This window comes from Euphorbia lathyris, chromosome 1, assembly GCF_963576675.1.
Source record: "Euphorbia lathyris chromosome 1, ddEupLath1.1, whole genome shotgun sequence".
NCBI classification, from domain to species: domain Eukaryota; kingdom Viridiplantae; phylum Streptophyta; class Magnoliopsida; order Malpighiales; family Euphorbiaceae; genus Euphorbia; species Euphorbia lathyris.
The window spans coordinates 140,869,609-141,013,787 of NC_088910.1; positions in this window are offsets into that span (position 1 = coordinate 140,869,609).

Below are 144,179 nucleotides of genomic sequence, written 5' to 3' on the forward strand. Positions count from 1 at the left end.
CCCCTTTTTCGTATCAAGTGAATTTTGATCCTCTAATGTTTAGAGCTTATTATTGTTACATTTTAACAATTAATTAATTAGGTCGATAAGTAAAAATAATCATTAATTTGATCAAACAAAAATAAATAAATAATAATGCATTGAAAATTAGGTTAAAACCGCGCGAAAATCACTAAATCGCGTTTTGACACCCTAGACGTCCGAATTTGGCCAAACGGGGGCGGGGCCCACAGTCCTGCTGTGGGTTTTGCCCGTCGGTCCGTTTCCCAGGGGAATGGAACCCCGGAACGCCGAAACCCTAACCCTAATTTGCCGCTTTTCGGCTTTTTCGAAAGTTTTTCGGCGTTTCGAGTGAATTTGGATCCGCTAAATATTAGAGCTTATTATTACGTTTCAAGGATTAATTATTTAGGTCAAGAAAATAAAATTTAATTGGTCGAAATCCATGCAAAATTAGGTTAAAAAAAATAATCCATGCAAAATTAGGTTAAAAGCGCGCGCGAAAATCACTAAATCTGCTTTTTGAGGCCCTAGACGGAGGAATTAGGCCAAAAGTGGGTGGGGCCCACCTCCCTTTGGGCCGTGGGTTTTTACCGTTGGCCCGTTTCCGATGAAACTAGGGTTCCGGGACCCTAACCCTAATTCGACGCTTCTCGCTTTTTATTTAAGACGTTTTTTTCCCCCCTTTTCCGTATCAAGTGAATTTTGATCCTCTAATGTTTAGAGCTTATTATTATTACATTTTAACAATTAATTAATTAGGTCGATAAGTAAAAATAATCATTAATTTGATCAAACAAAAATAAATAAATAATAATGAATTGAAAATTAGGTTAAAACCGCGCGAAAATCACTAAATCGCGTTTTTGACACCCTAGACGTCCGAATTTGGCCAAACGGGTGCGGGGCCCACAGTCCTGCTGTGGGTTTTGACCGTCGGTCCGTTTCCCAAGGGAATGGAACCCCGGAACGCCGAAACCCTAACCCTAATTTGCCGCTTTTCGGCTTTTTCGAAAGTTTTTCGGCGTTTCGAGTGAATTTGGATCCGCTAAATATTAGAGCTTATTATTACGTTTCAAGGATTAATTATTTAGGACAAGAAAATAAAATTTAATTGGTCGAAATCCATGCAAAATTAGGTTAAAAAAAAATAATCCATGCAAAATTAGGTTAAAAGCGCGCGCGAAAATCACTAAATCTGCTTTTTGAGGCCCTAGACGGAGGAATTAGGCCAAAAGAGGGTGGGGCCCACCGCCCATTGGGCCGTGGGTTTTTACCGTTGGCCCGGTTCCGATGAAACTAGGGGTCCGGGACCCTAACCCTAATTCGACGCTTCTCGCTTTTTATTTAAGACGTTTTTTCCCCCCTTTTCCGTATCAAGTGAATTTTGATCCTCTAATATTTAGAGCTTATTATTGTTACATTTTAACAATTAATTAATTAGGTCGATAAGTAAAAATAATCATTAATTTGATCAAACAAAAATAAATAAATAATAATGCATTGAAAATTAGGTTAAAACCGCGCGAAAATCACTAAATCGCGTTTTTGACACCCTAGACGTCCGAATTTGGCCAAACGGGTTCCGGGGCCTACAGCCTTGCTGTGGATTTTGACCGTCGGTCCGTTTCCCAAGGGAATGGAACCCCGGAACGCCGAAACCCTAACCCTAATTTGCCGCTTTTCGGCTTTTTCGAAAGTTTTTCGGCGTTTCGAGTGAATTTGGATCCGCTAAATATTAGAGCTTATTATTACGTTTCAAGGATTAATTATTTAGGTCAAGAAAATAAAATTTAATTGGTCGAAATCCATGCAAAATTAGGTTAAAAAAAATAATCAATGCAAAATTAGGTTAAAAGCGCGCACGAAAATCACTAAATCTGCTTTTTGAGGCCCTAGACGGAGGAATTAGGCCAAAAGAGGATGGGGCCCACCGTCCATTGGGCTGTGGGTTTTTACCGTTGGCCCGTTTCCGATGAAACTAGGGTTCCGGGGCCTACAGCCTTGCTGTGGATTTTGACCGTCGGTCCGTTTCCCAAGGGAATGGAACCCCGGAACGCCGAAACCCTAACCCTAATTTGCCGCTTTTCGGCTTTTTCGAACGTTTTTCGGCGTTTCGAGTGAATTTGGATCCGCTAAATATTAGAGCTTATTATTATGTTTCAAGGATTAATTATTTAGGTCAAGAAAATAAAATTTAATTGGTCGAAATCCATGCAAAACTAGGTTAAAAAAATAACCTATGCAAAATTAGGTTAAAAGCGCGCGCGTAAATCACTAAATCTGCTTTTTGAGGCCCTAGACGGAGGAATTAGGCCAAAAGAGGGTGGGGCCCACCGCCCATTGGGCTGTGGGTTTTTACCGTTGGCCCCTTTCCAATGAAACTAGGGTTCCGGGACCCTAACCCTAATTCGATGCTTCTCACTTTTTTTAAGACGTTTTTCCCCCCCTTTTTCGTATCAAGTGAATTTTGATCCTCTAATGTTTAGAGCTTATTATTGTTACATTTTAACAATTAATTAATTAGGTCGATAAGTAAAAATAATCATTAATTTGATCAAACAAAAATAAATAAATAATAATGCATTGAAAATTAGGTTAAAACCGCGCGAAAATCACTAAATCGCGTTTTGACACCCTAGACGTCCGAATTTGGCCAAACGGGGGCGGGGCCCACAGTCCTGCTGTGGGTTTTGCCCGTCGGTCCGTTTCCCAGGGGAATGGAACCCCGGAACGCCGAAACCCTAACCCTAATTTGCCGCTTTTCGGCTTTTTCGAAAGTTTTTCGGCGTTTCGAGTGAATTTGGATCCGCTAAATATTAGAGCTTATTATTACGTTTCAAGGATTAATTATTTAGGTCAAGAAAATAAAATTTAATTGGTCGAAATCCATGCAAAATTAGGTTAAAAAAAATAATCCATGCAAAATTAGGTTAAAAGCGCGCGCGAAAATCACTAAATCTGCTTTTTGAGGCCCTAGACGGAGGAATTAGGCCAAAAGTGGGTGGGGCCCACCTCCCTTTGGGCCGTGGGTTTTTACCGTTGGCCCGTTTCCGATGAAACTAGGGTTCCGGGACCCTAACCCTAATTCGACGCTTCTCGCTTTTTATTTAAGACGTTTTTTTCCCCCCTTTTCCGTATCAAGTGAATTTTGATCCTCTAATGTTTAGAGCTTATTATTATTACATTTTAACAATTAATTAATTAGGTCGATAAGTAAAAATAATCATTAATTTGATCAAACAAAAATAAATAAATAATAATGAATTGAAAATTAGGTTAAAACCGCGCGAAAATCACTAAATCGCGTTTTTGACACCCTAGACGTCCGAATTTGGCCAAACGGGTGCGGGGCCCACAGTCCTGCTGTGGGTTTTGACCGTCGGTCCGTTTCCCAAGGGAATGGAACCCCGGAACGCCGAAACCCTAACCCTAATTTGCCGCTTTTCGGCTTTTTCGAAAGTTTTTCGGCGTTTCGAGTGAATTTGGATCCGCTAAATATTAGAGCTTATTATTACGTTTCAAGGATTAATTATTTAGGACAAGAAAATAAAATTTAATTGGTCGAAATCCATGCAAAATTAGGTTAAAAAAAAATAATCCATGCAAAATTAGGTTAAAAGCGCGCGCGAAAATCACTAAATCTGCTTTTTGAGGCCCTAGACGGAGGAATTAGGCCAAAAGAGGGTGGGGCCCACCGCCCATTGGGCCGTGGGTTTTTACCGTTGGCCCGGTTCCGATGAAACTAGGGGTCCGGGACCCTAACCCTAATTCGACGCTTCTCGCTTTTTATTTAAGACGTTTTTTCCCCCCTTTTCCGTATCAAGTGAATTTTGATCCTCTAATATTTAGAGCTTATTATTGTTACATTTTAACAATTAATTAATTAGGTCGATAAGTAAAAATAATCATTAATTTGATCAAACAAAAATAAATAAATAATAATGCATTGAAAATTAGGTTAAAACCGCGCGAAAATCACTAAATCGCGTTTTTGACACCCTAGACGTCCGAATTTGGCCAAACGGGTTCCGGGGCCTACAGCCTTGCTGTGGATTTTGACCGTCGGTCCGTTTCCCAAGGGAATGGAACCCCGGAACGCCGAAACCCTAACCCTAATTTGCCGCTTTTTCGGCTTTTCCGAAAGTTTTTCGGCGTTTCGAGTGAATTTGGATCCGCTAAATATTAGAGCTTATTATTACGTTTCAAGGATTAATTATTTAGGTCAAGAAAATAAAATTTAATTGGTCGAAATCCATGCAAAATTAGGTTAAAAAAAATAATCAATGCAAAATTAGGTTAAAAGCGCGCACGAAAATCACTAAATCTGCTTTTTGAGGCCCTAGACGGAGGAATTAGGCCAAAAGAGGATGGGGCCCACCGTCCATTGGGCTGTGGGTTTTTACCGTTGGCCCGTTTCCGATGAAACTAGGGTTCCGGGGCCTACAGCCTTGCTGTGGATTTTGACCGTCGGTCCGTTTCCCAAGGGAATGGAACCCCGGAACGCCGAAACCCTAACCCTAATTTGCCGCTTTTCGGCTTTTTCGAACGTTTTTCGGCGTTTCGAGTGAATTTGGATCCGCTAAATATTAGAGCTTATTATTATGTTTCAAGGATTAATTATTTAGGTCAAGAAAATAAAATTTAATTGGTCGAAATCCATGCAAAACTAGGTTAAAAAAATAACCTATGCAAAATTAGGTTAAAAGCGCGCGCGTAAATCACTAAATCTGCTTTTTGAGGCCCTAGACGGAGGAATTAGGCCAAAAGAGGGTGGGGCCCACCGCCCATTGGGCTGTGGGTTTTTACCGTTGGCCCCTTTCCAATGAAACTAGGGTTCCGGGACCCTAACCCTAATTCGATGCTTCTCACTTTTTTTAAGACGTTTTTCCCCCCCTTTTTCGTATCAAGTGAATTTTGATCCTCTAATGTTTAGAGCTTATTATTGTTACATTTTAACAATTAATTAATTAGGTCGATAAGTAAAAATAATCATTAATTTGATCAAACAAAAATAAATAAATAATAATGCATTGAAAATTAGGTTAAAACCGCGCGAAAATCACTAAATCGCGTTTTGACACCCTAGACGTCCGAATTTGGCCAAACGGGGGCGGGGCCCACAGTCCTGCTGTGGGTTTTGCCCGTCGGTCCGTTTCCCAGGGGAATGGAACCCCGGAACGCCGAAACCCTAACCCTAATTTGCCGCTTTTCGGCTTTTTCGAAAGTTTTTCGGCGTTTCGAGTGAATTTGGATCCGCTAAATATTAGAGCTTATTATTACGTTTCAAGGATTAATTATTTAGGTCAAGAAAATAAAATTTAATTGGTCGAAATCCATGCAAAATTAGGTTAAAAAAAATAATCCATGCAAAATTAGGTTAAAAGCGCGCGCGAAAATCACTAAATCTGCTTTTTGAGGCCCTAGACGGAGGAATTAGGCCAAAAGTGGGTGGGGCCCACCTCCCTTTGGGCCGTGGGTTTTTACCGTTGGCCCGTTTCCGATGAAACTAGGGTTCCGGGACCCTAACCCTAATTCGACGCTTCTCGCTTTTTATTTAAGACGTTTTTTTCCCCCCTTTTCCGTATCAAGTGAATTTTGATCCTCTAATGTTTAGAGCTTATTATTATTACATTTTAACAATTAATTAATTAGGTCGATAAGTAAAAATAATCATTAATTTGATCAAACAAAAATAAATAAATAATAATGAATTGAAAATTAGGTTAAAACCGCGCGAAAATCACTAAATCGCGTTTTTGACACCCTAGACGTCCGAATTTGGCCAAACGGGTGCGGGGCCCACAGTCCTGCTGTGGGTTTTGACCGTCGGTCCGTTTCCCAAGGGAATGGAACCCCGGAACGCCGAAACCCTAACCCTAATTTGCCGCTTTTCGGCTTTTTCGAAAGTTTTTCGGCGTTTCGAGTGAATTTGGATCCGCTAAATATTAGAGCTTATTATTACGTTTCAAGGATTAATTATTTAGGACAAGAAAATAAAATTTAATTGGTCGAAATCCATGCAAAATTAGGTTAAAAAAAAATAATCCATGCAAAATTAGGTTAAAAGCGCGCGCGAAAATCACTAAATCTGCTTTTTGAGGCCCTAGACGGAGGAATTAGGCCAAAAGAGGGTGGGGCCCACCGCCCATTGGGCCGTGGGTTTTTACCGTTGGCCCGGTTCCGATGAAACTAGGGGTCCGGGACCCTAACCCTAATTCGACGCTTCTCGCTTTTTATTTAAGACGTTTTTTCCCCCCTTTTCCGTATCAAGTGAATTTTGATCCTCTAATATTTAGAGCTTATTATTGTTACATTTTAACAATTAATTAATTAGGTCGATAAGTAAAAATAATCATTAATTTGATCAAACAAAAATAAATAAATAATAATGCATTGAAAATTAGGTTAAAACCGCGCGAAAATCACTAAATCGCGTTTTTGACACCCTAGACGTCCGAATTTGGCCAAACGGGTTCCGGGGCCTACAGCCTTGCTGTGGATTTTGACCGTCGGTCCGTTTCCCAAGGGAATGGAACCCCGGAACGCCGAAACCCTAACCCTAATTTGCCGCTTTTTCGGCTTTTCCGAAAGTTTTTCGGCGTTTCGAGTGAATTTGGATCCGCTAAATATTAGAGCTTATTATTACGTTTCAAGGATTAATTATTTAGGTCAAGAAAATAAAATTTAATTGGTCGAAATCCATGCAAAATTAGGTTAAAAAAAATAATCAATGCAAAATTAGGTTAAAAGCGCGCACGAAAATCACTAAATCTGCTTTTTGAGGCCCTAGACGGAGGAATTAGGCCAAAAGAGGATGGGGCCCACCGTCCATTGGGCTGTGGGTTTTTACCGTTGGCCCGTTTCCGATGAAACTAGGGTTCCGGGGCCTACAGCCTTGCTGTGGATTTTGACCGTCGGTCCGTTTCCCAAGGGAATGGAACCCCGGAACGCCGAAACCCTAACCCTAATTTGCCGCTTTTTCGGCTTTTTCGAACGTTTTTTCGGCGTTTCGAGTGAATTTGGATCCGCTAAATATTAGAGCTTATTATTATGTTTCAAGGATTAATTATTTAGGTCAAGAAAATAAAATTTAATTGGTCGAAATCCATGCAAAACTAGGTTAAAAAAATAACCTATGCAAAATTAGGTTAAAAGCGCGCGCGTAAATCACTAAATCTGCTTTTTGAGGCCCTAGACGGAGGAATTAGGCCAAAAGAGGGTGGGGCCCACCGCCCATTGGGCTGTGGGTTTTTACCGTTGGCCCCTTTCCAATGAAACTAGGGTTCCGGGACCCTAACCCTAATTCGATGCTTCTCACTTTTTTTAAGACGTTTTTCCCCCCCTTTTTCGTATCAAGTGAATTTTGATCCTCTAATGTTTAGAGCTTATTATTGTTACATTTTAACAATTAATTAATTAGGTCGATAAGTAAAAATAATCATTAATTTGATCAAACAAAAATAAATAAATAATAATGCATTGAAAATTAGGTTAAAACCGCGCGAAAATCACTAAATCGCGTTTTGACACCCTAGACGTCCGAATTTGGCCAAACGGGGGCGGGGCCCACAGTCCTGCTGTGGGTTTTGCCCGTCGGTCCGTTTCCCAGGGGAATGGAACCCCGGAACGCCGAAACCCTAACCCTAATTTGCCGCTTTTCGGCTTTTTCGAAAGTTTTTTCGGCGTTTCGAGTGAATTTGGATCCGCTAAATATTAGAGCTTATTATTACGTTTCAAGGATTAATTATTTAGGTCAAGAAAATAAAATTTAATTGGTCGAAATCCATGCAAAATTAGGTTAAAAAAAATAATCCATGCAAAATTAGGTTAAAAGCGCGCGCGAAAATCACTAAATCTGCTTTTTGAGGCCCTAGACGGAGGAATTAGGCCAAAAGTGGGTGGGGCCCACCGCCCTTTGGGCCGTGGGTTTTTACCGTTGGCCCGTTTCCGATGAAACTAGGGTTCCGGGACCCTAACCCTAATTCGACGCTTCTCGCTTTTTATTTAAGACGTTTTTTTCCCCCCTTTTCCGTATCAAGTGAATTTTGATCCTCTAATGTTTAGAGCTTATTATTATTACATTTTAACAATTAATTAATTAGGTCGATAAGTAAAAATAATCATTAATTTGATCAAACAAAAATAAATAAATAATAATGAATTGAAAATTAGGTTAAAACCGCGCGAAAATCACTAAATCGCGTTTTTGACACCCTAGACGTCCGAATTTGGCCAAACGGGTGCGGGGCCCACAGTCCTGCTGTGGGTTTTGACCGTCGGTCCGTTTCCCAAGGGAATGGAACCCCGGAACGCCGAAACCCTAACCCTAATTTGCCGCTTTTCGGCTTTTTCGAAAGTTTTTCGGCGTTTCGAGTGAATTTGGATCCGCTAAATATTAGAGCTTATTATTACGTTTCAAGGATTAATTATTTAGGACAAGAAAATAAAATTTAATTGGTCGAAATCCATGCAAAATTAGGTTAAAAAAAAATAATCCATCAAAATTAGGTTAAAAGCGCGCGCGAAAATCACTAAATCTGCTTTTTGAGGCCCTAGACGGAGGAATTAGGCCAAAAGAGGGTGGGGCCCACCGCCCATTGGGCCGTGGGTTTTTACCGTTGGCCCGGTTCCGATGAAACTAGGGGTCCGGGACCCTAACCCTAATTCGACGCTTCTCGCTTTTTATTTAAGACGTTTTTTCCCCCCTTTTCCGTATCAAGTGAATTTTGATCCTCTAATATTTAGAGCTTATTATTGTTACATTTTAACAATTAATTAATTAGGTCGATAAGTAAAAATAATCATTAATTTGATCAAACAAAAATAAATAAATAATAATGCATTGAAAATTAGGTTAAAACCGCGCGAAAATCACTAAATCGCGTTTTTGACACCCTAGACGTCCGAATTTGGCCAAACGGGTTCCGGGGCCTACAGCCTTGCTGTGGATTTTGACCGTCGGTCCGTTTCCCAAGGGAATGGAACCCCGGAACGCCGAAACCCTAACCCTAATTTGCCGCTTTTTCGGCTTTTTCGAAAGTTTTTCGGCGTTTCGAGTGAATTTGGATCCGCTAAATATTAGAGCTTATTATTACGTTTCAAGGATTAATTATTTAGGTCAAGAAAATAAAATTTAATTGGTCGAAATCCATGCAAAATTAGGTTAAAAAAAATAATCCATGCAAAATTAGGTTAAAAGCGCGCGCGAAAATCACTAAATCTGCTTTTTGAGGCCCTAGACGGAGGAATTAGGCCAAAGGAGGGTGGGGCCCACCGCCCATTGGGCTGTGGGTTTTTACCGTTGGCCCGTTTCCGATGAAACTAGGGTTCCGGGACCCTAACCCTAATTCGACGCTTCTCGCTTTTTATTTAAGACGTTTTTTCCCCCCTTTTCCGTATCAAGTGAATTTTGATCCTCTAATGTTTAGAGCTTATTATTGTTACATTTTAACAATTAATTAATTAGGTCGATAAGTAAAAATAATCATTAATTTGATCAAACAAAAATAAATAAATAATAATGAATTGAAAATTAGGTTAAAACCGCGCGAAAATCACTAAATCGCGTTTTTGACACCCTAGACGTCCGAATTTGGCCAAACGGGTGCGGGGCCCACAGTCCTGCTGTGGGTTTTGACCATCGGTCCGTTTCCCAAGGGAATGGAACCCCGGAACGCCGAAACCCTAACCCTAATTTGCCGCTTTTCGGCTTTTTCGAAAGTTTTTCGGCGTTTCGAGTGAATTTGGATCCGCTAAATATTAGAGCTTATTATTACGTTTGTAGGATTAATTATTTAGGTCAAGAAAATAAAATTTAATTGGTCGAAATCCATGCAAAATTAGGTTAAAAAAAATAATCCATGCAAAATTAGGTTAAAAGCGCGCGCAAAAATCACTAAATCTGCTTTTTGAGGCCCTAGACGGAGGAATTAGGCCAAAAGAGGGTGGGGCCCACCGCCCATTGGGAAGAAAGTCTGAAACTGTTCAACTTAATTATTTTCGAGAGGACTCAAATGATAATTTTTGCTTAAAATAAGGATTTAATTAATGATTTTTACTTAGTTCAGAGTCTGGTTGATGATTTTGATAGTTTAATGTCATAATTAACTTTTAAGCTTCAGTTTGGGTATATACTTTATTGATGATTATGATTAATTGTGTTGTCCATGGATGGCAGGAATTTGGACACATGTGTCATAAAGCATTGCATATCGTCTGCCGCTGTAGGAATAATTCTGAAATTTATGAAGTTTCAATTAAAGGATTATGAGATTTTGTGAAGTTTGAAATCTCTGGTTACTTTTTTTTTTTGTCAAATAATAATAATAATAATTTGTAAAGCAAGAATTTATATAAAGGATAATTTATAAAATCACTTTTTTTCGTTGTTCTAGATTGCTCTTTTTTCGTGTTAATGTCACGATAATATAATTTTTAAACTACACAAAGCAAATACCTCTTTTTGTAAATTTTTGGGATAAGGTACAAAAATACCCCTAACGTTTACATCTAGGATCAATTTTACCCCTAACGTTTAAAATGGTGCAATTTTACCCATAACGTTGGCAGTCAAGAGTAATTTTACCATTAGCGTTGTCAAGTTGGATCAATTTTAGAAATAATTCATCAAAATGTCTCATTGGTCGTGAATCTTGTCATCTACATTTCATATGTGAGTCATTTTATCATTCATTAGTGACAGATCATAAACATATTATTATATGTGGAAAAAAATTAAAAAATATACTATCTACTTTAGGAGTTGGATAAAAAAAAAATTCAAAATATTTCGCTAAATTAATAAATGTTAACCTACAATATTTTTATTAAATCCCAAAAATATGAAATCTTTTTTTAAAACAAACTGATATATAATTGACGCAGAATAAAGAACAAAATATCTGTGTTTTTCAATAATGTTTGAAATTGACTCAACTTGTCAAACTTTAGAGTAAAATTGCACCATTTTAGACGTTAGAGTTAAAATTGCTCCTAGCTGTAAACATTAGGGGTATTTTTGTATGTCAGAAGACGTCTTTTTATGAGTAATTTTATATTTTTTTCGGTATCATGCGTGAATTTGGATCCTCTAAAAATTAGCTTATTATTATATTTCAACCATTGATTAATTAGGTCAAGAAGTAAAACTAACTATTAATTAGATAAAAAATAATTCATGAAAAATAATTCATAAATAAAACTAATGATTTTTATTGAATTTTTTTATGAATTATGTTTGAATTTTTTTACCTAATTAATAGATTTCAACTATTAATCTTAGTGGTTGATTTGACCTAATTAATTCATGACTTTTACATTAAAAAGACAACTAATCATTATACACCCATCATCCTTTTCTCTCTCTTTCACTTCACTATCATTACTTAAAAGTTAGTAATAAATGCATTGTAATTATAAAAAGACAAACTCAATCATTGACAAATAGAAAAAGACAAATTATACTTTTTAAAGATAAACTAACTATGTCTTTTATTGCTTAATTTGATTTTTATTATTACTTAATTTTTTTGTTATTAAAAAAAGGATAAAATCCCAAAATAGGCCTAAAATTTTTAGGGAAGTACCAATTTAGACCCAACGTTCAAAATAGCACCAATATAGGCTTAATGTTTACAACATAATATCAATTTAAGCTTAACGTTTACAATATAGCATCAATTTAGGCCTCACGTACAAAATAGCACCAATATAAGCTTAACGTTTACAAAATAATACGAATTTAAACTTAACGTTTTACAAAATAACCAAAAGCTTATATATACAAAATAACCAAATTCACTTGAAAATCTCATTTTCCCCTTTTTGCCTTGCCGCCCATTTTTTTGCATTTCACCTTTTGGTTGCCGCTCAATTTTGGGAAAGTAGCTTTTCCCTTGCCGCTTCAATTTCTTCCATCTTCCCAAGCAGAAATCTCATTTCCATCTTCCGCTTCAATTTTGGTGAATTTGAAGAGTCCAGATTTGGCAACTGGCAAAAGATCAGGTCGCTCCGCCTCACTTCGATCTCGATTTCCACTTATCTGCAATCCATTATTCTCCAGATGCTTTTAGAATATGTGGTAGAGAAGCTGATTTTTGTATCTTCCCATCTCTCCAAACCTGATGCTATCTATCGGAATTTTGTATGCTTCTTCTCTAAATTCATACTCTGTAATCAATTTTATTAAGTCTGTTCTTAAATTACCGATTTTCTAATTTTTACCTTGAAGAAGAAGAAGCCTCACGAGAAAACCTTTGATCGGCTTATCTCTTACTTGGTGAGTTTTTTCATCCCTAACCTAACCATATCGATTAACAATGTCTGTGGCTTGATTTCTCAATTGGAACAAATTGATTGTTTTACGTTAGTGAATCAGAGATAATATTAAGGAACTAGAGGCTATATTTGTTGCCCAGTGATTGTGTTGCAGAATATAGTGAAGTGATTGGAGAATGGTTAAGAATCAAATTAGGAATAAGATATGGTTGGTCTTTAAATGATGTCAGATTTGTAATATCATATTGTAATATCAGATTTGTAGATTTAGCCTCTTAATTGAAATGAAGATGCAAATGTTGTTTGCCTATTTCGACTTGTAGAGCTTTTGAATTAGAAACCATTGTTTTTGGTCTCTTCCTCATATTCATATTCCATATACTCAAGGTTCTTTGTTTCATTTTTACCAAAATGTAAAAGAACATGAAAGACATTAAAATGAAAGACATTAATGTGAAATTTTGGCAGATGATCCAATTGTAGTTTTCTATCTAATGTTGTTTTTTGGCTGTGTACTTGATCATAAAGGGATTTCTGGTTACAGCTGTAGTTACTTCTACATCTGGATTTCTCTCCAACCTATGTTGTACTGCTTCTTTATTGTTTTCTAGTTGGCCTTGGTTTGGGAGGCTATCCTAGGTTTCATGGAAAGTTGGGGATAAATTTATTAATTAGTTTTCATTTCATACTTGTCTATTGTCTTCGAAGTGATTCATGCTGCATATTCGGTTTAATGCTCTTTTCCATGAGTTGATTTGGTTAGTAATTTCATATTGCTAGAGGTTGAGTATGACATTGTGATGAGTAAAATGTTATCATTGGTGTTAATGCCTGCCTTCCACCCCAATTGAATATAACATATTATCTATGACAATTGGTGGTAAGAATGTTGTATAAAACTTGTGGTTTTAGCACTGCCACTTCTATGCTCTTGCATATTGTCGGATATTGAAGGTATTGCAATGTTGAATTGCCTAAATGTACCCCCATCTATGAAGTTAATTTGAAAGATGCTTAACTTGTAGTCAGAGTTCGCATGCGCCCCATCAGACAATATGTTATGTGAAGCAGAATATTGTCTTCCATTTATTACTTAATGTCATTTACATGCTCTCAATGGCAATTGGTAGGTAGTGACCTTCTGGGAAGGTGAGATTGTTGATTGGAAGAATTACACATTCTTTACCAGCAAATGGGAACCATAGTATGCCTCTTTCCTCTGTTTCTTGAGTATTGATCTTATATGTATCGTTTTGGAGGTGGATGCATCCCGGCTTTTAGTCTGTTGTAGAAATTCTTAACATACCAGAAGATGATATGAAGCAATATCTGTACATTGGCTGACTTTGTCCTTTATAGGGCCAAATGGAGATTGATGATGGCAAATCTTTGGATTTGAGTAATTGGCCATACATATTTATGGTAATCAGTTCTCAATCACTACTTCAATTGTGGCAGAAGCTTTTCGTTTTATAAACTTTAACTCTTTTGCGATATGTTCTCCTGCAGAGCATTATTTTGTCAATGTTGGAACTGACTGCGGGTTAACCATAAGTTTTAATGAGGCTTTACCTTAAGTTCCACTCCACTATTCATTGCCATTATGGATGATGTTATCAGGTAGTTGACATTTTTTCCTTTTATGGTGAAAGTGGTCGTGATGATGCAAAAGTATCAATTCCAGCCACTGTTGTTCTCTCTTACTGAAATGATGTTATCTGGTAGTAAGACCGAACTATATGCTGTTTCATCATGTTTTTTTACCATAAGTGTAAAAACGTATTTGGTCTGCTCACATGCTGATTATTGCAATTGCTCATGTCATGTGTCATTGTGTCTCTAAATGATAAGTATGTAGAAGCTTGTGCACATTTTTGTCAAATTTCATTTACTTGACTTGACATAGAATTATAACCTTTTATTAAGAAAAGCTAATTGTATCAGTTTCCTTGTTGGTAGATTTGTCTAGAGAAAAGTTCATCAAATCTTTCCTTGTATACCATATGTCAATAAGAGATAAATTTAAGAGCTATCAAACATAAATTTTATGGAGAGCTCCTTAGGCTGCATTTATATTTACGGTGAATTAAGGGTCAAAATTGACCTTAAAGTTGGTAGTCAGGCTAAATTTAGCCTGTTATCTTATGCATTATATATCAACTTAGCTTTCAAGTTGGCAATTTTTGTCAAATTGGCCTATATTTATAAATTGTCTGTTAAAAGTGATGATTTTGGATTAATCTGTCAAGATTTACCGATTCAAGACTGAAGTTGAAGTCCAAAGTTCAATTTGGATTGAATTGATCTTAGCTTATAAGGGTCACCCTTAATTTCTTCCTCAATCCTGGATAACTTTCCGATATTTGTATATATTGTATCTGTCCTAGTTTATCATGTATCGTACCGGACAAAGGAATAGTTTTTTTAGACTTAAACCACTGCAATTTAAGATCCTTCATTGATTTCTCAATCTTTTATTGACATCCATCATTTAAAATCCATTAAAACATCTTTTACTCATCTTTAGGATCCTTGATCAATTAGACAGGGATTTAAATTGGTTTTGGAGAAAATGGATTTTGTCATTCACCTTCCAACTTGAAAATGGAAGTTAAAAGAATTGACATCCATCATTTTGGTGTTTAAATTTTAGTTTTATGCATCTGAAGTTGTTATTATGATTTGGTAAAATTAGTTTTTATCATGAGATGCTTCTGCAATATCATATATCTTTTTCAGTCCTGCTGTTATACCATGTATGTTTAATGTTGCTTTAGTTAGTAAAAAATTTATTTTACGTATACATCTTGCTTTATTGTTGATTCCAATGTGGACATGAAGAGTTTTGTCCTTTAGGTTTATTGTTGATTCCAATGTGGACATGAAGAGTTTTGTCCTTTAGGCACCTATAATAATATTGAAGTCTGAATGGAACATAATACCATTTCTGGGTAAATCAGTTGGGCTATTGAGATTCTGATTTTGTGTTTTGCTGCTCATTTGTTTGGGGTATTGGAAGAAACAGAAAGAGATAGCTGCATTTGTTCAAGCTGTGAAGAGACCTCGTGCACTTAGGGGACGTCTTATGCATTCATTTTTTTGTTCATTAAGTTAGAACACCTTATGCATCTATCACACATAATTAGAGACAATCCCACTGTTGCGACAAGTTTTTAACTATATGAGTTAGGAGATCATTCGTCTTGGACAACATTTAATATTTACGATGGAAACGGGCCAACGGGAAGAACCCACATCTGCAGATGTGGGCCCCACCCTATTTCGGCCAAATTCCTTCGTCTAGGACCTCGAAAATGCGATTTATTGATTTTCGTTCGGTTTTAACCTAATTTCACATGAAATTATTCTTTTTTATTTTTTTCACCTAATTAATTTTCCACTTTGACCTAAAAAGTTTAAATCTTTTACCTAATTAATTTAGCTTTCCATTTTAATTAGTTTAATTAATTGAACGTGGACATGCAATAATTAATAACCGCGCTTCTAGACTCGAATTAGGGTTAGGATTTTGGGTTCCTATTTACGATGGAAACGGGCCAACGGAGAGAACACCCACCCTATTTCGGCCAAATTCCTTCGTCTAGGGCCTCGAAAATGCGATTTATTGATTTTGGTTCGGATTTAACCTAATTTCACATGAAATTATTCTTTTTTATTTTTTTCACCTAATTAATTTTGCACTTTGACTTAAAAAGTTTAAATCTTTTACCTAATTAATTTAGCTTTCCATGCCTAATTAGTTTAATTAATTAGACGTGGCCATGCAATAATAAATAACCGCGCTTTCAGACTCGAATTAGGGTTAGAATTTCGGGTTCCTATTTACGATGGAAACGGGCCAACGGGAAGAACCCACATCATTAGATGTGGGCCCCACCCTATTTCGGCCAAATTCCGTCGTCTAGGGCCTCGAAAATGCGATTTATTGATTTTCGTTCGGTTTTAACCTAATTTCCCATGAAATTATTCTTTTTTATTTTTTTCACCTAATTAATTTTGCACTTTGACCTAAAAAGTTTAAATCTTTTACCTAATTAATTTAGCTTTCCATGCCTAATTAGTTTAATTAATTGAACATGGACATGCAATAATAAATAACCGCGCTTTCAGACTCGAATTAGGGTTAGGATATCGGGTTCCTATTTACGATGGAAACGGGCCAACGGGAAGAACCCACATTTTAACAATTAATTAATTAGGTCGATAAGTAAAAATAATCATTAATTTGATCAAACAAAAATAAATAAATAATAATGCATTGAAAATTAGGTTAAAACCGCGCGAAAATCACTAAATCGCGTTTTTGACACCCTAGACGTCCAAATTTGGCCAAACGGGTGTGGGGCCCACAGTCCTGCTGTGGGTTTTGACCGTCGGTCCGTTTCCCAAGGGAATGGAACCCCGGAACGCCGAAACCCTAACCCTAATTTGCCGCTTTTCGGCTTTTTCGAAAGTTTTTCTGCGTTTCGAGTGAATTTGGATCCGCTAAATATTAGAGCTTATTATTACGTTTCAATGATTAATTATTTAGGTCAAGAAAATAAAATTTAATTGGTCGAAATCCATGCAAAATTAGGTTAAAAAAAAATTAATCCATGCAAAATTAGGTTAAAAGCGCGCGCGAAAATCACTAAATCTGCTTTTTGAGGCCCTAGACGGAGGAATTAGGCCAAAAGAGTTTAAATCTAATTTCCCATGAAATTATTCTTTTTTATTTTTTTCACCTAATTAATTTTGCACTTTACCTAGAAAGTTTAAATCTTTTACCTAATTGATTTAGCTTTCCATGCCTAATTAGTTTAATTAATTGAATGTGGACATGCAATAATAAATAACCGCGCTTTCAGACTCGAATTAGGGTTAGGATTTTGGGTTCCTATTTACGATGGAAACGGGCCAAAGGGAAGAACCCACATCTGCAGATGTGGGCCCCACCCTATTTCGGCCAAATTCCTTCGTCTAGGACCTCGAAAATGCGATTTATTGATTTTCGTTCGGTTTTAACCTAATTTCACATGAAATTATTCTTTTTTATTTTTTTCACCTAATTAATTTTCCACTTTGACCTAAAAAGTTTAAATCTTTTACCTAATTAATTTAGCTTTCCATTTTAATTAGTTTAATTAATTGAACGTGGACATGCAATAATTAATAACCGCGCTTCTAGACTCGAATTAGGGTTAGGATTTTGGGTTCCTATTTACGATGGAAACGGGCCAACGGAGAGAACACCCACCCTATTTCGGCCAAATTCCTTCGTCTAGGGCCTCGAAAATGCGATTTATTGATTTTCGTTCGGATTTAACCTAATTTCACATGAAATTATTCTTTTTTATTTTTTTCACCTAATTAATTTTGCACTTTGACCTAAAAAGTTTAAATCTTTTACCTAATTAATTTAGCTTTCCATGCCTAATTAGTTTAATTAATTAGACGTGGCCATGCAATAATAAATAACCGCGCTTTCAGACTCGAATTAGGGTTAGAATTTCGGGTTCCTATTTACGATGGAAACGGGCCAACGGGAAGAACCCACATCATTAGATGTGGGCCCCACCCTATTTCGGCCAAATTCCGTCGTCTAGGGCCTCGAAAATGCGATTTATTGATTTTCGTTCGGTTTTAACCTAATTTCCCATGAAATTATTCTTTTTTATTTTTTTCACCTAATTAATTTTGCACTTTGACCTAAAAAGTTTAAATCTTTTACCTAATTAATTTAGCTTTCCATGCCTAATTAGTTTAATTAATTGAACGTGGACATGCAATAATAAATAACCGCGCTTTCAGACTCGAATTAGGGTTAGGATATCGGGTTCCTATTTACGATGGAAACGGGCCAACGGGAAGAACCCACATTTTAACAATTAAGTAATTAGGTCGATAAGTAAAAATAATCATTAATTTGATCAAACAAAAATAAATAAATAATAATGCATTGAAAATTAGGTTAAAACCGCGCGAAAATCACTAAATCGCGTTTTTGACACCCTAGACGTCCGAATTTGGCCAAACGGGGGCGGGGCCCACAGCTTTTCTATGGGTTTTGACCGTCGGTCCGTTTCCCATGGGAATGGAACCCCGGAACGCCGAAACCCTAACCCTAATTTGCCGCTTTTCGGCTTTTTCGAACGTTTTTCGGCGTTTCGAGTGAATTTGGATCCGCTAAATATTAGAGCTTATTATTATGTTTCAAGGATTAATTATTTAGGTCAAGAAAATAAAATTTAATTGGTCGAAATCCATGCAAAATTAGGTTAAAAAAAATTAATCCATGCAAAATTAGGTTAAAAGCGCGCGCGAAAATCACTAAATCTGCTTTTTGAGGCCCTAGACGGAGGAATTAGGCCAAAAGAGTTTAAATCTAATTTCCCATGAAATTATTCTTTTTTATTTTTTTCACCTAATTAATTTTGCACTTTGACCTAGAAAGTTTAAATCTTTTACCTAATTGATTTAGCTTTCCATGCCTAATTAGTTTAATTAATTGAATGTGGACATGCAATAATAAATAACCGCGCTTTCAGACTCGAATTAGGGTTAGGATTTTGGGTTCCTATTTACGATGGAAACGGGCCAACGGGAAGAACCCACATCTACAGATGTGGGCCCCACCCTATTTCGGCCAAATTCCTTCGTCTAGGACCTCGAAAATGCGATTTATTGATTTTCGTTCGGTTTTAACCTAATTTCACATGAAATTATTCTTTTTTATTTTTTTCACCTAATTAATTTTCCACTTTGACCTAAAAAGTTTAAATCTTTTACCTAATTAATTTAGCTTTCCATTTTAATTAGTTTAATTAATTGAACGTGGACATGCAATAATTAATAACCGCGCTTCTAGACTCGAATTAGGGTTAGGATTTTGGGTTCCTATTTACGATGGAAACGGGCCAACGGGGAGAACACCCACCCTATTTCGGCCAAATTCCTTCGTCTAGGGCCTCGAAAATGCGATTTATTGATTTTGGTTCGGATTTAACCTAATTTCACATGAAATTATTCTTTTTTATTTTTTTCACCTAATTAATTTTGCACTTTGACCTAAAAAGTTTAAATCTTTTACCTAATTAATTTAGCTTTCCATGCCTAATTAGTTTAATTAATTAGACGTGGCCATGCAATAATAAATAACCGCGCTTTCAGACTCGAATTAGGGTTAGAATTTCGGGTTCCTATTTACGATGGAAACGGGCCAACGGGAAGAACCCACATCATTAGATGTGGGCCCCACCCTATTTCGGCCAAATTCCGTCGTCTAGGGCCTCGAAAATGCGATTTATTGATTTTCGTTCGGTTTTAACCTAATTTCCCATGAAATTATTCTTTTTTATTTTTTTCACCTAATTAATTTTGCACTTTGACCTAAAAAGTTTAAATCTTTTACCTAATTAATTTAGCTTTCCATGCCTAATTAGTTTAATTAATTGAACGTGGACATGCAATAATAAATAACCGCGCTTTCAGACTCGAATTAGGGTTAGGATATCGGGTTCCTATTTACGATGGAAACGGGCCAACGGGAAGAACCCACATTTTAACAATTAAGTAATTAGGTCGATAAGTAAAAATAATCATTAATTTGATCAAACAAAAATAAATAAATAATAATGCATTGAAAATTAGGTTAAAACCGCGCGAAAATCACTAAATCGCGTTTTTGACACCCTAGACGTCCGAATTTGGCCAAACGGGGGCGGGGCCCACAGCTTTTCTATGGGTTTTGACCGTCGGTCCGTTTCCCATGGGAATGGAACCCCGGAACGCCGAAACCCTAACCCTAATTTGCCGCTTTTCGGCTTTTTCGAACGTTTTTCGGCGTTTCGAGTGAATTTGGATCCGCTAAATATTAGAGCTTATTATTATGTTTCAAGGATTAATTATTTAGGTCAAGAAAATAAAATTTAATTGGTCGAAATCCATGCAAAATTAGGTTAAAAAAAATTAATCCATGCAAAATTAGGTTAAAAGCGCGCGCGAAAATCACTAAATCTGCTTTTTGAGGCCCTAGACGGAGGAATTAGGCCAAAAGAGTTTAAATCTAATTTCCCATGAAATTATTCTTTTTTATTTTTTTCACCTAATTAATTTTGCACTTTGACCTAGAAAGTTTAAATCTTTTACCTAATTGATTTAGCTTTCCATGCCTAATTAGTTTAATTAATTGAATGTGGACATGCAATAATAAATAACCGCGCTTTCAGACTCGAATTAGGGTTAGGATTTTGGGTTCCTATTTACGATGGAAACGGGCCAACGGGAAGAACCCACATCTACAGATGTGGGCCCCACCCTATTTCGGCCAAATTCCTTCGTCTAGGACCTCGAAAATGCGATTTATTGATTTTCGTTCGGTTTTAACCTAATTTCACATGAAATTATTCTTTTTTATTTTTTTCACCTAATTAATTTTCCACTTTGACCTAAAAAGTTTAAATCTTTTACCTAATTAATTTAGCTTTCCATTTTAATTAGTTTAATTAATTGAACGTGGACATGCAATAATTAATAACCGCGCTTCTAGACTCGAATTAGGGTTAGGATTTTGGGTTCCTATTTACGATGGAAACGGGCCAACGGGGAGAACACCCACCCTATTTCGGCCAAATTCCTTCGTCTAGGGCCTCGAAAATGCGATTTATTGATTTTGGTTCGGATTTAACCTAATTTCACATGAAATTATTCTTTTTTATTTTTTTCACCTAATTAATTTTGCACTTTGACCTAAAAAGTTTAAATCTTTTACCTAATTAATTTAGCTTTCCATGCCTAATTAGTTTAATTAATTAGACGTGGCCATGCAATAATAAATAACCGCGCTTTCAGACTCGAATTAGGGTTAGAATTTCGGGTTCCTATTTACGATGGAAACGGGCCAACGGGAAGAACCCACATCATTAGATGTGGGCCCCACCCTATTTCGGCCAAATTCCGTCGTCTAGGGCCTCGAAAATGCGATTTATTGATTTTCGTTCAGTTTTAACCTAATTTCCCATGAAATTATTCTTTTTTATTTTTTTCACCTAATTAATTTTGCACTTTGACCTAAAAAGTTTAAATCTTTTACCTAATTAATTTAGCTTTCCATGCCTAATTAGTTTAATTAATAGAACGTGGACATGCAATAATAAATAACCGCGCTTTCAGACTCGAATTAGGGTTAGGATATCGGGTTCCTATTTACGATGGAAACGGGCCAACGGGAAGAACCCACATTTTAACAATTAAGTAATTAGGTCGATAAGTAAAAATAATCATTAATTTGATCAAACAAAAATAAATAAATAATAATGCATTGAAAATTAGGTTAAAACCGCGCGAAAATCACTAAATCGCGTTTTTGACACCCTAGACGTCCGAATTTGGCCAAACGGGGGCGGGGCCCACAGCTTTTCTATGGGTTTTGACCGTCGGTCCATTTCCCATGGGAATGGAACCCCGGAACGCCGAAACCCTAACCCTAATTTGCCGCTTTTCGGCTTTTTCGAACGTTTTTCGGCGTTTCGAGTGAATTTGGATCCGCTAAATATTAGAGCTTATTATTATGTTTCAAGGATTAATTATTTAGGTCAAGAAAATAAAATTTAATTGGTCGAAATCCATGCAAAATTAGGTTAAAAAAAAATTAATCCATGCAAAATTAGGTTAAAAGCGCGCGCGAAAATCACTAAATCTGCTTTTTGAGGCCCTAGACGGAGGAATTAGGCCAAAAGAGTTTAAATCTAATTTCCCATGAAATTATTCTTTTTTATTTTTTTCACCTAATTAATTTTGCACTTTGACCTAGAAAGTTTAAATCTTTTACCTAATTGATTTAGCTTTCCATGCCTAATTAGTTTAATTAATTGAATGTGGACATGCAATAATAAATAACCGCGCTTTCAGACTCGAATTAGGGTTAGGATTTTGGGTTCCTATTTACGATGGAAACGGGCCAACGGGAAGAACCCACATCTACAGATGTGGGCCCCACCCTATTTCGGCCAAATTCCTTCGTCTAGGACCTCGAAAATGCGATTTATTGATTTTCGTTCGGTTTTAACCTAATTTCACATGAAATTATTCTTTTTTATTTTTTTCACCTAATTAATTTTCCACTTTGACCTAAAAAGTTTAAATCTTTTACCTAATTAATTTAGCTTTCCATTTTAATTAGTTTAATTAATTGAACGTGGACATGCAATAATTAATAACCGCGCTTCTAGACTCGAATTAGGGTTAGGATTTTGGGTTCCTATTTACGATGGAAACGGGCCAACGGGGAGAACACCCACCCTATTTCGGCCAAATTCCTTCGTCTAGGGCCTCGAAAATGCGATTTATTGATTTTGGTTCGGATTTAACCTAATTTCACATGAAATTATTCTTTTTTATTTTTTTCACCTAATTAATTTTGCACTTTGACCTAAAAAGTTTAAATCTTTTACCTAATTAATTTAGCTTTCCATGCCTAATTAGTTTAATTAATTAGACGTGGCCATGCAATAATAAATAACCGCGCTTTCAGACTCGAATTAGGGTTAGAATTTCGGGTTCCTATTTACGATGGAAACGGGCCAACGGGAAGAACCCACATCATTAGATGTGGGCCCCACCCTATTTCGGCCAAATTCCGTCGTCTAGGGCCTCGAAAATGCGATTTATTGATTTTCGTTCAGTTTTAACCTAATTTCCCATGAAATTATTCTTTTTTATTTTTTTCACCTAATTAATTTTGCACTTTGACCTAAAAAGTTTAAATCTTTTACCTAATTAATTTAGCTTTCCATGCCTAATTAGTTTAATTAATAGAACGTGGACATGCAATAATAAATAACCGCGCTTTCAGACTCGAATTAGGGTTAGGATATCGGGTTCCTATTTACGATGGAAACGGGCCAACGGGAAGAACCCACATTTTAACAATTAAGTAATTAGGTCGATAAGTAAAAATAATCATTAATTTGATCAAACAAAAATAAATAAATAATAATGCATTGAAAATTAGGTTAAAACCGCGCGAAAATCACTAAATCGCGTTTTTGACACCCTAGACGTCCGAATTTGGCCAAACGGGGGCGGGGGCCCACAGCTTTTCTATGGGTTTTGACCGTCGGTCCATTTCCCATGGGAATGGAACCCCGGAACGCCGAAACCCTAACCCTAATTTGCCGCTTTTCGGCTTTTTCGAACGTTTTTCGGCGTTTCGAGTGAATTTGGATCCGCTAAATATTAGAGCTTATTATTATGTTTCAAGGATTAATTATTTAGGTCAAGAAAATAAAATTTAATTGGTCGAAATCCATGCAAAATTAGGTTAAAAAAAAATTAATCCATGCAAAATTAGGTTAAAAGCGCGCGCGAAAATCACTAAATCTGCTTTTTGAGGCCCTAGACGGAGGAATTAGGCCAAAAGAGTTTAAATCTAATTTCCCATGAAATTATTCTTTTTTATTTTTTTCACCTAATTAATTTTGCACTTTGACCTAGAAAGTTTAAATCTTTTACCTAATTGATTTAGCTTTCCATGCCTAATTAGTTTAATTAATTGAATGTGGACATGCAATAATAAATAACCGCGCTTTCAGACTCGAATTAGGGTTAGGATTTTGGGTTCCTATTTACGATGGAAACGGGCCAAAGGGAAGAACCCACATCTGCAGATGTGGGCCCCACCCTATTTCGGCCAAATTCCTTCGTCTAGGACCTCGAAAATGCGATTTATTGATTTTCGTTCGGTTTTAACCTAATTTCACATGAAATTATTCTTTTTTATTTTTTTCACCTAATTAATTTTCCACTTTGACCTAAAAAGTTTAAATCTTTTACCTAATTAATTTAGCTTTCCATTTTAATTAGTTTAATTAATTGAACGTGGACATGCAATAATTAATAACCGCGCTTCTAGACTCGAATTAGGGTTAGGATTTTGGGTTCCTATTTACGATGGAAACGGGCCAACGGAGAGAACACCCACCCTATTTCGGCCAAATTCCTTCGTCTAGGGCCTCGAAAATGCGATTTATTGATTTTCGTTCGGATTTAACCTAATTTCACATGAAATTATTCTTTTTTATTTTTTTCACCTAATTAATTTTGCACTTTGACCTAAAAAGTTTAAATCTTTTACCTAATTAATTTAGCTTTCCATGCCTAATTAGTTTAATTAATTAGACGTGGCCATGCAATAATAAATAACCGCGCTTTCAGACTCGAATTAGGGTTAGAATTTCGGGTTCCTATTTACGATGGAAACGGGCCAACGGGAAGAACCCACATAATTAGATGTGGGCCCCACCCTATTTCGGCCAAATTCCGTCGTCTAGGGCCTCGAAAATGCGATTTATTGATTTTCGTTCGGTTTTAACCTAATTTCCCATGAAATTATTCTTTTTTATTTTTTTCACCTAATTAATTTTGCACTTTGACCTAAAAAGTTTAAATCTTTTACCTAATTAATTTAGCTTTCCATGCCTAATTAGTTTAATTAATTGAACGTGGACATGCAATAATAAATAACCGCGCTTTCAGACTCGAATTAGGGTTAGGATATCGGGTTCCTATTTACGATGGAAACGGGCCAACGGGAAGAACCCACATTTTAACAATTAAGTAATTAGGTCGATAAGTAAAAATAATCATTAATTTGATCAAACAAAAATAAATAAATAATAATGCATTGAAAATTAGGTTAAAACCGCGCGAAAATCACTAAATCGCGTTTTTGACACCCTAGACGTCCGAATTTGGCCAAACGGGGGCGGGGCCCACAGCTTTTCTATGGGTTTTGACCGTCGGTCCATTTCCCATGGGAATGGAACCCCGGAACGCCGAAACCCTAACCCTAATTTGCCGCTTTTCGGCTTTTTCGAACGTTTTTCGGCGTTTCGAGTGAATTTGGATCCGCTAAATATTAGAGCTTATTATTATGTTTCAAGGATTAATTATTTAGGTCAAGAAAATAAAATTTAATTGGTCGAAATCCATGCAAAATTAGGTTAAAAAAAAATTAATCCATGCAAAATTAGGTTAAAAGCGCGCGCGAAAATCACTAAATCTGCTTTTTGAGGCCCTAGACGGAGGAATTAGGCCAAAAGAGTTTAAATCTAATTTCCCATGAAATTATTCTTTTTTATTTTTTTCACCTAATTAATTTTGCACTTTGACCTAGAAAGTTTAAATCTTTTACCTAATTGATTTAGCTTTCCATGCCTAATTAGTTTAATTAATTGAATGTGGACATGCAATAATAAATAACCGCGCTTTCAGACTCGAATTAGGGTTAGGATTTTGGGTTCCTATTTACGATGGAAACGGGCCAACGGGAAGAACCCACATCTACAGATGTGGGCCCCACCCTATTTCGGCCAAATTCCTTCGTCTAGGACCTCGAAAATGCGATTTATTGATTTTCGTTCGGTTTTAACCTAATTTCACATGAAATTATTCTTTTTTATTTTTTTCACCTAATTAATTTTCCACTTTGACCTAAAAAGTTTAAATCTTTTACCTAATTAATTTAGCTTTCCATTTTAATTAGTTTAATTAATTGAACGTGGACATGCAATAATTAATAACCGCGCTTCTAGACTCGAATTAGGGTTAGGATTTTGGGTTCCTATTTACGATGGAAACGGGCCAACGGGGAGAACACCCACCCTATTTCGGCCAAATTCCTTCGTCTAGGGCCTCGAAAATGCGATTTATTGATTTTGGTTCGGATTTAACCTAATTTCACATGAAATTATTCTTTTTTATTTTTTTCACCTAATTAATTTTGCACTTTGACCTAAAAAGTTTAAATCTTTTACCTAATTAATTTAGCTTTCCATGCCTAATTAGTTTAATTAATTAGACGTGGCCATGCAATAATAAATAACCGCGCTTTCAGACTCGAATTAGGGTTAGAATTTCGGGTTCCTATTTACGATGGAAACGGGCCAACGGGAAGAACCCACATCATTAGATGTGGGCCCCACCCTATTTCGGCCAAATTCCGTCGTCTAGGGCCTCGAAAATGCGATTTATTGATTTTCGTTCAGTTTTAACCTAATTTCCCATGAAATTATTCTTTTTTATTTTTTTCACCTAATTAATTTTGCACTTTGACCTAAAAAGTTTAAATCTTTTACCTAATTAATTTAGCTTTCCATGCCTAATTAGTTTAATTAATTGAACGTGGACATGCAATAATAAATAACCGCGCTTTCAGACTCGAATTAGGGTTAGGATATCGGGTTCCTATTTACGATGGAAACGGGCCAACGGGAAGAACCCACATTTTAACAATTAAGTAATTAGGTCGATAAGTAAAAATAATCATTAATTTGATCAAACAAAAATAAATAAATAATAATGCATTGAAAATTAGGTTAAAACCGCGCGAAAATCACTAAATCGCGTTTTTGACACCCTAGACGTCCGAATTTGGCCAAACGGGGGCGGGGCCCACAGCTTTTCTATGGGTTTTGACCGTCGGTCCATTTCCCATGGGAATGGAACCCCGGAACGCCGAAACCCTAACCCTAATTTGCCGCTTTTCGGCTTTTTCGAACGTTTTTCGGCGTTTCGAGTGAATTTGGATCCGCTAAATATTAGAGCTTATTATTATGTTTCAAGGATTAATTATTTAGGTCAAGAAAATAAAATTTAATTGGTCGAAATCCATGCAAAATTAGGTTAAAAAAAAATTAATCCATGCAAAATTAGGTTAAAAGCGCGCGCGAAAATCACTAAATCTGCTTTTTGAGGCCCTAGACGGAGGAATTAGGCCAAAAGAGTTTAAATCTAATTTCCCATGAAATTATTCTTTTTTATTTTTTTCACCTAATTAATTTTGCACTTTGACCTAGAAAGTTTAAATCTTTTACCTAATTGATTTAGCTTTCCATGCCTAATTAGTTTAATTAATTGAATGTGGACATGCAATAATAAATAACCGCGCTTTCAGACTCGAATTAGGGTTAGGATTTTGGGTTCCTATTTACGATGGAAACGGGCCAACGGGAAGAACCCACATCTACAGATGTGGGCCCCACCCTATTTCGGCCAAATTCCTTCGTCTAGGACCTCGAAAATGCGATTTATTGATTTTCGTTCGGTTTTAACCTAATTTCACATGAAATTATTCTTTTTTATTTTTTTCACCTAATTAATTTTCCACTTTGACCTAAAAAGTTTAAATCTTTTACCTAATTAATTTAGCTTTCCATTTTAATTAGTTTAATTAATTGAACGTGGACATGCAATAATTAATAACCGCGCTTCTAGACTCGAATTAGGGTTAGGATTTTGGGTTCCTATTTACGATGGAAACGGGCCAACGGGGAGAACACCCACCCTATTTCGGCCAAATTCCTTCGTCTAGGGCCTCGAAAATGCGATTTATTGATTTTGGTTCGGATTTAACCTAATTTCACATGAAATTATTCTTTTTTATTTTTTTCACCTAATTAATTTTGCACTTTGACCTAAAAAGTTTAAATCTTTTACCTAATTAATTTAGCTTTCCATGCCTAATTAGTTTAATTAATTAGACGTGGCCATGCAATAATAAATAACCGCGCTTTCAGACTCGAATTAGGGTTAGAATTTCGGGTTCCTATTTACGATGGAAACGGGCCAACGGGAAGAACCCACATCATTAGATGTGGGCCCCACCCTATTTCGGCCAAATTCCGTCGTCTAGGGCCTCGAAAATGCGATTTATTGATTTTCGTTCAGTTTTAACCTAATTTCCCATGAAATTATTCTTTTTTATTTTTTTCACCTAATTAATTTTGCACTTTGACCTAAAAAGTTTAAATCTTTTACCTAATTAATTTAGCTTTCCATGCCTAATTAGTTTAATTAATTGAACGTGGACATGCAATAATAAATAACCGCGCTTTCAGACTCGAATTAGGGTTAGGATATCGGGTTCCTATTTACGATGGAAACGGGCCAACGGGAAGAACCCACATTTTAACAATTAAGTAATTAGGTCGATAAGTAAAAATAATCATTAATTTGATCAAACAAAAATAAATAAATAATAATGCATTGAAAATTAGGTTAAAACCGCGCGAAAATCACTAAATCGCGTTTTTGACACCCTAGACGTCCGAATTTGGCCAAACGGGGGCGGGGCCCACAGCTTTTCTATGGGTTTTGACCGTCGGTCCATTTCCCATGGGAATGGAACCCCGGAACGCCGAAACCCTAACCCTAATTTGCCGCTTTTCGGCTTTTTCGAACGTTTTTCGGCGTTTCGAGTGAATTTGGATCCGCTAAATATTAGAGCTTATTATTATGTTTCAAGGATTAATTATTTAGGTCAAGAAAATAAAATTTAATTGGTCGAAATCCATGCAAAATTAGGTTAAAAAAAAATTAATCCATGCAAAATTAGGTTAAAAGCGCGCGCGAAAATCACTAAATCTGCTTTTTGAGGCCCTAGACGGAGGAATTAGGCCAAAAGAGTTTAAATCTAATTTCCCATGAAATTATTCTTTTTTATTTTTTTCACCTAATTAATTTTGCACTTTGACCTAGAAAGTTTAAATCTTTTACCTAATTGATTTAGCTTTCCATGCCTAATTAGTTTAATTAATTGAATGTGGACATGCAATAATAAATAACCGCGCTTTCAGACTCGAATTAGGGTTAGGATTTTGGGTTCCTATTTACGATGGAAACGGGCCAACGGGAAGAACCCACATCTACAGATGTGGGCCCCACCCTATTTCGGCCAAATTCCTTCGTCTAGGACCTCGAAAATGCGATTTATTGATTTTCGTTCGGTTTTAACCTAATTTCACATGAAATTATTCTTTTTTATTTTTTTCACCTAATTAATTTTCCACTTTGACCTAAAAAGTTTAAATCTTTTACCTAATTAATTTAGCTTTCCATTTTAATTAGTTTAATTAATTGAACGTGGACATGCAATAATTAATAACCGCGCTTCTAGACTCGAATTAGGGTTAGGATTTTGGGTTCCTATTTACGATGGAAACGGGCCAACGGGGAGAACACCCACCCTATTTCGGCCAAATTCCTTCGTCTAGGGCCTCGAAAATGCGATTTATTGATTTTGGTTCGGATTTAACCTAATTTCACATGAAATTATTCTTTTTTATTTTTTTCACCTAATTAATTTTGCACTTTGACCTAAAAAGTTTAAATCTTTTACCTAATTAATTTAGCTTTCCATGCCTAATTAGTTTAATTAATTAGACGTGGCCATGCAATAATAAATAACCGCGCTTTCAGACTCGAATTAGGGTTAGAATTTCGGGTTCCTATTTACGATGGAAACGGGCCAACGGGAAGAACCCACATCATTAGATGTGGGCCCCACCCTATTTCGGCCAAATTCCGTCGTCTAGGGCCTCGAAAATGCGATTTATTGATTTTCGTTCAGTTTTAACCTAATTTCCCATGAAATTATTCTTTTTTATTTTTTTCACCTAATTAATTTTGCACTTTGACCTAAAAAGTTTAAATCTTTTACCTAATTAATTTAGCTTTCCATGCCTAATTAGTTTAATTAATTGAACGTGGACATGCAATAATAAATAACCGCGCTTTCAGACTCGAATTAGGGTTAGGATATCGGGTTCCTATTTACGATGGAAACGGGCCAACGGGAAGAACCCACATTTTAACAATTAAGTAATTAGGTCGATAAGTAAAAATAATCATTAATTTGATCAAACAAAAATAAATAAATAATAATGCATTGAAAATTAGGTTAAAACCGCGCGAAAATCACTAAATCGCGTTTTTGACACCCTAGACGTCCGAATTTGGCCAAACGGGGGCGGGGCCCACAGCTTTTCTATGGGTTTTGACCGTCGGTCCATTTCCCATGGGAATGGAACCCCGGAACGCCGAAACCCTAACCCTAATTTGCCGCTTTTCGGCTTTTTCGAACGTTTTTCGGCGTTTCGAGTGAATTTGGATCCGCTAAATATTAGAGCTTATTATTATGTTTCAAGGATTAATTATTTAGGTCAAGAAAATAAAATTTAATTGGTCGAAATCCATGCAAAATTAGGTTAAAAAAAAATTAATCCATGCAAAATTAGGTTAAAAGCGCGCGCGAAAATCACTAAATCTGCTTTTTGAGGCCCTAGACGGAGGAATTAGGCCAAAAGAGTTTAAATCTAATTTCCCATGAAATTATTCTTTTTTATTTTTTTCACCTAATTAATTTTGCACTTTGACCTAGAAAGTTTAAATCTTTTACCTAATTGATTTAGCTTTCCATGCCTAATTAGTTTAATTAATTGAATGTGGACATGCAATAATAAATAACCGCGCTTTCAGACTCGAATTAGGGTTAGGATTTTGGGTTCCTATTTACGATGGAAACGGGCCAACGGGAAGAACCCACATCTACAGATGTGGGCCCCACCCTATTTCGGCCAAATTCCTTCGTCTAGGACCTCGAAAATGCGATTTATTGATTTTCGTTCGGTTTTAACCTAATTTCACATGAAATTATTCTTTTTTATTTTTTTCACCTAATTAATTTTCCACTTTGACCTAAAAAGTTTAAATCTTTTACCTAATTAATTTAGCTTTCCATTTTAATTAGTTTAATTAATTGAACGTGGACATGCAATAATTAATAACCGCGCTTCTAGACTCGAATTAGGGTTAGGATTTTGGGTTCCTATTTACGATGGAAACGGGCCAACGGGGAGAACACCCACCCTATTTCGGCCAAATTCCTTCGTCTAGGGCCTCGAAAATGCGATTTATTGATTTTGGTTCGGATTTAACCTAATTTCACATGAAATTATTCTTTTTTATTTTTTTCACCTAATTAATTTTGCACTTTGACCTAAAAAGTTTAAATCTTTTACCTAATTAATTTAGCTTTCCATGCCTAATTAGTTTAATTAATTAGACGTGGCCATGCAATAATAAATAACCGCGCTTTCAGACTCGAATTAGGGTTAGAATTTCGGGTTCCTATTTACGATGGAAACGGGCCAACGGGAAGAACCCACATCATTAGATGTGGGCCCCACCCTATTTCGGCCAAATTCCGTCGTCTAGGGCCTCGAAAATGCGATTTATTGATTTTCGTTCAGTTTTAACCTAATTTCCCATGAAATTATTCTTTTTTATTTTTTTCACCTAATTAATTTTGCACTTTGACCTAAAAAGTTTAAATCTTTTACCTAATTAATTTAGCTTTCCATGCCTAATTAGTTTAATTAATTGAACGTGGACATGCAATAATAAATAACCGCGCTTTCAGACTCGAATTAGGGTTAGGATATCGGGTTCCTATTTACGATGGAAACGGGCCAACGGGAAGAACCCACATTTTAACAATTAAGTAATTAGGTCGATAAGTAAAAATAATCATTAATTTGATCAAACAAAAATAAATAAATAATAATGCATTGAAAATTAGGTTAAAACCGCGCGAAAATCACTAAATCGCGTTTTTGACACCCTAGACGTCCGAATTTGGCCAAACGGGGGCGGGGCCCACAGCTTTTCTATGGGTTTTGACCGTCGGTCCATTTCCCATGGGAATGGAACCCCGGAACGCCGAAACCCTAACCCTAATTTGCCGCTTTTCGGCTTTTTCGAACGTTTTTCGGCGTTTCGAGTGAATTTGGATCCGCTAAATATTAGAGCTTATTATTATGTTTCAAGGATTAATTATTTAGGTCAAGAAAATAAAATTTAATTGGTCGAAATCCATGCAAAATTAGGTTAAAAAAAAATTAATCCATGCAAAATTAGGTTAAAAGCGCGCGCGAAAATCACTAAATCTGCTTTTTGAGGCCCTAGACGGAGGAATTAGGCCAAAAGAGTTTAAATCTAATTTCCCATGAAATTATTCTTTTTTATTTTTTTCACCTAATTAATTTTGCACTTTGACCTAGAAAGTTTAAATCTTTTACCTAATTGATTTAGCTTTCCATGCCTAATTAGTTTAATTAATTGAATGTGGACATGCAATAATAAATAACCGCGCTTTCAGACTCGAATTAGGGTTAGGATTTTGGGTTCCTATTTACGATGGAAACGGGCCAAAGGGAAGAACCCACATCTGCAGATGTGGGCCCCACCCTATTTCGGCCAAATTCCTTCGTCTAGGACCTCGAAAATGCGATTTATTGATTTTCGTTCGGTTTTAACCTAATTTCACATGAAATTATTCTTTTTTATTTTTTTCACCTAATTAATTTTCCACTTTGACCTAAAAAGTTTAAATCTTTTACCTAATTAATTTAGCTTTCCATTTTAATTAGTTTAATTAATTGAACGTGGACATGCAATAATTAATAACCGCGCTTCTAGACTCGAATTAGGGTTAGGATTTTGGGTTCCTATTTACGATGGAAACGGGCCAACGGAGAGAACACCCACCCTATTTCGGCCAAATTCCTTCGTCTAGGGCCTCGAAAATGCGATTTATTGATTTTCGTTCGGATTTAACCTAATTTCACATGAAATTATTCTTTTTTATTTTTTTCACCTAATTAATTTTGCACTTTGACCTAAAAAGTTTAAATCTTTTACCTAATTAATTTAGCTTTCCATGCCTAATTAGTTTAATTAATTAGACGTGGCCATGCAATAATAAATAACCGCGCTTTCAGACTCGAATTAGGGTTAGAATTTCGGGTTCCTATTTACGATGGAAACGGGCCAACGGGAAGAACCCACATCATTTGATGTGGGCCCCACCCTATTTCGGCCAAATTCCGTCGTCTAGGGCCTCGAAAATGCGATTTATTGATTTTCGTTCGGTTTTAACCTAATTTCACATGAAATTATTCTTTTTTATTTTTTTCACCTAATTAATTTTGCACTTTGACCTAAAAAGTTTAAATCTTTTACCTAATTAATTTAGCTTTCCATGCCTAATTAGTTTAATTAATTAGACGTGGCCATGCAATAATAAATAACCGCGCTTTCAGACTCGAATTAGGGTTAGAATTTCGGGTTCCTATTTACGATGGAAACGGGCCAACGGGAAGAACCCACATCATTAGATGTGGGCCCCACCCTATTTCGGCCAAATTCCGTCGTCTAGGGCCTCGAAAATGCGATTTATTGATTTTCGTTCAGTTTTAACCTAATTTCCCATGAAATTATTCTTTTTTATTTTTTTCACCTAATTAATTTTGCACTTTGACCTAAAAAGTTTAAATCTTTTACCTAATTAATTTAGCTTTCCATGCCTAATTAGTTTAATTAATTGAACGTGGACATGCAATAATAAATAACCGCGCTTTCAGACTCGAATTAGGGTTAGGATATCGGGTTCCTATTTACGATGGAAACGGGCCAACGGGAAGAACCCACATTTTAACAATTAAGTAATTAGGTCGATAAGTAAAAATAATCATTAATTTGATCAAACAAAAATAAATAAATAATAATGCATTGAAAATTAGGTTAAAACCGCGCGAAAATCACTAAATCGCGTTTTTGACACCCTAGACGTCCGAATTTGGCCAAACGGGGGCGGGGCCCACAGCTTTTCTATGGGTTTTGACCGTCGGTCCATTTCCCATGGGAATGGAACCCCGGAACGCCGAAACCCTAACCCTAATTTGCCGCTTTTCGGCTTTTTCGAACGTTTTTCGGCGTTTCGAGTGAATTTGGATCCGCTAAATATTAGAGCTTATTATTATGTTTCAAGGATTAATTATTTAGGTCAAGAAAATAAAATTTAATTGGTCGAAATCCATGCAAAATTAGGTTAAAAAAAAATTAATCCATGCAAAATTAGGTTAAAAGCGCGCGCGAAAATCACTAAATCTGCTTTTTGAGGCCCTAGACGGAGGAATTAGGCCAAAAGAGTTTAAATCTAATTTCCCATGAAATTATTCTTTTTTATTTTTTTCACCTAATTAATTTTGCACTTTGACCTAGAAAGTTTAAATCTTTTACCTAATTGATTTAGCTTTCCATGCCTAATTAGTTTAATTAATTGAATGTGGACATGCAATAATAAATAACCGCGCTTTCAGACTCGAATTAGGGTTAGGATTTTGGGTTCCTATTTACGATGGAAACGGGCCAACGGGAAGAACCCACATCTACAGATGTGGGCCCCACCCTATTTCGGCCAAATTCCTTCGTCTAGGACCTCGAAAATGCGATTTATTGATTTTCGTTCGGTTTTAACCTAATTTCACATGAAATTATTCTTTTTTATTTTTTTCACCTAATTAATTTTCCACTTTGACCTAAAAAGTTTAAATCTTTTACCTAATTAATTTAGCTTTCCATTTTAATTAGTTTAATTAATTGAACGTGGACATGCAATAATTAATAACCGCGCTTCTAGACTCGAATTAGGGTTAGGATTTTGGGTTCCTATTTACGATGGAAACGGGCCAACGGGGAGAACACCCACCCTATTTCGGCCAAATTCCTTCGTCTAGGGCCTCGAAAATGCGATTTATTGATTTTGGTTCGGATTTAACCTAATTTCACATGAAATTATTCTTTTTTATTTTTTTCACCTAATTAATTTTGCACTTTGACCTAAAAAGTTTAAATCTTTTACCTAATTAATTTAGCTTTCCATGCCTAATTAGTTTAATTAATTAGACGTGGCCATGCAATAATAAATAACCGCGCTTTCAGACTCGAATTAGGGTTAGAATTTCGGGTTCCTATTTACGATGGAAACGGGCCAACGGGAAGAACCCACATCATTAGATGTGGGCCCCACCCTATTTCGGCCAAATTCCGTCGTCTAGGGCCTCGAAAATGCGATTTATTGATTTTCGTTCAGTTTTAACCTAATTTCCCATGAAATTATTCTTTTTTATTTTTTTCACCTAATTAATTTTGCACTTTGACCTAAAAAGTTTAAATCTTTTACCTAATTAATTTAGCTTTCCATGCCTAATTAGTTTAATTAATTGAACGTGGACATGCAATAATAAATAACCGCGCTTTCAGACTCGAATTAGGGTTAGGATATCGGGTTCCTATTTACGATGGAAACGGGCCAACGGGAAGAACCCACATTTTAACAATTAAGTAATTAGGTCGATAAGTAAAAATAATCATTAATTTGATCAAACAAAAATAAATAAATAATAATGCATTGAAAATTAGGTTAAAACCGCGCGAAAATCACTAAATCGCGTTTTTGACACCCTAGACGTCCGAATTTGGCCAAACGGGGGCGGGGCCCACAGCTTTTCTATGGGTTTTGACCGTCGGTCCATTTCCCATGGGAATGGAACCCCGGAACGCCGAAACCCTAACCCTAATTTGCCGCTTTTCGGCTTTTTCGAACGTTTTTTCGGCGTTTCGAGTGAATTTGGATCCGCTAAATATTAGAGCTTATTATTATGTTTCAAGGATTAATTATTTAGGTCAAGAAAATAAAATTTAATTGGTCGAAATCCATGCAAAATTAGGTTAAAAAAAAATTAATCCATGCAAAATTAGGTTAAAAGCGCGCGCGAAAATCACTAAATCTGCTTTTTGAGGCCCTAGACGGAGGAATTAGGCCAAAAGAGTTTAAATCTAATTTCCCATGAAATTATTCTTTTTTATTTTTTTCACCTAATTAATTTTGCACTTTGACCTAGAAAGTTTAAATCTTTTACCTAATTGATTTAGCTTTCCATGCCTAATTAGTTTAATTAATTGAATGTGGACATGCAATAATAAATAACCGCGCTTTCAGACTCGAATTAGGGTTAGGATTTTGGGTTCCTATTTACGATGGAAACGGGCCAACGGGAAGAACCCACATCTACAGATGTGGGCCCCACCCTATTTCGGCCAAATTCCTTCGTCTAGGACCTCGAAAATGCGATTTATTGATTTTCGTTCGGTTTTAACCTAATTTCACATGAAATTATTCTTTTTTATTTTTTTCACCTAATTAATTTTCCACTTTGACCTAAAAAGTTTAAATCTTTTACCTAATTAATTTAGCTTTCCATTTTAATTAGTTTAATTAATTGAACGTGGACATGCAATAATTAATAACCGCGCTTCTAGACTCGAATTAGGGTTAGGATTTTGGGTTCCTATTTACGATGGAAACGGGCCAACGGGGAGAACACCCACCCTATTTCGGCCAAATTCCTTCGTCTAGGGCCTCGAAAATGCGATTTATTGATTTTCGTTCGGATTTAACCTAATTTCACATGAAATTATTCTTTTTTATTTTTTTCACCTAATTAATTTTGCACTTTGACCTAAAAAGTTTAAATCTTTTACCTAATTAATTTAGCTTTCCATGCCTAATTAGTTTAATTAATTAGACGTGGCCATGCAATAATAAATAACCGCGCTTTCAGACTCGAATTAGGGTTAGAATTTCGGGTTCCTATTTACGATGGAAACGGGCCAACGGGAAGAACCCACATAATTAGATGTGGGCCCCACCCTATTTCGGCCAAATTCCGTCGTCTAGGGCCTCGAAAATGCGATTTATTGATTTTCGTTCGGTTTTAACCTAATTTCCCATGAAATTATTCTTTTTTATTTTTTTCACCTAATTAATTTTGCACTTTGACCTAAAAAGTTTAAATCTTTTACCTAATTAATTTAGCTTTCCATGCCTAATTAGTTTAATTAATTGAACGTGGACATGCAATAATAAATAACCGCGCTTTCAGACTCGAATTAGGGTTAGGATATCGGGTTCCTATTTACGATGGAAACGGGCCAACGGGAAGAACCCACATTTTAACAATTAAGTAATTAGGTCGATAAGTAAAAATAATCATTAATTTGATCAAACAAAAATAAATAAATAATAATGCATTGAAAATTAGGTTAAAACCGCGCGAAAATCACTAAATCGCGTTTTTGACACCCTAGACGTCCGAATTTGGCCAAACGGGGGCGGGGCCCACAGCTTTTCTATGGGTTTTGACCGTCGGTCCGTTTCCCATGGGAATGGAACCCCGGAACGCCGAAACCCTAACCCTAATTTGCCGCTTTTCGGCTTTTTCGAACGTTTTTCGGCGTTTCGAGTGAATTTGGATCCGCTAAATATTAGAGCTTATTATTATGTTTCAAGGATTAATTATTTAGGTCAAGAAAATAAAATTTAATTGGTCGAAATCCATGCAAAACTAGGTTAAAAAAAAATAACCTATGCAAAATTAGGTTAAAAGCGCGCGCGTAAATCACTAAATCTTCTTTTTGAGGCCCTAGACGGAGGAATTAGGCCAAACGAGGGTGGGGCCCACCTCCCTTTGGGATGTGGGTTTTTACCGTTGGCCCGTTTCCAATGAAACTAGGGTTCCGGGACCCTAACCCTAATTCGACGCTTCTCACTTTTTATTTAAGACGTTTTCCCCCCCCTTTTCCGTATCAAGTGAATTTTGATCCTCTAATGTTTAGAGCTTATTATTGTTACATTTTAACAATTAATTAATTAGGTCGATAAGTAAAAATAATCATTAATTTGATCAAACAAAAATAAATAAATAATAATGCATTGAAAATTAGGTTAAAACCGCGCGAAAATCACTAAATCGCGTTTTTGACACCCTAGACGTCCGAATTTGGCCAAACGGGGGCGGGGCCCACAGTCCTGCTGTGGGTTTTGACCGTCGGTCCGTTTCCCAAGGGAATGGAACCCCGGAACGCCGAAACCCTAACCCTAATTTGCCACTTTTCGGCTTTTTCGAAAGTTTTTCGGCGTTTCGAGTGAATTTGGATCCGCTAAATATTAGAGCTTATTATTACGTTTCAAGGATTAATTATTTAGGTCAAGAAAATAAAATTTAATTGGTCGAAATCCATGCAAAATTAGGTTAAAAAAAATAATCCATGCAAAATTAGGTTAAAAGCGCGCGCAAAAATTACTAAATCTGCTTTTTGAGGCCCTAGACGGAGGAATTAGGCCAAAAGAGGGTGGGGGCCCACCGCCCATTGGGCTGTGGGTTTTTACCGTTGGCCCGTTTCCGATGAAACTAGGGTTCCAGGACCCTAACCCTAATTCGACGCTTCTCGCTTTTTATTTAAGACGGTTTTTCCCCCCTTTTCCGTATCAAGTGAATTTTGATCCTCTAATGTTTAGAGCTTATTATTGTTACATTTTAACAATTAATTAATTAGGTCGATAAGTAAAAATAATCATTAATTTGATCAAACAAAAATAAATAAATAATAATGCATTGAAAATTAGGTTAAAACCGCGCGAAAATCACTAAATCGCGTTTTTGACACCCTAGACGTCCGAATTTGGCGAAACGGGGGCGGGGCCCACAGCAATGCTGTGGGTTTTGACCGTCGGTCCGTTTCCCAAGAGAATGGAACCCCGGAACGCCGAAACCGTAACCCTAATTTGCCGCTTTTCGGCTTTTTCGAACGTTTTTCGGCGTTTCGAGTGAATTTGGATCCGCTAAATATTAGAGCTTATTATTACGTTTCAAGGATTAATTATTTAGGTCAAGAAAATTAAATTTAATTGGTCGAAATCCATGCAAAATTAGGTTAAAAAAAATAATCCATGCAAAATTAGGTTAAAAGCGCGCACGAAAATCACTAAATCTGCTTTTTGAGGCCCTAGACGGAGGAATTAGGCCAAAAGAGGATGGGGCCCACCGCCCATTGGGCTGTGGGTTTTTACCGTTGGCCCGTTTCCGATGAAACTAGGGTTCCGGGGCCTACAGCCTTGCTGTGGGTTTTGCCCGTCGGTCCGTTTCCCAGGGGAATGGAACCCCGGAACGCCGAAACCCTAACCCTAATTTGCCGCTTTTCGGCTTTTTCGAAAGTTTTTCGGCGTTTCGAGTGAATTTGGATCCGCTAAATATTAGAGCTTATTATTACGTTTCAAGGATTAATTATTTAGGTCAAGAAAATAAAATTTAATTGGTCGAAATCCATGCAAAATTAGGTTAAAAAAAATAATCCATGCAAAATTAGGTTAAAAGCGCGCTCGAAAATCACTAAATCTGCTTTTTGAGGCCCTAGACGGAGGAATTAGGCCAAAAGTGGGTGGGGCCCACCGCCCTTTGGGCCGTGGGTTTTTACCGTTGGCCCGTTTCCGATGAAACTAGGGTTCCGGGACCCTAACCCTAATTCGACGCTTCTCGCTTTTTATTTAAGACGTTTTTTTCCCCCCTTTTCCGTATCAAGTGAATTTTGATCCTCTAATGTTTAGAGCTTATTATTATTACATTTTAACAATTAATTAATTAGGTCGATAAGTAAAAATAATCATTAATTTGATCAAACAAAAATAAATAAATAATAATGAATTGAAAATTAGGTTAAAACCGCGCGAAAATCACTAAATCGCGTTTTTGACACCCTAGACGTCCGAATTTGGCCAAACGGGTGCGGGGCCCACAGTCCTGCTGTGGGTTTTGACCGTCGGTCCGTTTCCCAAGGGAATGGAACCCCGGAACGCCGAAACCCTAACCCTAATTTGCCGCTTTTCGGCTTTTTCGAAAGTTTTTCGGCGTTTCGAGTGAATTTGGATCCGCTAAATATTAGAGCTTATTATTACGTTTCAAGGATTAATTATTTAGGACAAGAAAATAAAATTTAATTGGTCGAAATCCATGCAAAATTAGGTTAAAAAAAAATAATCCATGCAAAATTAGGTTAAAAGCGCGCGCGAAAATCACTAAATCTGCTTTTTGAGGCCCTAGACGGAGGAATTAGGCCAAAAGAGGGTGGGGCCCACCGCCCATTGGGCCGTGGGTTTTTACCGTTGGCCCGGTTCCGATGAAACTAGGGTTCCGGGACCCTAACCCTAATTCGACGCTTCTCGCTTTTTATTTAAGACGTTTTTTCCCCCCTTTTCCGTATCAAGTGAATTTTGATCCTCTAATATTTAGAGCTTATTATTGTTACATTTTAACAATTAATTAATTAGGTCGATAAGTAAAAATAATCATTAATTTGATCAAACAAAAATAAATAAATAATAATGCATTGAAAATTAGGTTAAAACCGCGCGAAAATCACTAAATCGCGTTTTTGACACCCTAGACGTCCGAATTTGGCCAAACGGGTTCCGGGGCCTACAGCCTTGCTGTGGATTTTGACCGTCGGTCCGTTTCCCAAGGGAATGGAACCCCGGAACGCCGAAACCCTAACCCTAATTTGCCGCTTTTCGGCTTTTTCGAAAGTTTTTCGGCGTTTCGAGTGAATTTGGATCCGCTAAATATTAGAGCTTATTATTACGTTTCAAGGATTAATTATTTAGGTCAAGAAAATAAAATTTAATTGGTCGAAATCCATGCAAAATTAGGTTAAAAAAAATAATCCATGCAAAATTAGGTTAAAAGCGCGCGCGAAAATCACTAAATCTTCTTTTTGAGGCCCTAGACGGAGGAATTAGGCCAAAGGAGGGTGGGGCCCACCGCCCATTGGGCTGTGGGTTTTTACCGTTGGCCCGTTTCCGATGAAACTAGGGTTCCGGGACCCTAACCCTAATTCGACGCTTCTCGCTTTTTATTTAAGACGTTTTTTCCCCCCTTTTCCGTATCAAGTGAATTTTGATCCTCTAATGTTTAGAGCTTATTATTGTTACATTTTAACAATTAATTAATTAGGTCGATAAGTAAAAATAATCATTAATTTGATCAAACAAAAATAAATAAATAATAATGAATTGAAAATTAGGTTAAAACCGCGCGAAAATCACTAAATCGCGTTTTTGACACCCTAGACGTCCGAATTTGGCCAAACGGGTGCGGGGCCCACAGTCCTGCTGTGGGTTTTGACCGTCGGTCCGTTTCCCAAGGGAATGGAACCCCGGAACGCCGAAACCCTAACCCTAATTTGCCGCTTTTCGGCTTTTTCGAAAGTTTTTCGGCGTTTCGAGTGAATTTGGATCCGCTAAATATTAGAGCTTATTATTACGTTTGTAGGATTAATTATTTAGGTCAAGAAAATAAAATTTAATTGGTCGAAATCCATGCAAAATTAGGTTAAAAAAAATAATCCATGCAAAATTAGGTTAAAAGCGCGCGCAAAAATCACTAAATCTGCTTTTTGAGGCCCTAGACGGAGGAATTAGGCCAAAAGAGGGTGGGGCCCACCGCCCATTGGGAAGAAAGTCTGAAACTGTTCAACTTAATTATTTTCGAGAGGACTCAAATGATAATTTTTGCTTAAAATAAGGATTTAATTAATGATTTTTACTTAGTTCAGAGTCTGGTTGATGATTTTGATAGTTTAATGTCATAATTAACTTTTAAGCTTCAGTTTGGGTATATACTTTATTGATGATTATGATTAATTGTGTTGTCCATGGATGGCAGGAATTTGGACACATGTGTCATAAAGCATTGCATATCGTCTGCCGCTGTAGGAATAATTCTGAAATTTATGAAGTTTCAATTAAAGGATTATGAGATTTTGTGAAGTTTGAAATCTCTGGTTACTTTTTTTTTTTGTCAAATAATAATAATAATAATTTGTAAAGCAAGAATTTATATAAAGGATAATTTATAAAATCACTTTTTTTCGTTGTTCTAGATTGCTCTTTTTTCGTGTTAATGTCACGATAATATAATTTTTAAACTACACAAAGCAAATACCTCTTTTTGTAAATTTTTGGGATAAGGTACAAAAATACCCCTAACGTTTACATCTAGGATCAATTTTACCCCTAACGTTTAAAATGGTGCAATTTTACCCATAACGTTGGCAGTCAAGAGTAATTTTACCATTAGCGTTGTCAAGTTGGATCAATTTTAGAAATAATTCATCAAAATGTCTCATTGGTCGTGAATCTTGTCATCTACATTTCATATGTGAGTCATTTTATCATTCATTAGTGACAGATCATAAACATATTATTATATGTGGAAAAAAATTAAAAAATATACTATCTACTTTAGGAGTTGGATAAAAAAAAAATTCAAAATATTTCGCTAAATTAATAAATGTTAACCTACAATATTTTTATTAAATCCCAAAAATATGAAATCTTTTTTTAAAACAAACTGATATATAATTGACGCAGAATAAAGAACAAAATATCTGTGTTTTTCAATAATGTTTGAAATTGACTCAACTTGTCAAACTTTAGAGTAAAATTGCACCATTTTAGACGTTAGAGGTAAAATTGCTCCTAGCTGTAAACATTAGGGGTATTTTTGTATGTCAGAAGACGTCTTTTTATGAGTAATTTTATATTTTTTTCGGTATCATGCGTGAATTTGGATCCTCTAAAAATTAGCTTATTATTATATTTCAACCATTGATTAATTAGGTCAAGAAGTAAAACTAACTATTAATTAGATAAAAAATAATTCATGAAAAATAATTCATAAATAAAACTAATGATTTTTATTGAATTTTTTTATGAATTATGTTTGAATTTTTTTACCTAATTAATAGATTTCAACTATTAATCTTAGTGGTTGATTTGACCTAATTAATTCATGACTTTTACATTAAAAAGACAACTAATCATTATACACCCATCATCCTTTTCTCTCTCTTTCACTTCACTATCATTACTTAAAAGTTAGTAATAAATGCATTGTAATTATAAAAAGACAAACTCAATCATTGACAAATAGAAAAAGACAAATTATACTTTTTAAAGATAAACTAACTATGTCTTTTATTGCTTAATTTGATTTTTATTATTACTTAATTTTTTTGTTATTAAAAAAAGGATAAAATCCCAAAATAGGCCTAAAATTTTTAGGGAAGTACCAATTTAGACCCAACGTTCAAAATAGCACCAATATAGGCTTAATGTTTACAACATAATATCAATTTAAGCTTAACGTTTACAATATAGCATCAATTTAGGCCTCACGTACAAAATAGCACCAATATAAGCTTAACGTTTACAAAATAATACGAATTTAAACTTAACGTTTTACAAAATAACCAAAAGCTTATATATACAAAATAACCAAATTCACTTGAAAATCTCATTTTCCCCTTTTTGCCTTGCCGCCCATTTTTTTGCATTTCACCTTTTGGTTGCCGCTCAATTTTGGGAAAGTAGCTTTTCCCTTGCCGCTTCAATTTCTTCCATCTTCCCAAGCAGAAATCTCATTTCCATCTTCCGCTTCAATTTTGGTGAATTTGAAGAGTCCAGATTTGGCAACTGGCAAAAGATCAGGTCGCTCCGCCTCACTTCGATCTCGATTTCCACTTATCTGCAATCCATTATTCTCCAGATGCTTTTAGAATATGTGGTAGAGAAGCTGATTTTTGTATCTTCCCATCTCTCCAAACCTGATGCTATCTATCGGAATTTTGTATGCTTCTTCTCTAAATTCATACTCTGTAATCAATTTTATTAAGTCTGTTCTTAAATTACCGATTTTCTAATTTTTACCTTGAAGAAGAAGAAGCCTCACGAGAAAACCTTTGATCGGCTTATCTCTTACTTGGTGAGTTTTTTCATCCCTAACCTAACCATATCGATTAACAATGTCTGTGGCTTGATTTCTCAATTGGAACAAATTGATTGTTTTACGTTAGTGAATCAGAGATAATATTAAGGAACTAGAGGCTATATTTGTTGCCCAGTGATTGTGTTGCAGAATATAGTGAAGTGATTGGAGAATGGTTAAGAATCAAATTAGGAATAAGATATGGTTGGTCTTTAAATGATGTCAGATTTGTAATATCATATTGTAATATCAGATTTGTAGATTTAGCCTCTTAATTGAAATGAAGATGCAAATGTTGTTTGCCTATTTCGACTTGTAGAGCTTTTGAATTAGAAACCATTGTTTTTGGTCTCTTCCTCATATTCATATTCCATATACTCAAGGTTCTTTGTTTCATTTTTACCAAAATGTAAAAGAACATGAAAGACATTAAAATGAAAGACATTAATGTGAAATTTTGGCAGATGATCCAATTGTAGTTTTCTATCTAATGTTGTTTTTTGGCTGTGTACTTGATCATAAAGGGATTTCTGGTTACAGCTGTAGTTACTTCTACATCTGGATTTCTCTCCAACCTATGTTGTACTGCTTCTTTATTGTTTTCTAGTTGGCCTTGGTTTGGGAGGCTATCCTAGGTTTCATGGAAAGTTGGGGATAAATTTATTAATTAGTTTTCATTTCATACTTGTCTATTGTCTTCGAAGTGATTCATGCTGCATATTCGGTTTAATGCTCTTTTCCATGAGTTGATTTGGTTAGTAATTTCATATTGCTAGAGGTTGAGTATGACATTGTGATGAGTAAAATGTTATCATTGGTGTTAATGCCTGCCTTCCACCCCAATTGAATATAACATATTATCTATGACAATTGGTGGTAAGAATGTTGTATAAAACTTGTGGTTTTAGCACTGCCACTTCTATGCTCTTGCATATTGTCGGATATTGAAGGTATTGCAATGTTGAATTGCCTAAATGTACCCCCATCTATGAAGTTAATTTGAAAGATGCTTAACTTGTAGTCAGAGTTCGCATGCGCCCCATCAGACAATATGTTATGTGAAGCAGAATATTGTCTTCCATTTATTACTTAATGTCATTTACATGCTCTCAATGGCAATTGGTAGGTAGTGACCTTCTGGGAAGGTGAGATTGTTGATTGGAAGAATTACACATTCTTTACCAGCAAATGGGAACCATAGTATGCCTCTTTCCTCTGTTTCTTGAGTATTGATCTTATATGTATCGTTTTGGAGGTGGATGCATCCCGGCTTTTAGTCTGTTGTAGAAATTCTTAACATACCAGAAGATGATATGAAGCAATATCTGTACATTGGCTGACTTTGTCCTTTATAGGGCCAAATGGAGATTGATGATGGCAAATCTTTGGATTTGAGTAATTGGCCATACATATTTATGGTAATCAGTTCTCAATCACTACTTCAATTGTGGCAGAAGCTTTTCGTTTTATAAACTTTAACTCTTTTGCGATATGTTCTCCTGCAGAGCATTATTTTGTCAATGTTGGAACTGACTGCGGGTTAACCATAAGTTTTAATGAGGCTTTACCTTAAGTTCCACTCCACTATTCATTGCCATTATGGATGATGTTATCAGGTAGTTGACATTTTTTCCTTTTATGGTGAAAGTGGTCGTGATGATGCAAAAGTATCAATTCCAGCCACTGTTGTTCTCTCTTACTGAAATGATGTTATCTGGTAGTAAGACCGAACTATATGCTGTTTCATCATGTTTTTTTACCATAAGTGTAAAAACGTATTTGGTCTGCTCACATGCTGATTATTGCAATTGCTCATGTCATGTGTCATTGTGTCTCTAAATGATAAGTATGTAGAAGCTTGTGCACATTTTTGTCAAATTTCATTTACTTGACTTGACATAGAATTATAACCTTTTATTAAGAAAAGCTAATTGTATCAGTTTCCTTGTTGGTAGATTTGTCTAGAGAAAAGTTCATCAAATCTTTCCTTGTATACCATATGTCAATAAGAGATAAATTTAAGAGCTATCAAACATAAATTTTATGGAGAGCTCCTTAGGCTGCATTTATATTTACGGTGAATTAAGGGTCAAAATTGACCTTAAAGTTGGTAGTCAGGCTAAATTTAGCCTGTTATCTTATGCATTATATATCAACTTAGCTTTCAAGTTGGCAATTTTTGTCAAATTGGCCTATATTTATAAATTGTCTGTTAAAAGTGATGATTTTGGATTAATCTGTCAAGATTTACCGATTCAAGACTGAAGTTGAAGTCCAAAGTTCAATTTGGATTGAATTGATCTTAGCTTATAAGGGTCACCCTTAATTTCTTCCTCAATCCTGGATAACTTTCCGATATTTGTATATATTGTATCTGTCCTAGTTTATCATGTATCGTACCGGACAAAGGAATAGTTTTTTTAGACTTAAACCACTGCAATTTAAGATCCTTCATTGATTTCTCAATCTTTTATTGACATCCATCATTTAAAATCCATTAAAACATCTTTTACTCATCTTTAGGATCCTTGATCAATTAGACAGGGATTTAAATTGGTTTTGGAGAAAATGGATTTTGTCATTCACCTTCCAACTTGAAAATGGAAGTTAAAAGAATTGACATCCATCATTTTGGTGTTTAAATTTTAGTTTTATGCATCTGAAGTTGTTATTATGATTTGGTAAAATTAGTTTTTATCATGAGATGCTTCTGCAATATCATATATCTTTTTCAGTCCTGCTGTTATACCATGTATGTTTAATGTTGCTTTAGTTAGTAAAAAATTTATTTTACGTATACATCTTGCTTTATTGTTGATTCCAATGTGGACATGAAGAGTTTTGTCCTTTAGGTTTATTGTTGATTCCAATGTGGACATGAAGAGTTTTGTCCTTTAGGCACCTATAATAATATTGAAGTCTGAATGGAACATAATACCATTTCTGGGTAAATCAGTTGGGCTATTGAGATTCTGATTTTGTGTTTTGCTGCTCATTTGTTTGGGGTATTGGAAGAAACAGAAAGAGATAGCTGCATTTGTTCAAGCTGTGAAGAGACCTCGTGCACTTAGGGGACGTCTTATGCATTCATTTTTTTGTTCATTAAGTTAGAACACCTTATGCATCTATCACACATAATTAGAGACAATCCCACTGTTGCGACAAGTTTTTAACTATATGAGTTAGGAGATCATTCGTCTTGGACAACATTTAATATTTACGATGGAAACGGGCCAACGGGAAGAACCCACATCTGCAGATGTGGGCCCCACCCTATTTCGGCCAAATTCCTTCGTCTAGGACCTCGAAAATGCGATTTATTGATTTTCGTTCGGTTTTAACCTAATTTCACATGAAATTATTCTTTTTTATTTTTTTCACCTAATTAATTTTCCACTTTGACCTAAAAAGTTTAAATCTTTTACCTAATTAATTTAGCTTTCCATTTTAATTAGTTTAATTAATTGAACGTGGACATGCAATAATTAATAACCGCGCTTCTAGACTCGAATTAGGGTTAGGATTTTGGGTTCCTATTTACGATGGAAACGGGCCAACGGAGAGAACACCCACCCTATTTCGGCCAAATTCCTTCGTCTAGGGCCTCGAAAATGCGATTTATTGATTTTGGTTCGGATTTAACCTAATTTCACATGAAATTATTCTTTTTTATTTTTTTCACCTAATTAATTTTGCACTTTGACTTAAAAAGTTTAAATCTTTTACCTAATTAATTTAGCTTTCCATGCCTAATTAGTTTAATTAATTAGACGTGGCCATGCAATAATAAATAACCGCGCTTTCAGACTCGAATTAGGGTTAGAATTTCGGGTTCCTATTTACGATGGAAACGGGCCAACGGGAAGAACCCACATCATTAGATGTGGGCCCCACCCTATTTCGGCCAAATTCCGTCGTCTAGGGCCTCGAAAATGCGATTTATTGATTTTCGTTCGGTTTTAACCTAATTTCCCATGAAATTATTCTTTTTTATTTTTTTCACCTAATTAATTTTGCACTTTGACCTAAAAAGTTTAAATCTTTTACCTAATTAATTTAGCTTTCCATGCCTAATTAGTTTAATTAATTGAACGTGGACATGCAATAATAAATAACCGCGCTTTCAGACTCGAATTAGGGTTAGGATATCGGGTTCCTATTTACGATGGAAACGGGCCAACGGGAAGAACCCACATTTTAACAATTAAGTAATTAGGTCGATAAGTAAAAATAATCATTAATTTGATCAAACAAAAATAAATAAATAATAATGCATTGAAAATTAGGTTAAAACCGCGCGAAAATCACTAAATCGCGTTTTTGACACCCTAGACGTCCGAATTTGGCCAAACGGGGGCGGGGCCCACAGCTTTTCTATGGGTTTTGACCGTCGGTCCGTTTCCCATGGGAATGGAACCCCGGAACGCCGAAACCCTAACCCTAATTTGCCGCTTTTCGGCTTTTTCGAACGTTTTTCGGCGTTTCGAGTGAATTTGGATCCGCTAAATATTAGAGCTTATTATTATGTTTCAAGGATTAATTATTTAGGTCAAGAAAATAAAATTTAATTGGTCGAAATCCATGCAAAATTAGGTTAAAAAAAAATTAATCCATGCAAAATTAGGTTAAAAGCGCGCGCGAAAATCACTAAATCTGCTTTTTGAGGCCCTAGACGGAGGAATTAGGCCAAAAGAGTTTAAATCTAATTTCCCATGAAATTATTCTTTTTTATTTTTTTCACCTAATTAATTTTGCACTTTGACCTAGAAAGTTTAAATCTTTTACCTAATTGATTTAGCTTTCCATGCCTAATTAGTTTAATTAATTGAATGTGGACATGCAATAATAAATAACCGCGCTTTCAGACTCGAATTAGGGTTAGGATTTTGGGTTCCTATTTACGATGGAAACGGGCCAACGGGAAGAACCCACATCTACAGATGTGGGCCCCACCCTATTTCGGCCAAATTCCTTCGTCTAGGACCTCGAAAATGCGATTTATTGATTTTCGTTCGGTTTTAACCTAATTTCACATGAAATTATTCTTTTTTATTTTTTTCACCTAATTAATTTTCCACTTTGACCTAAAAAGTTTAAATCTTTTACCTAATTAATTTAGCTTTCCATTTTAATTAGTTTAATTAATTGAACGTGGACATGCAATAATTAATAACCGCGCTTCTAGACTCGAATTAGGGTTAGGATTTTGGGTTCCTATTTACGATGGAAACGGGCCAACGGGGAGAACACCCACCCTATTTCGGCCAAATTCCTTCGTCTAGGGCCTCGAAAATGCGATTTATTGATTTTCGTTCGGATTTAACCTAATTTCACATGAAATTATTCTTTTTTATTTTTTTCACCTAATTAATTTTGCACTTTGACCTAAAAAGTTTAAATCTTTTACCTAATTAATTTAGCTTTCCATGCCTAATTAGTTTAATTAATTAGACGTGGCCATGCAATAATAAATAACCGCGCTTTCAGACTCGAATTAGGGTTAGAATTTCGGGTTCCTATTTACGATGGAAACGGGCCAACGGGAAGAACCCACATCATTAGATGTGGGCCCCACCCTATTTCGGCCAAATTCCGTCGTCTAGGGCCTCGAAAATGCGATTTATTGATTTTCGTTCGGTTTTAACCTAATTTCCCATGAAATTATTCTTTTTTATTTTTTTCACCTAATTAATTTTGCACTTTGACCTAAAAAGTTTAAATCTTTTACCTAATTAATTTAGCTTTCCATGCCTAATTAGTTTAATTAATTGAACGTGGACATGCAATAATAAATAACCGCGCTTTCAGACTCGAATTAGGGTTAGGATATCGGGTTCCTATTTACGATGGAAACGGGCCAACGGGAAGAACCCACATTTTAACAATTAAGTAATTAGGTCGATAAGTAAAAATAATCATTAATTTGATCAAACAAAAATAAATAAATAATAATGCATTGAAAATTAGGTTAAAACCGCGCGAAAATCACTAAATCGCGTTTTTGACACCCTAGACGTCCGAATTTGGCCAAACGGGGGCGGGGGCCCACAGCTTTTCTATGGGTTTTGACCGTCGGTCCGTTTCCCATGGGAATGGAACCCCGGAACGCCGAAACCCTAACCCTAATTTGCCGCTTTTCGGCTTTTTCGAACGTTTTTCGGCGTTTCGAGTGAATTTGGATCCGCTAAATATTAGAGCTTATTATTATGTTTCAAGGATTAATTATTTAGGTCAAGAAAATAAAATTTAATTGGTCGAAATCCATGCAAAATTAGGTTAAAAAAAAATTAATCCATGCAAAATTAGGTTAAAAGCGCGCGCGAAAATCACTAAATCTGCTTTTTGAGGCCCTAGACGGAGGAATTAGGCCAAAAGAGTTTAAATCTAATTTCCCATGAAATTATTCTTTTTTATTTTTTTCACCTAATTAATTTTGCACTTTGACCTAGAAAGTTTAAATCTTTTACCTAATTGATTTAGCTTTCCATGCCTAATTAGTTTAATTAATTGAATGTGGACATGCAATAATAAATAACCGCGCTTTCAGACTCGAATTAGGGTTAGGATTTTGGGTTCCTATTTACGATGGAAACGGGCCAACGGGAAGAACCCACATCTACAGATGTGGGCCCCACCCTATTTCGGCCAAATTCCTTCGTCTAGGACCTCGAAAATGCGATTTATTGATTTTCGTTCGGTTTTAACCTAATTTCACATGAAATTATTCTTTTTTATTTTTTTCACCTAATTAATTTTCCACTTTGACCTAAAAAGTTTAAATCTTTTACCTAATTAATTTAGCTTTCCATTTTAATTAGTTTAATTAATTGAACGTGGACATGCAATAATTAATAACCGCGCTTCTAGACTCGAATTAGGGTTAGGATTTTGGGTTCCTATTTACGATGGAAACGGGCCAACGGGGAGAACACCCACCCTATTTCGGCCAAATTCCTTCGTCTAGGGCCTCGAAAATGCGATTTATTGATTTTCGTTCGGATTTAACCTAATTTCACATGAAATTATTCTTTTTTATTTTTTTCACCTAATTAATTTTGCACTTTGACCTAAAAAGTTTAAATCTTTTACCTAATTAATTTAGCTTTCCATGCCTAATTAGTTTAATTAATTAGACGTGGCCATGCAATAATAAATAACCGCGCTTTCAGACTCGAATTAGGGTTAGAATTTCGGGTTCCTATTTACGATGGAAACGGGCCAACGGGAAGAACCCACATCATTAGATGTGGGCCCCACCCTATTTCGGCCAAATTCCGTCGTCTAGGGCCTCGAAAATGCGATTTATTGATTTTCGTTCAGTTTTAACCTAATTTCCCATGAAATTATTCTTTTTTATTTTTTTCACCTAATTAATTTTGCACTTTGACCTAAAAAGTTTAAATCTTTTACCTAATTAATTTAGCTTTCCATGCCTAATTAGTTTAATTAATTGAACGTGGACATGCAATAATAAATAACCGCGCTTTCAGACTCGAATTAGGGTTAGGATATCGGGTTCCTATTTACGATGGAAACGGGCCAACGGGAAGAACCCACATTTTAACAATTAAGTAATTAGGTCGATAAGTAAAAATAATCATTAATTTGATCAAACAAAAATAAATAAATAATAATGCATTGAAAATTAGGTTAAAACCGCGCGAAAATCACTAAATCGCGTTTTTGACACCCTAGACGTCCGAATTTGGCCAAACGGGGGCGGGGCCCACAGCTTTTCTATGGGTTTTGACCGTCGGTCCATTTCCCATGGGAATGGAACCCCGGAACGCCGAAACCCTAACCCTAATTTGCCGCTTTTCGGCTTTTTCGAACGTTTTTTCGGCGTTTCGAGTGAATTTGGATCCGCTAAATATTAGAGCTTATTATTATGTTTCAAGGATTAATTATTTAGGTCAAGAAAATAAAATTTAATTGGTCGAAATCCATGCAAAATTAGGTTAAAAAAAATTAATCCATGCAAAATTAGGTTAAAAGCGCGCGCGAAAATCACTAAATCTGCTTTTTGAGGCCCTAGACGGAGGAATTAGGCCAAAAGAGTTTAAATCTAATTTCCCATGAAATTATTCTTTTTTATTTTTTTCACCTAATTAATTTTGCACTTTGACCTAGAAAGTTTAAATCTTTTACCTAATTGATTTAGCTTTCCATGCCTAATTAGTTTAATTAATTGAATGTGGACATGCAATAATAAATAACCGCGCTTTCAGACTCGAATTAGGGTTAGGATTTTGGGTTCCTATTTACGATGGAAACGGGCCAACGGGAAGAACCCACATCTATAGATGTGGGCCCCACCCTATTTCGGCCAAATTCCTTCGTCTAGGACCTCGAAAATGCGATTTATTGATTTTCGTTCGGTTTTAACCTAATTTCACATGAAATTATTCTTTTTTATTTTTTTCACCTAATTAATTTTCCACTTTGACCTAAAAAGTTTAAATCTTTTACCTAATTAATTTAGCTTTCCATTTTAATTAGTTTAATTAATTGAACGTGGACATGCAATAATTAATAACCGCGCTTCTAGACTCGAATTAGGGTTAGGATTTTGGGTTCCTATTTACGATGGAAACGGGCCAACGGAGAGAACACCCACCCTATTTCGGCCAAATTCCTTCGTCTAGGGCCTCGAAAATGCGATTTATTGATTTTGGTTCGGATTTAACCTAATTTCACATGAAATTATTCTTTTTTATTTTTTTCACCTAATTAATTTTGCACTTTGACTTAAAAAGTTTAAATCTTTTACCTAATTAATTTAGCTTTCCATGCCTAATTAGTTTAATTAATTAGACGTGGCCATGCAATAATAAATAACCGCGCTTTCAGACTCGAATTAGGGTTAGAATTTCGGGTTCCTATTTACGATGGAAACGGGCCAACGGGAAGAACCCACATCATTAGATGTGGGCCCCACCCTATTTCGGCCAAATTCCGTCGTCTAGGGCCTCGAAAATGCGATTTATTGATTTTCGTTCGGTTTTAACCTAATTTCCCATGAAATTATTCTTTTTTATTTTTTTCACCTAATTAATTTTGCACTTTGACCTAAAAAGTTTAAATCTTTTACCTAATTAATTTAGCTTTCCATGCCTAATTAGTTTAATTAATTGAACATGGACATGCAATAATAAATAACCGCGCTTTCAGACTCGAATTAGGGTTAGGATATCGGGTTCCTATTTACGATGGAAACGGGGCCAACGGGAAGAACCCACATTTTAACAATTAATTAATTAGGTCGATAAGTAAAAATAATCATTAATTTGATCAAACAAAAATAAATAAATAATAATGCATTGAAAATTAGGTTAAAAACCGCGCGAAAATCACTAAATCGCGTTTTTGACACCCTAGACGTCCGAATTTGGCCAAACGGGTGTGGGGCCCCACAGTCCTGCTGTGGGTTTTGACCGTCGGTCCGTTTCCCAAGGGAATGGAACCCCGGAACCGCCGAAACCCTAACCCTAATTTGCCGCTTTTTTCGGCTTTTTCGAAAGTTTTTCTGCGTTTCGAGTGAATTTGGATCCGCTAAATATTAGAGCTTATTATTACGTTTCAATGATTAATTATTTAGGTCAAGAAAATAAAATTTAATTGGTCGAAATCCATGCAAAATTAGGTTAAAAAAAAATTAATCCATGCAAAATTAGGTTAAAAGCGCGCGCGAAAATCACTAAATCTGCTTTTTGAGGCCCTAGACGGAGGAATTAGGCCAAAAGAGTTTAAATCTAATTTCCCATGAAATTATTCTTTTTTTATTTTTTTCACCTAATTAATTTTGCACTTTACCTAGAAAGTTTAAATCTTTTACCTAATTGATTTAGCTTTCCATGCCTAATTAGTTTAATTAATTGAATGTGGACATGCAATAATAAATAACCGCGCTTTCAGACTCGAATTAGGGTTAGGATTTTGGGTTCCTATTTACGATGGAAACGGGCCAAAGGGAAGAACCCACATCTGCAGATGTGGGCCCCACCCTATTTCGGCCAAATTCCTTCGTCTAGGACCTCGAAAATGCGATTTATTGATTTTCGTTCGGTTTTAACCTAATTTCACATGAAATTATTCTTTTTTATTTTTTTCACCTAATTAATTTTCCACTTTGACCTAAAAAGTTTAAATCTTTTACCTAATTAATTTAGCTTTCCATTTTAATTAGTTTAATTAATTGAACGTGGACATGCAATAATTAATAACCGCGCTTCTAGACTCGAATTAGGGTTAGGATTTTGGGTTCCTATTTACGATGGAAACGGGCCAACGGAGAGAACACCCACCCTATTTCGGCCAAATTCCTTCGTCTAGGGCCTCGAAAATGCGATTTATTGATTTTCGTTCGGATTTAACCTAATTTCACATGAAATTATTCTTTTTTATTTTTTTCACCTAATTAATTTTGCACTTTGACCTAAAAAGTTTAAATCTTTTACCTAATTAATTTAGCTTTCCATGCCTAATTAGTTTAATTAATTAGACGTGGCCATGCAATAATAAATAACCGCGCTTTCAGACTCGAATTAGGGTTAGAATTTCGGGTTCCTATTTACGATGGAAACGGGCCAACGGGAAGAACCCACATCATTAGATGTGGGCCCCACCCTATTTCGGCCAAATTCCGTCGTCTAGGGCCTCGAAAATGCGATTTATTGATTTTCGTTCGGTTTTAACCTAATTTCCCATGAAATTATTCTTTTTTATTTTTTTCACCTAATTAATTTTGCACTTTGACCTAAAAAGTTTAAATCTTTTACCTAATTAATTTAGCTTTCCATGCCTAATTAGTTTAATTAATTGAACGTGGACATGCAATAATAAATAACCGCGCTTTCAGACTCGAATTAGGGTTAGGATATCGGGTTCCTATTTACGATGGAAACGGGCCAACGGGAAGAACCCACATTTTAACAATTAAGTAATTAGGTCGATAAGTAAAAATAATCATTAATTTGATCAAACAAAAATAAATAAATAATAATGCATTGAAAATTAGGTTAAAACCGCGCGAAAATCACTAAATCGCGTTTTTGACACCCTAGACGTCCGAATTTGGCCAAACGGGGGCGGGGCCCACAGCTTTTCTATGGGTTTTGACCGTCGGTCCGTTTCCCATGGGAATGGAACCCCGGCACGCCGAAACCCTAACCCTAATTTGCCGCTTTTCGGCTTTTTCGAACGTTTTTCGGCGTTTCGAGTGAATTTGGATCCGCTAAATATTAGAGCTTATTATTATGTTTCAAGGATTAATTATTTAGGTCAAGAAAATAAAATTTAATTGGTCGAAATCCATGCAAAATTAGGTTAAAAAAAATTAATCCATGCAAAATTAGGTTAAAAGCGCGCGCGAAAATCACTAAATCTGCTTTTTGAGGCCCTAGACGGAGGAATTAGGCCAAAAGAGTTTAAATCTAATTTCCCATGAAATTATTCTTTTTTATTTTTTTCACCTAATTAATTTTGCACTTTGACCTAGAAAGTTTAAATCTTTTACCTAATTGATTTAGCTTTCCATGCCTAATTAGTTTAATTAATTGAATGTGGACATGCAATAATAAATAACCGCGCTTTCAGACTCGAATTAGGGTTAGGATTTTGGGTTCCTATTTACGATGGAAACGGGCCAACGGGAAGAACCCACATCTATAGATGTGGGCCCCACCCTATTTCGGCCAAATTCCTTCGTCTAGGACCTCGAAAATGCGATTTATTGATTTTCGTTCGGTTTTAACCTAATTTCACATGAAATTATTCTTTTTTATTTTTTTCACCTAATTAATTTTCCACTTTGACCTAAAAAGTTTAAATCTTTTACCTAATTAATTTAGCTTTCCATTTTAATTAGTTTAATTAATTGAACGTGGACATGCAATAATTAATAACCGCGCTTCTAGACTCGAATTAGGGTTAGGATTTTGGGTTCCTATTTACGATGGAAACGGGCCAACGGAGAGAACACCCACCCTATTTCGGCCAAATTCCTTCGTCTAGGGCCTCGAAAATGCGATTTATTGATTTTGGTTCGGATTTAACCTAATTTCACATGAAATTATTCTTTTTTATTTTTTTCACCTAATTAATTTTGCACTTTGACTTAAAAAGTTTAAATCTTTTACCTAATTAATTTAGCTTTCCATGCCTAATTAGTTTAATTAATTAGACGTGGCCATGCAATAATAAATAACCGCGCTTTCAGACTCGAATTAGGGTTAGAATTTCGGGTTCCTATTTACGATGGAAACGGGCCAACGGGAAGAACCCACATCATTAGATGTGGGCCCCACCCTATTTCGGCCAAATTCCGTCGTCTAGGGCCTCGAAAATGCGATTTATTGATTTTCGTTCGGTTTTAACCTAATTTCCCATGAAATTATTCTTTTTTATTTTTTTCACCTAATTAATTTTGCACTTTGACCTAAAAAGTTTAAATCTTTTACCTAATTAATTTAGCTTTCCATGCCTAATTAGTTTAATTAATTGAACATGGACATGCAATAATAAATAACCGCGCTTTCAGACTCGAATTAGGGTTAGGATATCGGGTTCCTATTTACGATGGAAACGGGCCAACGGGAAGAACCCACATTTTAACAATTAATTAATTAGGTCGATAAGTAAAAATAATCATTAATTTGATCAAACAAAAATAAATAAATAATAATGCATTGAAAATTAGGTTAAAACCGCGCGAAAATCACTAAATCGCGTTTTTGACACCCTAGACGTCCGAATTTGGCCAAACGGGTGTGGGGCCCACAGTCCTGCTGTGGGTTTTGACCGTCGGTCCGTTTCCCAAGGGAATGGAACCCCGGAACGCCGAAACCCTAACCCTAATTTGCCGCTTTTCGGCTTTTTCGAAAGTTTTTCTGCGTTTCGAGTGAATTTGGATCCGCTAAATATTAGAGCTTATTATTACGTTTCAATGATTAATTATTTAGGTCAAGAAAATAAAATTTAATTGGTCGAAATCCATGCAAAATTAGGTTAAAAAAAAATTAATCCATGCAAAATTAGGTTAAAAGCGCGCGCGAAAATCACTAAATCTGCTTTTTGAGGCCCTAGACGGAGGAATTAGGCCAAAAGAGTTTAAATCTAATTTCCCATGAAATTATTCTTTTTTATTTTTTTCACCTAATTAATTTTGCACTTTACCTAGAAAGTTTAAATCTTTTACCTAATTGATTTAGCTTTCCATGCCTAATTAGTTTAATTAATTGAATGTGGACATGCAATAATAAATAACCGCGCTTTCAGACTCGAATTAGGGTTAGGATTTTGGGTTCCTATTTACGATGGAAACGGGCCAAAGGGAAGAACCCACATCTGCAGATGTGGGCCCCACCCTATTTCGGCCAAATTCCTTCGTCTAGGACCTCGAAAATGCGATTTATTGATTTTCGTTCGGTTTTAACCTAATTTCACATGAAATTATTCTTTTTTATTTTTTTCACCTAATTAATTTTCCACTTTGACCTAAAAAGTTTAAATCTTTTACCTAATTAATTTAGCTTTCCATTTTAATTAGTTTAATTAATTGAACGTGGACATGCAATAATTAATAACCGCGCTTCTAGACTCGAATTAGGGTTAGGATTTTGGGTTCCTATTTACGATGGAAACGGGCCAACGGAGAGAACACCCACCCTATTTCGGCCAAATTCCTTCGTCTAGGGCCTCGAAAATGCGATTTATTGATTTTCGTTCGGATTTAACCTAATTTCACATGAAATTATTCTTTTTTATTTTTTTCACCTAATTAATTTTGCACTTTGACCTAAAAAGTTTAAATCTTTTACCTAATTAATTTAGCTTTCCATGCCTAATTAGTTTAATTAATTAGACGTGGCCATGCAATAATAAATAACCGCGCTTTCAGACTCGAATTAGGGTTAGAATTTCGGGTTCCTATTTACGATGGAAACGGGCCAACGGGAAGAACCCACATCATTAGATGTGGGCCCCACCCTATTTCGGCCAAATTCCGTCGTCTAGGGCCTCGAAAATGCGATTTATTGATTTTCGTTCGGTTTTAACCTAATTTCCCATGAAATTATTCTTTTTTATTTTTTTCACCTAATTAATTTTGCACTTTGACCTAAAAAGTTTAAATCTTTTACCTAATTAATTTAGCTTTCCATGCCTAATTAGTTTAATTAATTGAACGTGGACATGCAATAATAAATAACCGCGCTTTCAGACTCGAATTAGGGTTAGGATATCGGGTTCCTATTTACGATGGAAACGGGCCAGCGGGAAGAACCCACATTTTAACAATTAAGTAATTAGGTCGATAAGTAAAAATAATCATTAATTTGATCAAACAAAAATAAATAAATAATAATGCATTGAAAATTAGGTTAAAACCGCGCGAAAATCACTAAATCGCGTTTTTGACACCCTAGACGTCCGAATTTGGCCAAACGGGGGCGGGGCCCACAGCTTTTCTATGGGTTTTGACCGTCGGTCCGTTTCCCATGGGAATGGAACCCCGGAACGCCGAAACCCTAACCCTAATTTGCCGCTTTTCGGCTTTTTCGAACGTTTTTCGGCGTTTCGAGTGAATTTGGATCCGCTAAATATTAGAGCTTATTATTATGTTTCAAGGATTAATTATTTAGGTCAAGAAAATAAAATTTAATTGGTCGAAATCCATGCAAAATTAGGTTAAAAAAAATTAATCCATGCAAAATTAGGTTAAAAGCGCGCGCGAAAATCACTAAATCTGCTTTTTGAGGCCCTAGACGGAGGAATTAGGCCAAAAGAGTTTAAATCTAATTTCCCATGAAATTATTCTTTTTTATTTTTTTCACCTAATTAATTTTGCACTTTGACCTAGAAAGTTTAAATCTTTTACCTAATTGATTTAGCTTTCCATGCCTAATTAGTTTAATTAATTGAATGTGGACATGCAATAATAAATAACCGCGCTTTCAGACTCGAATTAGGGTTAGGATTTTGGGTTCCTATTTACGATGGAAACGGGCCAACGGGAAGAACCCACATCTACAGATGTGGGCCCCACCCTATTTCGGCCAAATTCCTTCGTCTAGGACCTCGAAAATGCGATTTATTGATTTTCGTTCGGTTTTAACCTAATTTCACATGAAATTATTCTTTTTTATTTTTTTCACCTAATTAATTTTCCACTTTGACCTAAAAAGTTTAAATCTTTTACCTAATTAATTTAGCTTTCCATTTTAATTAGTTTAATTAATTGAACGTGGACATGCAATAATTAATAACCGCGCTTCTAGACTCGAATTAGGGTTAGGATTTTGGGTTCCTATTTACGATGGAAACGGGCCAACGGAGAGAACACCCACCCTATTTCGGCCAAATTCCTTCGTCTAGGGCCTCGAAAATGCGATTTATTGATTTTGGTTCGGATTTAACCTAATTTCACATGAAATTATTCTTTTTTATTTTTTTCACCTAATTAATTTTGCACTTTGACCTAAAAAGTTTAAATCTTTTACCTAATTAATTTAGCTTTCCATGCCTAATTAGTTTAATTAATTAGACGTGGCCATGCAATAATAAATAACCGCGCTTTCAGACTCGAATTAGGGTTAGAATTTCGGGTTCCTATTTACGATGGAAACGGGCCAACGGGAAGAACCCACATCATTAGATGTGGGCCCCACCCTATTTCGGCCAAATTCCGTCGTCTAGGGCCTCGAAAATGCGATTTATTGATTTTCGTTCGGTTTTAACCTAATTTCCCATGAAATTATTCTTTTTTATTTTTTTCACCTAATTAATTTTGCACTTTGACCTAAAAAGTTTAAATCTTTTACCTAATTAATTTAGCTTTCCATGCCTAATTAGTTTAATTAATTGAACGTGGACATGCAATAATAAATAACCGCGCTTTCAGACTCGAATTAGGGTTAGGATATCGGGTTTCTATTTACGATGGAAACGGGCCAGCGGGAAGAACCCACATTTTAACAATTAAGTAATTAGGTCGATAAGTAAAAATAATCATTAATTTGATCAAACAAAAATAAATAAATAATAATGCATTGAAAATTAGGTTAAAAACCGCGCGAAAATCACTAAATCGCGTTTTTGACACCCTAGACGTCCGAATTTGGCCAAACGGGGGCGGGGCCCACAGCTTTTCTATGGGTTTTGACCGTCGGTCCGTTTCCCATGGGAATGGAACCCCGGAACGCCGAAACCCTAACCCTAATTTGCCGCTTTTTCGGCTTTTTTCGAACGTTTTTCGGCGTTTCGAGTGAATTTGGATCCGCTAAATATTAGAGCTTATTATTATGTTTCAAGGATTAATTATTTAGGTCAAGAAAATAAAATTTAATTGGTCGAAATCCATGCAAAATTAGGTTAAAAAAAATTAATCCATGCAAAATTAGGTTAAAAGCGCGCGCGAAAATCACTAAATCTGCTTTTTGAGGCCCTAGACGGAGGAATTAGGCCAAAAGAGTTTAAATCTAATTTCCCATGAAATTATTCTTTTTTATTTTTTTCACCTAATTAATTTTGCACTTTGACCTAGAAAGTTTAAATCTTTTACCTAATTGATTTAGCTTTCCATGCCTAATTAGTTTAATTAATTGAATGTGGACATGCAATAATAAATAACCGCGCTTTCAGACTCGAATTAGGGTTAGGATTTTGGGTTCCTATTTACGATGGAAACGGGCCAACGGGAAGAACCCACATCTACAGATGTGGGCCCCACCCTATTTCGGCCAAATTCCTTCGTCTAGGACCTCGAAAATGCGATTTATTGATTTTCGTTCGGTTTTAACCTAATTTCACATGAAATTATTCTTTTTTATTTTTTTCACCTAATTAATTTTCCACTTTGACCTAAAAAGTTTAAATCTTTTACCTAATTAATTTAGCTTTCCATTTTAATTAGTTTAATTAATTGAACGTGGACATGCAATAATTAATAACCGCGCTTCTAGACTCGAATTAGGGTTAGGATTTTGGGTTCCTATTTACGATGGAAACGGGCCAACGGGGAGAACACCCACCCTATTTCGGCCAAATTCCTTCGTCTAGGGCCTCGAAAATGCGATTTATTGATTTTGGTTCGGATTTAACCTAATTTCACATGAAATTATTCTTTTTTATTTTTTTCACCTAATTAATTTTGCACTTTGACCTAAAAAGTTTAAATCTTTTACCTAATTAATTTAGCTTTCCATGCCTAATTAGTTTAATTAATTAGACGTGGCCATGCAATAATAAATAACCGCGCTTTCAGACTCGAATTAGGGTTAGAATTTCGGGTTCCTATTTACGATGGAAACGGGCCAACGGGAAGAACCCACATCATTAGATGTGGGCCCCACCCTATTTCGGCCAAATTCCGTCGTCTAGGGCCTCGAAAATGCGATTTATTGATTTTCGTTCAGTTTTAACCTAATTTCCCATGAAATTATTCTTTTTTATTTTTTTCACCTAATTAATTTTGCACTTTGACCTAAAAAGTTTAAATCTTTTACCTAATTAATTTAGCTTTCCATGCCTAATTAGTTTAATTAATAGAACGTGGACATGCAATAATAAATAACCGCGCTTTCAGACTCGAATTAGGGTTAGGATATCGGGTTCCTATTTACGATGGAAACGGGCCAACGGGAAGAACGCACATTTTAACAATTAAGTAATTAGGTCGATAAGTAAAAATAATCATTAATTTGATCAAACAAAAATAAATAAATAATAATGCATTGAAAATTAGGTTAAAACCGCGCGAAAATCACTAAATCGCGTTTTTGACACCCTAGACGTCCGAATTTGGCCAAACGGGGGCGGGGCCCACAGCTTTTCTATGGGTTTTGACCGTCGGTCCATTTCCCATGGGAATGGAACCCCGGAACGCCGAAACCCTAACCCTAATTTGCCGCTTTTCGGCTTTTTCGAACGTTTTTCGGCGTTTCGAGTGAATTTGGATCCGCTAAATATTAGAGCTTATTATTATGTTTCAAGGATTAATTATTTAGGTCAAGAAAATAAAATTTAATTGGTCGAAATCCATGCAAAATTAGGTTAAAAAAAAATTAATCCATGCAAAATTAGGTTAAAAGCGCGCGCGAAAATCACTAAATCTGCTTTTTGAGGCCCTAGACGGAGGAATTAGGCCAAAAGAGTTTAAATCTAATTTCCCATGAAATTATTCTTTTTTATTTTTTTCACCTAATTAATTTTGCACTTTGACCTAGAAAGTTTAAATCTTTTACCTAATTGATTTAGCTTTCCATGCCTAATTAGTTTAATTAATTGAATGTGGACATGCAATAATAAATAACCGCGCTTTCAGACTCGAATTAGGGTTAGGATTTTGGGTTCCTATTTACGATGGAAACGGGCCAAAGGGAAGAACCCACATCTGCAGATGTGGGCCCCACCCTATTTCGGCCAAATTCCTTCGTCTAGGACCTCGAAAATGCGATTTATTGATTTTCGTTCGGTTTTAACCTAATTTCACATGAAATTATTCTTTTTTATTTTTTTCACCTAATTAATTTTCCACTTTGACCTAAAAAGTTTAAATCTTTTACCTAATTAATTTAGCTTTCCATTTTAATTAGTTTAATTAATTGAACGTGGACATGCAATAATTAATAACCGCGCTTCTAGACTCGAATTAGGGTTAGGATTTTGGGTTCCTATTTACGATGGAAACGGGCCAACGGAGAGAACACCCACCCTATTTCGGCCAAATTCCTTCGTCTAGGGCCTCGAAAATGCGATTTATTGATTTTGGTTCGGATTTAACCTAATTTCACATGAAATTATTCTTTTTTATTTTTTTCACCTAATTAATTTTGCACTTTGACCTAAAAAGTTTAAATCTTTTACCTAATTAATTTAGCTTTCCATGCCTAATTAGTTTAATTAATTAGACGTGGCCATGCAATAATAAATAACCGCGCTTTCAGACTCGAATTAGGGTTAGAATTTCGGGTTCCTATTTACGATGGAAACGGGCCAACGGGAAGAACCCACATCATTAGATGTGGGCCCCACCCTATTTCGGCCAAATTCCGTCGTCTAGGGCCTCGAAAATGCGATTTATTGATTTTCGTTCGGTTTTAACCTAATTTCCCATGAAATTATTCTTTTTTATTTTTTTCACCTAATTAATTTTGCACTTTGACCTAAAAAGTTTAAATCTTTTACCTAATTAATTTAGCTTTCCATGCCTAATTAGTTTAATTAATTGAACGTGGACATGCAATAATAAATAACCGCGCTTTCAGACTCGAATTAGGGTTAGGATATCGGGTTCCTATTTACGATGGAAACGGGCCAACGGGAAGAACCCACATTTTAACAATTAAGTAATTAGGTCGATAAGTAAAAATAATCATTAATTTGATCAAACAAAAATAAATAAATAATAATGCATTGAAAATTAGGTTAAAACCGCGCGAAAATCACTAAATCGCGTTTTTGACACCCTAGACGTCCGAATTTGGCCAAACGGGGGCGGGGCCCACAGCTTTTCTATGGGTTTTGACCGTCGGTCCGTTTCCCATGGGAATGGAACCCCGGAACGCCGAAACCCTAACCCTAATTTGCCGCTTTTCGGCTTTTTCGAACGTTTTTTCGGCGTTTCGAGTGAATTTGGATCCGCTAAATATTAGAGCTTATTATTATGTTTCAAGGATTAATTATTTAGGTCAAGAAAATAAAATTTAATTGGTCGAAATCCATGCAAAATTAGGTTAAAAAAAATTAATCCATGCAAAATTAGGTTAAAAGCGCGCGCGAAAATCACTAAATCTGCTTTTTGAGGCCCTAGACGGAGGAATTAGGCCAAAAGAGTTTAAATCTAATTTCCCATGAAATTATTCTTTTTTATTTTTTTCACCTAATTAATTTTGCACTTTGACCTAGAAAGTTTAAATCTTTTACCTAATTGATTTAGCTTTCCATGCCTAATTAGTTTAATTAATTGAATGTGGACATGCAATAATAAATAACCGCGCTTTCAGACTCGAATTAGGGTTAGGATTTTGGGTTCCTATTTACGATGGAAACGGGCCAACGGGAAGAACCCACATCTACAGATGTGGGCCCCACCCTATTTCGGCCAAATTCCTTCGTCTAGGACCTCGAAAATGCGATTTATTGATTTTCGTTCGGTTTTAACCTAATTTCACATGAAATTATTCTTTTTTATTTTTTTCACCTAATTAATTTTCCACTTTGACCTAAAAAGTTTAAATCTTTTACCTAATTAATTTAGCTTTCCATTTTAATTAGTTTAATTAATTGAACGTGGACATGCAATAATTAATAACCGCGCTTCTAGACTCGAATTAGGGTTAGGATTTTGGGTTCCTATTTACGATGGAAACGGGCCAACGGGGAGAACACCCACCCTATTTCGGCCAAATTCCTTCGTCTAGGGCCTCGAAAATGCGATTTATTGATTTTGGTTCGGATTTAACCTAATTTCACATGAAATTATTCTTTTTTATTTTTTTCACCTAATTAATTTTGCACTTTGACCTAAAAAGTTTAAATCTTTTACCTAATTAATTTAGCTTTCCATGCCTAATTAGTTTAATTAATTAGACGTGGCCATGCAATAATAAATAACCGCGCTTTCAGACTCGAATTAGGGTTAGAATTTCGGGTTCCTATTTACGATGGAAACGGGCCAACGGGAAGAACCCACATCATTAGATGTGGGCCCCACCCTATTTCGGCCAAATTCCGTCGTCTAGGGCCTCGAAAATGCGATTTATTGATTTTCGTTCAGTTTTAACCTAATTTCCCATGAAATTATTCTTTTTTATTTTTTTCACCTAATTAATTTTGCACTTTGACCTAAAAAGTTTAAATCTTTTACCTAATTAATTTAGCTTTCCATGCCTAATTAGTTTAATTAATAGAACGTGGACATGCAATAATAAATAACCGCGCTTTCAGACTCGAATTAGGGTTAGGATATCGGGTTCCTATTTACGATGGAAACGGGCCAACGGGAAGAACCCACATTTTAACAATTAAGTAATTAGGTCGATAAGTAAAAATAATCATTAATTTGATCAAACAAAAATAAATAAATAATAATGCATTGAAAATTAGGTTAAAACCGCGCGAAAATCACTAAATCGCGTTTTTGACACCCTAGACGTCCGAATTTGGCCAAACGGGGGCGGGGCCCACAGCTTTTCTATGGGTTTTGACCGTCGGTCCATTTCCCATGGGAATGGAACCCCGGAACGCCGAAACCCTAACCCTAATTTGCCGCTTTTTCGGCTTTTTCGAACGTTTTTCGGCGTTTCGAGTGAATTTGGATCCGCTAAATATTAGAGCTTATTATTATGTTTCAAGGATTAATTATTTAGGTCAAGAAAATAAAATTTAATTGGTCGAAATCCATGCAAAATTAGGTTAAAAAAAAATTAATCCATGCAAAATTAGGTTAAAAGCGCGCGCGAAAATCACTAAATCTGCTTTTTGAGGCCCTAGACGGAGGAATTAGGCCAAAAGAGTTTAAATCTAATTTCCCATGAAATTATTCTTTTTTATTTTTTTCACCTAATTAATTTTGCACTTTGACCTAGAAAGTTTAAATCTTTTACCTAATTGATTTAGCTTTCCATGCCTAATTAGTTTAATTAATTGAATGTGGACATGCAATAATAAATAACCGCGCTTTCAGACTCGAATTAGGGTTAGGATTTTGGGTTCCTATTTACGATGGAAACGGGCCAAAGGGAAGAACCCACATCTGCAGATGTGGGCCCCACCCTATTTCGGCCAAATTCCTTCGTCTAGGACCTCGAAAATGCGATTTATTGATTTTCGTTCGGTTTTAACCTAATTTCACATGAAATTATTCTTTTTTATTTTTTTCACCTAATTAATTTTCCACTTTGACCTAAAAAGTTTAAATCTTTTACCTAATTAATTTAGCTTTCCATTTTAATTAGTTTAATTAATTGAACGTGGACATGCAATAATTAATAACCGCGCTTCTAGACTCGAATTAGGGTTAGGATTTTGGGTTCCTATTTACGATGGAAACGGGCCAACGGGGAGAACACCCACCCTATTTCGGCCAAATTCCTTCGTCTAGGGCCTCGAAAATGCGATTTATTGATTTTGGTTCGGATTTAACCTAATTTCACATGAAATTATTCTTTTTTATTTTTTTCACCTAATTAATTTTGCACTTTGACCTAAAAAGTTTAAATCTTTTACCTAATTAATTTAGCTTTCCATGCCTAATTAGTTTAATTAATTAGACGTGGCCATGCAATAATAAATAACCGCGCTTTCAGACTCGAATTAGGGTTAGAATTTCGGGTTCCTATTTACGATGGAAACGGGCCAACGGGAAGAACCCACATAATTAGATGTGGGCCCCACCCTATTTCGGCCAAATTCCGTCGTCTAGGGCCTCGAAAATGCGATTTATTGATTTTCGTTCGGTTTTAACCTAATTTCCCATGAAATTATTCTTTTTTATTTTTTTCACCTAATTAATTTTGCACTTTGACCTAAAAAGTTTAAATCTTTTACCTAATTAATTTAGCTTTCCATGCCTAATTAGTTTAATTAATTGAACGTGGACATGCAATAATAAATAACCGCGCTTTCAGACTCGAATTAGGGTTAGGATATCGGGTTCCTATTTACGATGGAAACGGGCCAACGGGAAGAACCCACATTTTAACAATTAAGTAATTAGGTCGATAAGTAAAAATAATCATTAATTTGATCAAACAAAAATAAATAAATAATAATGCATTGAAAATTAGGTTAAAACCGCGCGAAAATCACTAAATCGCGTTTTTGACACCCTAGACGTCCGAATTTGGCCAAACGGGGGCGGGGCCCACAGCTTTTCTATGGGTTTTGACCGTCGGTCCGTTTCCCATGGGAATGGAACCCCGGAACGCCGAAACCCTAACCCTAATTTGCCGCTTTTCGGCTTTTTCGAACGTTTTTCGGCGTTTCGAGTGAATTTGGATCCGCTAAATATTAGAGCTTATTATTATGTTTCAAGGATTAATTATTTAGGTCAAGAAAATAAAATTTAATTGGTCGAAATCCATGCAAAATTAGGTTAAAAAAAATTAATCCATGCAAAATTAGGTTAAAAGCGCGCGCGAAAATCACTAAATCTGCTTTTTGAGGCCCTAGACGGAGGAATTAGGCCAAAAGAGTTTAAATCTAATTTCCCATGAAATTATTCTTTTTTATTTTTTTCACCTAATTAATTTTGCACTTTGACCTAGAAAGTTTAAATCTTTTACCTAATTGATTTAGCTTTCCATGCCTAATTAGTTTAATTAATTGAATGTGGACATGCAATAATAAATAACCGCGCTTTCAGACTCGAATTAGGGTTAGGATTTTGGGTTCCTATTTACGATGGAAACGGGCCAACGGGAAGAACCCACATCTACAGATGTGGGCCCCACCCTATTTCGGCCAAATTCCTTCGTCTAGGACCTCGAAAATGCGATTTATTGATTTTCGTTCGGTTTTAACCTAATTTCACATGAAATTATTCTTTTTTATTTTTTTCACCTAATTAATTTTCCACTTTGACCTAAAAAGTTTAAATCTTTTACCTAATTAATTTAGCTTTCCATTTTAATTAGTTTAATTAATTGAACGTGGACATGCAATAATTAATAACCGCGCTTCTAGACTCGAATTAGGGTTAGGATTTTGGGTTCCTATTTACGATGGAAACGGGCCAACGGGGAGAACACCCACCCTATTTCGGCCAAATTCCTTCGTCTAGGGCCTCGAAAATGCGATTTATTGATTTTGGTTCGGATTTAACCTAATTTCACATGAAATTATTCTTTTTTATTTTTTTCACCTAATTAATTTTGCACTTTGACCTAAAAAGTTTAAATCTTTTACCTAATTAATTTAGCTTTCCATGCCTAATTAGTTTAATTAATTAGACGTGGCCATGCAATAATAAATAACCGCGCTTTCAGACTCGAATTAGGGTTAGAATTTCGGGTTCCTATTTACGATGGAAACGGGCCAACGGGAAGAACCCACATCATTAGATGTGGGCCCCACCCTATTTCGGCCAAATTCCGTCGTCTAGGGCCTCGAAAATGCGATTTATTGATTTTCGTTCAGTTTTAACCTAATTTCCCATGAAATTATTCTTTTTTATTTTTTTCACCTAATTAATTTTGCACTTTGACCTAAAAAGTTTAAATCTTTTACCTAATTAATTTAGCTTTCCATGCCTAATTAGTTTAATTAATTGAACGTGGACATGCAATAATAAATAACCGCGCTTTCAGACTCGAATTAGGGTTAGGATATCGGGTTCCTATTTACGATGGAAACGGGCCAACGGGAAGAACCCACATTTTAACAATTAAGTAATTAGGTCGATAAGTAAAAATAATCATTAATTTGATCAAACAAAAATAAATAAATAATAATGCATTGAAAATTAGGTTAAAACCGCGCGAAAATCACTAAATCGCGTTTTTGACACCCTAGACGTCCGAATTTGGCCAAACGGGGGCGGGGCCCACAGCTTTTCTATGGGTTTTGACCGTCGGTCCATTTCCCATGGGAATGGAACCCCGGAACGCCGAAACCCTAACCCTAATTTGCCGCTTTTTCGGCTTTTTCGAACGTTTTTCGGCGTTTCGAGTGAATTTGGATCCGCTAAATATTAGAGCTTATTATTATGTTTCAAGGATTAATTATTTAGGTCAAGAAAATAAAATTTAATTGGTCGAAATCCATGCAAAATTAGGTTAAAAAAAAATTAATCCATGCAAAATTAGGTTAAAAGCGCGCGCGAAAATCACTAAATCTGCTTTTTGAGGCCCTAGACGGAGGAATTAGGCCAAAAGAGTTTAAATCTAATTTCCCATGAAATTATTCTTTTTTATTTTTTTCACCTAATTAATTTTGCACTTTGACCTAGAAAGTTTAAATCTTTTACCTAATTGATTTAGCTTTCCATGCCTAATTAGTTTAATTAATTGAATGTGGACATGCAATAATAAATAACCGCGCTTTCAGACTCGAATTAGGGTTAGGATTTTGGGTTCCTATTTACGATGGAAACGGGCCAACGGGAAGAACCCACATCTACAGATGTGGGCCCCACCCTATTTCGGCCAAATTCCTTCGTCTAGGACCTCGAAAATGCGATTTATTGATTTTCGTTCGGTTTTAACCTAATTTCACATGAAATTATTCTTTTTTATTTTTTTCACCTAATTAATTTTCCACTTTGACCTAAAAAGTTTAAATCTTTTACCTAATTAATTTAGCTTTCCATTTTAATTAGTTTAATTAATTGAACGTGGACATGCAATAATTAATAACCGCGCTTCTAGACTCGAATTAGGGTTAGGATTTTGGGTTCCTATTTACGATGGAAACGGGCCAACGGGGAGAACACCCACCCTATTTCGGCCAAATTCCTTCGTCTAGGGCCTCGAAAATGCGATTTATTGATTTTCGTTCGGATTTAACCTAATTTCACATGAAATTATTCTTTTTTATTTTTTTCACCTAATTAATTTTGCACTTTGACCTAAAAAGTTTAAATCTTTTACCTAATTAATTTAGCTTTCCATGCCTAATTAGTTTAATTAATTAGACGTGGCCATGCAATAATAAATAACCGCGCTTTCAGACTCGAATTAGGGTTAGAATTTCGGGTTCCTATTTACGATGGAAACGGGCCAACGGGAAGAACCCACATAATTAGATGTGGGCCCCACCCTATTTCGGCCAAATTCCGTCGTCTAGGGCCTCGAAAATGCGATTTATTGATTTTCGTTCGGTTTTAACCTAATTTCCCATGAAATTATTCTTTTTTATTTTTTTCACCTAATTAATTTTGCACTTTGACCTAAAAAGTTTAAATCTTTTACCTAATTAATTTAGCTTTCCATGCCTAATTAGTTTAATTAATTGAACGTGGACATGCAATAATAAATAACCGCGCTTTCAGACTCGAATTAGGGTTAGGATATCGGGTTCCTATTTACGATGGAAACGGGCCAACGGGAAGAACCCACATTTTAACAATTAAGTAATTAGGTCGATAAGTAAAAATAATCATTAATTTGATCAAACAAAAATAAATAAATAATAATGCATTGAAAATTAGGTTAAAACCGCGCGAAAATCACTAAATCGCGTTTTTGACACCCTAGACGTCCGAATTTGGCCAAACGGGGGCGGGGCCCACAGCTTTTCTATGGGTTTTGACCGTCGGTCCGTTTCCCATGGGAATGGAACCCCGGAACGCCGAAACCCTAACCCTAATTTGCCGCTTTTCGGCTTTTTCGAACGTTTTTCGGCGTTTCGAGTGAATTTGGATCCGCTAAATATTAGAGCTTATTATTATGTTTCAAGGATTAATTATTTAGGTCAAGAAAATAAAATTTAATTGGTCGAAATCCATGCAAAACTAGGTTAAAAAAAAATAACCTATGCAAAATTAGGTTAAAAGCGCGCGCGTAAATCACTAAATCTTCTTTTTGAGGCCCTAGACGGAGGAATTAGGCCAAACGAGGGTGGGGCCCACCTCCCTTTGGGATGTGGGTTTTTACCGTTGGCCCGTTTCCAATGAAACTAGGGTTCCGGGACCCTAACCCTAATTCGACGCTTCTCACTTTTTATTTAAGACGTTTTCCCCCCCCCTTTTCCGTATCAAGTGAATTTTGATCCTCTAATGTTTAGAGCTTATTATTGTTACATTTTAACAATTAATTAATTAGGTCGATAAGTAAAAATAATCATTAATTTGATCAAACAAAAATAAATAAATAATAATGCATTGAAAATTAGGTTAAAACCGCGCGAAAATCACTAAATCGCGTTTTTGACACCCTAGACGTCCGAATTTGGCCAAACGGGGGCGGGGCCCACAGTCCTGCTGTGGGTTTTGACCGTCGGTCCGTTTCCCAAGGGAATGGAACCCCGGAACGCCGAAACCCTAACCCTAATTTGCCACTTTTTCGGCTTTTTCGAAAGTTTTTTCGGCGTTTCGAGTGAATTTGGATCCGCTAAATATTAGAGCTTATTATTACGTTTCAAGGATTAATTATTTAGGTCAAGAAAATAAAATTTAATTGGTCGAAATCCATGCAAAATTAGGTTAAAAAAAATAATCCATGCAAAATTAGGTTAAAAGCGCGCGCAAAAATTACTAAATCTGCTTTTTGAGGCCCTAGACGGAGGAATTAGGCCAAAAGAGGGTGGGGCCCACCGCCCATTGGGCTGTGGGTTTTTACCGTTGGCCCGTTTCCGATGAAACTAGGGTTCCGGGACCCTAACCCTAATTCGACGCTTCTCGCTTTTTATTTAAGACGGTTTTTCCCCCCTTTTCCGTATCAAGTGAATTTTGATCCTCTAATGTTTAGAGCTTATTATTGTTACATTTTAACAATTAATTAATTAGGTCGATAAGTAAAAATAATCATTAATTTGATCAAACAAAAATAAATAAATAATAATGCATTGAAAATTAGGTTAAAACCGCGCGAAAATCACTAAATCGCGTTTTTGACACCCTAGACGTCCGAATTTGGCGAAACGGGGGCGGGGCCCACAGCAATGCTGTGGGTTTTGACCGTCGGTCCGTTTCCCAAGAGAATGGAACCCCGGAACGCCGAAACCGTAACCCTAATTTGCCGCTTTTCGGCTTTTTCGAACGTTTTTCGGCGTTTCGAGTGAATTTGGATCCGCTAAATATTAGAGCTTATTATTACGTTTCAAGGATTAATTATTTAGGTCAAGAAAATTAAATTTAATTGGTCGAAATCCATGCAAAATTAGGTTAAAAAAAATAATCCATGCAAAATTAGGTTAAAAGCGCGCACGAAAATCACTAAATCTGCTTTTTGAGGCCCTAGACGGAGGAATTAGGCCAAAAGAGGATGGGGCCCACCGCCCATTGGGCTGTGGGTTTTTACCGTTGGCCCGTTTCCGATGAAACTAGGGTTCCGGGGCCTACAGCCTTGCTGTGGATTTTGACCGTCGGTCCGTTTCCCAAGGGAATGGAACCCCGGAACGCCGAAACCCTAACCCTAATTTGCCGCTTTTTCGGCTTTTTCGAACGTTTTTCGGCGTTTCGAGTGAATTTGGATCCGCTAAATATTAGAGCTTATTACTATGTTTCAAGGATTAATTATTTAGGTCAAGAAAATAAAATTTAATTGGTCGAAATCCATGCAAAACTAGGTTAAAAAAATAACCTATGCAAAATTAGGTTAAAAGCGCGCGCGTAAATCACTAAATCTGCTTTTTGAGGCCCTAGACGGAGGAATTAGGCCAAAAGAGGGTGGGGCCCACCGCCCATTGGGCTGTGGGTTTTTACCGTTGGCCCGTTTCCAATGAAACTAGGGTTCCGGGACCCTAACCCTAATTCGATGCTTCTCACTTTTTTTAAGACGTTTTTCCCCCCCTTTTTCGTATCAAGTGAATTTTGATCCTCTAATGTTTAGAGCTTATTATTGTTACATTTTAACAATTAATTAATTAGGTCGATAAGTAAAAATAATCATTAATTTGATCAAACAAAAATAAATAAATAATAATGCATTGAAAATTAGGTTAAAACCGCGCGAAAATCACTAAATCGCGTTTTGACACCCTAGACGTCCGAATTTGGCCAAACGGGGGCGGGGCCCACAGTCCTGCTGTGGGTTTTGCCCGTCGGTCCGTTTCCCAGGGGAATGGAACCCCGGAACGCCGAAACCCTAACCCTAATTTGCCGCTTTTCGGCTTTTTCGAAAGTTTTTCGGCGTTTCGAGTGAATTTGGATCCGCTAAATATTAGAGCTTATTATTACGTTTCAAGGATTAATTATTTAGGTCAAGAAAATAAAATTTAATTGGTCGAAATCCATGCAAAATTAGGTTAAAAAAAATAATCCATGCAAAATTAGGTTAAAAGCGCGCTCGAAAATCACTAAATCTGCTTTTTGAGGCCCTAGACGGAGGAATTAGGCCAAAAGTGGGTGGGGCCCACCGCCCTTTGGGCCGTGGGTTTTTACCGTTGGCCCGTTTCCGATGAAACTAGGGTTCCGGGACCCTAACCCTAATTCGACGCTTCTCGCTTTTTATTTAAGACGTTTTTTTCCCCCCTTTTCCGTATCAAGTGAATTTTGATCCTCTAATGTTTAGAGCTTATTATTATTACATTTTAACAATTAATTAATTAGGTCGATAAGTAAAAATAATCATTAATTTGATCAAACAAAAATAAATAAATAATAATGAATTGAAAATTAGGTTAAAACCGCGCGAAAATCACTAAATCGCGTTTTTGACACCCTAGACGTCCGAATTTGGCCAAACGGGTGCGGGGCCCACAGTCCTGCTGTGGGTTTTGACCGTCGGTCCGTTTCCCAAGGGAATGGAACCCCGGAACGCCGAAACCCTAACCCTAATTTGCCGCTTTTCGGCTTTTTCGAAAGTTTTTCGGCGTTTCGAGTGAATTTGGATCCGCTAAATATTAGAGCTTATTATTACGTTTCAAGGATTAATTATTTAGGACAAGAAAATAAAATTTAATTGGTCGAAATCCATGCAAAATTAGGTTAAAAAAAAATAATCCATGCAAAATTAGGTTAAAAGCGCGCGCGAAAATCACTAAATCTGCTTTTTGAGGCCCTAGACGGAGGAATTAGGCCAAAAGAGGGTGGGGCCCACCGCCCATTGGGCCGTGGGTTTTTACCGTTGGCCCGGTTCCGATGAAACTAGGGTTCCGGGACCCTAACCCTAATTCGACGCTTCTCGCTTTTTATTTAAGACGTTTTTTCCCCCCTTTTCCGTATCAAGTGAATTTTGATCCTCTAATATTTAGAGCTTATTATTGTTACATTTTAACAATTAATTAATTAGGTCGATAAGTAAAAATAATCATTAATTTGATCAAACAAAAATAAATAAATAATAATGCATTGAAAATTAGGTTAAAACCGCGCGAAAATCACTAAATCGCGTTTTTGACACCCTAGACGTCCGAATTTGGCCAAACGGGTTCCGGGGCCTACAGCCTTGCTGTGGATTTTGACCGTCGGTCCGTTTCCCAAGGGAATGGAACCCCGGAACGCCGAAACCCTAACCCTAATTTGCCGCTTTTCGGCTTTTTCGAAAGTTTTTCGGCGTTTCGAGTGAATTTGGATCCGCTAAATATTAGAGCTTATTATTACGTTTCAAGGATTAATTATTTAGGTCAAGAAAATAAAATTTAATTGGTCGAAATCCATGCAAAATTAGGTTAAAAAAAATAATCCATGCAAAATTAGGTTAAAAGCGCGCGCGAAAATCACTAAATCTTCTTTTTGAGGCCCTAGACGGAGGAATTAGGCCAAAGGAGGGTGGGGCCCACCGCCCATTGGGCTGTGGGTTTTTACCGTTGGCCCGTTTCCGATGAAACTAGGGTTCCGGGACCCTAACCCTAATTCGACGCTTCTCGCTTTTTATTTAAGACGTTTTTTCCCCCCTTTTCCGTATCAAGTGAATTTTGATCCTCTAATGTTTAGAGCTTATTATTGTTACATTTTAACAATTAATTAATTAGGTCGATAAGTAAAAATAATCATTAATTTGATCAAACAAAAATAAATAAATAATAATGAATTGAAAATTAGGTTAAAACCGCGCGAAAATCACTAAATCGCGTTTTTGACACCCTAGACGTCCGAATTTGGCCAAACGGGTGCGGGGCCCACAGTCCTGCTGTGGGTTTTGACCGTCGGTCCGTTTCCCAAGGGAATGGAACCCCGGAACGCCGAAACCCTAACCCTAATTTGCCGCTTTTCGGCTTTTTCGAAAGTTTTTCGGCGTTTCGAGTGAATTTGGATCCGCTAAATATTAGAGCTTATTATTACGTTTGTAGGATTAATTATTTAGGTCAAGAAAATAAAATTTAATTGGTCGAAATCCATGCAAAATTAGGTTAAAAAAAATAATCCATGCAAAATTAGGTTAAAAGCGCGCGCAAAAATCACTAAATCTGCTTTTTGAGGCCCTAGACGGAGGAATTAGGCCAAAAGAGGGTGGGGCCCACCGCCCATTGGGAAGAAAGTCTGAAACTGTTCAACTTAATTATTTTCGAGAGGACTCAAATGATAATTTTTGCTTAAAATAAGGATTTAATTAATGATTTTTACTTAGTTCAGAGTCTGGTTGATGATTTTGATAGTTTAATGTCATAATTAACTTTTAAGCTTCAGTTTGGGTATATACTTTATTGATGATTATGATTAATTGTGTTGTCCATGGATGGCAGGAATTTGGACACATGTGTCATAAAGCATTGCATATCGTCTGCCGCTGTAGGAATAATTCTGAAATTTATGAAGTTTCAATTAAAGGATTATGAGATTTTGTGAAGTTTGAAATCTCTGGTTACTTTTTTTTTTGTCAAATAATAATAATAATAATTTGTAAAGCAAGAATTTATATAAAGGATAATTTATAAAATCACTTTTTTTCGTTGTTCTAGATTGCTCTTTTTTCGTGTTAATGTCACGATAATATAATTTTTAAACTACACAAAGCAAATACCTCTTTTTGTAAATTTTTGGGATAAGGTACAAAAATACCCCTAACGTTTACATCTAGGATCAATTTTACCCCTAACGTTTAAAATGGTGCAATTTTACCCATAACGTTGGCAGTCAAGAGTAATTTTACCATTAGCGTTGTCAAGTTGGATCAATTTTAGAAATAATTCATCAAAATGTCTCATTGGTCGTGAATCTTGTCATCTACATTTCATATGTGAGTCATTTTATCATTCATTAGTGACAGATCATAAACATATTATTATATGTGGAAAAAAATTAAAAAATATACTATCTACTTTAGGAGTTGGATAAAAAAAAAATTCAAAATATTTCGCTAAATTAATAAATGTTAACCTACAATATTTTTATTAAATCCCAAAAATATGAAATCTTTTTTTAAAACAAACTGATATATAATTGACGCAGAATAAAGAACAAAATATCTGTGTTTTTCAATAATGTTTGAAATTGACTCAACTTGTCAAACTTTAGAGTAAAATTGCACCATTTTAGACGTTAGAGGTAAAATTGCTCCTAGCTGTAAACATTAGGGGTATTTTTGTATGTCAGAAGACGTCTTTTTATGAGTAATTTTATATTTTTTTCGGTATCATGCGTGAATTTGGATCCTCTAAAAATTAGCTTATTATTATATTTCAACCATTGATTAATTAGGTCAAGAAGTAAAACTAACTATTAATTAGATAAAAAATAATTCATGAAAAATAATTCATAAATAAAACTAATGATTTTTATTGAATTTTTTTATGAATTATGTTTGAATTTTTTTACCTAATTAATAGATTTCAACTATTAATCTTAGTGGTTGATTTGACCTAATTAATTCATGACTTTTACATTAAAAAGACAACTAATCATTATACACCCATCATCCTTTTCTCTCTCTTTCACTTCACTATCATTACTTAAAAGTTAGTAATAAATGCATTGTAATTATAAAAAGACAAACTCAATCATTGACAAATAGAAAAAGACAAATTATACTTTTTAAAGATAAACTAACTATGTCTTTTATTGCTTAATTTGATTTTTATTATTACTTAATTTTTTTGTTATTAAAAAAAGGATAAAATCCCAAAATAGGCCTAAAATTTTTAGGGAAGTACCAATTTAGACCCAACGTTCAAAATAGCACCAATATAGGCTTAATGTTTACAACATAATATCAATTTAAGCTTAACGTTTACAATATAGCATCAATTTAGGCCTCACGTACAAAATAGCACCAATATAAGCTTAACGTTTACAAAATAATACGAATTTAAACTTAACGTTTTACAAAATAACCAAAAGCTTATATATACAAAATAACCAAATTCACTTGAAAATCTCATTTTCCCCTTTTTGCCTTGCCGCCCATTTTTTTGCATTTCACCTTTTGGTTGCCGCTCAATTTTGGGAAAGTAGCTTTTCCCTTGCCGCTTCAATTTCTTCCATCTTCCCAAGCAGAAATCTCATTTCCATCTTCCGCTTCAATTTTGGTGAATTTGAAGAGTCCAGATTTGGCAACTGGCAAAAGATCAGGTCGCTCCGCCTCACTTCGATCTCGATTTCCACTTATCTGCAATCCATTATTCTCCAGATGCTTTTAGAATATGTGGTAGAGAAGCTGATTTTTGTATCTTCCCATCTCTCCAAACCTGATGCTATCTATCGGAATTTTGTATGCTTCTTCTCTAAATTCATACTCTGTAATCAATTTTATTAAGTCTGTTCTTAAATTACCGATTTTCTAATTTTTACCTTGAAGAAGAAGAAGCCTCACGAGAAAACCTTTGATCGGCTTATCTCTTACTTGGTGAGTTTTTTCATCCCTAACCTAACCATATCGATTAACAATGTCTGTGGCTTGATTTCTCAATTGGAACAAATTGATTGTTTTACGTTAGTGAATCAGAGATAATATTAAGGAACTAGAGGCTATATTTGTTGCCCAGTGATTGTGTTGCAGAATATAGTGAAGTGATTGGAGAATGGTTAAGAATCAAATTAGGAATAAGATATGGTTGGTCTTTAAATGATGTCAGATTTGTAATATCATATTGTAATATCAGATTTGTAGATTTAGCCTCTTAATTGAAATGAAGATGCAAATGTTGTTTGCCTATTTCGACTTGTAGAGCTTTTGAATTAGAAACCATTGTTTTTGGTCTCTTCCTCATATTCATATTCCATATACTCAAGGTTCTTTGTTTCATTTTTACCAAAATGTAAAAGAACATGAAAGACATTAAAATGAAAGACATTAATGTGAAATTTTGGCAGATGATCCAATTGTAGTTTTCTATCTAATGTTGTTTTTTGGCTGTGTACTTGATCATAAAGGGATTTCTGGTTACAGCTGTAGTTACTTCTACATCTGGATTTCTCTCCAACCTATGTTGTACTGCTTCTTTATTGTTTTCTAGTTGGCCTTGGTTTGGGAGGCTATCCTAGGTTTCATGGAAAGTTGGGGATAAATTTATTAATTAGTTTTCATTTCATACTTGTCTATTGTCTTCGAAGTGATTCATGCTGCATATTCGGTTTAATGCTCTTTTCCATGAGTTGATTTGGTTAGTAATTTCATATTGCTAGAGGTTGAGTATGACATTGTGATGAGTAAAATGTTATCATTGGTGTTAATGCCTGCCTTCCACCCCAATTGAATATAACATATTATCTATGACAATTGGTGGTAAGAATGTTGTATAAAACTTGTGGTTTTAGCACTGCCACTTCTATGCTCTTGCATATTGTCGGATATTGAAGGTATTGCAATGTTGAATTGCCTAAATGTACCCCCATCTATGAAGTTAATTTGAAAGATGCTTAACTTGTAGTCAGAGTTCGCATGCGCCCCATCAGACAATATGTTATGTGAAGCAGAATATTGTCTTCCATTTATTACTTAATGTCATTTACATGCTCTCAATGGCAATTGGTAGGTAGTGACCTTCTGGGAAGGTGAGATTGTTGATTGGAAGAATTACACATTCTTTACCAGCAAATGGGAACCATAGTATGCCTCTTTCCTCTGTTTCTTGAGTATTGATCTTATATGTATCGTTTTGGAGGTGGATGCATCCCGGCTTTTAGTCTGTTGTAGAAATTCTTAACATACCAGAAGATGATATGAAGCAATATCTGTACATTGGCTGACTTTGTCCTTTATAGGGCCAAATGGAGATTGATGATGGCAAATCTTTGGATTTGAGTAATTGGCCATACATATTTATGGTAATCAGTTCTCAATCACTACTTCAATTGTGGCAGAAGCTTTTCGTTTTATAAACTTTAACTCTTTTGCGATATGTTCTCCTGCAGAGCATTATTTTGTCAATGTTGGAACTGACTGCGGGTTAACCATAAGTTTTAATGAGGCTTTACCTTAAGTTCCACTCCACTATTCATTGCCATTATGGATGATGTTATCAGGTAGTTGACATTTTTTCCTTTTATGGTGAAAGTGGTCGTGATGATGCAAAAGTATCAATTCCAGCCACTGTTGTTCTCTCTTACTGAAATGATGTTATCTGGTAGTAAGACCGAACTATATGCTGTTTCATCATGTTTTTTTACCATAAGTGTAAAAACGTATTTGGTCTGCTCACATGCTGATTATTGCAATTGCTCATGTCATGTGTCATTGTGTCTCTAAATGATAAGTATGTAGAAGCTTGTGCACATTTTTGTCAAATTTCATTTACTTGACTTGACATAGAATTATAACCTTTTATTAAGAAAAGCTAATTGTATCAGTTTCCTTGTTGGTAGATTTGTCTAGAGAAAAGTTCATCAAATCTTTCCTTGTATACCATATGTCAATAAGAGATAAATTTAAGAGCTATCAAACATAAATTTTATGGAGAGCTCCTTAGGCTGCATTTATATTTACGGTGAATTAAGGGTCAAAATTGACCTTAAAGTTGGTAGTCAGGCTAAATTTAGCCTGTTATCTTATGCATTATATATCAACTTAGCTTTCAAGTTGGCAATTTTTGTCAAATTGGCCTATATTTATAAATTGTCTGTTAAAAGTGATGATTTTGGATTAATCTGTCAAGATTTACCGATTCAAGACTGAAGTTGAAGTCCAAAGTTCAATTTGGATTGAATTGATCTTAGCTTATAAGGGTCACCCTTAATTTCTTCCTCAATCCTGGATAACTTTCCGATATTTGTATATATTGTATCTGTCCTAGTTTATCATGTATCGTACCGGACAAAGGAATAGTTTTTTTAGACTTAAACCACTGCAATTTAAGATCCTTCATTGATTTCTCAATCTTTTATTGACATCCATCATTTAAAATCCATTAAAACATCTTTTACTCATCTTTAGGATCCTTGATCAATTAGACAGGGATTTAAATTGGTTTTGGAGAAAATGGATTTTGTCATTCACCTTCCAACTTGAAAATGGAAGTTAAAAGAATTGACATCCATCATTTTGGTGTTTAAATTTTAGTTTTATGCATCTGAAGTTGTTATTATGATTTGGTAAAATTAGTTTTTATCATGAGATGCTTCTGCAATATCATATATCTTTTTCAGTCCTGCTGTTATACCATGTATGTTTAATGTTGCTTTAGTTAGTAAAAAATTTATTTTACGTATACATCTTGCTTTATTGTTGATTCCAATGTGGACATGAAGAGTTTTGTCCTTTAGGTTTATTGTTGATTCCAATGTGGACATGAAGAGTTTTGTCCTTTAGGCACCTATAATAATATTGAAGTCTGAATGGAACATAATACCATTTCTGGGTAAATCAGTTGGGCTATTGAGATTCTGATTTTGTGTTTTGCTGCTCATTTGTTTGGGGTATTGGAAGAAACAGAAAGAGATAGCTGCATTTGTTCAAGCTGTGAAGAGACCTCGTGCACTTAGGGGACGTCTTATGCATTCATTTTTTTGTTCATTAAGTTAGAACACCTTATGCATCTATCACACATAATTAGAGACAATCCCACTGTTGCGACAAGTTTTTAACTATATGAGTTAGGAGATCATTCGTCTTGGACAACATTTAATATTTACGATGGAAACGGGCCAACGGGAAGAACCCACATCTGCAGATGTGGGCCCCACCCTATTTCGGCCAAATTCCTTCGTCTAGGACCTCGAAAATGCGATTTATTGATTTTCGTTCGGTTTTAACCTAATTTCACATGAAATTATTCTTTTTTATTTTTTTCACCTAATTAATTTTCCACTTTGACCTAAAAAGTTTAAATCTTTTACCTAATTAATTTAGCTTTCCATTTTAATTAGTTTAATTAATTGAACGTGGACATGCAATAATTAATAACCGCGCTTCTAGACTCGAATTAGGGTTAGGATTTTGGGTTCCTATTTACGATGGAAACGGGCCAACGGAGAGAACACCCACCCTATTTCGGCCAAATTCCTTCGTCTAGGGCCTCGAAAATGCGATTTATTGATTTTGGTTCGGATTTAACCTAATTTCACATGAAATTATTCTTTTTTATTTTTTTCACCTAATTAATTTTGCACTTTGACTTAAAAAGTTTAAATCTTTTACCTAATTAATTTAGCTTTCCATGCCTAATTAGTTTAATTAATTAGACGTGGCCATGCAATAATAAATAACCGCGCTTTCAGACTCGAATTAGGGTTAGAATTTCGGGTTCCTATTTACGATGGAAACGGGCCAACGGGAAGAACCCACATCATTAGATGTGGGCCCCACCCTATTTCGGCCAAATTCCGTCGTCTAGGGCCTCGAAAATGCGATTTATTGATTTTCGTTCGGTTTTAACCTAATTTCCCATGAAATTATTCTTTTTTATTTTTTTCACCTAATTAATTTTGCACTTTGACCTAAAAAGTTTAAATCTTTTACCTAATTAATTTAGCTTTCCATGCCTAATTAGTTTAATTAATTGAACGTGGACATGTAATAATAAATAACCGCGCTTTCAGACTCGAATTAGGGTTAGGATATCGGGTTCCTATTTACGATGGAAACGGGCCAACGGGAAGAACCCACATTTTAACAATTAAGTAATTAGGTCGATAAGTAAAAATAATCATTAATTTGATCAAACAAAAATAAATAAATAATAATGCATTGAAAATTAGGTTAAAACCGCGCGAAAATCACTAAATCGCGTTTTTGACACCCTAGACGTCCGAATTTGGCCAAACGGGGGCGGGGCCCACAGCTTTTCTATGGGTTTTGACCGTCGGTCCGTTTCCCATGGGAATGGAACCCCGGAACGCCGAAACCCTAACCCTAATTTGCCGCTTTTCGGCTTTTTCGAACGTTTTTCGGCGTTTCGAGTGAATTTGGATCCGCTAAATATTAGAGCTTATTATTATGTTTCAAGGATTAATTATTTAGGTCAAGAAAATAAAATTTAATTGGTCGAAATCCATGCAAAATTAGGTTAAAAAAAAATTAATCCATGCAAAATTAGGTTAAAAGCGCGCGCGAAAATCACTAAATCTGCTTTTTGAGGCCCTAGACGGAGGAATTAGGCCAAAAGAGTTTAAATCTAATTTCCCATGAAATTATTCTTTTTTATTTTTTTCACCTAATTAATTTTGCACTTTGACCTAGAAAGTTTAAATCTTTTACCTAATTGATTTAGCTTTCCATGCCTAATTAGTTTAATTAATTGAATGTGGACATGCAATAATAAATAACCGCGCTTTCAGACTCGAATTAGGGTTAGGATTTTGGGTTCCTATTTACGATGGAAACGGGCCAACGGGAAGAACCCACATCTACAGATGTGGGCCCCACCCTATTTCGGCCAAATTCCTTCGTCTAGGACCTCGAAAATGCGATTTATTGATTTTCGTTCGGTTTTAACCTAATTTCACATGAAATTATTCTTTTTTATTTTTTTCACCTAATTAATTTTCCACTTTGACCTAAAAAGTTTAAATCTTTTACCTAATTAATTTAGCTTTCCATTTTAATTAGTTTAATTAATTGAACGTGGACATGCAATAATTAATAACCGCGCTTCTAGACTCGAATTAGGGTTAGGATTTTGGGTTCCTATTTACGATGGAAACGGGCCAACGGGGAGAACACCCACCCTATTTCGGCCAAATTCCTTCGTCTAGGGCCTCGAAAATGCGATTTATTGATTTTCGTTCGGATTTAACCTAATTTCACATGAAATTATTCTTTTTTATTTTTTTCACCTAATTAATTTTGCACTTTGACCTAAAAAGTTTAAATCTTTTACCTAATTAATTTAGCTTTCCATGCCTAATTAGTTTAATTAATTAGACGTGGCCATGCAATAATAAATAACCGCGCTTTCAGACTCGAATTAGGGTTAGAATTTCGGGTTCCTATTTACGATGGAAACGGGCCAACGGGAAGAACCCACATCATTAGATGTGGGCCCCACCCTATTTCGGCGAAATTCCGTCGTCTAGGGCCTCGAAAATGCGATTTATTGATTTTCGTTCGGTTTTAACCTAATTTCCCATGAAATTATTCTTTTTTATTTTTTTCACCTAATTAATTTTGCACTTTGACCTAAAAAGTTTAAATCTTTTACCTAATTAATTTAGCTTTCCATGCCTAATTAGTTTAATTAATTGAACGTGGACATGCAATAATAAATAACCGCGCTTTCAGACTCGAATTAGGGTTAGGATATCGGGTTCCTATTTACGATGGAAACGGGCCAACGGGAAGAACCCACATTTTAACAATTAAGTAATTAGGTCGATAAGTAAAAATAATCATTAATTTGATCAAACAAAAATAAATAAATAATAATGCATTGAAAATTAGGTTAAAACCGCGCGAAAATCACTAAATCGCGTTTTTGACACCCTAGACGTCCGAATTTGGCCAAACGGGGGCGGGGCCCACAGCTTTTCTATGGGTTTTGACCGTCGGTCCGTTTCCCATGGGAATGGAACCCCGGAACGCCGAAACCCTAACCCTAATTTGCCGCTTTTCGGCTTTTTCGAACGTTTTTCGGCGTTTCGAGTGAATTTGGATCCGCTAAATATTAGAGCTTATTATTATGTTTCAAGGATTAATTATTTAGGTCAAGAAAATAAAATTTAATTGGTCGAAATCCATGCAAAATTAGGTTAAAAAAAAATTAATCCATGCAAAATTAGGTTAAAAGCACGCGCGAAAATCACTAAATCTGCTTTTTGAGGCCCTAGACGGAGGAATTAGGCCAAAAGAGGGTGGGGCCCATCGCCCATTGGGCCGTGGGTTTTTACCGTTGGCCCGTTTCCGATGAAACTATGGTTCCGGGACCCTAACCCTAATTCGACGCTTCTCGCTTTTTATTTAAGACGTTTTTTTCCCCCCTTTTCCGTATCAAGTGAATTTTGATCCTCTAATGTTTAGAGCTTATTATTGTTACATTTTAACAATTAATTAATTAGGTCGATAAGTAAAAATAATCATTAATTTGATCAAACAAAAATAAATAAATAATAATGCATTGAAAATTAGGTTAAAACCGCGCGAAAATCACTAAATCGCGTTTTTGACACCCTAGACGTCCGAATTTGGCCAAACGGGGGCGGGGCCCACATCATTGCTGTGGGTTTTGACCGTCGGTCCGTTTCCCAAGAGAATGGAACCCCAGAACGCCGAAACCGTAACCCTAATTTGCCCCTTTTCGGCTTTTTCGAACGTTTTTTCGGCGTTTCGAGTGCATTTGGATCCGCTAAATATTAGAGCTTATTATTACGTTTCAAGGATTAATTATTTAGGTCAAGAAAATAAAATTTAATTGGTCGAAATCCATGCAAAATTAGGTTAAAAAAATAATCCATGCAAAATTAGGTTAAAAGCGCGCGCGAAAATCACTAAATCTGCTTTTTGAGGCCCTAGACGGAGGAATTAGGCCAAAAGAGGATGGGGCCCACCGCCCATTGGGCTGTGGGTTTTTACCGTTGGCCCGTTTCCGATGAAACTAGGGTTCCGGGGCCTACAGCCTTGCTGTGGATTTTGACCGTCGGTCCGTTTCCCAAGGGAATGGAACCCCGGAACGCCGAAACCCTAACCCTAATTTGCCGCTTTTCGGCTTTTTCGAACGTTTTTCGGCGTTTCAAGTGAATTTGGATCCGCTAAATATTAGAGCTTATTATTATGTTTCAAGGATTAATTATTTAGGTCAAGAAAATAAAATTTAATTGGTCGAAATCCATGCAAAACTAGGTTAAAAAAAATAACCTATGCAAAATTAGGTTAAAAGCACGCGCGTAAATCACTAAGTCTGCTTTTTGAGGCCCTAGACGGAGGAATTAGGCCAAACGAGGGTGGAGCCCACCGCCCTTTGGGATGTGGGTTTTTACCGTTGGCCCGTTTCCAATGAAACTAGGGTTCCGGGACCCTAACCCTAATTCGACGCTTCTCGCTTTTTATTTAAGACGTTTTTTTCCGCCCTTTTCCGTATCAAGTGAATTTTGATCCTCTAATGTTTAGAGCTTATTATTGTTACATTTTAACAATTAATTAATTAGGTCGATAAGTAAAAATAATCATTAATTTGATCAAACAAAAATAAATAAATAATAATGCATTGAAAATTAGGTTAAAACCGCGCGAAAATCACTAAATCGCGTTTTTGACACCCTAGACGTCCGAATTTGGCCAAACGGGTGCGGGGCCCACAGTCCTGCTGTGGGTTTTGACCGTCGGTCCGTTTCCCAAGAGAATGGAACCCCGGAACGCCGAAACCGTAACCCTAATTTGCCCCTTTTCGGCTTTTTCGAACGTTTTTCGGCGTTTCGAGTGAATTTGGATCCGCTAAATATTAGAGCTTATTATTACGTTTCAAGGATTAATTATTTAGGTCAAGAAAATAAAATTTAATTGGTCGAAATCCATGCAAAATTAGGTTAAAAAAAAAATAATCCATGCAAAATTAGGTTAAAAGCGCGCGCGAAAATCACTAAATCTGCTTTTTGAGGCCCTAGACGGAGGAATTAGGCCAAAAGAGGATGGGGCCCACCGCCCATTGGGCTGTGGGTTTTTACCGTTGGCCCGTTTCCGATGAAACTAGGGTTCCGGGACCCTAACCCTAATTCGACGCTTCTCGCTTTTTATTTAAGACGTTTTTCCCCCCCTTTTTCGTATCAAGTGAATTTTGATCCTCTAATGTTTAGAGCTTATTATTGTTACATTTTAACAAATAATTAATTAGGTCGATAAGTAAAAATAATCATTAATTTGATCAAACAAAAATAAATAAATAATAATGCATTGAAAATTAGGTTAAAACCGCGCGAAAATCACTAAATCGCGTTTTTGACACCCTAGACGTCCGAATTTGGCCAAACGGGTGCGGGGCCCACAGCATTGCTGTGGGTTTTGACCGTCGGTCCGTTTCCCAAGGGCATGGAACCCCGGAACGCCGAAACCCTAACCCTAATTTGCCGCTTTTCGGCTTTTTCGAAAGTTTTTCGGCGTTTCGAGTGAATTTGGATCCGCTAAATATTAGAGCTTATTATTACGTTTCAAGGATTAATTATTTAGGTCAAGAAAATAAAATTTAATTGGTCGAAATCCATGCAAAATTAGGTTAAAAAAAAATAATCCATGCAAAATTAGGTTAAAAGCGCGCGCGAAAATCACTAAATCTGCTTTTTGAGGCCCTAGACGGAGGAATTAGGCCAAAAGAGGATGGGGCCCACCGCCCATTGGGCTGTGGGTTTTTACCGTTGGCCCGTTTCCGATGAAACTAGGGTTCCGGGACCCTAACCCTAATTCGACGCTTCTCGCTTTTTATTTAAGACGTTTTTTTCCCCCCTTTTCCGTATCAAGTGAATTTTGATCCTCTAATGTTTAGAGCTTATTATTGTTACATTTTAACAATTAATTAATTAGGTCGATAAGTAAAAATAATCATTAATTTGATCAAACAAAAATAAATAAATAATAATGCATTGAAAATTAGGTTAAAACCGCGCGAAAATCACTAAATCGCGTTTTTGACACCCTAGACGTCCGAATTTGGCGAAACGGACTGTGGGTTTTGACCGTCGGTCCGTTTCCCAAGAGAATGGAACCCCGGAACGCCGAAACCGTAACCCTAATTTGCCGCTTTTCGGCTTTTTCGAACGTTTTTCGGCGTTTCGAGTGAATTTGGATCCGCTAAATATTAGAGCTTATTATTACGTTTCAAGGATTAATTATTTAGGTCAAGAAAATTAAATTTAATTGGTCGAAATCCATGCAAAATTAGGTTAAAAAAAATAATACATGCAAAATTAGGTTAAAAGCGCGCACGAAAATCACTAAATCTGCTTTTTGAGGCCCTAGACGGAGGAATTAGGCCAAAAGAGGATGGGGCCCACCGCCCATTGGGCTGTGGGTTTTTACCGTTGGCCCGTTTCCGATGAAACTAGGGTTCCGGGGCCTACAGCCTTGCTGTGGATTTTGACTGTCGGTCCGTTTCCCAAGGGAATGGAACCCCGGAACGCCGAAACCCTAACCCTAATTTGCCGCTTTTCGGCTTTTTCGAACGTTTTTCGGCGTTTCAAGTGAATTTGGATCCGCTAAATATTAGAGCTTATTATTACGTTTCAAGGATTAATTATTTAGGTCAAGAAAATAAAATTTAATTGGTCGAAATCCATGCAAAACTAGGTTAAAAAAAATAACATATGCAAAATTAGGTTAAAAGCACGCGCGTAAATCACTAAATCTGCTTTTTGAGGCCCTAGACGGAGGAATTAGGCCAAACGAGGGTGGAGCCCACCGCCCTTTGGGATGTGGGTTTTTACCATTGGCCCGTTTCCAATGAAACTAGGGTTCCGGGACCCTAACCCTAATTCGACGCTTCTCACTTTTTTTAAGACGTTTTTCCCCCCCTTTTTCATATCAAGTGAATTTTGATCCTCTAATGTTTAGAGCTTATTATTGTTACATTTTAACAATTAATTAATTAGGTCGATAAGTAAAAATAATCATTAATTTGATCAAACAAAAATAAATAAATAATAATGCATTGAAAATTAGGTTAAAACCGCGCGAAAATCACTAAATCGCGTTTTTGACACCCTAGACGTCCGAATTTGGCCAAACGGGGGCGGGGCCCATAGTCTTGCTGTGGGTTTTGACCGTCGGTCCGTTTCCCAAGGGAATGGAACCCCGGAACGCCGAAACCCTAACCCTAATTTGCCGCTTTTCGGCTTTTTCGAAAGTTTTTCGGCGTTTCGAGTGAATTTGGATCCGCTAAATATTAGAGCTTATTATTACGTTTCAAGGATTAATTATTTAGGTCAAGAAAATAAAATTTAATTGGTCGAAATCCATGCAAAATTAGGTTAAAAAAAAAATAATCCATGCAAAATTAGGTTAAAAGCGGGCGCGAAAATCACTAAATCTGCTTTTTGAGGCCCTAGACGGAGGAATTAGGCCAAAAGAGGATGGGGCCCACCGCTCATTGGGCTGTGGGTTTTTACCGTTGGCCCGTTTCCGATGAAACTAGGGTTCCGGGACCCTAACCCTAATTCGACGCTTCTCGCTTTTTATTTAAGACGTTTTTTCCCCCCTTTTCCGTATCAAGTGAATTTTGATCCTCTAATGTTTAGAGCTTATTATTGTTACATTTTAACAATTAATTAATTAGGTCGATAAGTAAAAATAATCATTAATTTGATCAAACAAAAATAAATAAATAATAATGCATTGAAAATTAGGTTAAAACCGCGCGAAAATCACTAAATCGCGTTTTTGACACCCTAGACGTCCGAATTTGGCGAAACGGGGACGGGGCCCACAGCATTGCTGTGGGTTTTGACCGTCGGTCCGTTTCCCAAGGGAATGGAACCCCGGAACGCCGAAACCCTAACCCTAATTTGCCGCTTTTCGGCTTTTTCGAAAGTTTTTCGGCGTTTCGAGTGAATTTGGATCCGCTAAATATTAGAGCTTATTATTACGTTTCAAGGATTAATTATTTAGGTCAAGAAAATAAAATTTAATTGGTCGAAATCCATGCAAAATTAGGTTAAAAAAAAATAATCCATGCAAAATTAGGTTAAAAGCGCGCGCGAAAATCACTAAATCTGCTTTTTGAGGCCCTAGACGGAGGAATTAGGCCAAATGAGGATGGGGCCCACCGCCCATTGGGCTGTGGGTTTTTACCGTTGGCCCGTTTCCGATGAAACTAGGGTTCCGGGACCGTAACCCTAATTCGACGCTTCTCGCTTTTTATTTAAGACGTTTTTTTCCCCCCTTTTCCGTATCAAGTGAATTTTGATCCTCTAATGTTTAGAGCTTATTATTGTTACATTTTAACAATTAATTAATTAGGTCGATAAGTAAAAATAATCATTAATTTGATCAAACAAAAATAAATAAATAATAATGCATTGAAAATTAGGTTAAAACCGCGCGAAAATCACTAAATCGCGTTTTTGACACCCTAGACGTCCGAATTTGGCCAAACGGGGGCGGGGCCCACAGCAATGCTGTGGGTTTTGACCGTCGGTCCGTTTCCCAAGAGAATGGAACCCCGGAACGCCGAAACCGTAACCCTAATTTGCCGCTTTTCGGCTTTTTCGAACGTTTTTCGGCGTTTCGAGTGAATTTGGATCCGCTAAATATTAGAGCTTATTATTACGTTTCAAGGATTAATTATTTAGGTCAAGAAAATAAAATTTAATTGGTCGAAATCCATGCAAAATTAGGTTAAAAAAAAATAATCCATGCAAAATTAGGTTAAAAGCGCGCACGAAAATCACTAAATCTGCTTTTTGAGGCCCTAGACGGAGGAATTAGGCCAAAAGAGGATGGGGCCCACCGCCCATTGGGCTGTGGGTTTTTACCGTTGGCCCGTTTCCGATGAAACTAGGGTTCCGGGGCCTACAGCCTTGCTGTGGATTTTGACCGTCGGTCCGTTTCCCAAGGGAATGGAACCCCGGAACGCCGAAACCCTAACCCTAATTTGCCGCTTTTCGGCTTTTTCGAACGTTTTTCGGCGTTTCAAGTGAATTTGGATCCGCTAAATATTAGAGCTTATTATTACGTTTCAAGGATTAATTATTTAGGTCAAGAAAATAAAATTTAATTGGTCGAAATCCATGCAAAACTAGGTTAAAAAAAATAACATATGCAAAATTAGGTTAAAAGCACGCGCGTAAATCACTAAATCTGCTTTTTGAGGCCCTAGACGGAGGAATTAGGCCAAACGAGGGTGGAGCCCACCGCCCTTTGGGATGTGGGTTTTTACCATTGGCCCGTTTCCAATGAAACTAGGGTTCCGGGACCCTAACCCTAATTCGACGCTTCTCACTTTTTTTAAGACGTTTTTCCCCCCCTTTTCGTATCAAGTGAATTTTGATCCTCTAATGTTTAGAGCTTATTATTGTTACATTTTAACAATTAATTAATTAGGTCGATAAGTAAAAATAATCATTAATTTGATCAAACAAAAATAAATAAATAATAATGCATTGAAAATTAGGTTAAAACCGCGCGAAAATCACTAAATCGCGTTTTTGACACCCTAGACGTCCGAATTTGGCCAAACGGGGGCGGGGCCCACAGTCCTGCTGTGGGTTTTGACCGTCGGTCCGTTTCCCAAGGGAATGGAACCCCGGAACGCCGAAACCCTAACCCTAATTTGCCGCTTTTCGGCTTTTTCGAAAGTTTTTCGGCGTTTCGAGTGAATTTGGATCCGCTAAATATTAGAGCTTATTATTACGTTTCAAGGATTAATTATTTAGGTCAAGAAAATAAAATTTAATTGGTCGAAATCCATGCAAAATTAGGTTAAAAAAAATAATCCATGCAAAATTAGGTTAAAAGCGCGCGCGAAAATCACTAAATCTGCTTTTTGAGGCCCTAGACGGAGGAATTAGGCCAAAAGTGGGTGGGGCCCACCGCCCATTGGGCCGTGGGTTTTTACCGTTGGCCCGTTTCCGATGAAACTAGGGTTCCGGGACCCTAACCCTAATTCAACGCTTCTCGCTTTTTATTTAAGACGTTTTTTCCCCCCTTTTCCGTATCAAGTGAATTTTGATCCTCTAATGTTTAGAGCTTATTATTGTTACATTTTAACAATTAATTAATTAGGTCGATAAGTAAAAATAATCATTAATTTGTTCAAACAAAAATAAATAAATAATAATGCATTGAAAATTAGGTTAAAACCGCGCGAAAATCACTAAATCGCGTTTTTGACACCCTAGACGTCCGAATTTGGCCAAACGGGTGCGGGGCCCACAGTCTTGCTGTGGGTTTTGACCGTCGGTCCGTTTCCCAAGGGAATGGAACCCCGGAACGCCGAAACCCTAACCCTAATTTGCCGCTTTTCGGCTTTTTCGAAAGTTTTTCGGCATTTCGAGTGAATTTGGATCCGCTAAATATTAGAGCTTATTATTACGTTTCAAGGATTAATTATTTAGGTCAAGAAAATAAAATTTAATTGGTCGAAATCCATGCAAAATTAGGTTAAAAAAAATAATCCATGCAAAATTAGGTTAAAAGCGCGCGCGGAAATCACTAAATCTGCTTTTTGAGACCCTAGACGGAGGATTTAGGCCAAAAGAGGGTGGGGCCCACCGCCCATTGGGCCGTGGGTTTTTACCGTTGGCCCGTTTCCGATGAAACTAGGGTTCCGGGACCCTAACCCTAATTCGACGCTTCTCGCTTTTTATTTAAGACGTTTTTTCCCCCCTTTTCCGTATCAAGTGAATTTTGATCCTCTAATATTTAGAGCTTATTATTGTTACATTTTAACAATTAATTAATTAGGTCGATAAGTAAAAATAATCATTAATTTGATCAAACAAAAATAAATAAATAATAATGCATTGAAAATTAGGTTAAAACCGCGCGAAAATCACTAAATCGCGTTTTTGACACCCTAGACGTCCGAATTTGGCCAAACGGGGGCGGGGCCCACATTCCTGCTGTGGGTTTTGACCGTCGGTCCGTTTCCCAAGGGAATGGAACCCCGGAACGCCGAAACCCTAACCCTAATTTGCCGCTTTTCGGCTTTTTCGAAAGTTTTTCGGCGTTTTGAGTGAATTTGGATCCGCTAAATATTAGAGCTTATTATTACGTTTCAAGGATTAATTATTTAGGTCAAGAAAATAAAATTTAATTGGTCGAAATTCATGCAAAATTAGGTTAAAAAAAATAATCCATGCAAAATTAGGTTAAAAGCGCGCGCGAAAATCACTAAATCTGCTTTTTGAGGCCCTAGACGGAGGAATTAGGCCAAAAGTGGGTGGGGCCCACCGCCCATTGGGCCGTGGGTTTTTACCGTTGGCCCGTTTCCGATGAAACTAGGGTTCCGGGACCCTAACCCTAATTCGACGCTTCTCGCTTTTTATTTAAGACGTTTTTTTCCCCCCTTTTCCGTATCAAGTGAATTTTGATCCTCTAATGTTTAGAGCTTATTATTGTTACATTTTAACAATTAATTAATTAGGTCGATAAGTAAAAATTATCATTAATTTGATCAAACAAAAATAAATAAATAATAATGAATTGAAAATTAGGTTAAAACCGCGCGAAAATCACTAAATCGCGTTTTTGACACCCTAGACGTCCGAATTTGGCCAAACGGGTGCGGGGCCCACTGTCCTGCTGTGGGTTTTGACCGTCGGTCCGTTTCCCAAGGGAATGGAACCCCGGAATGCCGAAACCCTAACCCTAATTTGCCGCTTTTCGGCTTTTTCGAAAGTTTTTCGGCGTTTCGAGTGAATTTGGATCCGCTAAATATTAGAGCTTATTATTACGTTTCAAGGATTAATTATTTAGGTCAAGAAAATAAAATTTAATTGGTCGAAATCCATGCAAAATTAGGTTAAAAGCGCGCGCGAAAATCACTAAATCTGCTTTTTGAGGCCCTAGACGGAGGAATTAGGCCAAAAGAGGGTGGGGCCCACCACCCATTGGGCCGTGGGTTTTTACCGTTGGCCCGGTTCCGATGAAACTAGGGTTCCGGGACCCTAACCCTAATTCGACGCTTCTCGCTTTTTATTTAAGACGTTTTTCCCCCCTTTTCCGTATCAAGTGAATTTTGATCCTCTAATGTTTAGAGCTTATTATTGTTACATTTTAACAATTAATTAATTAGGTCGATAAGTAAAAATAATCATTAATTTGATCAAACAAAAATAAATAAATAATAATGAATTGAAAATTAGGTTAAAACCGCGCGAAAATCACTAAATCGCGTTTTTGACACCCTAGACGTCCGAATTTGGCCAAACGGGTGCGGGGCCCACAGTCCTGCTGTGGGTTTTGACCGTCGGTCCGTTTCCCAAGGGAATGGAACCCCGGAACGCCGAAACCCTAACCCTAATTTGCCGCTTTTCGGCTTTTTCGAAAGTTTTTCGGCGTTTCGAGTGAATTTGGATCCGCTAAATATTAGAGCTTATTATTACGTTTCAAGGATTAATTATTTAGGTCAAGAAAATAAAATTTAATTGGTCGAAATCCATGCAAAATTAGGTTAAAAAAAATAATCCATGCAAAATTAGGTTAAAAGCGCGCGCGAAAATCACTAAATCTGCTTTTTGAGGCCCTAGACGGAGGAATTAGGCCAAAAGAGGGTGGGGCCCACCACCCATTGGGCCGTGGGTTTTTACCGTTGGCCCGGTTCCGATGAAACTAGGGTTCCGGGACCCTAACCCTAATTCGACGCTTCTCGCTTTTTATTTAAGACGTTTTTTCCCCCCTTTTCCGTATCAAGTGAATTTTGATCCTCTAATATTTAGAGCTTATTATTGTTACATTTTAACAATTAATTAATTAGGTCGATAAGTAAAAATTATCATTAATTTGATCAAACAAAAATAAATAAATAATAATGAATTGAAAATTAGGTTAAAACCGCGCGAAAATCACTAAATCGCGTTTTTGACACCCTAGACGTCCGAATTTGGCCAAACGGGTGCGGGGCCCACTGTCCTGCTGTGGGTTTTGACCGTCGGTCCGTTTCCCAAGGGAATGGAACCCCGGAATGCCGAAACCCTAACCCTAATTTGCCGCTTTTCGGCTTTTTCGAAAGTTTTTCGGCGTTTCGAGTGAATTTGGATCCGCTAAATATTAGAGCTTATTATTACGTTTCAAGGATTAATTATTTAGGTCAAGAAAATAAAATTTAATTGGTCGAAATCCATGCAAAATTAGGTTAAAAAAAATAATCCATGCAAAATTAGGTTAAAAGCGCGCGCGAAAATCACTAAATCTGCTTTTTGAGGCCCTAGACGGAGGAATTAGGCCAAAAGAGGGTGGGGCCCACCACCCATTGGGCCGTGGGTTTTTACCGTTGGCCCGGTTCCGATGAAACTAGGGTTCCGGGACCCTAACCCTAATTCGACGCTTCTCGCTTTTTATTTAAGACGTTTTTCCCCCCTTTTCCGTATCAAGTGAATTTTGATCCTCTAATATTTAGAGCTTATTATTGTTACATTTTAACAATTAAGTAGTTAGGTCGATAAGTAAAAATAATCATTAATTTGATCAAACAAAAATAAATAAATAATAATGCATTGAAAATTAGGTTAAAACCGCGCGAAAATCACTAAATCGCGTTTTTGACACCCTAGACGTCCGAATTTGGCCAAACGGGTTCCGGGGCCTACAGCCTTGCTGTGGATTTTGACCGTCGGTCCGTTTCCCAAGGGAATGGAACCCCGGAACGCCGAAACCCTAACCCTAATTTGCCGCTTTTCGGTTTTTCGAAAGTTTTTCGGCGTTTCGAGTGAATTTGGATCCGCTAAATATTAGAGCTTATTATTACGTTTCAAGGATTAATTATTTAGGTCAAGAAAATAAAATTTAATTGGTCGAAATCCATGCAAAATTAGGTTAAAAAAAAATAATCCATGCAAAATTGGGTTAAAAGCGCGCGCGAAAATCACTAAATCTGCTTTTTGAGGCCCTAGACGGAGGAATTAGGCCAAAGGAGGGTGGGGCCCACCGCCCATTGGTCTGTGGGTTTTTACCTTTGGCCCGTTTCCGATGAAACTAGGGTTCCGGGACCCTAACCCTAATTCGACGCTTCTCGCTTTTTATTTAAGACGTTTTTTTCCCCCCTTTTCCGTATCAAGTGAATTTTGATCCTCTAATGTTTAGAGCTTATTATTGTTACATTTTAACAATTAATTAATTAGGTCGATAAGTAAAAATAATCATTAATTTGATCAAACAAAAATAAATAAATAATAATGCATTGAAAATTAGGTTAAAACCGCGCGAAAATCACTAAATCGCGTTTTTGACACCCTAGACGTCCGAATTTGGCGAAACGGGGGCGGGGCCCACAGCAATGCTGTGGGTTTTGACCGTCGGTCCGTTTCCCAAGAGAATGGAACCCCGGAACGCCGAAACCGTAACCCTAATTTGCCGCTTTTCGGCTCTTTCGAACGTTTTTCGGCGTTTCGAGTGAATTTGGATCCGCTAAATATTAGAGCTTATTATTATGTTTCAAGGATTAATTATTTAGGTCAAGAAAATAAAATTTAATTGGTCGAAATCCATGCAAAACTAGGTTAAAAAAAATAACCTATGCAAAATTAGGTTAAAAGCGCGCGCGTAAATCACTAAATCTGCTTTTTTAGGCCCTAGACGGAGGAATTAGGCCAAACGAGGGTGGGGCCCACCGCCCTTTGGGATGTGGGTTTTTACCGTTGGCCCGTTTCCAATGAAACTAGGGTTCCGGGACCCTAACCCTAATTCGACGCTTCTCACTTTTTATTTAAGACGTTTTCCCCCCCTTTTCCGTATCAAGTGAATTTTGATCCTCTAATGTTTAGAGCTTATTATTGTTACATTTTAACAATTAATTAATTAGGTCGATAAGTAAAAATAATCATTAATTTGATCAAACAAAAATAAATAAATAATAATGCATTGAAAATTAGGTTAAAACCGCGCGAAAATCACTAAATCGCGTTTTTGACACCCTAGACGTCCGAATTTGGCCAAACGGGGGCGGGGCCCACAGTCTTACTGTGGGTTTTGACCGTCGGTCCGTTTCCCAAGGGAATGGAACCCCGGAACGCCGAAACCCTAACCCTAATTTGCCGCTTTTCGGCTTTTTCGAACGTTTTTCGGCGTTTCGAGTGAATTTGGATCCGCTAAATATTAGAGCTTATTATTACGTTTCAAGGATTAATTATTTAGGTCAAGAAAATAAAATTTAATTGGTCGAAATCCATGCAAAATTAGGTTAAAAAAAATAATCCATGCAAAATTAGGTTAAAAGCGCACGCAAAAATCACTAAATCTGCTTTTTGAGGCCCTAGACGGAGGAATTAGGCGAAAAGAGGGTGGGGCCCACCGCCCATTGGGCGGTGGGTTTTTACCGTTGGCCCGTTTCTGATGAAACTAGGGTTCCGGGACCCTAACCCTAATTCGACGCTTCTCGCTTTTTATTTAAGACGTTTTTTTCCCCCCTTTTCCGTATCAAGTGAATTTTGATCCTCTAATGTTTAGAGCTTATTATTGTTACATTTTAACAATTAATTAATTAGGTCGATAAGTAAAAATAATCATTAATTTGATCAAACAAAAATAAATAAATAATAATGCATTGAAAATTACGTTAAAACCGCGCGAAAATCACTAAATCGCGTTTTTGACACCCTAGACGTCCGAATTTGGTGAAACGGGGGCGGGGCCCACAGCAGTGCTGTGGGTTTTGACCGTCGGTCCGTTTCCCAAGAGAATGGAACCCCGGAACGCCGAAACCGTAACCCTAATTTGCCGCTTTTCGGCTTTTTCGAACGTTTTTCGGCGTTTCGAGTGAATTTGGATCCGCTAAATATTAGAGCTTATTATTACGTTTCAAGGATTAATTATTTAGGTCAAGAAAATAAAATTTAATTGGTCGAAATCCATGCAAAATTAGGTTAAAAAAAAATAATCCATGCAAAATTAGCTTAAAAGCGCGCGCGAAAATCACTAAATCTGCTTTTTGAGGCCCTAGACAGAGGAATTAGGCCAAAAGAGGGTGGGGCCCACCGCCCATTGGGCCGTGGGTTTTTACCGTCGGCCCGGTTCCGATGAAACTAGGGTTCCGGGACCCTAACCCTAATTCGACGCTTCTCGCTTTTTATTTAAGACGTTTTTTTCCCCCCTTTTCCGTATCAAGTGAATTTTGATCCTCTAATATTTAGAGCTTATTATTGTTACATTTTATAAATTAATTAATTAGGTCGATAAGTAAAAATAATCATTAATTTGATCAAACAAAAATAAATAAATAATAATGCATTGAAAATTAGGTTAAAACCGCGCGAAAATCACTAAATCGCGTTTTTGACACCCTAGACGTCCGAATTTGGCCAAACGGGTGTGGGGCCCACAGTCCTGCTGAGGGTTTTGACCGTCGGTCCGTTTCCCAAGGGAATGGAACCCCGGAACGCCGAAACCCTAACCCTAATTTGCCGCTTTTCGGCTTTTTCGAAAGTTTTTCGGCGTTTCGAGTGAATTTGGATCCGCTAAATATTAGAGCTTATTATTACGTTTCAAGGATTAATTATTTAGGTCAAGAAAATAAAATTTAATTGGTCGAAATCCATGCAAAATTAGGTTAAAAATAATAATCCATGCAAAATTAGGTTAAAAGCGCGCGCGAAAATCACTAAATCTGCTTTTTGAGGCCCTAGAGGGAGGAATTAGGCCAAAAGAGGGTGGGGCCCACCGCCCATTGGGCCGTGGGTTTTTACCGTTGGCCCGTTTCCGATGAAACTAGGGTTCCGGGACCCTAACCCTAATTCGACGCTTCTCGCTTTTTATTTAAGACGTTTTTTTCCCCCCTTTTCCGTATCAAGTGAATTTTGATCCTCTAATGTTTGGAGCTTATTATTGTTACATTTTAACAATTAATTAATTAGGTCGATAAGTAAAAATAATCATTAATTTGATCAAACAAAAATAAATAAATAATAATGCATTGAAAATTAGGTTAAAACCGCGCGAAAATCACTAAATCGCGTTTTTGACACCCTAGACGTCCGAATTTGGCCAAACGGGTGTGGGGCCCACAGTCCTGCTGTGGGTTTTGACCGTCGGTCCGTTTCCCAAGGGAATGGAACCCCGGAACGCCGAAACCCTAACCCTAATTTGCCGCTTTTCGGCTTTTTCGAAAGTTTTTCTGCGTTTCGAGTGAATTTGGATCCGCTAAATATTAGAGCTTATTATTACGTTTCAATGATTAATTATTTAGGTCAAGAAAATAAAATTTAATTGGTCGAAATCCATGCAAAATTAGGTTAAAAAAAAATTAATCCATGCAAAATTAGGTTAAAAGCGCGCGCGAAAATCACTAAATCTGCTTTTTGAGGCCCTAGACGGAGGAATTAGGCCAAAAGAGTTTAAATCTAATTTCCCATGAAATTATTCTTTTTTATTTTTTTCACCTAATTAATTTTGCACTTTACCTAGAAAGTTTAAATCTTTTACCTAATTGATTTAGCTTTCCATGCCTAATTAGTTTAATTAATTGAATGTGGACATGCAATAATAAATAACCGCGCTTTCAGACTCGAATTAGGGTTAGGATTTTGGGTTCCTATTTACGATGGAAACGGGCCAACGGGAAGAACCCACATCTGCAGATGTGGGCCCCACCCTATTTCGGCCAAATTCCTTCGTCTAGGACCTCGAAAATGCGATTTATTGATTTTCGTTCGGTTTTAACCTAATTTCACATGAAATTATTCTTTTTTATTTTTTTCACCTAATTAATTTTCCACTTTGACCTAAAAAGTTTAAATCTTTTACCTAATTAATTTAGCTTTCCATTTTAATTAGTTTAATTAATTGAACGTGGACATGCAATAATTAATAACCGCGCTTCTAGACTCGAATTAGGGTTAGGATTTTGGGTTCCTATTTACGATGGAAACGGGCCAACGGAGAGAACACCCACCCTATTTCGGCCAAATTCCTTCGTCTAGGGCCTCGAAAATGCGATTTATTGATTTTCGTTCGGATTTAACCTAATTTCACATGAAATTATTCTTTTTTATTTTTTTCACCTAATTAATTTTGCACTTTGACCTAAAAAGTTTAAATCTTTTACCTAATTAATTTAGCTTTCCATGCCTAATTAGTTTAATTAATTAGACGTGGCCATGCAATAATAAATAACCGCGCTTTCAGACTCGAATTAGGGTTAGAATTTCGGGTTCCTATTTACGATGGAAACGGGCCAACGGGAAGAACCCACATCATTAGATGTGGGCCCCACCCTATTTCGGCCAAATTCCGTCGTCTAGGGCCTCGAAAATGCGATTTATTGATTTTCGTTCGGTTTTAACCTAATTTCCCATGAAATTATTCTTTTTTATTTTTTTCACCTAATTAATTTTGCACTTTGACCTAAAAAGTTTAAATCTTTTACCTAATTAATTTAGCTTTCCATGCCTAATTAGTTTAATTAATTGAACGTGGACATGCAATAATAAATAACCGCGCTTTCAGACTCGAATTAGGGTTAGGATATCGGGTTCCTATTTACGATGGAAACGGGCCAACGGGAAGAACCCACATTTTAACAATTAAGTAATTAGGTCGATAAGTAAAAATAATCATTAATTTGATCAAACAAAAATAAATAAATAATAATGCATTGAAAATTAGGTTAAAACCGCGCGAAAATCACTAAATCGCGTTTTTGACACCCTAGACGTCCGAATTTGGCCAAACGGGGGCGGGGCCCACAGCTTTTCTATGGGTTTTGACCGTCGGTCCGTTTCCCATGGGAATGGAACCCCGGAACGCCGAAACCCTAACCCTAATTTGCCGCTTTTCGGCTTTTTCGAACGTTTTTCGGCGTTTCGAGTGAATTTGGATCCGCTAAATATTAGAGCTTATTATTATGTTTCAAGGATTAATTATTTAGGTCAAGAAAATAAAATTTAATTGGTCGAAATCCATGCAAAATTAGGTTAAAAAAAAATTAATCCATGCAAAATTAGGTTAAAAGCGCGCGCGAAAATCACTAAATCTGCTTTTTGAGGCCCTAGACGGAGGAATTAGGCCAAAAGAGTTTAAATCTAATTTCCCATGAAATTATTCTTTTTTATTTTTTTCACCTAATTAATTTTGCACTTTGACCTAGAAAGTTTAAATCTTTTACCTAATTGATTTAGCTTTCCATGCCTAATTAGTTTAATTAATTGAATGTGGACATGCAATAATAAATAACCGCGCTTTCAGACTCGAATTAGGGTTAGGATTTTGGGTTCCTATTTACGATGGAAACGGGCCAACGGGAAGAACCCACATCTACAGATGTGGGCCCCACCCTATTTCGGCCAAATTCCTTCGTCTAGGACCTCGAAAATGCGATTTATTGATTTTCGTTCGGTTTTAACCTAATTTCACATGAAATTATTCTTTTTTATTTTTTTCACCTAATTAATTTTCCACTTTGACCTAAAAAGTTTAAATCTTTTACCTAATTAATTTAGCTTTCCATTTTAATTAGTTTAATTAATTGAACGTGGACATGCAATAATTAATAACCGCGCTTCTAGACTCGAATTAGGGTTAGGATTTTGGGTTCCTATTTACGATGGAAACGGGCCAACGGGGAGAACACCCACCCTATTTCGGCCAAATTCCTTCGTCTAGGGCCTCGAAAATGCGATTTATTGATTTTCGTTCGGATTTAACCTAATTTCACATGAAATTATTCTTTTTTATTTTTTTCACCTAATTAATTTTGCACTTTGACCTAAAAAGTTTAAATCTTTTACCTAATTAATTTAGCTTTCCATGCCTAATTAGTTTAATTAATTAGACGTGGCCATGCAATAATAAATAACCGCGCTTTCAGACTCGAATTAGGGTTAGAATTTCGGGTTCCTATTTACGATGGAAACGGGCCAACGGGAAGAACCCACATCATTAGATGTGGGCCCCACCCTATTTCGGCCAAATTCCGTCGTCTAGGGCCTCGAAAATGCGATTTATTGATTTTCGTTCGGTTTTAACCTAATTTCCCATGAAATTATTCTTTTTTATTTTTTTCACCTAATTAATTTTGCACTTTGACCTAAAAAGTTTAAATCTTTTACCTAATTAATTTAGCTTTCCATGCCTAATTAGTTTAATTAATTGAACGTGGACATGCAATAATAAATAACCGCGCTTTCAGACTCGAATTAGGGTTAGGATATCGGGTTCCTATTTACGATGGAAACGGGCCAACGGGAAGAACCCACATTTTAACAATTAAGTAATTAGGTCGATAAGTAAAAATAATCATTAATTTGATCAAACAAAAATAAATAAATAATAATGCATTGAAAATTAGGTTAAAACCGCGCGAAAATCACTAAATCGCGTTTTTGACACCCTAGACGTCCGAATTTGGCCAAACGGGGGCGGGGGCCCACAGCTTTTCTATGGGTTTTGACCGTCGGTCCGTTTCCCATGGGAATGGAACCCCGGAACGCCGAAACCCTAACCCTAATTTGCCGCTTTTCGGCTTTTTCGAACGTTTTTCGGCGTTTCGAGTGAATTTGGATCCGCTAAATATTAGAGCTTATTATTATGTTTCAAGGATTAATTATTTAGGTCAAGAAAATAAAATTTAATTGGTCGAAATCCATGCAAAACTAGGTTAAAAAAAAATAACCTATGCAAAATTAGGTTAAAAGCGCGCGCGTAAATCACTAAATCTTCTTTTTGAGGCCCTAGACGGAGGAATTAGGCCAAACGAGGGTGGGGCCCACCTCCCTTTGGGATGTGGGTTTTTACCGTTGGCCCGTTTCCAATGAAACTAGGGTTCCGGGACCCTAACCCTAATTCGACGCTTCTCACTTTTTATTTAAGACGTTTTCCCCCCCCTTTTCCGTATCAAGTGAATTTTGATCCTCTAATGTTTAGAGCTTATTATTGTTACATTTTAACAATTAATTAATTAGGTCGATAAGTAAAAATAATCATTAATTTGATCAAACAAAAATAAATAAATAATAATGCATTGAAAATTAGGTTAAAACCGCGCGAAAATCACTAAATCGCGTTTTTGACACCCTAGACGTCCGAATTTGGCCAAACGGGGGCGGGGGCCCACAGTCCTGCTGTGGGTTTTGACCGTCGGTCCGTTTCCCAAGGGAATGGAACCCCGGAACGCCGAAACCCTAACCCTAATTTGCCACTTTTCGGCTTTTTCGAAAGTTTTTCGGCGTTTCGAGTGAATTTGGATCCGCTAAATATTAGAGCTTATTATTACGTTTCAAGGATTAATTATTTAGGTCAAGAAAATAAAATTTAATTGGTCGAAATCCATGCAAAATTAGGTTAAAAAAAATAATCCATGCAAAATTAGGTTAAAAGCGCGCGCAAAAATTACTAAATCTGCTTTTTGAGGCCCTAGACGGAGGAATTAGGCCAAAAGAGGGTGGGGCCCACCGCCCATTGGGCTGTGGGTTTTTACCGTTGGCCCGTTTCCGATGAAACTAGGGTTCCGGGACCCTAACCCTAATTCGACGCTTCTCGCTTTTTATTTAAGACGTTTTTTCCCCCCTTTTCCGTATCAAGTGAATTTTGATCCTCTAATGTTTAGAGCTTATTATTGTTACATTTTAACAATTAATTAATTAGGTCGATAAGTAAAAATAATCATTAATTTGATCAAACAAAAATAAATAAATAATAATGCATTGAAAATTAGGTTAAAACCGCGCGAAAATCACTAAATCGCGTTTTTGACACCCTAGACGTCCGAATTTGGCGAAACGGGGGCGGGGCCCACAGCAATGCTGTGGGTTTTGACCGTCGGTCCGTTTCCCAAGAGAATGGAACCCCGGAACGCCGAAACCGTAACCCTAATTTGCCGCTTTTCGGCTTTTTCGAACGTTTTTTCGGCGTTTCGAGTGAATTTGGATCCGCTAAATATTAGAGCTTATTATTACGTTTCAAGGATTAATTATTTAGGTCAAGAAAATTAAATTTAATTGGTCGAAATCCATGCAAAATTAGGTTAAAAAAAATAATCCATGCAAAATTAGGTTAAAAGCGCGCACGAAAATCACTAAATCTGCTTTTTGAGGCCCTAGACGGAGGAATTAGGCCAAAAGAGGATGGGGCCCACCGTCCATTGGGCTGTGGGTTTTTACCGTTGGCCCGTTTCCGATGAAACTAGGGTTCCGGGGCCTACAGCCTTGCTGTGGATTTTGACCGTCGGTCCGTTTCCCAAGGGAATGGAACCCCGGAACGCCGAAACCCTAACCCTAATTTGCCGCTTTTCGGCTTTTTCGAACGTTTTTCGGCGTTTCGAGTGAATTTGGATCCGCTAAATATTAGAGCTTATTATTATGTTTCAAGGATTAATTATTTAGGTCAAGAAAATAAAATTTAATTGGTCGAAATCCATGCAAAACTAGGTTAAAAAAATAACCTATGCAAAATTAGGTTAAAAGCGCGCGCGTAAATCACTAAATCTGCTTTTTGAGGCCCTAGACGGAGGAATTAGGCCAAAAGAGGGTGGGGCCCACCGCCCATTGGGCTGTGGGTTTTTACCGTTGGCCCGTTTCCAATGAAACTAGGGTTCCGGGACCCTAACCCTAATTCGATGCTTCTCACTTTTTTTAAGACGTTTTTCCCCCCCTTTTTCGTATCAAGTGAATTTTGATCCTCTAATGTTTAGAGCTTATTATTGTTACATTTTAACAATTAATTAATTAGGTCGATAAGTAAAAATAATCATTAATTTGATCAAACAAAAATAAATAAATAATAATGCATTGAAAATTAGGTTAAAACCGCGCGAAAATCACTAAATCGCGTTTTGACACCCTAAACGTCCGAATTTGGCCAAACGGGGGCGGGGCCCACAATCCTGCTGTGGGTTTTGCCCGTCGGTCCGTTTCCCAGGGGAATGGAACCCCGGAACGCCGAAACCCTAACCCTAATTTGCCGCTTTTCGGCTTTTTCGAAAGTTTTTCGGCGTTTCGAGTGAATTTGGATCCGCTAAATATTAGAGCTTATTATTACGTTTCAAGGATTAATTATTTAGGTCAAGAAAATAAAATTTAATTGGTCGAAATCCATGCAAAATTAGGTTAAAAAAAATAATCCATGCAAAATTAGGTTAAAAGCGCGCGCGAAAATCACTAAATCTGCTTTTTGAGGCCCTAGACGGAGGAATTAGGCCAAAAGTGGGTGGGGCCCACTGCCCTTTGGGCCGTGGGTTTTTACCGTTGGCCCGTTTCCGATGAAACTAGGGTTCCGGGACCCTAACCCTAATTCGACGCTTCTCGCTTTTTATTTAAGACGTTTTTTTCCCCCCTTTTCCGTATCAAGTGAATTTTGATCCTCTAATGTTTAGAGCTTATTATTATTACATTTTAACAATTAATTAATTAGGTCGATAAGTAAAAATAATCATTAATTTGATCAAACAAAAATAAATAAATAATAATGAATTGAAAATTAGGTTAAAACCGCGCGAAAATCACTAAATCGCGTTTTTGACACCCTAGACGTCCGAATTTGGCCAAACGGGTGCGGGGCCCACAGTCCTACTGTGGGTTTTGACCGTCGGTCCGTTTCCCAAGGGAATGGAACCCCGGAACGCCGAAACCCTAACCCTAATTTGCCGCTTTTCGGCTTTTTCGAAAGTTTTTCGGCGTTTCGAGTGAATTTGGATCCGCTAAATATTAGAGCTTATTATTACGTTTCAAGGATTAATTATTTAGGACAAGAAAATAAAATTTAATTGGTCGAAATCCATGCAAAATTAGGTTAAAAAAAAATAATCCATGCAAAATTAGGTTAAAAGCGCGCGCGAAAATCACTAAATCTGCTTTTTGAGGCCCTAGACGGAGGAATTAGGCCAAAAGAGGGTGGGGCCCACCGCCCATTGGGCCGTGGGTTTTTACCGTTGGCCCGGTTCCGATGAAACTAGGGTTCCGGGACCCTAACCCTAATTCGACGCTTCTCGCTTTTTATTTAAGACGTTTTTTCCCCCCTTTTCCGTATCAAGTGAATTTTGATCCTCTAATATTTAGAGCTTATTATTGTTACATTTTAACAATTAATTAATTAGGTCGATAAGTAAAAATAATCATTAATTTGATCAAACAAAAATAAATAAATAATAATGCATTGAAAATTAGGTTAAAACCGCGCGAAAATCACTAAATCGCGTTTTTGACACCCTAGACGTCCGAATTTGGCCAAACGGGTTCCGGGGCCTACAGCCTTGCTGTGGATTTTGACCGTCGGTCCGTTTCCCAAGGGAATGGAACCCCGGAACGCCGAAACCCTAACCCTAATTTGCCGCTTTTCGGCTTTTTCGAAAGTTTTTCGGCGTTTCGAGTGAATTTGGATCCGCTAAATATTAGAGCTTATTATTACGTTTCAAGGATTAATTATTTAGGTCAAGAAAATAAAATTTAATTGGTCGAAATCCATGCAAAATTAGGTTAAAAAAAATAATCCATGCAAAATTAGGTTAAAAGCGCGCGCGAAAATCACTAAATCTGCTTTTTGAGGCCCTAGACGGAGGAATTAGGCCAAAGGAGGGTGGGGCCCACCGCCCATTGGGCTGTGGGTTTTTACCGTTGGCCCGTTTCCGATGAAACTAGGGTTCCGGGACCCTAACCCTAATTCGACGCTTCTCGCTTTTTATTTAAGACGTTTTTTCCCCCCTTTTCCGTATCAAGTGAATTTTGATCCTCTAATGTTTAGAGCTTATTATTGTTACATTTTAACAATTAATTAATTAGGTCGATAAGTAAAAATAATCATTAATTTGATCAAACAAAAATAAATAAATAATAATGAATTGAAAATTAGGTTAAAACCGCGCGAAAATCACTAAATCGCGTTTTTGACACCCTAGACGTCCGAATTTGGCCAAACGGGTGCGGGGCCCACAGTCCTGCTGTGGGTTTTGACCGTCGGTCCGTTTCCCAAGGGAATGGAACCCCGGAACGCCGAAACCCTAACCCTAATTTGCCGCTTTTCGGCTTTTTCGAAAGTTTTTCGGCGTTTCGAGTGAATTTGGATCCGCTAAATATTAGAGCTTATTATTACGTTTGTAGGATTAATTATTTAGGTCAAGAAAATAAAATTTAATTGGTCGAAATCCATGCAAAATTAGGTTAAAAAAAATAATCCATGCAAAATTAGGTTAAAAGCGCGCGCAAAAATCACTAAATCTGCTTTTTGAGGCCCTAGACGGAGGAATTAGGCCAAAAGAGGGTGGGGCCCACCGCCCATTGGGAAGAAAGTCTGAAACTGTTCAACTTAATTATTTTCGAGAGGACTCAAATGATAATTTTTGCTTAAAATAAGGATTTAATTAATGATTTTTACTTAGTTCAGAGTCTGGTTGATGATTTTGATAGTTTAATGTCATAATTAACTTTTAAGCTTCAGTTTGGGTATATACTTTATTGATGATTATGATTAATTGTGTTGTCCATGGATGGCAGGAATTTGGACACATGTGTCATAAAGCATTGCATATCGTCTGCCGCTGTAGGAATAATTCTGAAATTTATGAAGTTTCAATTAAAGGATTATGAGATTTTGTGAAGTTTGAAATCTCTGGTTACTTTTTTTTTTTGTCAAATAATAATAATAATAATTTGTAAAGCAAGAATTTATATAAAGGATAATTTATAAAATCACTTTTTTTCGTTGTTCTAGATTGCTCTTTTTTCGTGTTAATGTCACGATAATATAATTTTTAAACTACACAAAGCAAATACCTCTTTTTGTAAATTTTTGGGATAAGGTACAAAAATACCCCTAACGTTTACATCTAGGATCAATTTTACCCCTAACGTTTAAAATGGTGCAATTTTACCCATAACGTTGGCAGTCAAGAGTAATTTTACCATTAGCGTTGTCAAGTTGGATCAATTTTAGAAATAATTCATCAAAATGTCTCATTGGTCGTGAATCTTGTCATCTACATTTCATATGTGAGTCATTTTATCATTCATTAGTGACAGATCATAAACATATTATTATATGTGGAAAAAAATTAAAAAATATACTATCTACTTTAGGAGTTGGATAAAAAAAAAATTCAAAATATTTCGCTAAATTAATAAATGTTAACCTACAATATTTTTATTAAATCCCAAAAATATGAAATCTTTTTTTAAAACAAACTGATATATAATTGACGCAGAATAAAGAACAAAATATCTGTGTTTTTCAATAATGTTTGAAATTGACTCAACTTGTCAAACTTTAGAGTAAAATTGCACCATTTTAGACGTTAGAGGTAAAATTGCTCCTAGCTGTAAACATTAGGGGTATTTTTGTATGTCAGAAGACGTCTTTTTATGAGTAATTTTATATTTTTTTCGGTATCATGCGTGAATTTGGATCCTCTAAAAATTAGCTTATTATTATATTTCAACCATTGATTAATTAGGTCAAGAAGTAAAACTAACTATTAATTAGATAAAAAATAATTCATGAAAAATAATTCATAAATAAAACTAATGATTTTTATTGAATTTTTTTATGAATTATGTTTGAATTTTTTTACCTAATTAATAGATTTCAACTATTAATCTTAGTGGTTGATTTGACCTAATTAATTCATGACTTTTACATTAAAAAGACAACTAATCATTATACACCCATCATCCTTTTCTCTCTCTTTCACTTCACTATCATTACTTAAAAGTTAGTAATAAATGCATTGTAATTATAAAAAGACAAACTCAATCATTGACAAATAGAAAAAGACAAATTATACTTTTTAAAGATAAACTAACTATGTCTTTTATTGCTTAATTTGATTTTTATTATTACTTAATTTTTTTGTTATTAAAAAAAGGATAAAATCCCAAAATAGGCCTAAAATTTTTAGGGAAGTACCAATTTAGACCCAACGTTCAAAATAGCACCAATATAGGCTTAATGTTTACAACATAATATCAATTTAAGCTTAACGTTTACAATATAGCATCAATTTAGGCCTCACGTACAAAATAGCACCAATATAAGCTTAACGTTTACAAAATAATACGAATTTAAACTTAACGTTTTACAAAATAACCAAAAGCTTATATATACAAAATAACCAAATTCACTTGAAAATCTCATTTTCCCCTTTTTGCCTTGCCGCCCATTTTTTTGCATTTCACCTTTTGGTTGCCGCTCAATTTTGGGAAAGTAGCTTTTCCCTTGCCGCTTCAATTTCTTCCATCTTCCCAAGCAGAAATCTCATTTCCATCTTCCGCTTCAATTTTGGTGAATTTGAAGAGTCCAGATTTGGCAACTGGCAAAAGATCAGGTCGCTCCGCCTCACTTCGATCTCGATTTCCACTTATCTGCAATCCATTATTCTCCAGATGCTTTTAGAATATGTGGTAGAGAAGCTGATTTTTGTATCTTCCCATCTCTCCAAACCTGATGCTATCTATCGGAATTTTGTATGCTTCTTCTCTAAATTCATACTCTGTAATCAATTTTATTAAGTCTGTTCTTAAATTACCGATTTTCTAATTTTTACCTTGAAGAAGAAGAAGCCTCACGAGAAAACCTTTGATCGGCTTATCTCTTACTTGGTGAGTTTTTTCATCCCTAACCTAACCATATCGATTAACAATGTCTGTGGCTTGATTTCTCAATTGGAACAAATTGATTGTTTTACGTTAGTGAATCAGAGATAATATTAAGGAACTAGAGGCTATATTTGTTGCCCAGTGATTGTGTTGCAGAATATAGTGAAGTGATTGGAGAATGGTTAAGAATCAAATTAGGAATAAGATATGGTTGGTCTTTAAATGATGTCAGATTTGTAATATCATATTGTAATATCAGATTTGTAGATTTAGCCTCTTAATTGAAATGAAGATGCAAATGTTGTTTGCCTATTTCGACTTGTAGAGCTTTTGAATTAGAAACCATTGTTTTTGGTCTCTTCCTCATATTCATATTCCATATACTCAAGGTTCTTTGTTTCATTTTTACCAAAATGTAAAAGAACATGAAAGACATTAAAATGAAAGACATTAATGTGAAATTTTGGCAGATGATCCAATTGTAGTTTTCTATCTAATGTTGTTTTTTGGCTGTGTACTTGATCATAAAGGGATTTCTGGTTACAGCTGTAGTTACTTCTACATCTGGATTTCTCTCCAACCTATGTTGTACTGCTTCTTTATTGTTTTCTAGTTGGCCTTGGTTTGGGAGGCTATCCTAGGTTTCATGGAAAGTTGGGGATAAATTTATTAATTAGTTTTCATTTCATACTTGTCTATTGTCTTCGAAGTGATTCATGCTGCATATTCGGTTTAATGCTCTTTTCCATGAGTTGATTTGGTTAGTAATTTCATATTGCTAGAGGTTGAGTATGACATTGTGATGAGTAAAATGTTATCATTGGTGTTAATGCCTGCCTTCCACCCCAATTGAATATAACATATTATCTATGACAATTGGTGGTAAGAATGTTGTATAAAACTTGTGGTTTTAGCACTGCCACTTCTATGCTCTTGCATATTGTCGGATATTGAAGGTATTGCAATGTTGAATTGCCTAAATGTACCCCCATCTATGAAGTTAATTTGAAAGATGCTTAACTTGTAGTCAGAGTTCGCATGCGCCCCATCAGACAATATGTTATGTGAAGCAGAATATTGTCTTCCATTTATTACTTAATGTCATTTACATGCTCTCAATGGCAATTGGTAGGTAGTGACCTTCTGGGAAGGTGAGATTGTTGATTGGAAGAATTACACATTCTTTACCAGCAAATGGGAACCATAGTATGCCTCTTTCCTCTGTTTCTTGAGTATTGATCTTATATGTATCGTTTTGGAGGTGGATGCATCCCGGCTTTTAGTCTGTTGTAGAAATTCTTAACATACCAGAAGATGATATGAAGCAATATCTGTACATTGGCTGACTTTGTCCTTTATAGGGCCAAATGGAGATTGATGATGGCAAATCTTTGGATTTGAGTAATTGGCCATACATATTTATGGTAATCAGTTCTCAATCACTACTTCAATTGTGGCAGAAGCTTTTCGTTTTATAAACTTTAACTCTTTTGCGATATGTTCTCCTGCAGAGCATTATTTTGTCAATGTTGGAACTGACTGCGGGTTAACCATAAGTTTTAATGAGGCTTTACCTTAAGTTCCACTCCACTATTCATTGCCATTATGGATGATGTTATCAGGTAGTTGACATTTTTTCCTTTTATGGTGAAAGTGGTCGTGATGATGCAAAAGTATCAATTCCAGCCACTGTTGTTCTCTCTTACTGAAATGATGTTATCTGGTAGTAAGACCGAACTATATGCTGTTTCATCATGTTTTTTTACCATAAGTGTAAAAACGTATTTGGTCTGCTCACATGCTGATTATTGCAATTGCTCATGTCATGTGTCATTGTGTCTCTAAATGATAAGTATGTAGAAGCTTGTGCACATTTTTGTCAAATTTCATTTACTTGACTTGACATAGAATTATAACCTTTTATTAAGAAAAGCTAATTGTATCAGTTTCCTTGTTGGTAGATTTGTCTAGAGAAAAGTTCATCAAATCTTTCCTTGTATACCATATGTCAATAAGAGATAAATTTAAGAGCTATCAAACATAAATTTTATGGAGAGCTCCTTAGGCTGCATTTATATTTACGGTGAATTAAGGGTCAAAATTGACCTTAAAGTTGGTAGTCAGGCTAAATTTAGCCTGTTATCTTATGCATTATATATCAACTTAGCTTTCAAGTTGGCAATTTTTGTCAAATTGGCCTATATTTATAAATTGTCTGTTAAAAGTGATGATTTTGGATTAATCTGTCAAGATTTACCGATTCAAGACTGAAGTTGAAGTCCAAAGTTCAATTTGGATTGAATTGATCTTAGCTTATAAGGGTCACCCTTAATTTCTTCCTCAATCCTGGATAACTTTCCGATATTTGTATATATTGTATCTGTCCTAGTTTATCATGTATCGTACCGGACAAAGGAATAGTTTTTTTAGACTTAAACCACTGCAATTTAAGATCCTTCATTGATTTCTCAATCTTTTATTGACATCCATCATTTAAAATCCATTAAAACATCTTTTACTCATCTTTAGGATCCTTGATCAATTAGACAGGGATTTAAATTGGTTTTGGAGAAAATGGATTTTGTCATTCACCTTCCAACTTGAAAATGGAAGTTAAAAGAATTGACATCCATCATTTTGGTGTTTAAATTTTAGTTTTATGCATCTGAAGTTGTTATTATGATTTGGTAAAATTAGTTTTTATCATGAGATGCTTCTGCAATATCATATATCTTTTTCAGTCCTGCTGTTATACCATGTATGTTTAATGTTGCTTTAGTTAGTAAAAAATTTATTTTACGTATACATCTTGCTTTATTGTTGATTCCAATGTGGACATGAAGAGTTTTGTCCTTTAGGTTTATTGTTGATTCCAATGTGGACATGAAGAGTTTTGTCCTTTAGGCACCTATAATAATATTGAAGTCTGAATGGAACATAATACCATTTCTGGGTAAATCAGTTGGGCTATTGAGATTCTGATTTTGTGTTTTGCTGCTCATTTGTTTGGGGTATTGGAAGAAACAGAAAGAGATAGCTGCATTTGTTCAAGCTGTGAAGAGACCTCGTGCACTTAGGGGACGTCTTATGCATTCATTTTTTTGTTCATTAAGTTAGAACACCTTATGCATCTATCACACATAATTAGAGACAATCCCACTGTTGCGACAAGTTTTTAACTATATGAGTTAGGAGATCATTCGTCTTGGACAACATTTAATATTTACGATGGAAACGGGCCAACGGGAAGAACCCACATCTGCAGATGTGGGCCCCACCCTATTTCGGCCAAATTCCTTCGTCTAGGACCTCGAAAATGCGATTTATTGATTTTCGTTCGGTTTTAACCTAATTTCACATGAAATTATTCTTTTTTATTTTTTTCACCTAATTAATTTTCCACTTTGACCTAAAAAGTTTAAATCTTTTACCTAATTAATTTAGCTTTCCATTTTAATTAGTTTAATTAATTGAACGTGGACATGCAATAATTAATAACCGCGCTTCTAGACTCGAATTAGGGTTAGGATTTTGGGTTCCTATTTACGATGGAAACGGGCCAACGGAGAGAACACCCACCCTATTTCGGCCAAATTCCTTCGTCTAGGGCCTCGAAAATGCGATTTATTGATTTTGGTTCGGATTTAACCTAATTTCACATGAAATTATTCTTTTTTATTTTTTTCACCTAATTAATTTTGCACTTTGACTTAAAAAGTTTAAATCTTTTACCTAATTAATTTAGCTTTCCATGCCTAATTAGTTTAATTAATTAGACGTGGCCATGCAATAATAAATAACCGCGCTTTCAGACTCGAATTAGGGTTAGAATTTCGGGTTCCTATTTACGATGGAAACGGGCCAACGGGAAGAACCCACATCATTAGATGTGGGCCCCACCCTATTTCGGCCAAATTCCGTCGTCTAGGGTCTCGAAAATGCGATTTATTGATTTTCGTTCGGTTTTAACCTAATTTCCCATGAAATTATTCTTTTTTATTTTTTTCACCTAATTAATTTTGCACTTTGACCTAAAAAGTTTAAATCTTTTACCTAATTAATTTAGCTTTCCATGCCTAATTAGTTTAATTAATTGAACGTGGACATGCAATAATAAATAACCGCGCTTTCAGACTCGAATTAGGGTTAGGATATCGGGTTCCTATTTACGATGGAAACGGGCCAACGGGAAGAACCCACATTTTAACAATTAAGTAATTAGGTCGATAAGTAAAAATAATCATTAATTTGATCAAACAAAAATAAATAAATAATAATGCATTGAAAATTAGGTTAAAACCGCGCGAAAATCACTAAATCGCGTTTTTGACACCCTAGACGTCCGAATTTGGCCAAACGGGGGCGGGGCCCACAGCTTTTCTATGGGTTTTGACCGTCGGTCCGTTTCCCATGGGAATGGAACCCCGGAACGCCGAAACCCTAACCCTAATTTGCCGCTTTTCGGCTTTTTCGAACGTTTTTCGGCGTTTCGAGTGAATTTGGATCCGCTAAATATTAGAGCTTATTATTATGTTTCAAGGATTAATTATTTAGGTCAAGAAAATAAAATTTAATTGGTCGAAATCCATGCAAAATTAGGTTAAAAGCGCGCGCGAAAATCACTAAATCTGCTTTTTGAGGCCCTAGACGGAGGAATTAGGCCAAAAGAGTTTAAATCTAATTTCCCATGAAATTATTCTTTTTTATTTTTTTCACCTAATTAATTTTGCACTTTGACCTAGAAAGTTTAAATCTTTTACCTAATTGATTTAGCTTTCCATGCCTAATTAGTTTAATTAATTGAATGTGGACATGCAATAATAAATAACCGCGCTTTCAGACTCGAATTAGGGTTAGGATTTTGGGTTCCTATTTACGATGGAAACGGGCCAACGGGAAGAACCCACATCTACAGATGTGGGCCCCACCCTATTTCGGCCAAATTCCTTCGTCTAGGACCTCGAAAATGCGATTTATTGATTTTCGTTCGGTTTTAACCTAATTTCACATGAAATTATTCTTTTTTATTTTTTTCACCTAATTAATTTTCCACTTTGACCTAAAAAGTTTAAATCTTTTACCTAATTAATTTAGCTTTCCATTTTAATTAGTTTAATTAATTGAACGTGGACATGCAATAATTAATAACCGCGCTTCTAGACTCGAATTAGGGTTAGGATTTTGGGTTCCTATTTACGATGGAAACGGGCCAACGGGGAGAACACCCACCCTATTTCGGCCAAATTCCTTCGTCTAGGGCCTCGAAAATGCGATTTATTGATTTTCGTTCGGATTTAACCTAATTTCACATGAAATTATTCTTTTTTATTTTTTTCACCTAATTAATTTTGCACTTTGACCTAAAAAGTTTAAATCTTTTACCTAATTAATTTAGCTTTCCATGCCTAATTAGTTTAATTAATTAGACGTGGCCATGCAATAATAAATAACCGCGCTTTCAGACTCGAATTAGGGTTAGAATTTCGGGTTCCTATTTACGATGGAAACGGGCCAACGGGAAGAACCCACATCATTAGATGTGGGCCCCACCCTATTTCGGCCAAATTCCGTCGTCTAGGGCCTCGAAAATGCGATTTATTGATTTTCGTTCGGTTTTAACCTAATTTCCCATGAAATTATTCTTTTTTATTTTTTTCACCTAATTAATTTTGCACTTTGACCTAAAAAGTTTAAATCTTTTACCTAATTAATTTAGCTTTCCATGCCTAATTAGTTTAATTAATTGAACGTGGACATGCAATAATAAATAACCGCGCTTTCAGACTCGAATTAGGGTTAGGATATCGGGTTCCTATTTACGATGGAAACGGGCCAACGGGAAGAACCCACATTTTAACAATTAAGTAATTAGGTCGATAAGTAAAAATAATCATTAATTTGATCAAACAAAAATAAATAAATAATAATGCATTGAAAATTAGGTTAAAACCGCGCGAAAATCACTAAATCGCGTTTTTGACACCCTAGACGTCCGAATTTGGCCAAACGGGGGCGGGGCCCACAGCTTTTCTATGGGTTTTGACCGTCGGTCCGTTTCCCATGGGAATGGAACCCCGGAACGCCGAAACCCTAACCCTAATTTGCCGCTTTTCGGCTTTTTCGAACGTTTTTCGGCGTTTCGAGTGAATTTGGATCCGCTAAATATTAGAGCTTATTATTATGTTTCAAGGATTAATTATTTAGGTCAAGAAAATAAAATTTAATTGGTCGAAATCCATGCAAAATTAGGTTAAAAAAAAATTAATCCATGCAAAATTAGGTTAAAAGCGCGCGCGAAAATCACTAAATCTGCTTTTTGAGGCCCTAGACGGAGGAATTAGGCCAAAAGAGTTTAAATCTAATTTCCCATGAAATTATTCTTTTTTATTTTTTTCACCTAATTAATTTTGCACTTTGACCTAGAAAGTTTAAATCTTTTACCTAATTGATTTAGCTTTCCATGCCTAATTAGTTTAATTAATTGAATGTGGACATGCAATAATAAATAACCGCGCTTTCAGACTCGAATTAGGGTTAGGATTTTGGGTTCCTATTTACGATGGAAACGGGCCAACGGGAAGAACCCACATCTACAGATGTGGGCCCCACCCTATTTCGGCCAAATTCCTTCGTCTAGGACCTCGAAAATGCGATTTATTGATTTTCGTTCGGTTTTAACCTAATTTCACATGAAATTATTCTTTTTTATTTTTTTCACCTAATTAATTTTCCACTTTGACCTAAAAAGTTTAAATCTTTTACCTAATTAATTTAGCTTTCCATTTTAATTAGTTTAATTAATTGAACGTGGACATGCAATAATTAATAACCGCGCTTCTAGACTCGAATTAGGGTTAGGATTTTGGGTTCCTATTTACGATGGAAACGGGCCAACGGGGAGAACACCCACCCTATTTCGGCCAAATTCCTTCGTCTAGGGCCTCGAAAATGCGATTTATTGATTTTCGTTCGGATTTAACCTAATTTCACATGAAATTATTCTTTTTTATTTTTTTCACCTAATTAATTTTGCACTTTGACCTAAAAAGTTTAAATCTTTTACCTAATTAATTTAGCTTTCCATGCCTAATTAGTTTAATTAATTAGACGTGGCCATGCAATAATAAATAACCGCGCTTTCAGACTCGAATTAGGGTTAGAATTTCGGGTTCCTATTTACGATGGAAACGGGCCAACGGGAAGAACCCACATCATTAGATGTGGGCCCCACCCTATTTCGGCCAAATTCCGTCGTCTAGGGCCTCGAAAATGCGATTTATTGATTTTCGTTCGGTTTTAACCTAATTTCCCATGAAATTATTCTTTTTTATTTTTTTCACCTAATTAATTTTGCACTTTGACCTAAAAAGTTTAAATCTTTTACCTAATTAATTTAGCTTTCCATGCCTAATTAGTTTAATTAATTGAACGTGGACATGCAATAATAAATAACCGCGCTTTCAGACTCGAATTAGGGTTAGGATATCGGGTTCCTATTTACGATGGAAACGGGCCAACGGGAAGAACCCACATTTTAACAATTAAGTAATTAGGTCGATAAGTAAAAATAATCATTAATTTGATCAAACAAAAATAAATAAATAATAATGCATTGAAAATTAGGTTAAAACCGCGCGAAAATCACTAAATCGCGTTTTTGACACCCTAGACGTCCGAATTTGGCCAAACGGGGGCGGGGCCCACAGCTTTTCTATGGGTTTTGACCGTCGGTCCGTTTCCCATGGGAATGGAACCCCGGAACGCCGAAACCCTAACCCTAATTTGCCGCTTTTCGGCTTTTTCGAACGTTTTTCGGCGTTTCGAGTGAATTTGGATCCGCTAAATATTAGAGCTTATTATTATGTTTCAAGGATTAATTATTTAGGTCAAGAAAATAAAATTTAATTGGTCGAAATCCATGCAAAATTAGGTTAAAAAAAATTAATCCATGCAAAATTAGGTTAAAAGCGCGCGCGAAAATCACTAAATCTGCTTTTTGAGGCCCTAGACGGAGGAATTAGGCCAAAAGAGTTTAAATCTAATTTCCCATGAAATTATTCTTTTTTATTTTTTTCACCTAATTAATTTTGCACTTTGACCTAGAAAGTTTAAATCTTTTACCTAATTGATTTAGCTTTCCATGCCTAATTAGTTTAATTAATTGAATGTGGACATGCAATAATAAATAACCGCGCTTTCAGACTCGAATTAGGGTTAGGATTTTGGGTTCCTATTTACGATGGAAACGGGCCAACGGGAAGAACCCACATCTACAGATGTGGGCCCCACCCTATTTCGGCCAAATTTCTTCGTCTAGGACCTCGAAAATGCGATTTATTGATTTTCGTTCGGTTTTAACCTAATTTCACATGAAATTATTCTTTTTTATTTTTTTCACCTAATTAATTTTCCACTTTGACCTAAAAAGTTTAAATCTTTTACCTAATTAATTTAGCTTTCCATTTTAATTAGTTTAATTAATTGAACGTGGACATGCAATAATTAATAACCGCGCTTCTAGACTCGAATTAGGGTTAGGATTTTGGGTTCCTATTTACGATGGAAACGGGCCAACGGGGAGAACACCCACCCTATTTCGGCCAAATTCCTTCGTCTAGGGCCTCGAAAATGCGATTTATTGATTTTCGTTCGGATTTAACCTAATTTCACATGAAATTATTCTTTTTTATTTTTTTCACCTAATTAATTTTGCACTTTGACCTAAAAAGTTTAAATCTTTTACCTAATTAATTTAGCTTTCCATGCCTAATTAGTTTAATTAATTAGACGTGGCCATGCAATAATAAATAACCGCGCTTTCAGACTCGAATTAGGGTTAGAATTTCGGGTTCCTATTTACGATGGAAACGGGCCAACGGGAAGAACCCACATCATTAGATGTGGGCCCCACCCTATTTCGGCCAAATTCCGTCGTCTAGGGCCTCGAAAATGCGATTTATTGATTTTCGTTCGGTTTTAACCTAATTTCCCATGAAATTATTCTTTTTTATTTTTTTCACCTAATTAATTTTGCACTTTGACCTAAAAAGTTTAAATCTTTTACCTAATTAATTTAGCTTTCCATGCCTAATTAGTTTAATTAATTGAACTTGGACATGCAATAATAAATAACCGCGCTTTCAGACTCGAATTAGGGTTAGGATATCGGGTTCCTATTTACGATGGAAACGGGCCAACGGGAAGAACCCACATTTTAACAATTAAGTAATTAGGTCGATAAGTAAAAATAATCATTAATTTGATCAAACAAAAATAAATAAATAATAATGCATTGAAAATTAGGTTAAAACCGCGCGAAAATCACTAAATCGCGTTTTTGACACCCTAGACGTCCGAATTTGGCCAAACGGGGGCGGGGCCCACAGCTTTTCTATGGGTTTTGACCGTCGGTCCGTTTCCCATGGGAATGGAACCCCGGAACGCCGAAACCCTAACCCTAATTTGCCGCTTTTCGGCTTTTTCGAACGTTTTTCGGCGTTTCGAGTGAATTTGGATCCGCTAAATATTAGAGCTTATTATTATGTTTCAAGGATTAATTATTTAGGTCAAGAAAATAAAATTTAATTGGTCGAAATCCATGCAAAATTAGGTTAAAAAAAAATTAATCCATGCAAAATTAGGTTAAAAGCGCGCGCGAAAATCACTAAATCTGCTTTTTGAGGCCCTAGACGGAGGAATTAGGCCAAAAGAGTTTAAATCTAATTTCCCATGAAATTATTCTTTTTTATTTTTTTCACCTAATTAATTTTGCACTTTGACCTAGAAAGTTTAAATCTTTTACCTAATTGATTTAGCTTTCCATGCCTAATTAGTTTAATTAATTGAATGTGGACATGCAATAATAAATAACCGCGCTTTCAGACTCGAATTAGGGTTAGGATTTTGGGTTCCTATTTACGATGGAAACGGGCCAACGGGAAGAACCCACATCTACAGATGTGGGCCCCACCCTATTTCGGCCAAATTTCTTCGTCTAGGACCTCGAAAATGCGATTTATTGATTTTCGTTCGGTTTTAACCTAATTTCACATGAAATTATTCTTTTTTATTTTTTTCACCTAATTAATTTTCCACTTTGACCTAAAAAGTTTAAATCTTTTACCTAATTAATTTAGCTTTCCATTTTAATTAGTTTAATTAATTGAACGTGGACATGCAATAATTAATAACCGCGCTTCTAGACTCGAATTAGGGTTAGGATTTTGGGTTCCTATTTACGATGGAAACGGGCCAACGGGGAGAACACCCACCCTATTTCGGCCAAATTCCTTCGTCTAGGGCCTCGAAAATGCGATTTATTGATTTTCGTTCGGATTTAACCTAATTTCACATGAAATTATTCTTTTTTATTTTTTTCACCTAATTAATTTTGCACTTTGACCTAAAAAGTTTAAATCTTTTACCTAATTAATTTAGCTTTCCATGCCTAATTAGTTTAATTAATTAGACGTGGCCATGCAATAATAAATAACCGCGCTTTCAGACTCGAATTAGGGTTAGAATTTCGGGTTCCTATTTACGATGGAAACGGGCCAACGGGAAGAACCCACATCATTAGATGTGGGCCCCACCCTATTTCGGCCAAATTCCGTCGTCTAGGGCCTCGAAAATGCGATTTATTGATTTTCGTTCGGTTTTAACCTAATTTCCCATGAAATTATTCTTTTTTATTTTTTTCACCTAATTAATTTTGCACTTTGACCTAAAAAGTTTAAATCTTTTACCTAATTAATTTAGCTTTCCATGCCTAATTAGTTTAATTAATTGAACGTGGACATGCAATAATAAATAACCGCGCTTTCAGACTCGAATTAGGGTTAGGATATCGGGTTCCTATTTACGATGGAAACGGGCCAACGGGAAGAACCCACATTTTAACAATTAAGTAATTAGGTCGATAAGTAAAAATAATCATTAATTTGATCAAACAAAAATAAATAAATAATAATGCATTGAAAATTAGGTTAAAACCGCGCGAAAATCACTAAATCGCGTTTTTGACACCCTAGACGTCCGAATTTGGCCAAACGGGGGCGGGGCCCACAGCTTTTCTATGGGTTTTGACCGTCGGTCCGTTTCCCATGGGAATGGAACCCCGGAACGCCGAAACCCTAACCCTAATTTGCCGCTTTTCGGCTTTTTCGAACGTTTTTCGGCGTTTCGAGTGAATTTGGATCCGCTAAATATTAGAGCTTATTATTATGTTTCAAGGATTAATTATTTAGGTCAAGAAAATAAAATTTAATTGGTCGAAATCCATGCAAAATTAGGTTAAAAAAAAATTAATCCATGCAAAATTAGGTTAAAAGCGCGCGCGAAAATCACTAAATCTGCTTTTTGAGGCCCTAGACGGAGGAATTAGGCCAAAAGAGTTTAAATCTAATTTCCCATGAAATTATTCTTTTTTATTTTTTTCACCTAATTAATTTTGCACTTTGACCTAGAAAGTTTAAATCTTTTACCTAATTGATTTAGCTTTCCATGCCTAATTAGTTTAATTAATTGAATGTGGACATGCAATAATAAATAACCGCGCTTTCAGACTCGAATTAGGGTTAGGATTTTGGGTTCCTATTTACGATGGAAACGGGCCAACGGGAAGAACCCACATCTACAGATGTGGGCCCCACCCTATTTCGGCCAAATTCCTTCGTCTAGGACCTCGAAAATGCGATTTATTGATTTTCGTTCGGTTTTAACCTAATTTCACATGAAATTATTCTTTTTTATTTTTTTCACCTAATTAATTTTCCACTTTGACCTAAAAAGTTTAAATCTTTTACCTAATTAATTTAGCTTTCCATTTTAATTAGTTTAATTAATTGAACGTGGACATGCAATAATTAATAACCGCGCTTCTAGACTCGAATTAGGGTTAGGATTTTGGGTTCCTATTTACGATGGAAACGGGCCAACGGGGAGAACACCCACCCTATTTCGGCCAAATTCCTTCGTCTAGGGCCTCGAAAATGCGATTTATTGATTTTCGTTCGGATTTAACCTAATTTCACATGAAATTATTCTTTTTTATTTTTTTCACCTAATTAATTTTGCACTTTGACCTAAAAAGTTTAAATCTTTTACCTAATTAATTTAGCTTTCCATGCCTAATTAGTTTAATTAATTAGACGTGGCCATGCAATAATAAATAACCGCGCTTTCAGACTCGAATTAGGGTTAGAATTTCGGGTTCCTATTTACGATGGAAACGGGCCAACGGGAAGAACCCACATAATTAGATGTGGGCCCCACCCTATTTCGGCCAAATTCCGTCGTCTAGGGCCTCGAAAATGCGATTTATTGATTTTCGTTCGGTTTTAACCTAATTTCCCATGAAATTATTCTTTTTTATTTTTTTCACCTAATTAATTTTGCACTTTGACCTAAAAAGTTTAAATCTTTTACCTAATTAATTTAGCTTTCCATGCCTAATTAGTTTAATTAATTGAACGTGGACATGCAATAATAAATAACCGCGCTTTCAGACTCGAATTAGGGTTAGGATATCGGGTTCCTATTTACGATGGAAACGGGCCAACGGGAAGAACCCACATTTTAACAATTAAGTAATTAGGTCGATAAGTAAAAATAATCATTAATTTGATCAAACAAAAATAAATAAATAATAATGCATTGAAAATTAGGTTAAAACCGCGCGAAAATCACTAAATCGCGTTTTTGACACCCTAGACGTCCGAATTTGGCCAAACGGGGGCGGGGCCCACAGCTTTTCTATGGGTTTTGACCGTCGGTCCGTTTCCCATGGGAATGGAACCCCGGAACGCCGAAACCCTAACCCTAATTTGCCGCTTTTCGGCTTTTTCGAACGTTTTTCGGCGTTTCGAGTGAATTTGGATCTGCTAAATATTAGAGCTTATTATTATGTTTCAAGGATTAATTATTTAGGTCAAGAAAATAAAATTTAATTGGTCGAAATCCATGCAAAACTAGGTTAAAAAAAATTAATCCATGCAAAATTAGGTTAAAAGCGCGCGCGAAAATCACTAAATCTGCTTTTTGAGGCCCTAGACGGAGGAATTAGGCCAAACGAGGGTGGGGCCCACCTCCCTTTGGGATGTGGGTTTTTACCGTTGGCCCGTTTCCAATGAAACTAGGGTTCCGGGACCCTAACCCTAATTCGACGCTTCTCACTTTTTATTTAAGACGTTTTCCCCCCCTTTTCCGTATCAAGTGAATTTTGATCCTCTAATGTTTAGAGCTTATTATTGTTACATTTTAACAATTAATTAATTAGGTCGATAAGTAAAAATAATCATTAATTTGATCAAACAAAAATAAATAAATAATAATGCATTGAAAATTAGGTTAAAACCGCGCGAAAATCACTAAATCGCGTTTTTGACACCCTAGACGTCCGAATTTGGCCAAACGGGGGCGGGGCCCACAGTCCTGCTGTGGGTTTTGACCGTCGGTCCGTTTCCCAAGGGAATGGAACCCCGGAACGCCGAAACCCTAACCCTAATTTGCCACTTTTCGGCTTTTTCGAAAGTTTTTCGGCGTTTCGAGTGAATTTGGATCCGCTAAATATTAGAGCTTATTATTACGTTTCAAGGATTAATTATTTAGGTCAAGAAAATAAAATTTAATTGGTCGAAATCCATGCAAAATTAGGTTAAAAAAAATAATCCATGCAAAATTAGGTTAAAAGCGCGCGCAAAAATTACTAAATCTGCTTTTTGAGGCCCTAGACGGAGGAATTAGGCCAAAAGAGGGTGGGGCCCACCGCCCACTGGGCTGTGGGTTTTTACCGTTGGCCCGTTTCCGATGAAACTAGGGTTCCGGGACCCTAACCCTAATTCGACGCTTCTCGCTTTTTATTTAAGACGTTTTTTCCCCCCTTTTCCGTATCAAGTGAATTTTGATCCTCTAATGTTTAGAGCTTATTATTGTTACATTTTAACAATTAATTAATTAGGTCGATAAGTAAAAATAATCATTAATTTGATCAAACAAAAATAAATAAATAATAATGCATTGAAAATTAGGTTAAAACCGCGCGAAAATCACTAAATCGCGTTTTTGACACCCTAGACGTCCGAATTTGGCGAAACGGGGGCGGGGCCCACAGCGATGCTGTGGGTTTTGACCGTCGGTCCGTTTCCCAAGAGAATGGAACCCCGGAACGCCGAAACCGTAACCCTAATTTGCCGCTTTTCGGCTTTTTCGAACGTTTTTCGGCGTTTCGAGTGAATTTGGATCCGCTAAATATTAGAGCTTATTATTACGTTTCAAGGATTAATTATTTAGGTCAAGAAAATTAAATTTAATTGGTCGAAATCCATGCAAAATTAGGTTAAAAAAAATAATCCATGCAAAATTAGGTTAAAAGCGCGCACGAAAATCACTAAATCTGCTTTTTGAGGCCCTAGACGGAGGAATTAGGCCAAAAGAGGATGGGGCCCACCGCCCATTGGGCTGTGGGTTTTTACCGTTGGCCCGTTTCCGATGAAACTAGGGTTCCGGGGCCTACAGCCTTGCTGTGGATTTTGACCGTCGGTCCGTTTCCCAAGGGAATGGAACCCCGGAACGCCGAAACCCTAACCCTAATTTGCCGCTTTTCGGCTTTTTCGAACGTTTTTCGGCGTTTCGAGTGAATTTGGATCCGCTAAATATTAGAGCTTATTATTATGTTTCAAGGATTAATTATTTAGGTCAAGAAAATAAAATTTAATTGGTCGAAATCCATGCAAAACTAGGTTAAAAAAAATAACCTATGCAAAATTAGGTTAAAAGCGCGCGCGTAAATCACTAAATCTGCTTTTTGAGGCCCTAGACGGAGGAATTAGGCCAAAAGAGGGTGGGGCCCACCGCCCATTGGGCTGTGGGTTTTTACCGTTGGCCCGTTTCCAATGAAACTAGGGTTCCGGGACCCTAACCCTAATTCGATGCTTCTCACTTTTTTTAAGACGTTTTTCCCCCCCTTTTTCGTATCAAGTGAATTTTGATCCTCTAATGTTTAGAGCTTATTATTGTTACATTTTAACAATTAATTAATTAGGTCGATAAGTAAAAATAATCATTAATTTGATCAAACAAAAATAAATAAATAATAATGCATTGAAAATTAGGTTAAAACCGCGCGAAAATCACTAAATCGCGTTTTGACACCCTAGACGTCCGAATTTGGCCAAACGGGGGCGGGGCCCACAGTCCTGCTGTGGGTTTTGCCCGTCGGTCCGTTTCCCAGGGGAATGGAACCCCGGAACGCCGAAACCCTAACCCTAATTTGCCGCTTTTCGGCTTTTTCGAAAGTTTTTCGGCGTTTCGAGTGAATTTGGATCCGCTAAATATTAGAGCTTATTATTACGTTTCAAGGATTAATTATTTAGGTCAAGAAAATAAAATTTAATTGGTCGAAATCCATGCAAAATTAGGTTAAAAAAAATAATCCATGCAAAATTAGGTTAAAAGCGCGCGCGAAAATCACTAAATCTGCTTTTTGAGGCCCTCGACGGAGGAATTAGGCCAAAAGTGGGTGGGGCCCACCGCCCATTGGGCCGTGGGTTTTTACCGTTGGCCCGTTTCCGATGAAACTAGGGTTCCGGGACCCTAACCCTAATTCGACGCTTCTCGCTTTTTATTTAAGACGTTTTTTCCCCCCTTTTCCGTATCAAGTGAATTTTGATCCTCTAATGTTTAGAGCTTATTATTATTACATTTTAACAATTAATTAATTAGGTCGATAATAAAAATAATCATTAATTTGATCAAACAAAAATAAATAAATAATAATGAATTGAAAATTAGGTTAAAACCGCGCGAAAATCACTAAATCGCGTTTTTGACACCCTAGACGTCCGAATTTGGCCAAACGGGTGCGGGGCCCACAGTCTTGCTGTGGGTTTTGACCGTCGGTCCGTTTCCCAAGGGAATGGAACCCCGGAACGCCGAAACCCTAACCCTAATTTGCCGCTTTTCGGCTTTTTCGAAAGTTTTTCGGCGTTTCGAGTGAATTTGGATCCGCTAAATATTAGAGCTTATTATTACGTTTCAAGGATTAATTATTTAGGACAAGAAAATAAAATTTAATTGGTCGAAATCCATGCAAAATTAGGTTAAAAAAAAATAATCCATGCAAAATTAGGTTAAAAGCGCGCGCGAAAATCACTAAATCTGCTTTTTGAGGCCCTAGACGGAGGAATTAGGCCAAAAGAGGGTGGGGCCCACCGCCCATTGGGCCGTGGGTTTTTACCGTTGGCCCGGTTCCGATGAAACTAGGGTTCCGGGACCCTAACCCTAATTCGACGCTTCTCGCTTTTTATTTAAGACGTTTTTTCCCCCCTTTTCCGTATCAAGTGAATTTTGATCCTCTAATATTTAGAGCTTATTATTGTTACATTTTAACAATTAATTAATTAGGTCGATAAGTAAAAATAATCATTAATTTGATCAAACAAAAATAAATAAATAATAATGCATTGAAAATTAGGTTAAAACCGCGCGAAAATCACTAAATCGCGTTTTTGACACCCTAGACGTCCGAATTTGGCCAAACGGGTTCCGGGGCCTACAGCCTTGCTGTGGATTTTGACCGTCGGTCCGTTTCCCAAGGGAATGGAACCCCGGAACGCCGAAACCCTAACCCTAATTTGCCGCTTTTCGGCTTTTTCGAAAGTTTTTCGGCGTTTCGAGTGAATTTGGATCCGCTAAATATTAGAGCTTATTATTACGTTTCAAGGATTAATTATTTAGGTCAAGAAAATAAAATTTAATTGGTCGAAATCCATGCAAAATTAGGTTAAAAAAAATAATCCATGCAAAATTAGGTTAAAAGCGCGCGCGAAAATCACTAAATCTGCTTTTTGAGGCCCTAGACGGAGGAATTAGGCCAAAGGAGGGTGGGGCCCACCGCCCATTGGGCTGTGGGTTTTTACCGTTGGCCCGTTTCCGATGAAACTAGGGTTCCGGGACCCTAACCCTAATTCGACGCTTCTCGCTTTTTATTTAAGACGTTTTTCCCCCCTTTTCCGTATCAAGTGAATTTTGATCCTCTAATGTTTAGAGCTTATTATTGTTACATTTTAACAATTAATTAATTAGGTCGATAAGTAAAAATAATCATTAATTTGATCAAACAAAAATAAATAAATAATAATGAATTGAAAATTAGGTTAAAACCGCGCGAAAATCACTAAATCGCGTTTTTGACACCCTAGACGTCCGAATTTGGCCAAACGGGTGCGGGGCCCACAGTCCTGCTGTGGGTTTTGACCGTCGGTCCGTTTCCCAAGGGAATGGAACCCCGGAACGCCGAAACCCTAACCCTAATTTGCCGCTTTTCGGCTTTTTCGAAAGTTTTTCGGCGTTTCGAGTGAATTTGGATCCGCTAAATATTAGAGCTTATTATTACGTTTGTAGGATTAATTATTTAGGTCAAGAAAATAAAATTTAATTGGTCGAAATCCATGCAAAATTAGGTTAAAAAAAATAATCCATGCAAAATTAGGTTAAAAGCGCGCGCAAAAATCACTAAATCTGCTTTTTGAGGCCCTAGACGGAGGAATTAGGCCAAAAGAGGGTGGGGCCCACCGCCCATTGGGAAGAAAGTCTGAAACTGTTCAACTTAATTATTTTCGAGAGGACTCAAATGATAATTTTTGCTTAAAATAAGGATTTAATTAATGATTTTTACTTAGTTCAGTGTCTGGTTGATGATTTTGATAGTTTAATGTCATAATTAACTTTTAAGCTTCAGTTTGGGTATATACTTTATTGATGATTATGATTAATTGTGTTGTCCATGGATGGCAGGAATTTGGACACATGTGTCATAAAGCATTGCATATCGTCTGCCGCTGTAGGAATAATTCTGAAATTTATGAAGTTTCAATTAAAGGATTATGAGATTTTGTGAAGTTTGAAATCTCTGGTTACTTTTTTTTTTTGTCAAATAATAATAATAATAATTTGTAAAGCAAGAATTTATATAAAGGATAATTTATAAAATCACTTTTTTTCGTTGTTCTAGATTGCTCTTTTTTCGTGTTAATGTCACGATAATATAATTTTTAAACTACACAAAGCAAATACCTCTTTTTGTAAATTTTTGGGATAAGGTACAAAAATACCCCTAACGTTTACATCTAGGATCAATTTTACCCCTAACGTTTAAAATGGTGCAATTTTACCCATAACGTTGGCAGTCAAGAGTAATTTTACCATTAGCGTTGTCAAGTTGGATCAATTTTAGAAATAATTCATCAAAATGTCTCATTGGTCGTGAATCTTGTCATCTACATTTCATATGTGAGTCATTTTATCATTCATTAGTGACAGATCATAAACATATTATTATATGTGGAAAAAAATTAAAAAATATACTATCTACTTTAGGAGTTGGATAAAAAAAAAATTCAAAATATTTCGCTAAATTAATAAATGTTAACCTACAATATTTTTATTAAATCCCAAAAATATGAAATCTTTTTTTAAAACAAACTGATATATAATTGACGCAGAATAAAGAACAAAATATCTGTGTTTTTCAATAATGTTTGAAATTGACTCAACTTGTCAAACTTTAGAGTAAAATTGCACCATTTTAGACGTTAGAGGTAAAATTGCTCCTAGCTGTAAACATTAGGGGTATTTTTGTATGTCAGAAGACGTCTTTTTATGAGTAATTTTATATTTTTTTCGGTATCATGCGTGAATTTGGATCCTCTAAAAATTAGCTTATTATTATATTTCAACCATTGATTAATTAGGTCAAGAAGTAAAACTAACTATTAATTAGATAAAAAATAATTCATGAAAAATAATTCATAAATAAAACTAATGATTTTTATTGAATTTTTTTATGAATTATGTTTGAATTTTTTTACCTAATTAATAGATTTCAACTATTAATCTTAGTGGTTGATTTGACCTAATTAATTCATGACTTTTACATTAAAAAGACAACTAATCATTATACACCCATCATCCTTTTCTCTCTCTTTCACTTCACTATCATTACTTAAAAGTTAGTAATAAATGCATTGTAATTATAAAAAGACAAACTCAATCATTGACAAATAGAAAAAGACAAATTATACTTTTTAAAGATAAACTAACTATGTCTTTTATTGCTTAATTTGATTTTTATTATTACTTAATTTTTTTGTTATTAAAAAAAGGATAAAATCCCAAAATAGGCCTAAAATTTTTAGGGAAGTACCAATTTAGACCCAACGTTCAAAATAGCACCAATATAGGCTTAATGTTTACAACATAATATCAATTTAAGCTTAACGTTTACAATATAGCATCAATTTAGGCCTCACGTACAAAATAGCACCAATATAAGCTTAACGTTTACAAAATAATACGAATTTAAACTTAACGTTTTACAAAATAACCAAAAGCTTATATATACAAAATAACCAAATTCACTTGAAAATCTCATTTTCCCCTTTTTGCCTTGCCGCCCATTTTTTTGCATTTCACCTTTTGGTTGCCGCTCAATTTTGGGAAAGTAGCTTTTCCCTTGCCGCTTCAATTTCTTCCATCTTCCCAAGCAGAAATCTCATTTCCATCTTCCGCTTCAATTTTGGTGAATTTGAAGAGTCCAGATTTGGCAACTGGCAAAAGATCAGGTCGCTCCGCCTCACTTCGATCTCGATTTCCACTTATCTGCAATCCATTATTCTCCAGATGCTTTTAGAATATGTGGTAGAGAAGCTGATTTTTGTATCTTCCCATCTCTCCAAACCTGATGCTATCTATCGGAATTTTGTATGCTTCTTCTCTAAATTCATACTCTGTAATCAATTTTATTAAGTCTGTTCTTAAATTACCGATTTTCTAATTTTTACCTTGAAGAAGAAGAAGCCTCACGAGAAAACCTTTGATCGGCTTATCTCTTACTTGGTGAGTTTTTTCATCCCTAACCTAACCATATCGATTAACAATGTCTGTGGCTTGATTTCTCAATTGGAACAAATTGATTGTTTTACGTTAGTGAATCAGAGATAATATTAAGGAACTAGAGGCTATATTTGTTGCCCAGTGATTGTGTTGCAGAATATAGTGAAGTGATTGGAGAATGGTTAAGAATCAAATTAGGAATAAGATATGGTTGGTCTTTAAATGATGTCAGATTTGTAATATCATATTGTAATATCAGATTTGTAGATTTAGCCTCTTAATTGAAATGAAGATGCAAATGTTGTTTGCCTATTTCGACTTGTAGAGCTTTTGAATTAGAAACCATTGTTTTTGGTCTCTTCCTCATATTCATATTCCATATACTCAAGGTTCTTTGTTTCATTTTTACCAAAATGTAAAAGAACATGAAAGACATTAAAATGAAAGACATTAATGTGAAATTTTGGCAGATGATCCAATTGTAGTTTTCTATCTAATGTTGTTTTTTGGCTGTGTACTTGATCATAAAGGGATTTCTGGTTACAGCTGTAGTTACTTCTACATCTGGATTTCTCTCCAACCTATGTTGTACTGCTTCTTTATTGTTTTCTAGTTGGCCTTGGTTTGGGAGGCTATCCTAGGTTTCATGGAAAGTTGGGGATAAATTTATTAATTAGTTTTCATTTCATACTTGTCTATTGTCTTCGAAGTGATTCATGCTGCATATTCGGTTTAATGCTCTTTTCCATGAGTTGATTTGGTTAGTAATTTCATATTGCTAGAGGTTGAGTATGACATTGTGATGAGTAAAATGTTATCATTGGTGTTAATGCCTGCCTTCCACCCCAATTGAATATAACATATTATCTATGACAATTGGTGGTAAGAATGTTGTATAAAACTTGTGGTTTTAGCACTGCCACTTCTATGCTCTTGCATATTGTCGGATATTGAAGGTATTGCAATGTTGAATTGCCTAAATGTACCCCCATCTATGAAGTTAATTTGAAAGATGCTTAACTTGTAGTCAGAGTTCGCATGCGCCCCATCAGACAATATGTTATGTGAAGCAGAATATTGTCTTCCATTTATTACTTAATGTCATTTACATGCTCTCAATGGCAATTGGTAGGTAGTGACCTTCTGGGAAGGTGAGATTGTTGATTGGAAGAATTACACATTCTTTACCAGCAAATGGGAACCATAGTATGCCTCTTTCCTCTGTTTCTTGAGTATTGATCTTATATGTATCGTTTTGGAGGTGGATGCATCCCGGCTTTTAGTCTGTTGTAGAAATTCTTAACATACCAGAAGATGATATGAAGCAATATCTGTACATTGGCTGACTTTGTCCTTTATAGGGCCAAATGGAGATTGATGATGGCAAATCTTTGGATTTGAGTAATTGGCCATACATATTTATGGTAATCAGTTCTCAATCACTACTTCAATTGTGGCAGAAGCTTTTCGTTTTATAAACTTTAACTCTTTTGCGATATGTTCTCCTGCAGAGCATTATTTTGTCAATGTTGGAACTGACTGCGGGTTAACCATAAGTTTTAATGAGGCTTTACCTTAAGTTCCACTCCACTATTCATTGCCATTATGGATGATGTTATCAGGTAGTTGACATTTTTTCCTTTTATGGTGAAAGTGGTCGTGATGATGCAAAAGTATCAATTCCAGCCACTGTTGTTCTCTCTTACTGAAATGATGTTATCTGGTAGTAAGACCGAACTATATGCTGTTTCATCATGTTTTTTTACCATAAGTGTAAAAACGTATTTGGTCTGCTCACATGCTGATTATTGCAATTGCTCATGTCATGTGTCATTGTGTCTCTAAATGATAAGTATGTAGAAGCTTGTGCACATTTTTGTCAAATTTCATTTACTTGACTTGACATAGAATTATAACCTTTTATTAAGAAAAGCTAATTGTATCAGTTTCCTTGTTGGTAGATTTGTCTAGAGAAAAGTTCATCAAATCTTTCCTTGTATACCATATGTCAATAAGAGATAAATTTAAGAGCTATCAAACATAAATTTTATGGAGAGCTCCTTAGGCTGCATTTATATTTACGGTGAATTAAGGGTCAAAATTGACCTTAAAGTTGGTAGTCACGCTAAATTTAGCCTGTTATCTTATGCATTATATATCAACTTAGCTTTCAAGTTGGCAATTTTTGTCAAATTGGCCTATATTTATAAATTGTCTGTTAAAAGTGATGATTTTGGATTAATCTGTCAAGATTTACCGATTCAAGACTGAAGTTGAAGTCCAAAGTTCAATTTGGATTGAATTGATCTTAGCTTATAAGGGTCACCCTTAATTTCTTCCTCAATCCTGGATAACTTTCCGATATTTGTATATATTGTATCTGTCCTAGTTTATCATGTATCGTACCGGACAAAGGAATAGTTTTTTTAGACTTAAACCACTGCAATTTAAGATCCTTCATTGATTTCTCAATCTTTTATTGACATCCATCATTTAAAATCCATTAAAACATCTTTTACTCATCTTTAGGATCCTTGATCAATTAGACAGGGATTTAAATTGGTTTTGGAGAAAATGGATTTTGTCATTCACCTTCCAACTTGAAAATGGAAGTTAAAAGAATTGACATCCATCATTTTGGTGTTTAAATTTTAGTTTTATGCATCTGAAGTTGTTATTATGATTTGGTAAAATTAGTTTTTATCATGAGATGCTTCTGCAATATCATATATCTTTTTCAGTCCTGCTGTTATACCATGTATGTTTAATGTTGCTTTAGTTAGTAAAAAATTTATTTTACGTATACATCTTGCTTTATTGTTGATTCCAATGTGGACATGAAGAGTTTTGTCCTTTAGGTTTATTGTTGATTCCAATGTGGACATGAAGAGTTTTGTCCTTTAGGCACCTATAATAATATTGAAGTCTGAATGGAACATAATACCATTTCTGGGTAAATCAGTTGGGCTATTGAGATTCTGATTTTGTGTTTTGCTGCTCATTTGTTTGGGGTATTGGAAGAAACAGAAAGAGATAGCTGCATTTGTTCAAGCTGTGAAGAGACCTCGTGCACTTAGGGGACGTCTTATGCATTCATTTTTTTGTTCATTAAGTTAGAACACCTTATGCATCTATCACACATAATTAGAGACAATCCCACTGTTGCGACAAGTTTTTAACTATATGAGTTAGGAGATCATTCGTCTTGGACAACATTTAATATTTACGATGGAAACGGGCCAACGGGAAGAACCCACATCTGCAGATGTGGGCCCCACCCTATTTCGGCCAAATTCCTTCGTCTAGGACCTCGAAAATGCGATTTATTGATTTTCGTTCGGTTTTAACCTAATTTCACATGAAATTATTCTTTTTTATTTTTTTCACCTAATTAATTTTCCACTTTGACCTAAAAAGTTTAAATCTTTTACCTAATTAATTTAGCTTTCCATTTTAATTAGTTTAATTAATTGAACGTGGACATGCAATAATTAATAACCGCGCTTCTAGACTCGAATTAGGGTTAGGATTTTGGGTTCCTATTTACGATGGAAACGGGCCAACGGAGAGAACACCCACCCTATTTCGGCCAAATTCCTTCGTCTAGGGCCTCGAAAATGCGATTTATTGATTTTGGTTCGGATTTAACCTAATTTCACATGAAATTATTCTTTTTTATTTTTTTCACCTAATTAATTTTGCACTTTGACTTAAAAAGTTTAAATCTTTTACCTAATTAATTTAGCTTTCCATGCCTAATTAGTTTAATTAATTAGACGTGGCCATGCAATAATAAATAACCGCGCTTTCAGACTCGAATTAGGGTTAGAATTTCGGGTTCCTATTTACGATGGAAACGGGCCAACGGGAAGAACCCACATCATTAGATGTGGGCCCCACCCTATTTCGGCCAAATTCCGTCGTCTAGGGCCTCGAAAATGCGATTTATTGATTTTCGTTCGGTTTTAACCTAATTTCCCATGAAATTATTCTTTTTTATTTTTTTCACCTAATTAATTTTGCACTTTGACCTAAAAAGTTTAAATCTTTTACCTAATTAATTTAGCTTTCCATGCCTAATTAGTTTAATTAATTGAACGTGGACATGTAATAATAAATAACCGCGCTTTCAGACTCGAATTAGGGTTAGGATATCGGGTTCCTATTTACGATGGAAACGGGCCAACGGGAAGAACCCACATTTTAACAATTAAGTAATTAGGTCGATAAGTAAAAATAATCATTAATTTGATCAAACAAAAATAAATAAATAATAATGCATTGAAAATTAGGTTAAAACCGCGCGAAAATCACTAAATCGCGTTTTTGACACCCTAGACGTCCGAATTTGGCCAAACGGGGGCGGGGCCCACAGCTTTTCTATGGGTTTTGACCGTCGGTCCGTTTCCCATGGGAATGGAACCCCGGAACGCCGAAACCCTAACCCTAATTTGCCGCTTTTCGGCTTTTTCGAACGTTTTTCGGCGTTTCGAGTGAATTTGGATCCGCTAAATATTAGAGCTTATTATTATGTTTCAAGGATTAATTATTTAGGTCAAGAAAATAAAATTTAATTGGTCGAAATCCATGCAAAATTAGGTTAAAAAAAAATTAATCCATGCAAAATTAGGTTAAAAGCGCGCGCGAAAATCACTAAATCTGCTTTTTGAGGCCCTAGACGGAGGAATTAGGCCAAAAGAGTTTAAATCTAATTTCCCATGAAATTATTCTTTTTTATTTTTTTCACCTAATTAATTTTGCACTTTGACCTAGAAAGTTTAAATCTTTTACCTAATTGATTTAGCTTTCCATGCCTAATTAGTTTAATTAATTGAATGTGGACATGCAATAATAAATAACCGCGCTTTCAGACTCGAATTAGGGTTAGGATTTTGGGTTCCTATTTACGATGGAAACGGGCCAACGGGAAGAACCCACATCTGCAGATGTGGGCCCCACCCTATTTCGGCCAAATTCCTTCGTCTAGGACCTCGAAAATGCGATTTATTGATTTTCGTTCGGTTTTAACCTAATTTCACATGAAATTATTCTTTTTTATTTTTTTCACCTAATTAATTTTCCACTTTGACCTAAAAAGTTTAAATCTTTTACCTAATTAATTTAGCTTTCCATTTTAATTAGTTTAATTAATTGAACGTGGACATGCAATAATTAATAACCGCGCTTCTAGACTCGAATTAGGGTTAGGATTTTGGGTTCCTATTTACGATGGAAACGGGCCAACGGGGAGAACACCCACCCTATTTCGGCCAAATTCCTTCGTCTAGGGCCTCGAAAATGCGATTTATTGATTTTCGTTCGGATTTAACCTAATTTCACATGAAATTATTCTTTTTTATTTTTTTCACCTAATTAATTTTGCACTTTGACCTAAAAAGTTTAAATCTTTTACCTAATTAATTTAGCTTTCCATGCCTAATTAGTTTAATTAATTAGACGTGGCCATGCAATAATAAATAACCGCGCTTTCAGACTCGAATTAGGGTTAGAATTTCGGGTTCCTATTTACGATGGAAACGGGCCAACGGGAAGAACCCACATCATTAGATGTGGGCCCCACCCTATTTCGGCCAAATTCCGTCGTCTAGGGCCTCGAAAATGCGATTTATTGATTTTCGTTCGGTTTTAACCTAATTTCCCATGAAATTATTCTTTTTTATTTTTTTCACCTAATTAATTTTGCACTTTGACCTAAAAAGTTTAAATCTTTTACCTAATTAATTTAGCTTTCCATGCCTAATTAGTTTAATTAATTGAACGTGGACATGCAATAATAAATAACCGCGCTTTCAGACTCGAATTAGGGTTAGGATATCGGGTTCCTATTTACGATGGAAACGGGCCAACGGGAAGAACCCACATTTTAACAATTAAGTAATTAGGTCGATAAGTAAAAATAATCATTAATTTGATCAAACAAAAATAAATAAATAATAATGCATTGAAAATTAGGTTAAAACCGCGCGAAAATCACTAAATCGCGTTTTTGACACCCTAGACGTCCGAATTTGGCCAAACGGGGGCGGGGCCCACAGCTTTTCTATGGGTTTTGACCGTCAGTCCGTTTCCCATGGGAATGGAACCCCGGAACGCCGAAACCCTAACCCTAATTTGCCGCTTTTCGGCTTTTTCGAACGTTTTTCGGCGTTTCGAGTGAATTTGGATCCGCTAAATATTAGAGCTTATTATTATGTTTCAAGGATTAATTATTTAGGTCAAGAAAATAAAATTTAATTGGTCGAAATCCATGCAAAATTAGGTTAAAAAAAAATTAATCCATGCAAAATTAGGTTAAAAGCACGCGCGAAAATCACTAAATCTGCTTTTTGAGGCCCTAGACGGAGGAATTAGGCCAAAAGAGGGTGGGGCCCATCGCCCATTGGGCCGTGGGTTTTTACCGTTGGCCCGTTTCCGATGAAACTATGGTTCCGGGACCCTAACCCTAATTCGACGCTTCTCGCTTTTTATTTAAGACGTTTTTTTCCCCCCTTTTCCGTATCAAGTGAATTTTGATCCTCTAATGTTTAGAGCTTATTATTGTTACATTTTAACAATTAATTAATTAGGTCGATAAGTAAAAATAATCATTAATTTGATCAAACAAAAATAAATAAATAATAATGCATTGAAAATTAGGTTAAAACCGCGCGAAAATCACTAAATCGCGTTTTTGACACCCTAGACGTCCGAATTTGGCCAAACGGGGGCGGGGCCCACATCATTGCTGTGGGTTTTGACCGTCGGTCCGTTTCCCAAGAGAATGGAACCCCAGAACGCCGAAACCGTAACCCTAATTTGCCCCTTTTCGGCTTTTTCGAACGTTTTTTCGGCGTTTCGAGTGCATTTGGATCCGCTAAATATTAGAGCTTATTATTACGTTTCAAGGATTAATTATTTAGGTCAAGAAAATAAAATTTAATTGGTCGAAATCCATGCAAAATTAGGTTAAAAAAATAATCCATGCAAAATTAGGTTAAAAGCGCGCGCGAAAATCACTAAATCTGCTTTTTGAGGCCCTAGACGGAGGAATTAGGCCAAAAGAGGATGGGGCCCACCGCCCATTGGGCTGTGGGTTTTTACCGTTGGCCCGTTTCCGATGAAACTAGGGTTCCGGGGCCTACAGCCTTGCTGTGGATTTTGACCGTCGGTCCGTTTCCCAAGGGAATGGAACCCCGGAACGCCGAAACCCTAACCCTAATTTGCCGCTTTTTCGGCTTTTTCGAACGTTTTTCGGCGTTTCAAGTGAATTTGGATCCGCTAAATATTAGAGCTTATTATTATGTTTCAAGGATTAATTATTTAGGTCAAGAAAATAAAATTTAATTGGTCGAAATCCATGCAAAACTAGGTTAAAAAAAATAACCTATGCAAAATTAGGTTAAAAGCACGCGCGTAAATCACTAAGTCTGCTTTTTGAGGCCCTAGACGGAGGAATTAGGCCAAACGAGGGTGGAGCCCACCGCCCTTTGGGATGTGGGTTTTTACCGTTGGCCCGTTTCCAATGAAACTAGGGTTCCGGGACCCTAACCCTAATTCGACGCTTCTCGCTTTTTATTTAAGACGTTTTTTTCCGCCCTTTTCCGTATCAAGTGAATTTTGATCCTCTAATGTTTAGAGCTTATTATTGTTACATTTTAACAATTAATTAATTAGGTCGATAAGTAAAAATAATCATTAATTTGATCAAACAAAAATAAATAAATAATAATGCATTGAAAATTAGGTTAAAACCGCGCGAAAATCACTAAATCGCGTTTTTGACACCCTAGACGTCCGAATTTGGCCAAACGGGTGCGGGGCCCACAGTCCTGCTGTGGGTTTTGACCGTCGGTCCGTTTCCCAAGAGAATGGAACCCCGGAACGCCGAAACCGTAACCCTAATTTGCCCCTTTTCGGCTTTTTCGAACGTTTTTCGGCGTTTCGAGTGAATTTGGATCCGCTAAATATTAGAGCTTATTATTACGTTTCAAGGATTAATTATTTAGGTCAAGAAAATAAAATTTAATTGGTCGAAATCCATGCAAAATTAGGTTAAAAAAAAAATAATCCATGCAAAATTAGGTTAAAAGCGCGCGCGAAAATCACTAAATCTGCTTTTTGAGGCCCTAGACGGAGGAATTAGGCCAAAAGAGGATGGGGCCCACCGCCCATTGGGCTGTGGGTTTTTACCGTTGGCCCGTTTCCGATGAAACTAGGGTTCCGGGACCCTAACCCTAATTCGACGCTTCTCGCTTTTTATTTAAGACGTTTTTCCCCCCCTTTTTCGTATCAAGTGAATTTTGATCCTCTAATGTTTAGAGCTTATTATTGTTACATTTTAACAAATAATTAATTAGGTCGATAAGTAAAAATAATCATTAATTTGATCAAACAAAAATAAATAAATAATAATGCATTGAAAATTAGGTTAAAACCGCGCGAAAATCACTAAATCGCGTTTTTGACACCCTAGACGTCCGAATTTGGCCAAACGGGTGCGGGGCCCACAGCATTGCTGTGGGTTTTGACCGTCGGTCCGTTTCCCAAGGGCATGGAACCCCGGAACGCCGAAACCCTAACCCTAATTTGCCGCTTTTCGGCTTTTTCGAAAGTTTTTCGGCGTTTCGAGTGAATTTGGATCCGCTAAATATTAGAGCTTATTATTACGTTTCAAGGATTAATTATTTAGGTCAAGAAAATAAAATTTAATTGGTCGAAATCCATGCAAAATTAGGTTAAAAAAAAATAATCCATGCAAAATTAGGTTAAAAGCGCGCGCGAAAATCACTAAATCTGCTTTTTGAGGCCCTAGACGGAGGAATTAGGCCAAAAGAGGATGGGGCCCACCGCCCATTGGGCTGTGGGTTTTTACCGTTGGCCCGTTTCCGATGAAACTAGGGTTCCGGGACCCTAACCCTAATTCGACGCTTCTCGCTTTTTATTTAAGACGTTTTTTTCCCCCCTTTTCCGTATCAAGTGAATTTTGATCCTCTAATGTTTAGAGCTTATTATTGTTACATTTTAACAATTAATTAATTAGGTCGATAAGTAAAAATAATCATTAATTTGATCAAACAAAAATAAATAAATAATAATGCATTGAAAATTAGGTTAAAACCGCGCGAAAATCACTAAATCGCGTTTTTGACACCCTAGACGTCCGAATTTGGCGAAACGGGGGCGGGGCCCACAGCATTGCTGTGGGTTTTGACCGTCGGTCCGTTTCCCAAGAGAATGGAACCCCGGAACGCCGAAACCGTAACCCTAATTTGCCGCTTTTCGGCTTTTTCGAACGTTTTTCGGCGTTTCGAGTGAATTTGGATCCGCTAAATATTAGAGCTTATTATTACGTTTCAAGGATTAATTATTTAGGTCAAGAAAATTAAATTTAATTGGTCGAAATCCATGCAAAATTAGGTTAAAAAAAATAATACATGCAAAATTAGGTTAAAAGCGCGCACGAAAATCACTAAATCTGCTTTTTGAGGCCCTAGACGGAGGAATTAGGCCAAAAGAGGATGGGGCCCACCGCCCATTGGGCTGTGGGTTTTTACCGTTGGCCCGTTTCCGATGAAACTAGGGTTCCGGGGCCTACAGCCTTGCTGTGGATTTTGACCGTCGGTCCGTTTCCCAAGGGAATGGAACCCCGGAACGCCGAAACCCTAACCCTAATTTGCCGCTTTTCGGCTTTTTCGAACGTTTTTCGGCGTTTCAAGTGAATTTGGATCCGCTAAATATTAGAGCTTATTATTACGTTTCAAGGATTAATTATTTAGGTCAAGAAAATAAAATTTAATTGGTCGAAATCCATGCAAAACTAGGTTAAAAAAAATAACATATGCAAAATTAGGTTAAAAGCACGCGCGTAAATCACTAAATCTGCTTTTTGAGGCCCTAGACGGAGGAATTAGGCCAAACGAGGGTGGAGCCCACCGCCCTTTGGGATGTGGGTTTTTACCATTGGCCCGTTTCCAATGAAACTAGGGTTCCGGGACCCTAACCCTAATTCGACGCTTCTCACTTTTTTTAAGACGTTTTTCCCCCCCTTTTTCATATCAAGTGAATTTTGATCCTCTAATGTTTAGAGCTTATTATTGTTACATTTTAACAATTAATTAATTAGGTCGATAAGTAAAAATAATCATTAATTTGATCAAACAAAAATAAATAAATAATAATGCATTGAAAATTAGGTTAAAACCGCGCGAAAATCACTAAATCGCGTTTTTGACACCCTAGACGTCCGAATTTGGCCAAACGGGGGCGGGGCCCATAGTCTTGCTGTGGGTTTTGACCGTCGGTCCGTTTCCCAAGGGAATGGAACCCCGGAACGCCGAAACCCTAACCCTAATTTGCCGCTTTTCGGCTTTTTCGAAAGTTTTTCGGCGTTTCGAGTGAATTTGGATCCGCTAAATATTAGAGCTTATTATTACGTTTCAAGGATTAATTATTTAGGTCAAGAAAATAAAATTTAATTGGTCGAAATCCATGCAAAATTAGGTTAAAAAAAAAATAATCCATGCAAAATTAGGTTAAAAGCGGGCGCGAAAATCACTAAATCTGCTTTTTGAGGCCCTAGACGGAGGAATTAGGCCAAAAGAGGATGGGGCCCACCGCTCATTGGGCTGTGGGTTTTTAGCGTTGGCCCGTTTCCGATGAAACTAGGGTTCCGGGACCCTAACCCTAATTCGACGCTTCTCGCTTTTTATTTAAGACGTTTTTTCCCCCCTTTTCCGTATCAAGTGAATTTTGATCCTCTAATGTTTAGAGCTTATTATTGTTACATTTTAACAATTAATTAATTAGGTCGATAAGTAAAAATAATCATTAATTTGATCAAACAAAAATAAATAAATAATAATGCATTGAAAATTAGGTTAAAACCGCGCGAAAATCACTAAATCGCGTTTTTGACACCCTAGACGTCCGAATTTGGCGAAACGGGGACGGGGCCCACAGCATTGCTGTGGGTTTTGACCGTCGGTCCGTTTCCCAAGGGAATGGAACCCCGGAACGCCGAAACCCTAACCCTAATTTGCCGCTTTTCGGCTTTTTCGAAAGTTTTTCGGCGTTTCGAGTGAATTTGGATCCGCTAAATATTAGAGCTTATTATTACGTTTCAAGGATTAATTATTTAGGTCAAGAAAATAAAATTTAATTGGTCGAAATCCATGCAAAATTAGGTTAAAAAAAATAATCCATGCAAAATTAGGTTAAAAGCGCGCGCGAAAATCACTAAATCTGCTTTTTGAGGCCCTAGACGGAGGAATTAGGCCAAATGAGGATGGGGCCCACCGCCCATTGGGCTGTGGGTTTTTACCGTTGGCCCGTTTCCGATGAAACTAGGGTTCCGGGACCGTAACCCTAATTCGACGCTTCTCGCTTTTTATTTAAGACGTTTTTTTCCCCCCTTTTCCGTATCAAGTGAATTTTGATCCTCTAATGTTTAGAGCTTATTATTGTTACATTTTAACAATTAATTAATTAGGTCGATAAGTAAAAATAATCATTAATTTGATCAAACAAAAATAAATAAATAATAATGCATTGAAAATTAGGTTAAAACCGCGCGAAAATCACTAAATCGCGTTTTTGACACCCTAGACGTCCGAATTTGGCCAAACGGGGGCGGGGCCCACAGCAATGCTGTGGGTTTTGACCGTCGGTCCGTTTCCCAAGAGAATGGAACCCCGGAACGCCGAAAACCGTAACCCTAATTTGCCGCTTTTCGGCTTTTTCGAACGTTTTTCGGCGTTTCGAGTGAATTTGGATCCGCTAAATATTAGAGCTTATTATTACGTTTCAAGGATTAATTATTTAGGTCAAGAAAATAAAATTTAATTGGTCGAAATCCATGCAAAATTAGGTTAAAAAAAAATAATCCATGCAAAATTAGGTTAAAAGCGCGCACGAAAATCACTAAATCTGCTTTTTGAGGCCCTAGACGGAGGAATTAGGCCAAAAGAGGATGGGGCCCACCGCCCATTGGGCTGTGGGTTTTTACCGTTGGCCCGTTTCCGATGAAACTAGGGTTCCGGGGCCTACAGCCTTGCTGTGGATTTTGACCGTCGGTCCGTTTCCCAAGGGAATGGAACCCCGGAACGCCGAAACCCTAACCCTAATTTGCCGCTTTTCGGCTTTTTCGAACGTTTTTTCGGCGTTTCAAGTGAATTTGGATCCGCTAAATATTAGAGCTTATTATTACGTTTCAAGGATTAATTATTTAGGTCAAGAAAATAAAATTTAATTGGTCGAAATCCATGCAAAACTAGGTTAAAAAAAATAACATATGCAAAATTAGGTTAAAAGCACGCGCGTAAATCACTAAATCTGCTTTTTGAGGCCCTAGACGGAGGAATTAGGCCAAACGAGGGTGGAGCCCACCGCCCTTTGGGATGTGGGTTTTTACCATTGGCCCGTTTCCAATGAAACCAGGGTTCCGGGACCCTAACCCTAATTCGACGCTTCTCACTTTTTTTAAGACGTTTTTCCCCCCCTTTTCGTATCAAGTGAATTTTGATCCTCTAATGTTTAGAGCTTATTATTGTTACATTTTAACAATTAATTAATTAGGTCGATAAGTAAAAATAATCATTAATTTGATCAAACAAAAATAAATAAATAATAATGCATTGAAAATTAGGTTAAAACCGCGCGAAAATCACTAAATCGCGTTTTTGACACCCTAGACGTCCGAATTTGGCCAAACGGGGGCGGGGCCCACAGTCCTGCTGTGGGTTTTGACCGTCGGTCCGTTTCCCAAGGGAATGGAACCCCAGAACGCCGAAACCCTAACCCTAATTTGCCGCTTTTCGGCTTTTTCGAAAGTTTTTCGGCGTTTCGAGTGAATTTGGATCCGCTAAATATTAGAGCTTATTATTACGTTTCAAGGATTAATTATTTAGGTCAAGAAAATAAAATTTAATTGGTCGAAATCCATGCAAAATTAGGTTAAAAAAAATAATCCATGCAAAATTAGGTTAAAAGCGCGCGCGAAAATCACTAAATCTGCTTTTTGAGGCCCTAGACGGAGGAATTAGGCCAAAAGTGGGTGGGGCCCACCGCCCATTGGGCCGTGGGTTTTTACCGTTGGCCCGTTTCCGATGAAACTAGGGTTCCGGGACCCTAACCCTAATTCAACGCTTCTCGCTTTTTATTTAAGACGTTTTTTCCCCCCTTTTCCGTATCAAGTGAATTTTGATCCTCTAATGTTTAGAGCTTATTATTGTTACATTTTAACAATTAATTAATTAGGTCGATAAGTAAAAATAATCATTAATTTGTTCAAACAAAAATAAATAAATAATAATGCATTGAAAATTAGGTTAAAACCGCGCGAAAATCACTAAATCGCGTTTTTGACACCCTAGACGTCCGAATTTGGCCAAACGGGTGCGGGGCCCACAGTCTTGCTGTGGGTTTTGACCGTCGGTCCGTTTCCCAAGGGAATGGAACCCCGGAACGCCGAAACCCTAACCCTAATTTGCCGCTTTTCGGCTTTTTCGAAAGTTTTTCGGCATTTCGAGTGAATTTGGATCCGCTAAATATTAGAGCTTATTATTACGTTTCAAGGATTAATTATTTAGGTCAAGAAAATAAAATTTAATTGGTCGAAATCCATGCAAAATTAGGTTAAAAAAAATAATCCATGCAAAATTAGGTTAAAAGCGCGCGCGGAAATCACTAAATCTGCTTTTTGAGACCCTAGACGGAGGATTTAGGCCAAAAGAGGGTGGGGCCCACCGCCCATTGGGCCGTGGGTTTTTACCGTTGGCCCGTTTCCGATGAAACTAGGGTTCCGGGACCCTAACCCTAATTCGACGCTTCTCGCTTTTTATTTAAGACGTTTTTTCCCCCCTTTTCCGTATCAAGTGAATTTTGATCCTCTAATATTTAGAGCTTATTATTGTTACATTTTAACAATTAATTAATTAGGTCGATAAGTAAAAATAATCATTAATTTGATCAAACAAAAATAAATAAATAATAATGCATTGAAAATTAGGTTAAAACCGCGCGAAAATCACTAAATCGCGTTTTTGACACCCTAGACGTCCGAATTTGGCCAAACGGGGGCGGGGCCCACATTCCTGCTGTGGGTTTTGACCGTCGGTCCGTTTCCCAAGGGAATGGAACCCCGGAACGCCGAAACCCTAACCCTAATTTGCCGCTTTTCGGCTTTTTCGAAAGTTTTTCGGCGTTTTGAGTGAATTTGGATCCGCTAAATATTAGAGCTTATTATTACGTTTCAAGGATTAATTATTTAGGTCAAGAAAATAAAATTTAATTGGTCGAAATCCATGCAAAATTAGGTTAAAAAAAATAATCCATGCAAAATTAGGTTAAAAGCGCGCGCGAAAATCACTAAATCTGCTTTTTGAGGCCCTAGACGGAGGAATTAGGCCAAAAGTGGGTGGGGCCCACCGCCCATTGGGCCGTGGGTTTTTACCGTTGGCCCGTTTCCGATGAAACTAGGGTTCCGGGACCCTAACCCTAATTCGACGCTTCTCGCTTTTTATTTAAGACGTTTTTTTCCCCCCTTTTCCGTATCAAGTGAATTTTGATCCTCTAATGTTTAGAGCTTATTATTGTTACATTTTAACAATTAATTAATTAGGTCGATAAGTAAAAATTATCATTAATTTGATCAAACAAAAATAAATAAATAATAATGAATTGAAAATTAGGTTAAAACCGCGCGAAAATCACTAAATCGCGTTTTTGACACCCTAGACGTCCGAATTTGGCCAAACGGGTGCGGGGCCCACTGTCCTGCTGTGGGTTTTGACCGTCGGTCCGTTTCCCAAGAGAATGGAACCCCGGAACGCCGAAACCGTAACCCTAATTTGCCGCTTTTCGGCTTTTTCGAACGTTTTTCGGCGTTTCGAGTGAATTTGGATCCGCTAAATATTAGAGCTTATTATTACGTTTCAAGGATTAATTATTTAGGTCAAGAAAATTAAATTTAATTGGTCGAAATCCATGCAAAATTAGGTTAAAAAAAATAATACATGCAAAATTAGGTTAAAAGCGCGCACGAAAATCACTAAATCTGCTTTTTGAGGCCCTAGACGGAGGAATTAGGCCAAAAGAGGATGGGGCCCACCGCCCATTGGGCTGTGGGTTTTTACCGTTGGCCCGTTTCCGATGAAACTAGGGTTCCGGGGCCTACAGCCTTGCTGTGGATTTTGACCGTCGGTCCGTTTCCCAAGGGAATGGAACCCCGGAACGCCGAAACCCTAACCCTAATTTGCCGCTTTTCGGCTTTTTCGAACGTTTTTCGGCGTTTCAAGTGAATTTGGATCCGCTAAATATTAGAGCTTATTATTACGTTTCAAGGATTAATTATTTAGGTCAAGAAAATAAAATTTAATTGGTCGAAATCCATGCAAAACTAGGTTAAAAAAAATAACATATGCAAAATTAGGTTAAAAGCACGCGCGTAAATCACTAAATCTGCTTTTTGAGGCCCTAGACGGAGGAATTAGGCCAAACGAGGGTGGAGCCCACCGCCCTTTGGGATGTGGGTTTTTACCATTGGCCCGTTTCCAATGAAACCAGGGTTCCGGGACCCTAACCCTAATTCGACGCTTCTCACTTTTTTTAAGACGTTTTTCCCCCCCTTTTCGTATCAAGTGAATTTTGATCCTCTAATGTTTAGAGCTTATTATTGTTACATTTTAACAATTAATTAATTAGGTCGATAAGTAAAAATAATCATTAATTTGATCAAACAAAAATAAATAAATAATAATGCATTGAAAATTAGGTTAAAACCGCGCGAAAATCACTAAATCGCGTTTTTGACACCCTAGACGTCCGAATTTGGCCAAACGGGGGCGGGGCCCACAGTCCTGCTGTGGGTTTTGACCGTCGGTCCGTTTCCCAAGGGAATGGAACCCCAGAACGCCGAAACCCTAACCCTAATTTGCCGCTTTTCGGCTTTTTCGAAAGTTTTTCGGCGTTTCGAGTGAATTTGGATCCGCTAAATATTAGAGCTTATTATTACGTTTCAAGGATTAATTATTTAGGTCAAGAAAATAAAATTTAATTGGTCGAAATCCATGCAAAATTAGGTTAAAAAAAATAATCCATGCAAAATTAGGTTAAAAGCGCGCGCGAAAATCACTAAATCTGCTTTTTGAGGCCCTAGACGGAGGAATTAGGCCAAAAGTGGGTGGGGCCCACCGCCCATTGGGCCGTGGGTTTTTACCGTTGGCCCGTTTCCGATGAAACTAGGGTTCCGGGACCCTAACCCTAATTCAACGCTTCTCGCTTTTTATTTAAGACGTTTTTTCCCCCCTTTTCCGTATCAAGTGAATTTTGATCCTCTAATGTTTAGAGCTTATTATTGTTACATTTTAACAATTAATTAATTAGGTCGATAAGTAAAAATAATCATTAATTTGTTCAAACAAAAATAAATAAATAATAATGCATTGAAAATTAGGTTAAAACCGCGCGAAAATCACTAAATCGCGTTTTTGACACCCTAGACGTCCGAATTTGGCCAAACGGGTGCGGGGCCCACAGTCTTGCTGTGGGTTTTGACCGTCGGTCCGTTTCCCAAGGGAATGGAACCCCGGAACGCCGAAACCCTAACCCTAATTTGC